The sequence below is a fragment of the Aotus nancymaae genome, unplaced genomic scaffold, assembly GCF_030222135.1.
Source record: "Aotus nancymaae isolate 86718 unplaced genomic scaffold, 86718_ANA_hifiasm-v0.15.2.pri h1tg000011l, whole genome shotgun sequence".
Lineage (NCBI taxonomy): Eukaryota > Metazoa > Chordata > Mammalia > Primates > Aotidae > Aotus > Aotus nancymaae.
Window position 1 is genome coordinate 69076688 of NW_026988422.1, and position 144179 is coordinate 69220866.

A 144179-nucleotide genomic window follows, 5' to 3' on the forward strand; every position below is an offset into this window, starting at 1 on the left:
AGTTGCACCCAGAAAAGTATGATAACTGTCTACCCAGATGTAATAGACATGATAAGACCTTATGCAGTTTTCTTCTTTTTTCCTTTTATATTTTAGTACTTTTTTTCGGGTAATCTTCCCAGTAAAATGACATGTTTGTCTGTTCCAGATATTACAGTGGAAACCGTGGAGAAACACTTTTGGTGGTTGTGCTTATTTATTTTCTGGTTGCTCACAGCTCTGGAGCTGTCATCATTGAGAGAAGAAAGAGCCTTTATCTGAGCTCCTTGATGGACAGGATATTGTCTTTATTTGTTTTCCCCCCTTCGGCAACTGATACTGTGTCTGACTTTCTTCTTAACCCATCTGTCTTATGCTTTCTTGTTTTGCCAGAAAAAAGAAAAATTTGACATCCTCACAAAATGGTGTTTATATTGCCCTAACTGGACAGAGTAAAAAACACATGATTGATGAATATCTGAAGGAATTAAACCATTCTGTGAATATGTTAAGATACTTCTTAACTGCATTATGAAAGATTTTTATTAATAAACAATCATGTTAACTTGGGCCATAGTGAACAAACATACCACGGGTTGTAAAAATAGAAGAATCTTTTGGCAGAGGAGCCTGGTGAGCAGAGAACTTAATACAAATACAGAAAATTTGTTTGCTCTAGGTGATTCATAAACTTTTTAAAAACGTTAACTTTTTTTTAAAGAAAATAGAATAAAAGGGATATGTCACTTTGTATTTTGCTTATTTTATTTCTGAATTTTACAGATCACAAAAGTGTATTTAATCAAATTGGAAATTACCTACTGTTTTGAAAAGTTAGGGAACCACAGGAAAAATTGTTTAGACTTGCATATTTGTTTACTATTTCTGATACGTTTCATATTCTTTATTTATCCTCTAAGATAAATCAAGTCCTATTTATTGATGATGTGTGAGAATCTAACAATAATTTTACCAAGATTAAATATTTGTAGGTATTCACATCTTCCATTCTAGCTTTTTAAAAAACAATTTTATTTAGATATATTTTGCATATCATAAAAGTTGGCATTTTTGTGTGTATAGTTCAATACATATTCTTAGTAAATTTTTTTTTTTTAGATGGAATCTTGCTCTGTCACCCAGGTTGGAGTATAATGGCACAATCTTGGCTCACTGTAACCTCCACCTCCCGGACTCAAGTGATTCTCCTCCCTCAGCCGCCCAAGTAGGTGTGATTACAGGCATATATTACCATGCCTAGCTGATTTTTGTATTCAGTAGTGATGGGGTTTCGCCATGTAGGCGAGGCTTGTCTCGAACTCCTGACTTCAGGTGATCCACTCATCTTGGCCTCCCAAAGTGCTGGGATTACAGGTGCGAGCCACTGTGGCAGGCCTCTTCTTAGTAAATTTACCAAGTTATGCATCCATCATCATGAATCAATTTTAGAACCTTTTCAACACAGCATTATGATCCCACATGTACATTTACTGTTAACCCCTATTCCCTCTTCTCTACCCCAAATCCCACTCCTCTGACAACCAATTATCTGCTTTCTATCTCCATAGTTTTGACTTTTCTGCAGATTTCTAGAAATTACATCATACAATATGTGGTCTCTTGCATACATCTTCTTTCATCCAACATAAATGTTTTTGAGGTCCTGTGTTATGGCTATATCCAGAATTTGTTCCTGTTTTTTTCCAAAGAGTATTCCATTATATGGATATGCCACATTTTGTCTATCTCTCCAGTTGAAGGATGTTTAGGTAGTTTCTAATTTTTAACTATTATAAGTAATGCTACTAGGCACATTCATGTGAAATTATCCGTGTGAACATAATTTCATTTCTCCTGGGTAGACACCTAAGAGTGGAATTGCCGGATCATATGGTAAATTTATGTTTTCACTTTTAAAGAAACCATCATGTCAAACTTATTTCAAAATAGCTGCACAATTTGACATTCCTATCAGGAATGATTGAGGGGTCCGATTTCTCTACTTTCTTGCCAAGTCTTGTTATTGTCTTTCTTATTTTAGCCTTCCTAATGCGTATGGGTGGTGTCTCATTGTGGTTTTGGTTTGCATTTCTTTGATGATGCTGAGGCCCCTTTAGCTATTACTGGCTTACTTCTATGATTTTTAAAGCCCGCTGCTTAAAACAGACCTATGAAGAAGACATTGTCTCTTTAGGGAATCTGGCTTGTAGTTCAGAGATAGTTTGAAAGTTTTGAAAGTACCTTTGGTTGACAAGAACAAATTTTCTTGCTGATGAGAGAATAAGATGCACAATAGGGCACTGGGCTCAACTCTGGACCAGTTTCTGGAGACCTAGCATTCACTGCTGCTGCCTCACTCTGACCTTGGGTAAGGGGCTGACACTTAACTCGTAATAGCATGTCTTGGTGGGCGTGGGGTGGAAGGCTCTCATGTAAAAGAATTCATTTAGGAATGCTCTGAGGGATAAAGGCTTCACAAACAGAGGCATTTTAATGCCATTGCTTGACTTTCTATCAACCCTGATCTATAATCCATGTTTTTTGTATCTACTGAACTTTAATCTAACACTATATTATTTGTAAAGCATTAAAGGAAAGGGAAGAAGGAATCACAGTATATAAACATACAAATGCAGCAGAATTACTAGAAGGAAAAATAAATAAATAATTCAAAAACCGAACAATGCTGACTTTTCTGTGATTTGATATTGTGCTTGGGATTGATCAGACAGACATCTCTTCAAAGCAGCAGGGGAAAGAAGAAGGACTTTCAAAATCCAGCTCTTTGTCATAGAAAAGAGCCCCTAGGCCTTTGTCAACCTACAAAGCAGGCAGTTGGTCCAGACTAGCTCTTCCGTGTTTAGGAAGAATTTAACTCCTTTCCCTAGAATATTAATAAAACGCAAAAATCTAATACTGATAAACTCACTTCTGTTCACGGTAAGTGATTGTCCAGCCTATATACAAAATACTGTACTAATGGAAATTTTCAAAGGTAAGACAGAGACAGAGAAACAGACACTATTTGTGAGGAACTGTTTAATTTTATTATCAAGTTTTAGTGTTAATTTTATTTTTCAAAGATGTTTTATGTAGAGAGAAAGGAAACATGAAATCTAAGTGTTCCAACCAAGTAAGTAAATGAGATGACTAAATCCAGAAAACTCAAGCATTAAAATAATTCAAGAATAAAATTAAAAAGCAAAATAAAAGAACCGCTTGAAAAACTTTACAGTTACCTCTATTAGCTAAGAAAAAGAAGGGTGAAAGAAAATTGGCTAAGCAATTTATATGAATTTTTAAATAACATATATAGTGAAAAGAAAAGCTCAGAATTCTCTGGTTTAAGGAAGTTTATTTCTTGGGTAGGTCAAGTTTATTTCTAGGGTAGCAATGGTGGTACCTGAAGGCACTACAGAGTAACTGTGCAGGGACTAAGCAGCTCTGTATCTTAGACGCTCTCAGAGGTTATATGGAACAAGTTTGCTTCCAGCAAAGCAGGAAATAGGAACAAAATTAAAACTGCGTGAAGTGGCTGAAGGTTAAATGGATGAACTCACATTAAATAGTGTTCTGTAAAACACATTAATTATATAAATTACAACAGATTATTCTTATTTTGAGCTTTGAAACACCTCATTTTACTTGATCTTTTCATACCTGCCCTAAATGATGCTCTTCATTACACTTTTCTTATTTGATAGAAGGGATGCTGAGGCTCAGAGCAGTTACATGATTTCCCTGATAAGACGTAGACGTGAAGTAAGATCTTCCAAGACCACACCCAGAGCTCTTTGTAACTGCATAAAGTTTGAGTGCGGATATTCATTGCTTTTCTTTTTTGTTTTTTGTAAAAAAAAAAAAAAAGAAAAAAAAAGCACTCGAAAATTTTCTTCGTCCTCCCCAAGAAGGCAATTGTATTTTTCTAGCATGTTGATAGTGAGAGAAAGTACGTATCAATTTAATTCAGAATCTCATATCCATGTTTGATCAAGTGTGTTTTCCAAGACTGAAACATCACTTCCCTCTTTATAAGAACTATAGTTGGATATAAGTAGACTCAGTAACATTTTCTACGATGGTAGCATCTAGGTTTGAATAAGTCCCTAGGTAGATCTTTTATCTCTTTGTATGCCCTCTTTAAAAAGGTGTTACCTTCCCGTATTTCTCCCAGTACAGTTGGAGAATGTTTGCATCGAGTTTTTGCCAGCTTCCCTGTGGAACAGAGAGCAACTGCTTAACAAATGGCAGGTTTATGTAAGAGGAAATCTCCACGGTTTAACGTGCTTTTGTTTCCTGCCAGTATGTACCTTCTGTTTTTGTTCACGCATAATCATCTTGTAACCTGTTCAAAAAGGCAAAGAAACCAAGACTTGAGGAAACGGCTATTCAAGCAATTACTTCCACACTGATGTTCCAATTCTTGGCCCAAAAGACTTTCCATGAGACTGGGGACGCCAGTAGCTGGGGCTGCTGTATGCAGAAGGCTGGATATAAAATAATGCCACAAAGTCCCCGGTTAAATCAGTACATTGTCAAAAGAGCCTCATCATCATTTGAATGAATACTTTTTTCTAGGGAGAACCTGTTTCAGTGGCACAAAAGTACTTTGCACATGTCTAAATTGTTATATTTCCCTAAAGAGAGGATAATGATTTTTCTATGGTCTCCTTTACACTTCGAGGTTTGACAGATAGGGACTGAAATGGAATCTATTCATCAAGGTCCTGCTACAGATGTGTTTTCTACAGATGTCTGTTGGATAAGTGGATGAGCCATTTACTGTAAAGTGGTGTTTCAAAATCAGAAGGGCATGCATTTCAGTGTCACAGATTCACGTGAATCAAGTCATACTCACAAAAGGATAGCATATATTATTTTATTTATTTATTTATTTTGAGATGGAGTCTCGCTCTTGTTGCTCAGGCTGGAGTGCAATGGTGCTATCTTGGCTCACTGCAACCTCCACCTCCCGAGTTCAAGCGATTCTCTTGCCTCAGCCTCCTAAGTATCTGGGAATACAGGCAAGTGTCACCATGCCTGGCTAATTTTTCTTTTTTTTTATTTTTAGTAGAAATAGGATTTCACAATACTGGCCAGGCTGGTCTCAATCTCCTGACCTCAGGTGATTCACTCACCTCGGCCTCCCAAACTGCTGGGATTACAGGCATGAGCCACCTCACCCGGCCAGACTGAGTATTTTATACTCATGAGAGAAAAGAAAAGCCACTTCTCCATAGTGTGGTAGGCGTGGATTTCCTTACACTGGTCCACATCTTGGAAAAAAAGATGCTGTCTACCTAACAGCGGAGCTCATTTGTGCACTGAACAACCATGCTTTGAGCATCAATCAGGTGAAAGTACTATACTGGACACTAAGAGAATAGAACAGTGAAACCAACTTAATTCTTTGAGTCAATAAGATCTAATCAAGAGATTAAACATGTAGATTGCTAATATAACTTTAAGGGAGAATAAAATGAGTACCATAATGGTTGAAAAATGTAAGACAGAAGGTTAGGATGTAATGGATATTATCTTCTCATAGAGATGTTGGAATTTTGAACCATCCAGAAATGTGGCAATGGGACTAGAAAAAAGGGAGCATTAAAAAAAAAAAATCTTTAAGAAGATTTGGAGAATGACTGGGTTTGGGAATCGTAAAACACAGATTAATTGAAAATGGCTTCAAAATAGGTAGCTAGAGGAGATTGTTGAGCAAGTATTTTCCTAAGGAAATACGAGAGGACTTCCTTAAATTGAATACAGGAAAAATTTTGTGGGAGATTATTCCTGAGTAAATTTGATATTTAAGATGTTTGCAAGTCATACTAAATGCTTATTTTGCTCATTTAAAAACTCTAAATTCAGGCCAGGAGCATGCGGTGGCTCACACCTGTAATTCCAGAACTTTGGGAGTCTGAGGCAGGTGGATCACCTGAGGTCAAGAGATTGAGACCAGCCTGACCAACATGGAGAAACCCTGTTTCTATTAAAAATACAAAAAATTAGCCAGCCATGGTGGCACACGCCTGTAATCATAGCTACTCTGGAGGCTGAGGCTTGAATCCAGGAAGTGGAGGTTGCAGTGAGCCGAGATCCCGCTATTGCACTCCAGCCTGGGTGACAAAAGCAAAACTCCATCTCAAAAAAAAAAAAAAAAAAATTATAAATTCATGAAGGTGGGCCAGATTTAGTGACTCACTTTCAAAGAACAGAGTATTGAAAGGGCAAATAATTTTACAGTAGAGAAACCTGGTATGAAATATCTTGGAGAATGTTAATGTCATCAGTGATATCACGCTGATATCATGTGCCAGCTGACATGATGTGACCAGTAAGGCATTCCACCTCTGACACATTTTACCAAGAACTATAACTGGAGTCTAATCATGAGAAAACTTTAGATGATTCCAAAGTGACAGATATTCTACAAAATACCTCTCACTTCTCAGAACTGTCAGGGTAATACAAAACGAGAAAAGACTGAAGAACTATACAGAGCACGGGAGATGGGATGTTTAAAGGTAATGTGGTATCCTAGACAAGATTCTCAAACAGGAAAAAGACTTAGTAGAAAAACTCATGAAATATGAATGGAGTTTAAGTTTTAGTTAATAGCAATGTAGCAATCCTGGTTTCTTAGTTTTGATAAATGTTCTAAGTTAATGTAGGATGATAACATTAGCGGATACTGACAATGTTTACACTCATATAATTGGTCAATATTTTGAAGGCTGATAGGGTGTGATGTAATGATAATATCATTAACAATAACAGCAAGCCAAGTTTCTAGAGCACTTTCACATCTGTTGACTCATGATAGGACAATGTTAGCAGGCTGGCAGAGCAGGGATTTTTTTTTATGTCCATTTTATAAATGAAGAGGCTGCTCAGAGTTGATCAAAACTGAACTTAAATTATGATCCTATTATACTGTGTTATTTTTACTTTCACAAAGTATTAGTAAAGACAGACCAATGTACATATGTGTGTATAGATGGCGAAGGATGTAAGAAGCATGAGGGTAGGGTAATAAAGAATTTGAGATGACAATCAAATTTCAAATGAAAGGAAAACTATTGGGGACTGAAGTCTTAAGAATAGTGAGCTGACGTTCTGTTTTTTGAAGCTTGAAGATTTGCTTCTTTCTTTCACCTACTTCTCTTATGTATCAGAGAATTTCCTAATAAAAATAAATTAACTAATTATTACAGCTTTGTGAGTCTGCAAAATTATTGCTCTTTGGAATCCCTGAACCACATTTCCTATTCTTTTGCTTCCTCTGGCCCCATCATCACACGAGTCTAAAGCTGACTCATAGGTCATGAACATAAGAAATTTGTTACAATGATTCTGCTTGTACTTCGGTGTGATATTTTTTTCTTACTTAATTTTCCTTGTCCTGATTACAAGAGCTGCACAAATAGCTTTGAATAGGTGGCACACACTCATAATGCGGTTTGCTCATAGTTTAGAAACAGCAATACTTTAAAAATATAAATTTTCTGTACATCTGCAACAAGCCCTCCCCCATTATCGATCTCATTCATTTTCTAGCAGCATAAATCAGAAAGCAAAACCTTTGTTGCTTGAAAGGTCCTGCTTTGCCTTTTCTAAATAGTGTTCTTAAAGATGAAATAATTATGCTGCTTTCTTGGATCCAGCTTTCAAAGGAAGTATCTCCTGCGGACATTTGTGTACACTTATATACGAAAATGGATGTTTAAACGCAGGTAGATGAGTATTTGTCCTAAAATGTGATCTTCCTTGTTGATACTGGAGCTTGAGGAGCTATCCCTATGCTCTGCTGCCACCTTGGCCACTCAGAAGGATTTACAACGGAGTTCTGCACAGGGAGAGCTGGAAGCAGCATTCCCACAGCCTCTCCTGGGGCTGGCAGCGCTCAGAGAGGCATTTGAAATGGATATTACTGATACCCATAGACTTGGGTACATTGCTGAGAGAAATTATAATACCTCTCTGGTGGGAAGACATACTTTCTCTGTTTTTAAATAATTCAGTTTCAGCAAGATCTATGTGTCTGCCCTCTGAATGCTCTATAAAGGCTCCGCATTTCTTTCTTTCTTTCCTTAGTCAGGAATGGAGACAGAAGGAGGATTCGGTTGAAGATGTCCGTGTGTGGATCTGAGTTTGCGCTCTGAGCGACGTCCTGGCTCATTTGGGTGTGACGGTGACAGCATAGACTCTCTGCTGACAGTTTCTTCTTGTCTAAGCTTCCCTTCCGCGTCCACGATATGACTCGCTTCCACTACAGTTAACTTCTTGGAAGTCCAGAGCACTTAGTCAAAGCTGTTTACAAAATGCAAAGCATCTGGGCGGCCAAGGCAGAGTCTTCTGTATTCTCTATGCAACCGCCTCCGAAAAAGAGCTGGGAAATTTGGCGGATCAAAATGTAGGCGCTTAAAGCTGACCCGCTGCTGTCAATGTTGGGACTTAGATACATTTTTGCATCGTCATTCTTGTGTGTGTTTCCCGTTTATTCCATTCGAAGGCTCAGGCTCGCGCTGTCTCTCTCGCGCGCGCTCTCCCCTCTCTCTCCATTTCCCATTCACACATCAAACTCCGTCCTCCGCACCCCCATCTTCCGGTGTCTTCATCTGAGTTCTGTGAGTGTGTGTCATTAGGCTTACTCGGACACTGGATGGGTGAGTGGGAGGCGGCTTTCCTTGCGGTTTCATTTACACTTGGCATGGGTGGGTGGGCGCCCTCCACAAGTCGTCTCGCACAAGGAACACAGTTAAAATAAAATCTATAGCTAGAACCAGCGAAGAGTTCTGAATCTTCAAAGTGAAGCTAGGACAGGAAATAATACAGGGTCGGGGGTGTGTGGAGGGGGGCGGAGAGCAGAAAAGTAAAGGAATAAAACCAACTTCGCTGGCAACTTCAATAAATCCGGTAACTGGAGACAAAAAATAGACTCCGAGGGCTGGGTCTGGTCCGGATGAAACGCTAGGGCTCCTTCCCATCCTTGAGTCTGGGCGCTGGAAGCCAGCCACGGGCGTCTTGCCACGCGAGTGCCCCTAGACAGCAACACACCCACTGGAAACGCACGTGAACAAAGCTCTCGCCCCCGGGAGCAGCCGCCTGCGGTTTCCTGGTCGATCCCAGCTTCTCTAGGGAGCGTCAGGCGCACACAGGGTTAAGTTAGTTCCCTCCCTGGTAGGAGGGAGAGGAGGGGGAGGGGAAAAGCAGCACACTGTCTCAGGCTGGGTACCTAGTAGTTAGTTGTACGTTCGAAACCTGTCGCCGTCACTTGTGCGTTTGGCATTATCCATTGTCACCGCGGAGGAACGGGCACTCGAGATAACATTAGTGCCCGCAAATCTCCGCGCCAAGGCGCTGCGCTACTCCCTTCCGAGGTGCGCCTCTGCTCCTCCGTCCCGGGTGCCCAGCAGCGGCAAGGCGGCACCTCCGCTGCCGCCGCCGTGTCCACCGAGCCTCGGGACCAGGGTGGCAGTTCTCAACGATGGGCAGGAGGGACCTCGGCGGCGACCCCTAAAACAATACCATGCCCCGGGAGCCCAGCTGCTGCCGCGCCAGCGTCTTCCCTTTCCACCTCCCTGACCCTGTCGGATTCGGATGAGCCCACTGAGAGGAGAAGACGCAGCCGTCAGGTAAAAGGGGCTGCGGCGCCAGGTGAAGTTTCCAGTAACCGGCCGAGCTGCTGCTAAGCTGGCACCAAGCTGTCTCTTTGGGGGATTTTTTTTTTTTTTTTTGAAACGGCGGGGGATGGTCATCTTAAGTGGGGTGTTCTAGGCTTTGTCTTTCACCTGGAGAGAAAATAGGCAGCTTTGCTCTCTCTCTCGACTTTAGAGAGAGCTGTCTGCTGGTCGAATTCACCTCCTCTAAGGAGCTTCATAACTGAGTTCTGGGTCAAAACGCAAATTTGCTTGCCTTGTAGATTCATCGATGCTAAATTGAGGTTCCCAGAGCCCCTAACCTTGCCAGAGTCCAGCCTCTTACTTCCCCGATTGAATCTCTTGACTTTCACGAGTAACAAGCCTCTCCCCTCCACAAGATGTTGTTAATGTCACCAGCGTTATTATCAAGCGGTTTTATCTAAAGACACCAGCCTGCTACCGGCTCGTAATCTGGGATCGATTAGTAGTTAAACAGATGCGGTGGATACTAATTCCTTTTCCTTCGAGTTAGGAGGGAGGGGGGATGGTTTTTCCAAACCAAGTCCCTTCCAGCCCTGCTTGTCCTCTTCGGGCTGGCGGGCACTGAACTGGGGTCATCGCGCCTTTCTAGAGCGTCTGCGGAGGTGGCGAAACTCGGGGAGCACAGGAGGCAGAATCGGGATCGGGTTCCTTGAGCCGCATGCGTGGGACGCAAGGAGAGGGCGAATAACGCCCCCAGGCGCTGAATGCAGGAGCAAGGAGCCAGCGAGGGTGGCTGGAGCCAGCTGCCACCGAGTCTCTGCACCAGTTTCGGGGCTTAGGGCCTCCTGGAAAGATCCCTCCGCGGCTCTGACCGCTACGGGGCTGGCCCCCGCACTTTGAACGCCGGCCTGGTCTTTTCTCATTTGTAATCAAGCCCAAGATCAAGGTTGCAAGTTGAGGTCGGGGAAAGGAAGCCCCAGGGAAAGGAAGCCATAGGGGAACAGGGTGACTGAGACGGGTTGGATCCACACTTGACACCCGGGAAACTCCTACAGCGTGTGGGGCTCCGGCCAGCGGCAGTTACTGGTGGAGCTGAGGCCACCGCTACTGTCGTCGTTGGCGCTTTGCTCCTGGAACCTCCCAGCAAGATGGCACTCACTGTCTGTTCCCTCCCGATTAGAGACCCCAGCCGCGCCCCCTCCTCCCCGGGTTGTGTCACACAGTGTGGGGAGAAGACGGGCTAAGTAAATGTAAGTCTACGCGCTTTCCTAGTCACCTTTGCATAATGCAACAGGAACAGCGACCCGCGCGCACCAACCGGGTAGTGTGCGCGTGTGTGTGCGCGTGTGAGCGCGTGTGCCAGCGTGCGTCTCCTCGCGGGCGTGCGTCTGGGTGGATCCTTGCGTGGCTTCGGAGGCAAATCGGGCGTTTCTCCAAGTCTTCTTAACATGATTTAGGCTCTCAGATACGTGAAGGCGGTAGACACAACAGGGATGCGAAGGAAATAAAAAACAATTGGGGAAGTAGTGCCAAGTTACTCAGGCTTTGAACTGAGAACGAGGAGTGCGGTCGCGCCTGGGGCGCGTCCGGAAATCATCTTCTGCCAGTGGAGGCCAACACCCCAGTTCAACTCTTCTTCGGGGAGAGCTGAGCGGATCCCTGGGGGGGTTGGTCCTGGGCTAGTTTAAAACTCTCGGGTTGCATCTCGCGTGGCCCCACAGACGGCGCGTCTCGGCGTAGCTCTTGGCGCGGGCTCGTTCTCCCTCTTCTGTTCAGATTGAGCCTCACCGGACTTGTTACAACATGACAGCAACTTACTGGAGGCAGGAAGAGCAGCATGAAATGAGACGAGAAAACCAAAAGCATCTCTTCCTCCGGGAAAAGAGACGTGCACCTGTTTTTGTTTGTTTGTTTTTTACATTACACTTTAATCTTTGGAAAGAGATTGCGAAGTGGAACGCTGCCTGTACACAAATCAGGCTGCTTAGCTGTCAAGACTGTTTCCTAATTTTTAGGCTGAATCTCTGGTTGTCCGCTGCAGTCTATGGGGAAATTTAACAGCGCTCTTGCCAGAAGCAGCCAGGGTGAAGGAGGAAAGTGGGGGTGTTTAAAATAATCCTATTAAATTCTGGATTATTCCCCCAGTTAAAGTCATTTAAGAAGGTCCAGGATAAGGGAACTAGTGATGGGGTGAGGAGTGGGGAGCACATCACCAAGGTTGCCTGCATTTGAAATAACGCCATTTTGGTTGAAAGATTTGCTAGATTTTACCTTCTAATCTCACGTTTCCATCATTTCTCAGTGTCTAAGTTATAGATCCTACGGCTTGGCAGTACAACATTAAGCAGGCATGGGGAAAAGCGCCTTTCAGGGTTCAGATGGTGGCATTATCCCTAAGGGCTGGTGGTAGGGACGGCCTGTGCCGGGTGGAGAGAGAGAGAAGGTCAGGGTGGCATCTGCCCTGTTAGCCCGGCGCTCTGCAACTCTTTTCAGAGAGGACAGGGTTAAAAGCCAAGTCTGACTTCGCCTCTTGGAAATCGCTGGGTAGCAGCCGCGCCTCCCAAGCATTCTTTAAACCAGAAAAGTGGGAGGGACTCCGGGAGAGAGGGAGGGAAAGAGGGAGGGAGAGAAAGAGGGCTCTAGGAGCCTAGCGCGCCAGAGCGCGAGGGACGGAGGGAGAGGAGGAGCGCGGGAGCTGCGGAGGCGATCCCGCGAATTCATTACTGTAAACATCTCCGGGGGTGTCAGGAGGGGTGGGGGGTGGGGGCCGCGGCGCCTACATTAGCCCGGCCGCGTCGGATTGAGGCAGCAGTGTGGTCGGAGCAGCCTCCAGACCCACGCCGGGCGGGCGCAGCACTTGGAGCGAGCCCCGCGCCCGCCCCCGCGCAGCGCCGCACGCCCGGCTCCGCGCTCTCCTCACTCACGCGTCGGAGGAGCGCCCGCCTCGCTCTCTGCCGAGTCCCGGGATCCTCCAAATCCGAGGAGCTCCGGCGCAGCGGGGCCGCTTTCCGTCGCCTTCCCCACTCGCCGTACTTCTTTTGGGGTTCGTTGGCTCGGCGCAGCGGAGAGGGGGAGGCGGAGGAGGAGAGAAGGCGGGGGCCGCGGCGGCCGGAGCCGAGAGAAAGTGGCATGCCCGAACCCTGGAGGCGGAGGTGGCGGAGGACGGGGGAAGACGATGCCGCAGCTCCGTAGGGGACGTAGGCGAGAGCGAGCGAGGCGAGCTGGGCGCCCCGGCGCCGGCCCGCTGCGAGGAGGCGCGCGCCGCTCTGAGGCTCCGGCCTCCGCACCCCCGCGCCTCGACGCTGCGGGCGACAGGGCTCGGCTCCAGCAGCCGCCGCCGTCGCCGCCGCCGCCACCCGGAGGACCCAGCAAAAGTTTGGATCTGGGGGAGGGCGCGGCGCTGAGCGGGATTACCACCAGGGCTGGAAGGAGACCTCGAGAACCTTTGCAGGTAAAGCGCGCCCCCACCCTCTCCTTCCAAGCCGGGCAGCTGGGCTCCCGCTTCCTCCCAGAGCCGTTCCTGCCCTCGCGCGTCTGGCCGAAAGTAAGAGGGAGGCGAAGTTCAAGGTCCCGGGGATGGGCACCGAGCGCTGGCAGATCTCTAGTCACGTTAGAAGGGCAGCTGTACGGACAGGCAGACCCCCCCGGAGTGGATGAGAACCTTCGGTCCCAGCTGGTGCCACATCTTGTAGCTCTTTGGAAATTTGGAATGTGAATTCAGGAGCTTTTAGTATTCTTTAGCGCAGAGAAATGGTTCATGGCGTTCACTTACCGCACCGCCCCCGCGTTCACACTCTCACCCCTGTTTAGAATTTCTAAAAGATGATTTGAGCCCATTCCCTACTCGCCTGCTTCGTTTAGCTGGACAGCAAATTTCAGGGGTGAAAAAAGATGCAAGCAAAGGGGAAAAAATGTCTTTTCCCCTTTTGACATCCCTGGAGTCCTCCTTCACTCCCTTCAGCTTCTGGCGTCTTAAAATAGGAACTTTAGAAGTTACATTTTAATTGAGGGGTGAGGCGAAACGTGTTAGCTGTTGGTGATATGAATTTGCCACGATTGTCCATGTGTGTGTTTGTGTGTGTGCGTGTGTTTGGGGGAGGGGGTTGGTGGTGTTGCAGAGAGTCGGAATTTTTCTCGGTGGCCTGACGCGCAATCGTCCCAGGGTAGTGAGTGGCCGCGTGTGTGCACTGAGGCGGGGGCCGCGGAGAGAAGACGGTCACGTTTACCGAAAAGCAGCATTACTTAAGCTAAGAAAATAGCTGCAGCTCACTCCAAAAGCAAAAAGATTCCAGCCCCAGCTCCCCGCCGCCCCCTTTCCCTCGACTGAGTTTTTAGTTTCAAAGCAGCTCTCCGCCTTTGCTGCTGCTATCTTTATTATGATCATTATTTATTCACCTGGAAACTCATCCTGTCTTCTCTTGTGAATGGGAATCAGTCTTGAAGAACTGTTGATTAATTTTAGTAAGGGAATCTCTTGTAAAGCTTACAGTTTGCTAACCAAGTGCAAGGCACAAATCCGTGTAAACGCTCTCGCAAGAGTGCAAGGTGCTGATTAGATTTCTTTACATGCTGTATTTGCTATGCAAAGCCTCTTCTAAATGGGAGCTATTGCTCCCCACTCAGCTGGGAGGCTCCTTAATCACACTGGGTTTCAGGGCGCTTTGGAGCATGTCCACTCGCTCACAGGCTTATTGCTAAATTTATTGTGTCTCACTTCTCACAGTCAAAAGCTAATACGAAGACTGGCTTCTACATCAAACCGGTATCATCTGTAGACTTAACCGATATGACTTTACTTAACAAATATCTAATGAGAAGGCCCCCCGAAACATTTTTGAGGTAAACAGAATGCAGATTGGCGTTTGTCCAGGGATCTATTAGGCTGTTGCAGTGTGAATGTAAAATTTTAGGTCAGTATTTTTATTTGACGTGTTAGAGCTAGATTCTTATTTATTTTCATTACCGAACAACGTGGGCCAGCTACCTATGATGGGAAGGCCACCAGCCACCATATTAGCAGAGAATCAGTCTGTGGGTAATACGCATACCATGAAAAGTTGCTTCTTTCTCCACAGAGTTATTGCTTCAGCGTTATTGCCCCCTCCTTGAAAGCCCGAAACAGGATAGTGTTAAACCATTTAAGGATGTTTGATAATCACCGAATACAGTGCAACACCATACTGTCATGTCGAGGTGCAGGTATCTTTGACTGGAGGAGGTTGGAAGATGAAATTTCAAACATATATTCCATGTCTCTGCCAGTAGATACAAGAAATTTTAAAAAAGAATTGGGCTAGCTGTACTGTAGCAGAACCTATTACAAACCTTACATGGAAGGAAAGCTGGTTTTTTTTTTTTTTTTTTTAAAAGCCCAAGTCTTAACACTTCAGTAGTTTCATTGCAGTTTTAGAAATTCCAGGGGATGCTTTTAGCAGAAGAAAGTAGATTCCCAAATGACACCATGCTGGGCTACCCTGGAGTCCCCAAAGCAGTCCTAGCTTTTCCTGTATGCTAGGTTTCAGATGATGTGACCGTATCCGAGTTTGACTTTGACCGGCTGGATCTAATTTGAACCTTCTCTGATACCCGTTACATTTATATTCTGGCCTGCCGGAGAGTTTGATTTAGGATTTAGACATATCTCCCTAGAGCAACTTTATATCTTCCCATTTTGAAGCTGTGGTTTCAAGAAAGGCTCAAGTATGTACAAGTCCAGGAGCTTTATTCTGTAGAGACCCAGTGCGAACATCTGATCTAGTTTGACTCTTGAGCTTTGTACTTTACATGGAAGAATTCCTGCTTCTGCGATCTGAAGCCTCTGAAGTTAAAAAAACAGCAAGGGTACCCGGAGGCTTTTGGTTTTGCTCTCTGTTTGGAAGATTCAAAAAAGGTCAAGGTGATGTAATATTTGTATTCAGGTCAGACTTTTCTGGATAATCATCTTTTGATATATTTAATTTCAATTCAAGCTCCTTTTTCACTAGATTACTTTAATAACTTTGTGGTTTCTGCCACAGTGATTCAAATTCAGTCCATTAGTGACCTCTATCTGTGAGAAGTGAATACTCATTGTTTTTTTTCCTTCTCATCCGAGTCTGCAGATGATGTAGGGGCTGCTGGGGGTGAATCCCAACAGCTCTGTAGTTCTTTCTGGATATTTCAGTTTACCTGATTTGATTTTTCTAATATGGAGTTCAATATGGATAATGACATTTAATTACAGTAATAAAAATGTTATGGGCTAATAGAGAGGCAACTAAATGGTTATTCCATATAGCATTGACAATGTGCTCAACATCAATAAAACACCAGAGCTATCCACTGCCAATGAAGGGATTGTACAGTCAGGCTGACTATTGTTTTGGGATTCACAATGCTGCTGAATGTAAGTGAAATTTTATTGCTCCTAAGTGCTTACATAACAAGGGAAACTTGAGACCAGCTCAGAATATGTATGTGGTAACTAGACTTCATGGTAGCTGTGTGTATATGTCTTTAAATTCAGCTGTGCTTCTACTCTGAACTTATGGAACAGATCAAAGAGTGTGAGAAGAGTATTTATAAACAGATGGTCCTTTTAAGGAGACTTTAAAAATTGGATTCCTAATCCAGGTTTGTCTTGTGAGAGTTTTCAAATAGAAATTTCAGTTTTAGTCGATTATTTTAAATGCTAATTGAAGACAAAGTTTACTGAATTTCTTAGGTGGGTGGATACCATTATCTGACATTTTCCAGATGGTTTTTGATCTAGTGGTGTTTGGGGATATGGAATTTTTAGGAGGTTTTCTTTCTTTTCCCTTGGGCAATTTTTACACAAAAGACTTTTTTAAGACTAGCTATTATTATTATTTAAGTTAAACAATCACTATCATACTTCAGCCAACTTTCTTACCTTTTCTACTCTCCAGATTGCTTTTGTGCAATTATATCTTTCCTTTAAAACTACATGTCCCGAGTGAAGTATCAGTATGCTTTTACTTTTTTCAGTAATAAAGGACCTCCAATTAAGTATCTGTTTATAATAAAACATACTCACACACACACACATACCCCTCAAGAACCATTTTAAGACAGAGATTCTTTTCAAGGTTTTAAGTATGTTCCATTTTTAAAGGCTATGAAACAAATATTGTAATAAAAATATCCTGTGTTCTGATGAATACAGAGACTTATTTCAGTCTCATAGAACAGTAAAACACTGTATTAGTAAAATAATCAGTGGTGTTTTGAGTACATGGTCAAAATCTGTTAGAACCTTCATGTTTTTTCTTTTTTTCTTCCTTGGCGAATTTCACATCTACTGGTCTTTTTGGTTTTCTTTGATTCCTTCGACTGTGGCTCTTTGAAGTGATTCAAAATTAAACAGTAGCTACTTTTTCAGGGAAATTCATCATGTTATGTTCAGGATTCCAGAAGAGTTAATGATGCAGAAAAAGTCCTGTAAAATATCTTTCTAAAAGAAGTCCTTCTCTTGCAAGCTTCCCACTTACTGGCCTCCTGTACCATTTGCAGTGAATTGGAACTTCGTTATTTATTTATTTTTCAAATACCACCTCTAACTTAATTTAATGTAGGATGTGTTTCTGCAAAAGTGTGCAGTGCCATGTGTCTTGAATTGCCCAAACAAAGCAGTGTCGTTGTTACATACGGATCTGTTAATAAGGGAAGGTCAGCAAAAATATCTTTATATAATTTGGAAAGTCAAAAGGGCACGTTCATGATTCTCAAATGCTGGTCAATTATTCTACTAATACTTAATAAGGACATACTTTTTCTGGAAGTTTAATGGTTAAAGACCTCAGCCATTTTTGAAACATTCGCAAAATAAATCTCTGGAGCTAATACTAATCATTAGATGCTCATTAGAACCGAGCAGTTTTTCCCCCCACTTTGTTCCCAGGTTGCTTTTAAGGGAATGTGCAAGAAACTTGGAAAAAGGTCTTCTGTTCCCTTCGGTTCACAGGTCATATTGTTACATTTCAGTTCTCTTTATTAGAGCTTTCAAGACACAGATAAAAGAATCTTCCATCTGAATCCTTTAAGAACCTGAGGGCTTTTGGATTTAAACCCGCTGAAAAAATATCAGGTCCCAAAGTTTATAGATGATATTAGGCCTCAGAACAATTGAAACCACCTTCAGCAGGAAGCAAAAGAACAGCAGCTCCTAAAATTGGTTCACAAATATACTGTCCATTGAAGTCAACAGAGGTCATATGGCTGAATGGAAAACATTAGACGCATATCAGTCCTGAAATAAGTTCACATGCTGGTGTCACTCTAGCCCCAGCTGCCTCTACGTGTCACTTTCATCAGAATCCAGCATTTAATAGTTTCCGCTCCCATTTTGCTCCCAAAATTGTACTCAAGTACTTAGACAAAGAAAATAATACAATAAATTGTAAATTCCTCGTATCTATTAGACAAAGTGGAGGTAAGAGGTTAGCGGAATAGTCTGGGTGCATATGGGCCATAGGGGTTCCAGGGAGCTCTTTTTAAGATTGATTTTGAAAACACATTCATATCCACCCTCATCACTCCTGGCCCTTACATTTTCAAGTTCTCACATCCAGGATTTCATTTATTTCTCACAACTGCCTCTGAATTGATAAAGAAAAATCCTGTCTGCCTCACTTCTGATTGGATAACTGGAGCCACAAAGAAGTTAAGGGCTATTAAGGCTGTGCATTTTACATTTGATTATATAGATGTAGAATTCTGCAGATACAGTTAAGAAGTTCCATTCTTTATGCAGCCACCCAAAATGATGAGATTTGTTTGTTTGTTTTTGTTAGAACAGTTAAAAAAATCGCAAGCCTACAAATATTTAGATTTAAAATAATAGCATTTCACTCTTCAGCATTAAACTGGACTTCAAGTTTGCCTGTTCTGAATGAGTATAATCATATGATGTAAGTATTTGGCACTTTAACTGTGGTGGGGAGTGAGAAATAAATGAGATTGCTTTGGGGGAAGAAAAGAAAACCTGCATTCTCATGTCAACATACTTCTTTCTACATTCAACCTTGAATGAATTACTTAATCTCCTGGAGACTTAATTTCCTCTCTACAGAGTTCAACAGAGTTGTTGAGAGGTCACATAAGATTAATGTGCGTGAAAATACCTTGATAACAATACAGTGTTATATTCCCATAAAGAAGCATTATTCAAATTGATAACATTTATCACTGCATGCCTGTCTTGTGCTGTGATAGACTAGGTTTTGTATAAATAAGATGGTAACCAAGACAGAGTCCTGCCTTTCAGAGCTTTCGCTCTTACGGGTTCAAGGGATATATCGTCTAACCAGTACAGTGTCTGGTGGTTCCTGCATCATTTCTTCCATTCAGTTAATGATAGATTATCTCCTTTTCTGGGTTTGCTCTATTTTGATGAAAGTATCCATTTTAAGGATAAAGGATAATCAGAGCGAGTTGAGTTCAAGCGTCAAACTTTTCCTTTGACAGCTTGGCTTGATTGGAAATAGAATTTTGAGGATTTTTTTTGGGAAAATTATCATCAGTGTTTCCTGAAATGAGGTTGTTTCTCTTTTTGGCTGGATTTACACTTTAGCCATCCACATTACCTTTTGCAAACACACACCAATAGAAACACAATGAGTTTTTTAAATTTCTCTTTTGCAAAATAAGGCAGGTTATTGCAAAGAGTCTTTTTAGTAGTTTGGCAAACCTCCTCAACCCATTCCAGTGAATAGAAAGACGATTTATTATGAAACCAACATATATTCCAAAGCTTGGCTTTATTTTGCTGTTGTTAGTGTCATTAAACCCTGTGGAACAGTTCCTTGCAGTGTATTTCTGCATGTTTTGTTCATTTCTGTTTTTACTATTGTCAAATCTGAGACACTTAATTTTAAATGTTCCAAGAGTGAGCATGTTTATTTCATTTTGCTGAATCGTTTACATTTAGGCCTTGGTAAAGGTTAATTCTTAATTGTTTTTGTGTTGCATGGTTGAAGACTTCAGAAAACACATGCCTTTGTGAAATCTATAGTTACAAAATATGTGGTTGGATCCTGATTCTTGGCCAAAATGAATATTTTTTTCAGTGATTTGAGGTATGAAGTCCATATCCAACAACATTCTTTTCAGTCTCTGATTTGCTATTGTCAAGAGTTCTGACACTCGCTTTTTTAATGTTTTGTTAAAGTTGATTAGAATTTTAGCAGTGTATTATAAAGTATGTGGCCCAGAACTATATTTTAACATGAAAAATTACTTGCATAGTTTGGCAGAATTAATCTAAATACTTTTTGTACTGGCAGTGCTGAATGATATAATATTTGAAAGAAGAAAATATTTACTAATACTTTGAAGAAGTCTACTAATAAAATGCGAAGCATCTGTAGGGAATTAGTATGTGTTTATATCTCTGAAATACACCAACAAATATAAGTCTTATGTACTATGGAGAGGAAGTACTGTTATACCCTGAAGCTAGGTGGTGCCAGTTTAGCCCGTAGGTCCTTAATGTGATAGAAATGAAGATATAACCCAATTAGTTCTTAATTGGTGATTTTCTTTTCCAAATAGGTCTTAGGGAAACTATAAATGAAGAAAAACTACAAAATACAATCAGAAAAAATATTTAGATATGAGTGGCCTGATCTTCATGAAGGAGATATTCTTGTGGAGCCTTCACCAAATGGTGATGAAAACTTGTTCATTCATTCAGGAGACGATTTTTGGCACTAACCGTGTACCAGATGTAGAGTAAGAAGGGGCAGGCCAAAAGTAGGTAAGGCATGATCCCTCCACTTGAGGCCAGCCAGGCTGGTGAGCAGAAAGGTAGACACAAAACCTAATTGCATTGCAGTTTTATACAAGGTCGAAGAGAGTGCAATCAACACTACGTGTGCCAGAAATGCATAGTGTTAGTGAAAAGTGCTCTTAATTTGGAGATGGACAGTCCTGGGCTCTAGTGCTAGTTCCATGACTTGTTAATTTTGTAAACTTGGCCAAATTTTTAAATGTCTTTTATTGTCTTCTCAAGTAGGAAATGGAGGAAAAGACTAGAGCTATTCGTCTTAGGATTGAGATAATTATTTAAAATGTCTACCTGTTCTGGCACATGGTAGAGGCCTAATGAATTTTGACTGCAGGTGGGTCCTTCTGTCTCCAAAATAATAATGATTTCATTGTGTTACTCTTACCCTCTACTGACCTGTCTCAGTTTGGGGAATCAGGTGGGTCCTTAGTTGACCTGTTTCAGTTTGGGGAATCCTGCCTAAGTTGGACTTTATTTGTTCATTGAAAGCATAGCCTTTGAGACAATTAAGAGGTTTATAACCACCCCCATGCCTTCTACCTCACAGCCATGTATCCTTCTACCAATGACCAGTGCCTGCAGCTTCCAAGAAGTTCCATGTGTAGACTATGACACTGAGCTCAGTGAGCTGTGGTTATTATGTCTTTGCCACAGTACAGAGATTTTTATCAAAATGAATTTTAAAAACCTGTCTCACACAATTCACTTTATACATGACTCTTAGCAGAGCCATGAAAATATTTTATTGTAGAAGATTAACATGTAAATCATTGTTATGCTTGCTTAAGGCTTATTCTATCCTTCTAGAATGATTAAACCTTGCTATGGACGTTAGCATCAGAATGATACTCTTGGGCTATCAGTTCAGTGTGGAACTATTTCTTTGAGAAGATAATTTTCAATTAAGTAAAGGAACTTCTTACTGTTTATACTGCAGGTACTTCTGAACAAATAGCAGTGCTCAGGTGTCCTGGTAAAAATAAATGGTACTGGGGTTTTTTTCATTTATCATTATAATTGCATGTATGTGTAGTATAATTTCTGTGTTCCGCTCAACATTTGAGATTTGCTCCTGTTTTATTCAACACTATGAATCCGTAAATTTATGGATGTAGGAAGGCTATATTTAACAAGATGTTAAACATGCCCCAGACCTCCAAGCTAGGAAACACATAGGCTTTTTCTGTTAAGATCACATAATATATAATGTAATATATACATATAATTAATCAAATTGGACCTGAGAAAAGCAGGCACTAGAGTATATTTTGTAAGCTGTTAACCTCTTAGTAAGTAGCTTCTGAACCAGCGTTCAACCCAACATAAAACAAAAAGACCTTGTTTTGCTACTTTAGGAAATGTAAGAGAGATTAAAATTCTTTGGGAAATGGTTTTAAAAAGTATTTTTGTACTCAGATAGGTAAAGAACAACTCCAATGGTGCTGACAGCAATGGAATTTAAAACTGGATTCTAATAATCTCTGACTCCTGAAGGAATGCCACGCAGACATCCGTTTGAGTCACGAGCCTGTAACTGAGGATTTGACAAAGACTGAGTCCTCACTGTGTGCCAGGCACCATGCTAAGTTCTGTGCTTGGCCCTTGGGATACTCTTTCAGACAAGACTTCGTTCCTCCTCACAGAAAAATCTGATAGGTTGGCCTATAGTGACTCTTTTCTAAACTTGACCTATCTGCTTGAATTAACTGAAGGAGCTGGTTAGAAACACAGATTCCTGGGCCAAGAAGAAGAACCTAAAGTCCAACTTCCTGTAACCATCAACACATTAAGCCATATACGTTGAGAATTTATTGTAATCTTCTCATGGTCTTTGTTGTACTCAGTGTGTAAATCGTAAAGACTAAGGTGAATCTTGTTTTGGTGGAGATTCTGAAATGAACCTGAGATGAAACCTGGGAATGTGAGTTCTTGAAAGCTCCCATATTAGAAATCACTGAGGTAGATAGTTTTTAGAATTGTTTTCTGACCTGGAGAATCAGTGGTTGTTATAGTTGTCTGATTTATAGTTACCTGTGTGTTTCTGAACGTTTTTCTGTGTGTTTTGTCACATAGAAAATACTGCTCAATTTAAGTCCATCTTCTAGAAAAGTACCTTCAGAGAGGGCAGATATCAGGGCTGGCTTCCCTCTTGGTAGCAGCAGTCTCCTGTATATTCCTCCCCACCATCAGCATCCCCTAAACCATTGTACTGTTCTTAGTGTCCCCAGAGTTAATTTCCTAAAAAAAATTAATAAATCATATCATACTCCTTTGGAAACCTACCTCTTGTATCCCCTATACCTCTGGATAAAGCCTATCAAAACTTATTATCATGCCATGCAAGGTCCATGACAATCTGGATTTCAAACCACTCCTCAGACCTCATTGTTCAGCCCCCGTTTCCTGCACCCTCGTGTCAAAGATGGGGAGGCGTGGGCCTCTTGAAACTTTGCCTTTCCCATTCTGTGTACCATTTACCTAGAACATGATTGCTTACTCTCCATTTGGCAAACTCTTCCTTTAAGACGCACGTGGATGACACTTTCCTTCCCGGTCACTCCTTCCTCTGGGCTTCTACAGCATTTTGTTTGAACCTTAATTGGTTCCCTGTTTGTGTTGTATTATAAAATGTGTCTGCTTACATGTCTATCTCTCTCATTAGACTTTAGGAACGTTGGCTCCTTCATTTCGTCTCCGTGGTGCTAACAAAGGTGTCCAATGTACCACATTCTGCGAACATGTAGCTGAGTTAGGAAATGGAATAGCAGTGGCCAGACCCAGAGCACAAGAAGATCTTTATAATCTAGTGAGAATGACTGCTTCCCCAGAAGCCTTTTTTATTTCTATAGATTGATTGCCCAATGGAGGGGGAAATGCAGCCACCATCTTTCTGTCTTACTCTGAGCAGCTTTGTCAGACAAATGTTGGCGGGTTAACCCAACCCTGATCAGCAGCAAGCTTTCCAAACCACACATGAGGCAATTCAGATGCCACACTGGATAGATCTGTTTAGAGAAATAATAATTTCGCTTGATGCTACGCCTTTCTTGGCACCAAGTAAAACTGTTGGTTAAGTAGATGTTCACGCAGATGTGGCTTTCCACAGAATGAGAAATTAAACTCATAGCATTAACTTTGTGTATCTGTCTTGGTGTAATTAATGAGAGCAAAGCAAAGCACTTGTGAAACTTTTTGCATTTGCTCTCTTTTTGTATTTTGTGCTTGTTATTATTTTGTTTATTTCATCTTAGGCACATTGTTTCCTGATGGAGGCCTCTGAAGACTCAGGGCTCTCCAGACAAGGGAAAAGAAGACTAGAAATCACAACTCCTTAATTTGGCTCCACAAAACAAGATCCCCCTTAGTCTTCATGATTTGAACATTGAGCACAGCAAAGAGAATGAGAAGGTTACTATAAATTGTAAATTTATATGGTTTAATGTGTCGATGGTTACAGGAAGGTGGACTTTGGGTTCCTTCTTGTTGGCCAAAAGAAAATTTTAACAATACTTGGCTAAGTTTCCTGGTAGATTATCATCTGATGGACAAAGTTGACTTGCATGCAAGTGATGTGTTTGCAAACACACATTAAACACACTCCAATCCCTTCCCCCTACCTTTTTCCAACAAAACTTTCAGTGGCCGAAAAAAGTAGAAGAGTATAGAGCATAGTTTGATATGCCCATATAGTTTGATAGGCCTTTGGTTCCAACTGGGCTGTCTGCATGTTGGCAGTACTTTCCAAGCCAGTGGGAAACACATGTAAAAAACACCTGAGATGATTTTTGATAAGACACTAGCCCTTAATACTGGAGGCTTACACCACCACCCCAGATCTTTTCATGTGAATTTATGAGACTGTTTACAAACAATGTGCTCTTCTGATTTCTTGAATCACAATGAGTATTGGCAAGGCCACATTTCTTATCCACAAGTCCAGCAATAATAACAGTAACAATATTAACGATATTGATCATGAGGTTTATTTAGACTGCTGCTTATGCAGTTCATGTATATTATCTCATTTAAATCTTGTAAAGTAGCTTCTGTTGATTAAAGTTGTGAATAGCCTCATTTTACACAAAGGGAAACTGAGGTAGAGAGAGTTGCCTCAGATTGCTTATATTATTTGCCCTCATAGGATAGGCGAACACTGGATAATTTCAAAAATCAATTCCAAATTTATTTGTCCATGGCTTAAAAATCAAATTCAGAAGTGATTACTTACTGTCCAGGGGGTGTAAATGATGAGCTGCTAACCATTGGTCCAACTTTCTATATTTGACTTTTCTAATAGATAACTACCTAAGAAATCCTTAGTCTTTGCCACTTTTGAGTGAGAGAGATTCATGAGTCTCTCAATGTATTTCTGTAACATGGAAATAGTGAGGAATCATTAATTTGAAAACAAAGCATGACAATTTCTAGCACATTTTCAATACTAAGGAAAGCTTGTGGATACATGCCTAATGATTACGGGCTATATTTGTTGTAGAGATCATTCTCCATTTCTTTCCCCTTATGCTTTTACCAGCACTGCTAATAAATAGGTAAATGGATTGATTTGAGATTTGCCTCTTTCTTTTTCCCTGTGGAGGTGATAATGGACAATGGAATGACCAGAGGGAAGGTAATAGCATGAAGTGTGTGGCCTCTGAGAGGGCCTAGGAAAAATGAAGAAGTGACTGTGTTATTAATAGGTCAGCTTCACTGGTTTTCTAAATCTATGTAATTGCTCAGGCGGTAGACTTTTATTGGGTGAAAAAATCAGAGATGGGCTGGGAAAGGCTTGTTCCACATTGATAAATGGAAAATAAGCATAGTATGTGCTTGCAAGTCTCTGCACTATTGAGTTAGATTTTTCACCATCCCTCCCTTTTTGCACTTTCTGTGGTTACGCTCGTCTTTCTACATGTGTGAAAGTTGTGTTTTTTGAATTCTAGGGTTGTAATTAAGACCCTTCAGTTATTTGTCTGTAGTATTTCTATGTAAATACTATTATTACTGTCTACATTATGTGATCCGTTCCTTAATTCCTTCACTTCCCTTGAAGCAGCTAGACTATGGCTTCTGTCATTTCTGTGTTCTTTTGTCACCATCTGCTCATTATCTGTCAAGAGGCAACTGTGGACTATTTCTGCCCTGGGCCAGTCTAACAGACTCCTTGATGGGGCTGATGAGGAAAGTAGGTACTACCTAGCTCTGATAGCAGTTAGGTGAAAGGCTCCTCAGCCTGCCAGCGCCGTTACCACATGAAAGCACCAGTGCCATTTGGCTTCCTGGTGAATTCTGTAGTGTTTCTTCTGTCTATGGAAGTGCAAATTTAGCTGAATTGGGTGGAACCAAAACACTGGCCCTCTGCAATTTGCTACTGAAAAATGGGGATGCCTTATAAAAGAAACTTTAACATACCAATGTCCCCGCTCCTAGAAATGCCTGCCTGGTTTGTCTGGACTACATAGATCTGTAAAGAATCAGCCTATGGCATGGTGTTCCTCTTCCTTCCTTCCAAGTGCTGAACTCACTTGGATTTTCCACTGGACTTCAGTGTCAGTGTGTTTTAGAATGAATTAAACATTCCCAATAAAGTCCTACTTGTGCCAAATTAACATTTCTTTATTAAACGAAATATGCTGCCTAGGATCAGTAGTTTGAGTCTTCTTTGATTAGTCTCTTTTGTTCATCTTCATGTGTTCGGTCACTAGTCATAGGCACTTAAAAAAAATTCTGTTTTGGTTCTACACGGGCCATTGTAATTAAACCCATATTTCTCCCTCTCTTTCATCTTTCCTTTACTGACCTGCACACCAATTACATTACTCTTCCTCATTCGTGTGCTGATGGAATTACTCTCCATTGTTTAGAGGGTCAGGTCTAAACTCCCCAGTTTGACCTTCAAGGTCCGTCTTTCTCAAACTTTCCCTAATCTTTCTAGAGAAAGTTATTCTTCCCTTCTGACCTAAATGTAGGGTATGCCTCCATTTTTATCTTTATAGTAGCCCCAATATGGTATAAAATTTCACCAAATGCCTTGTCTTTCTTTTCTTTCTTTCTCTCTCCCTTCCTTCCTTCCTTCTTCCTTTCTTTTCTTTCTTTCTTTCTTTTTTTTTTTTTTTGGTGGAGTTTCTCTCTGTTGCCCAGGCTAGAGTGCAGTGGTGTGATCTTGGCTCACTGCTGCAACCTCCACCTTCTGGTTTCAAGCGATTCTCCTGCCTCAGCCTCCCGAGTAGCTGGGATTACAGGGGCCCATCACCACGCACAACTAATGTTTGTATTTTTAGTAGAGATGGGGTTTCACCATGTTGACCAGGCTGGTCTTGAACTCCTGACCTCGTGATCTACTCGCCTCGGTCTCCCAAAGTGCTGGGATTACAGGCTTGAGCCACCATGCCCGGTTGCTTTGACTTTATTTTCTGAGAGTGAACTCATCGAGGGAATGAACCCCAAAAATCTGAGACAGTTCCCAGTTAATTTAGAAAGTTTATTTTGCCAAGGTTGAGGATGCACACCCATGACACAGCCTCAGGAGGTCCTGGCGACATGTGCCTAGGGTGGTAGGTGCACAGCTGGGTTTCATACATTTTAGGGAGATATGAGGTGTCAACCAGTATGTGTAAGCTGTACATTGGTTTAGTCCAGAAACGTGGGACAACTTGAAGCGGGGAGGGGCCTTCCAGGTCACAGGCAGATGAGAGAAAAATGGTTGCATTCTTTTGAGTTTCTAATGAGCCTCTCCAAATGAGTCAGTCAGATACTCCTTTATCTAAGTGAGCAGAGGGGTGACTTTGGATAGAATGCGAGGCAGGTTTGCCCTAAGCTTGACTTTTCCCTTTAGCTCAGTGATTTTGGGGCCCTAGGATTTATTTTCCTTGCATAAGGGCAAAAATAATGCTGAATAAATATTTGAGGAGCTGAATTGAACTCAGGTGTGTGGTTCCAACCTACTTCTGTGAAACTTCCATAGAGTGCCACTCTGTCTACCCGATGTATGCTACTTCCCATTAGATTTAAATATTGGGTAAATTAATATTTACCAAGTTTGCACAAATAACTCTGATATATATGAATTTTAAAATTATCTAAAAGAAGAAGCTTCCTTTGTTCCCTCCATGGAATCCTTTCCAAAGCATTGCAGCCTCTTGCTTTGAAAACAGGAAGGTGGAACATTCCAACAGCATCATGAGTCCTCTGTTTGTATTTGTAAAACCTGTACTCTTTCCAAGCCTCTAGGCAAGAACAAATAGAAATAATCAGAGGCATTAGAACTTGATTATGTTGAATTGGATTCTTATAACTGAGGCTTGATAGCCAAAATTAATTGTGCTATAGTTTATATTGAAAGAGATGATTGTGATATTGCAAAACCATAGACTAGCTTGCTGGAATCTTCTAAGACATCTGGATTTTTTGGAAAATACAACAATCATATGCTTTTTATTGTCTCCATAATTGTATTCTTTTTAAAAGGGAGCTGTGTACATGGTACAAACACGAGGCAGGGAAATACTGGGTAGAAGAAGGTGGTCTGCGGCGAGGGCCACACATTCAAGCCTGGAACCGTGACCCAAAGTGAGAACATGCATTCCTGTTTTCTCTGCCCGAATGCTGCCTTTTCCAAAACCATCCTAGCCTGCCTTGTCCCCTATCCTGTACCCATAAAAACTCCAGGCCCCACCGGCAGGACAGCAGAGGAGAGAAGAGAATTAAGTAACTGGACGTTGGAGAGAAACAGCTTGACTTCAGAGGAACGGCTTGACAGTGGGACCTCAGAGAAGAGTTTGGCTGGGGATGGCCGAACTCCAGCAGAAGACCACCTTCCCACTCCATCCTCTTTCCAGCTACCCATTTCGATGAGAGCCACTTTCATTGGCAATGAAATCCTCCTCATTTATCATCTTCAATTTGTTTGTGCAACCTGATTCCTCCTGGATGCCAGACAACGACCCAGGTGCCGGTGCAAGAAACTGTCTCACTGACCCTCCACTGAGCTGTCTAACACTTATGCCATCCATGGATGGCAAAACTAAAGGAGCACGCTGTAACATACACCCTCGCAGGCAACCCCTAGATGCTACCATGGGTCTGCACAGAGGTTTGCTTCTGCCAGTTGCCCAGAAGCTCTTGTCCTGGCCTCTGCACCTGCTCACCTGTGTGCTCCCCTGTCCGTGAGGGCTTGAGAGCTGTGGGCTCAGTAAACTAATCCCTTTTCAAGTCTTGTGAAGGGGTCAGGGGAAATAATATCTCATTTCATAAAGATACAGAGTGGACATAAAGAGAAGGCCATGGAGTTTGGAATCAGACAGACTGGATTTGAATCCTGGTTCTGTCTCAAGCAGCTAGGATGACTTCAGCATGTTTCTTGGTGCTTGTGTTCATGTCTACTTCCTCAATTTTTCAGTAAAGAGAAAAATAATACTCATAGGACCATTCTGGTGAATTGGTGAATAAATTGTGTGATATCTGCCGCACTTCAAGTACTGGTGTGCATTAACTCCCTATCCCTTTGCCATCTGATGTGAAATAATATGAATTCTGTGGCTTACACATAGCTTTTTTTTTTTTTTTGTCCTGCATAGATAAGGCAATTCTCTAAGGCTGCGTTGTCATTCTCCCAAAGGACCTGCCTGTGGGGGCACAGTACCTTTTGCCTAGTTTCTTTTTAACAATATTTATTTCTGTGGTCAAGAAGAAGATAAAGTACCTTAGAAGTAGTCACTGTTCTATCTCAATTTGGACATGCTTGTTGAACAACTCTTACAATCACTTATTTCTGGGAAAAAAAAATTTTTAGCCATCTCATCACCTCAAAAACAGCAGGCATCATGGATTATTGAAAGGGAATTACACACAGAAATTGCTCTTAAAAATGACTGCCTGTAGAGGAGGCTGGCTTATCAACAGGAAAAAAAAGAATTTTTCTACTAAATTTCAGCTTGTCACTATAAACAAGAAAATAGCCACATCCATAATATAGTCTATGGGGACAGTGCTGTGAGTGTTTCTACTGGGTGGAATTCTCAAGTAAGAGGTTCTAAGAATGAGCATTTACTCTTCAAAAACCCTAGGGAATGGATCTTAGGAATCAGGTAAACAAGAAATGAGAGGCTTTTCAAACAGGGAAGCAAAAAAAGGCAGATCAAGTAAATGAAGTCACTATGGACCACATTGTGGAAAATGTGATGCGATGTGAGACACATTTCATTTACACGAATGACCAATGTAATTATAATCAGCTAACGAGTATTTTTTTCTTTTTCTGCATAATATTAACATCATCTAAAGTTTAGAAGTATTTTTTTCATCTGAAAACCCTACAGTCATGTAAAATTATATAGACTTTTTTTCTGATGCTTGGAGAGAAGTTAGGGTTGTTTTAGCTTTTACTTACATTTCATTTTAAGACTGATCCACAATCTAGAAACTCCATGTTAAGAGATAAAGAAGGATCTATAGAACACATTTTTTTTAAACTTAAAATAAATGGATATTAGAACTGATATTTGATTATATTTTTCTTTGTACTGAAGGATTGATCTCCTTGTATAACACCCTTTGAAAATCTGGAAGGGGTTTCATGGGAAAATTGTAGCATTTCCTTTATTAGCTACTCTTAAAATAACAAGAAGAATTAATCTGCGGGTTTAGCTTAAATTTAGTCTTATGACAGTCACGCACACAAGCTGGCTTGTCATTGCCCCGTCCTCCTCCATGATTCTGTCTTGCGAAATCATGAATGGAATTTCTATGAAAGTATGTAGCAAATAGGTTCCTGAAAAAATATTACTATTCAAATAATTCATCATTTAAGTGACAGATAATTCAAATAATTCATCATTTAAGTGACAGAGATTTGTAAATAATGATATCTAGTGAGAAATATTTAATTTCATTTAGCCAGTAGCTTAGATTTGATTCTGATTCCACCTGTTTACCAGAACTCCTAAAGAGAAAATGAAGGAATTTAAACTTCAAATCCCATTTCCTTTTCTTTTTGAAATTAAAAGCACCTTGCTGATGGGGGAGCAGTGGTTGGTATCTGTGCAAGGTGGTACATGGGACCATTTGATCATAACTGATACTATGTAAGGAATGGGATTGTCTGGAAAAATTAAGAAATGGGAGGGGTGGGAGAGAAATTTGAGAAAGGCACAGGCATGTCACTGCTGGAAATTCCCTTCTAGTATCTCCTTTTCTGTCTACAGTAGCTCTTACCCTTCTCCAAGGGATGTGTATTGAGTGTTCATAAAAAAAGTAAAATGGCTCCAGTGTTACCTCCATTTGTCCTGTTTATTGTTGCGGCTATGATGTTTTTGACGAATTCTCATTGTATCCTAAGTTCTTTACTAAATGGATGGATGAATGTATGCATACATGGATGGATGGACACATGGAATGGATGAGTATATATAGGGGTTTCGCCCTGAAATACCTTAAGATTTATTGTATTTAAGATTTTAATGGACCTGATCGAGATTATTGATGACTTAATTCAATTATTGCCAGTGAGAAAAGGTAGCCATGCAGTGAGAAACTTGAAGGTAAGAACTATTTTCCGTAATTTTTTCCATTTTTGTAACTCACATATTTTTTATTTTTTAAAGTTTTTGTTTTGGTTATCATTTCACTTCTTTATTTCCTATAGTAAGTAGGCAAGGCATATGTATTTATCCCTGTTTCTAGATTCTCAGAGAGGAAAATGAACTACTGAAGGTCGTGTTCCTTTCTGTCTCGTGCATCTGTGTAGCAGATGGACAGCTTATCAACAACTCTTGCCATAAATTGGATTGTGCAAGCAATGTGGGATAGTCGAAAGATCAATAGGATGGTGGGCAGGAGCACTAAATTCTAGGTTTGATGCTGCTCCTAAAAGAATCTGTGATTTCTGTAAATTTACTGAACCTTGGGGCACAGTTTCTTCATCGATACAAGACCAGACAGTTCTAGTAATTTCTCTGATTCTCAGAAACTAGGGAGCTTGCTTTAGTGGTTAGAATGTGGCTCTGAATTTAGTTCTACATGGGTTTGTGGCTGTCTTCGCTGCTTCATAGCTTTGTTACCTTGGCAAAGTACTTAACCTGTATAAGCCTCACTTTTTTCATCTGTATAGTGGGGACAGCACTAATTAAATCCCTTGAAGAGTTGCCATGAGGATTAAATGAGATAATCCACAGGAGGCATTTTGCATAGTGCCTTTTGCAATTAAGTGCTCAATAGATTATTAGCAGATCTTCTATTGCGGCTTATTCAGAAAAAGTTAAGGTGAGTGTCACTGATGTTTTCAGTAAGCAATTGATGTTAACAGGTTCCTTTATGACTGACCCAACAGCCTGAATCATGCCCAAATCAAAATCGTTAAAGCTCTCTAAAGGGCAGAGCCATCATAACTAATCCCACAATGTCCCACAGGCCTCTTCAAAGAGAAAAATTGCCCCTCTAGGAGCTCAGCAATTGTTTGAGGATGATAATGTTGATAATTCCATCACAGCACTGGGTTTTCCGGGGCAGACAGGTAAGACACGGAGACTTTTGGGTTGTTGGAGGGCTGTTTGTGGAGTCTTTGATGTGAGAAACTATTCCTGCAATCCTTCCAAGGCACCTAAGCTGCTGTAAGTAATGAGTCTTGTTACTCATGTATCTGATGCTTCTGCTACTGTGTTAAGTCTCTGAAACATTTGCCAGCCTGATGCCCAGGATCTAGTTGTAATCATATGCTGTGGTGCTCAGCATATGACTCCCATTTTTGTGAATTAAAGACTTTCAGGTAAAACAGTTTCAGTGAATAAGGCAGGGAATACCTAAGAGAGCAGCCACCTTTACCTATTGGCCCTTTTCTTTCGATTTGGTTAAGATTCTGTGAATATCTGCATTCGTTATTGTTATGAAATGCCACCCACCTCTTCTTTGTAGCCTTCAGAAGGAGCAAAATAATTCAGTGTAGTGCAGTGTTAAGGTTTATTGGCCAAGAAACTCAACTAAAGACAAGAGGTGATGATAAAATCTTAGGATGCAAACAGGGAGTTTAGTAGTGGCCAACTTTTAAATGCCTGTGCCCAGTAATCCATGCGCACTCTCTCTTAGTGAGGCTATGCTGCTGGGACGATGTAAAGTAGGTGTGTGTCCGATCTTTTGTCTTCCTGGGGCCAGATTGGAAGAAGAATTGTTTGGGGCCACACATAAAATACAATGATAGCTGATGAGCTAAGCAAAAATCACAAAAAATTCTTATGTTTTAAGAAAATGTATGAATTTTGTTGGACCTGCATTTAAAGCTGTCCTGGGCCACACGTGGCCCATGGGCTATGGGTTGGACAAGCTTGATCTAAGGGTTATTTCTTCTTGTTGAATCTTGGGGGGACTACAGACATTAGATTCATACTTTTATCCCTAGATCCAAGCACCGATTAGTCATCAGGTCAGGCATTAACAAATATTTGTAGAAGGAAAGGGTGTGGAAGGAAAGGGTGAGGACGGAAAGGAAAGATTGAGGGAGAAGGAGAACGGGAAAAAGATTAGAGCCTGCCTCCAGTAGGTGATTAGAAATATTTTGTCGTCGTTTTTAGTTTTAGTTCTGTATTGCCATTTTGGGGAAGGATAGAGTGTTTTTGTGCCATTGAAAAATAGCATTAACAGATGAGTTTTCAGGTGTCTTAAAACTCAACTCTGCCTGTATGATGGACACTTGTCCATACTACTATAAAAACAATAAATTCAGTTATCTATTCATAAGCTTACAGGGTAGCATAGATACTTGTCAAATGTGGTTTTGAGGGTTTACCTTGGAAAGAAAAATCTCATCAGAAATAGGAAGCAAGGTATCACTTCTCTTTTCATTCTCATTTGGAAGAAGGGGGAGAACATCTCATTTTATTCTTTTTTTAAAAAAGCATAACTTATTAGAAGGCTTTGTTACACTCTGCAGGATACTACCTGTATTTAAGTTAAAAAAAAAAAATTCATGAGTGAGCCAGCAGTCAACAAGTATTTATTGAAACCTCATATGCCCGAAAGTTCAAAGTGCTAGTTTAAGGGGTCTTCCTGAGGGATTTAACAAAATCGTCTCACAAAATGCATTGTAGAAGATAAACATTTATCAGTGAGCCGTCACAGGCAGCAAGTGTCCTTACAGCAGAGTGGACGTATGTGCTTCGTTTTCCAACATGTTAGTACATCTGAGAAGTGTTGTCCAGGATGCATAAGATGCACAATATTTTCATTGTTTTTAAGTGCCAGCAGACTACAGATGGCTCTCAGATCCCCTCGGATCACTTCTCTGTGGTTTGTGTACCTATTTGGAATCCTCTATTCCTTTCCTGAATTGAAACCTCACATTCCAATTAAATTTGCTTAGAAATTCAGCTCACCCGATAGGATTGTGAATACTTTCTTCTCAAGTTGCAGCATTTCTACTTGATCTATTTTTGTAAAATTGAATTCATTGACTTTGATCTAAATAGTTAGTGTTGTGAATATTAGTCTAGGTTTTAATCCAATCCAAGGAATGGGTACTTCCCTTTAGTTTTTCCTTTCTGATTATAAAAATAGAGGGTTGCTGCTATAAATTTCAATAGACACCCTAGTTAGTAGAGCAATTCTGTCTATCATTACAGGATGCTCATTAAAGGCTGACTCTGAAGTCCCTTTTCATTGTGGCTAACGGTGGTGATTTGACGTCTTACAGAGTTAGGGGTGGCATCTGTCACATGCCACTTCGGCAGAATGCACTGATGTGGATTAAAGACCTATAACATCGGCTGGGCGCAGTGGCTCACGCCTGTAATCCCAGCACTTTAGGAGGCCGAAGTGGGTGGATCACGAGGTCATGAGACCAAGACCATCATGGCCAACATGGTGAAACCCTGTCTCTACTTAAAATACAAAAAAAATTAGCCAAGCATGGTGGTGCATGTCTGTAGTCCCAGCTACTCGGGAGGCTGAGGCAGGAGAATTGCTTGAAACTGGAAAACAGAGGTTTCAGTGAGCTGGGATTGCGCCGCTGCACTCCAGCCTGGTGATAGAGCAAGACTCCGTCTCAAAAAAAAAAAAAAAAAAAAAGACCTATAACATCATCTGATAATGCCTATCTATTGGAGATTGGCATTACTTTGGTAGTATAACTTTGGGCCTTAGAGACGTGGTATGCAAGTTAGAAATTTGATTGTATTATTTGTATAAAAGGTGTCTTTAATGGAAAAGAAAGAGCTAAAGTCTAAAGTGGCAGCATACTACAGTTTGGTTTCTTACTTTAAATATTACAGTAGATTCAGATCCTGACTTATGAGGCCAAAATGTTTGGCAGTCCTGATAACCCTACTGTGCCTTTAGAAATGAACTAGTCAGTACATGAGAATGTGCCTAGATTCCTAGAAAGTGTTACACATCAGCAGATCAGCAGTGTATTAGTCTGTTTTCATGCTGCTGATAAAGACATACCCGGCCTGGGTAATTTATAAAGAAAAAGAGGTTTAATGGACTCTTGGTTCCATGTAGCTGGGGAAGCCTCACAATCATGGTGGAGGTGAAAGGCACGTCCTACATGGCAGCAGACGAGAGAATGAGAACTAAGCAAAAGGGGTTTCCGCTTATAAAGTCTTCAGATCTCCTGAGACTTACTTATTCACTCCCATGAGAACAGTATGGGGGAACCGTCCCCATGATTCAGTTATCTCCCATCAGGTCCCTCCTACAACACATGGGAATTGTGGGAGCTACAATTCAAGATGAGGTTTGGGTAGGGACACAGCCTAATCATATCAAGCAGTATAACTATTTCTCCCTTATCTGAAATCTTTTTTATTTTTTATTTTTATTTTATTCTTTTAGAGACGAGGTCTCACCCTGTTGCCCAGGCTGGTCTCAAACTCCTGGCCTCAAGCGATCCTTTTGCCTCAGCCTACCGAGTAGTTGGGATTACAGGTGTGAGCCCCTGTGCCTGCCTGGCCTCTGTCTGAGATCTTAAAATGAATCTAGTGAGAAAAGAAGAAAATTGGAAGAAAGCCAACTATCAAAAACTAGAAAACACTTTTAAGGATTGAGGAAGAAATAAGCTTGAAGATGTATACATGTTTCTGTTTTCTAGCAATGAGATGTTAGTATAATACAGATGGAAGGCATATAATGAAGAAATTTAACATTAAGTTGGTAAATCCTATCCCATGAATACAGCTGTTTCAGGCTTGCGTAAAACTACATGGAATATAATCAGTGCAATAATAATAAGCAGTGCTGTCTAGACATTTAAAACTTTTAAAAGTTTGGTATCCTAGAGACAACTATATAGATTTTGTTTGCAATATTTGCCATTGGGAGAAAATGCTCTCTGGGTCTTTGAAAAATAAACTTATAGGGGTATATGCATGGCACAGTAACAGTAATTTCATTGGTAAAAGCTTTTTTTTTTTTTTAGGATTTTTAGCTTGCCTTTAATGGGTTCTATCCTACATCCCAAATACCTTCTTTTCCTCCATTTCACATACAAGTGGTGATCTGTTAATTTCAAAAAGTTAGTGATAAAATACTGTTGCTAAAAATATTTTAGCTTGCCTGAACTTGATCTGGGGAGGACACATGTTCCTGGGAGAGAAGCCACCTTCAACCCTGTAATGTGTATATGCTGCTCTGCAGGGCGTACCTACGCCAAGAGGTAGTTGGAGAAAGTTAAGCTGGTTGTGGAGCCAGACTTCCTGTGTTCAAAGTCTCATTTTTCTACACACTGACTAACTGTAGACAAGCTACTTGTCTCTCTATGCCTTAGTTTTCTCATGTAGCGCCTGGAGATAGGATCAACTTTATAAAGTTGTTGAGAAATTAAATGAGTTAATACGTAGAATAGTGCTTGGCATGTGGTATATACACAATAAGTATTAGCCATTGCTATTAGTTGTAAGCGATGCCTTACTAGCACAGTTTTTGTACCTTTTGTAATTGATCTGGTAAACCACGTTGTATTAGTCCATTTTCATACTGCTGATAAAGCCACATCTGAGACTGGAACGAATAAGAGGTTTAATTGGACTTACAGTTCCACATGGCTGGGGAGGCCTCAGAATCATGGCGGGAGGCAAAAGGCACTTCTTATATGGCAGTGGCAAGAGAAAATATGGAAGATGCAAAAGTGGAAATCCCTGATGAAACCATCAGATCTCATGAGACTTATTCACTACCACAAGAACAGTATGGGGGAAACTGCCCCCATGATTCAAATGATCGCCCCCCAGGTCCCTCCCAAAACACATGGGAATTATGGGAGTACAATTCAAGATGAGTTTTGGATGGGGACACAGAACCCACCCGTATCAGATGTTATGAATAAACCTGTAAAACACAGAGACCCTCTTACTAAGGTGGAAACTTAAAATACATGATTAATTTCCAGTGTTTTTTTTCTTTTTTGAAGTATTTTTATTAAGCAGCGACCTTACTAGTTTGCAAATACCGTGAGAGCCAGGTTCATGTGATATTCATCTTGTAATACCTGTGCCGCACCTATCCGAGTATTGAAGTGCTGAATAAATAAATCTGGAATTTCTTCTTTCTTCAGTTTACCTTAGGAATATGAAGTATTATGTGTAGGGCACCTAGATTTTCAAAAAGGAGATAGATTGGTGGTGTCTCCACTAGGCCCAGATAGAGTATAAAGACTAAAGCAAATAAAAAGACCTTCTCAGAGCTACTTTGCTTATGCCACTAGTTCATGGTAGAAGGAAATTGGTGATGGTAGAAATAGTCGACCTGGGATCCTTTTCAGGAAATGAAACACGTAACGTAGACTTCCACAGAAAGCATCCATAGACTTCTGTAGAAAGCACTTATAATGTTCTACAAACACACCACAAGGAGAATGAAGCCCTCCATGTATTCCGCTTGCCCTTGGAATGTATGTGCCTGTGCATGTGCTTGTGTGTTCATTTCCATTTGGGTGTATGTCCACATTTTTATTTTGTAAGCAGAACAGAAGGCAGAGGGCTCTCATATGCCCCCAGAGTTATAGTCAGGTTTTTCAGGAATTTTTTTCCCTAATCCTTCAGCACTTATCCTTGCATCAAAAATATATATTTTTTAAAAAAGTAAATAAGGATAAAAGAAAAACCGAGTAGGTGGGAGGGAAGGAGGAATTCGGAGTTGTGGGCATAGGCAGGTGTTCGGCTGATTTAAAATGAGAAGTAAAGCAACGGCTGATGTTCCTGGATAAATGTCAATATGCATTATTAAATGAAACAGTGGTAAAATATAGACTGTCAGAAGCATTTTTCTTCTGGAGACATGAGGAGAATTGAAATGCAGTCTCTCTTGGTGTTTCTTCAATCATTTTTTTGTTTGAAGCTTTAATTACGGTGCTCCTCGCTACCTAATACTTTCAGTTTAAAATCATATCACAAAAAAAGAGGGAAAGATGCAATTGCTCTGCTGAAGGGCAGTCATCGCAGCAACACTGAGGTGTTTATTCACCAGGGAGTTCCTGCTACATGATTCTTTTCTAGATCAACATTCCGTTTTGGGAATGCTTTTGTATCATGCATATTTGACACAGTTTGTCTTTAGAGTGATTGCTGTGATACTGCCATTGCCAGAACAGGTAATAACCTTCAGGAAATAATGTATTCTGAAATAGAGGAACTAGTTATTTACATAGTTTTCTTTGAATTGGATAATGTGTACCAGGTGGCTAGTGGCTTCCTAAAGGATTAGTATTCTAATCAAATAAACCTGTATTTAAATACATTAACACGGACAGATAAATGCACATAGAAGCACGTGTCCACATAGATAGGTGCACATGCATACGTACACCTACATCACTGTCATAGCTATCTATCCATGCAGAATACTTTGTTACTCAGCCCTATCAACACATACTTTTTGAAAATGTGCTCAGCAGTGGGGTACAAGCATACAAAGGACTCAGACACCATTCTCAACTTCTTCACAGTCTGGTGGGGACAGACTTGCGAGCAGAGATGCTATGATGGGGGAGGTGTGTGCAATGCAACCTGGGGACAGAGTAGAAAAGAGGCTCTTTCTCCTGCGGCCCCCCTTCTGGAATACACCAGGAGGTGATGGATGACTTTGAGCGGGTCCTTGGCGAAGGAACATGGATTAGCTGAGCAGAAAAGAAGAAGGAATACTGGATGCAGTAAGTAACCACTTTGGGACTAAATTTACACCAAAATAATATTAGTTCCTTTGTTTCCAAATGGTTCAGACGTTCTTTAAAGGCACTGTTCTTACTGCCCGGAGGAAAGAGAGTGAGCTGAACCATACGTTCTTCTAGTAAAGATTATATGTATGTCATATATGTATATACATGTGTAATATGTCTACCCATGAATATATATTGTCTATAAAGCCCTTTTACACTTTCTTTTTTAACCTCGTAGAAGCTCAGCAGCTTAGTTTAATATGATCATTATTTTTCAGGTAAGGAAAGGGAGGCACACAGAGATACATGGCCCAGTTCTCCTCCAGTCATTTCTGGGACTCACTGCTCTTACTCACATCTGTGCTGCTCATTGCCTCCCTGAGGTTAGATCACAGGTTACAAGTTAGATCTCTGATATCTGGATCTCCTGGTGGCATAAGCAGCATTTAGTCAATGACTTTCCTGGGCCTGCCTCGATCACTTTATGTGTGATCGTCTGTCTAAGAAAGCCATAGAATTTGAGCAAAAATTCGGACTTCCTGGAGGCTTTGCCAGGTCCTCTATCTCACTCCCCTCAGGAATTTCAACAAATCTCTTAATGCTGTTTTGTCATTTGTGTACTTCAAAGTGTTTCTGCCAGACGTACCTCGTCTGTCCCAGCTCTCACTCTTTGGGGCTGAGTATGTTTACTTGTTTATTTTTTGGTTCTTTCTTGTCTCCAACTCCATGTGGATTTACATCCTATTGGGTGAAGTTTTGTTTTTCCTTGTGTCTCTAAGTGAGAAGATGTGAACATACAATTAATTGAAACTAAATCCAGAATCATGAAGCCTGAAGGAGAAACACATCAGAATTAGAAATGACATCATAAAAAAAAGGGCTGGCTCCTCATAGAGCAGTCTTCACACATAGAATGCATGCTATGTGACCAGGAATTTGTAGCAGCTGAGAAACCAGAGTTGCTCATAAGAAAACAAGAAATCAGAAAGCACAATCTGCCAGTGTGGCTAGCCTTCCTGCTTTAGGATCTCTGTGATGCTGGTGAGAAACTTAAAAAATACATGAAGAATTTTCTTTTCTTCTTTTTCTACAATTAGATCTTCTTGACTAACAAAAAAATGCAGACGAGCAATTACTCCGTTACTTTAATTACTCTCCTAATTATAATGATAACCTTGTCACATTATCATAATTCCCCAAACAGAAAAATGCATGCTCCAAATTGCTCCAATATTTGGTAATTTCACCTTGTTAACGGCTCACTGTCAGTACATAGAGCACTACATTTTTCCCCATTACCTTTCTGTTGCACAGTCTATATTTCTTTGCCTCAGAAAATGCTAATACGTTCTCTACAACGTGTTTGTGTTGCACAAGCCTGTGATTTGAATACAGCTTTTTAACATCACACAGTTTCAGAAGCTATCTCCTGAGCAGTATGCAATTCTCCCCTGGCTGTTTGATGGTAATGGGAGCTGTACATGTATCTGGAGACAGGAGAACCAGCCTGGGGTAAGAAAGTAGCTATTTATCAAGGTATCTTACAATCTCAGTTTATGCCATTGTAAACCATTGCTGTGCATGTTCTGTGAGATTATATCCACTAGAAATTTGTCAGCCGTTGTCAACATACTATAAGGAATAATATGCATGTGTATTATTCTAGTCAACTTAATTTTATTCTGCATTTCTTTGCCCTCATTTTCAAAGAGACTGACTACTGGGGACAATTGCTTAATGGTGCCATCTGTTAGGTTATGAATTGTACAGAACGAGTGTCGGAAATATACTAGAACACTCACAGCACCCTGGCAGGTAGATGGCAAGGTGTCCTGATGCATGGCTCCTGCCATCGTGGAAATTCTCTCTCCATTATTATAGCAGATGATACTGTTGACAACCAATAAAGTTACAGAATGATTGCCTAGAATACAGTGATCAAGTAGGAACAAGATAAAATAGAATCATACCAGAAGCCTTTCCAACTAGAATATCAAATTGCCCTTATTTTAAAATGTATAACAAAGTAACCTGGAAAATCATTAGTTCTTTAGACAGCCCCAGCCTTTAGTAAAACTACGAAACTCTATTCCTGTCATTGTCTTTGTATTTTGTTGTTGTTATGGTTGTTGTCTGGTTTTAGTGCCCCTAAAATTCCAGAGCAGCTCGTCCTCACGTCTGTGTGACACTTCTGTCATTTCCATGGACATATCCATCCACTTATCTTCTGTCCTTAAGCTTTCTTACCAATGAAACTAGTCTCAAAGACTCTTTCCCACTGCAGGGAATATGACTAACACCAATGCTTAGTGTTCGTTTTCTGACAGTTTTTACACTAAAACTATGAGTAAAGCCTTGGACAAAATGCAAGTATCTGCTGAGATGAAAGCTAAGTGGCAGCTGCTGAGAAAGTAAGTAACAATGCTCATGGAAGAAAAAGCATCACTTGTTCAGTACACGCCTGGTCGGCTTCTTTAGTTCATCGGACTCATTCACGTTTCCAAGAGAATATTTCATTTTCACACAGACATAGACATTTCTTAAAGTTAAAGCCAAAGTAACTGAAATGTTATATACAATTTTTATATTGCTTTGTTTGTTTCTTGGATGTGTGGCATTTGGCATCAAGGAGACCTGCGTTTCAATGCAATCTCTACCACATTTTGGCTGTGAAGACCAAATGCAGGTTATTTGACCTCGGGAAAACTCAGTCTCCTCCTCTGAGAATTGAGGTTAATAATACCAACTCATGGAGACCCATTCTAACATCAGATGAGATAATAGAAATATCAGAAAGAGTAGTTGGGTCTATAATGTTAGTCACTTGAAGCTAGTTCCCAAATATCCTCTTAACTCACCTTTCTTTCTTTCTTTTTTTTTTTTTGAATCAAAACTCAAGATATCTAGTTTATTTTATCATTGCCTTAAAGACTATGCTCATGGGCATCAATTCTTTTCTGTCCGTTAGGGCATTATACAGGCCACACGGTTTAATAACAGGATAGAATGCCGTCACATGATTGCATCAAGTTCTTCAAAATGAAATCTATTGAACAGTATAAACAACAAAGAACATAATTGGCCAGAATGACCTAGGGGAAATAGCCCAGTGAAACTCAGCAAAGGAAATTTTATACCGTGAGGGAAAATCAATGGATTGTAACAGAACCCTGCAAGAAGAGACATAGCTTTCAAGTCCCAGAGACCTAGAGGTGATGGAGAAGCAGGGTGTAACAGAAACTGGCCTTCTCGTTCTGCTTATCTAGCACCTTTCCACAGTGTTGTATATGTAAATAAATAATAAAGCTATGTGATTTTAAAATCTTCTCTTTTTTACTTATGTAAAGTTAGACATCCAGGAGCATCTGTTGGGACATCCACTCCTTAAAAGGAACACATACTAAGTTTGAGAATTATGGTTCTCTGGGCACTGCTGCCTGACTCAATTTAATGATTACAGAAGCCTAGGAATGTAGGGATTATCACAGTTGTTCCCAGGTGATATCACAGCAGTTACCCTTGTCACCAGGGCCTTAGAACTACTTCCTAATGGTGAGATTGGAATGAGACTGGATGTGTCTGGCTCTGGGATCTATTTTGTTTAACAAATGCCAGATGCATTGAGTCCTACACACCTTGTATTTGTTTCTTCTCACACTGTTGTAAAGAGCTACCTGAAACTGAGTAATTAATGAAGAAAAGAAGTTTAATTGACTTACAGTTCCTCAGGCTGCACAGGAAGCATGGCTGGGGAGGCCTCAGGAAACTTAGAATCATGACTGAAGGGCAAAGGGGAAGCAGACACCTTCTTTACATGGTGGAGCAGGAGGAAGAGAGGGAAGAGGGAAGTGTCACATGCTTTTAAAAATAACAGATCTCCTTAGAACTCATTCACTGTCATGAGAATAACAAGGAGGAATTCCACCCCCATGATTCAGTCACCTCCCTCCAGGCTCTTTCTCCAATGTAGGGATTACATTTCAACATGAGATTTGAGTGGCAACAGAGAACCAAACCATGACGTGGCTCAGATCTCTCATCTCCAAACCCTAGTACTTCATGTAATCTTAAAAAAGAAAAACACAAACAAAAATAGATAACGTGGACTTCTCTCTCAAGAGAAGTGAAATGTTCTATTGCCCCTTAGGTGAAGACCATGAGTAGGTCTGTTATTTGTACATGACTCAATGGATGACAGTTAATCTAAATTCCAGTGAAGATATGAGGGTTTAAAGGGAGATGCTCATGTAAAAGCCCTAGCATGAAAGGACCTCTATATTTGACACTTAAATGGACAGCCAGAAGTCAGGGCATTTGTCCTCTTCCTATATAGGTGACCTTATTAAGGGAAAGAGAGGGTGGACAGAGGGTTTTGCTGTCTATGGTTCTGTTTTCAATGTTGACATGGCAGAACACCAAAGTGGCACTTGGCTACCTGCTCTTCTCTGCCTGTACATGGGGAGTATTACAGCCAAATGGCATTGTTTTTTCATGAATTTATTTGGCCAGTGACTATGTATTACTTGAATATGTATTGCTTGGATTGGCTTCAATTGCCTGTATCAATTTAGAAGCTTTAGCAATGTTTAGCCCATATGTTGAGTAGCAATTTGGGAGTATTAACAGAAACATTGGTTTCCCTCATTTTAGTACAAATGAATCATCTTAGAGAAATAGAAAGTAATCAGAAATTAAACAAGTACATACAATCACCAGTCACCTGGGTTAGAAATATATTTAGGTAATTAAAAGCGTAAGTCATTACATTTCCAGTGGACCAACCAAGATCTTTACAAAAGTATTTGTGGAAAATTTATTCAAGGATATTTTGACTTTGGCAAAAGGGCTAGTTTTCTGGTGGGTTATGAGACTCTGAAATAACATCAAAAGACAGTATTTGAAAGTAAGATTCTGTCATGCACACTGTTTTTCTACGTCTTTTGAAGACATGGGCAACACTATTACAGAAAAGTATTATTATACCTAGCATGATTGAAACAAATGATATGTAATTTAATGTAATAGTTCTTAAACTGTGCAGCTCCACATCCTCTGCAAATCAGCTCCTACATCTGGATAGTGAGAATTCTAATAGTACTGATCTCAAAGGGTTTTTTGGTTGTGATGTCAGATAGATAAGATATTTGTCATGTGATCAGCAGTTTTATCAAGTGAAGGAGATAAGCGACTTATCATAGGATCACTAGTTATCTTGGCTCTCTGCCTTACCATTTCTATGACAGCAAGAAAAGAATAGCAGAGTTATGAACTCTGCCAGTCTTGGTACGGAATTTGTAAGATAGTATATAGAACAGTCAGGGGTACAAAGCCACAGAAATCCCAAAGTTTTATTTTAAACTAGATTTCCATTTTTGTCATCTCCATTCCTTTCAGGGATCTTGGGAAAGGGAATGAACTACTTTACTTTAAAAAATGGGTTTTTTTTTTTCTAAGTGAAGATAATGAAAGTCTTCCTGACCCGAATGGCATCCAGCCTGGAATATTGTGTATTGTTTTAGCAAAGGAGCGATATTAATAACCTTAATACGTATAGAGTCATAAAAATAGCTTTCGTCGTAACATCACTTGTGTGCTGCTGTTTTTCTTATAAGTAATCTGTCACATTCATTTTAAGTTTAGTGTAGATATGCGACAAGTGGAATCTACAATTGTAGAAATATGACCTTGAGATTCCTATTCAGAATATAATGTGGCATCTGGAACCCCAATAGTTTCCCAGTCTTATTAACAGTGATATTACTAACTCTATTACAGGCATGGTTAGTGATCAAATTTATTTACTTATTTAAATTTTTGAATGATTTCAGAAACCAGATGCCTGGAGATGTATTAAGATCTATATGTATCTTGTGATGAGGTTATTGGTTTTGAAATACATGTTGTTTGCTTTTAAAATAAAAGTTGCTATTTCGAGTTGTCATTCTTGAAAGACACTTGGAAGTAACATTAAAATACCCCTAGATTGAAGGCTATTTTAGGTTATGAGCAGATTAAATGTGCTTGATGTGACACTGATAACTTCATACCGATTGAATCCATGGGGCCTTGGAACCTGAATTTACTATAAAATACCTACCGTGAGGTCTTATCTTAACGGAGAAAACACATTGCATTGTTAGTCCTCCAGACAGAAACTTCACTGTTTGGGGAATAATTTCAGTAGAGGATGAAAAGACAAATAAGCAAAATACACCTTTTTTTTTTTTTTTTGTAAACTCTCTGCTCCCCACCCCAATGCTTCTACCAATCATTAGAATAAGAAAGATGGATCTTTGTCCTCTGCCGGATTTAGGCCATGCTAACAGGTAAACCTGTATAGGAAAGTGACAGAATTAGAGAAATCTGCAGGTGCTGTTATTCCAGCAGTAGTTTTTTTCCATGAAGTAATCTGATGGTTTATACACTGGAGATCAGGAGACAAAATAGATTCTACCTGGATAGAGACCCACTTTCACAATGATCCTTGGCCTAATCCGTTTTGGTTGAGGGCCTTAAAGAATGCACACAATCTGACAAATAATAGTGCCCGATGAGTTGGGGGAAAAAGTCGAAGTGTTGTCCCCTGATGAGCCACGCATGAATGAGTCAGGGAAGATGCTTTTCACTGGATGCCTGTTAGGTCTGATTGTAGAGAATTTCAAGAAAGGGTTTTATTGAGGGAAAAAAAAAAAGAAAACATAGCAAAGTATTATTCTGCTTTAGACTGAAATCAGGGACATTTTTCTGAGAATAAAATGACTTCTTAAAGGAATCAAGAAGATTATCTTGATGTTCAGCCTGTAAGGTAATCACAGGTAAATTCTCAGCTTGAATCCTAAAGGAACAGTCAGTCCTCTTCACTCTCATGGGTGTGTGCATGTGCGTGTGCGTGTGTGTGCAAGATAAAAATTTCTGCAGCTATTTCGGTGAAAGTACTTTGGAAAATGCAATATTTAGTATTGTTCAGTAGTTGATCCAAATATATATGGTAGAATATACAAGGTTTATATTCCTGGCCTAGTTGCAGGGAAGAAAATGTCATCTCGTGGCTGAAAAATAGTCTCAGTGTTGGGTACTATGAAATCTTTGGCATGAAAAAAAGGGCACCCCTTGTATGTATCAGCTTCCCAGGAATGAAGCAAACATAAATATTTTTCAGTTTGGTCATTTGTGAATTAGTCATGATGAAAAAGCAGCTTGCTTCTGCCAGATGAAGAGTAATACAGCACACAACTTTGAGGCAGTATTAATATATCTGTTGTGACTTGAAAGTAATCATCATAGCTTCCACGGGTCACACAAAATTTCTCATGATTGAAACAGTGTCATTGAAAGTTGGAGGAAGGACACATCTGTTAGAACCTATTTAAATGAAAAATGTGTGTATGCTTTCACTTCATGCTAATTTTATCAGAGGGGCTGGGTTTGGGGAAGGTACCTGCAAACACGTGCATAAAGTTTGGGCTTTATGAAAGTGGGTGAAAGCATCATAGTTGAGCTGCCACGTTTGACATCTCCCCTGAGAATTCTGTGGACACTGGACAGTTTCTTGTGCTGTGGTTGCCTCATTCCTGGTGGGTACCTGCATATAACAGAAGCCATAAAGATAACTGGAATCTCAGAGCTTCCTTTAGCATCTTTCTTTATTAGACCAACTTAAAGCTTTCTAGAAAAGCATACACTCTGTTGTGTTCACAATGTGTGTGTTTGCCCAGTTGCCACATTATCCTGGTTAAGAGCATAGGTTCTGGAACCAGACTACCATTGGCTCATATCTTAGTTCTGCCACTTTTTTTTTTTGAGACAGAATATCACTCTGTCACCCAGGCTGGAGTGCAGTGGCACAATCTTGACTCACTGCAACCTCTGCCTCCTGGGTTCAAGGGATTCTCTCTGCCTCAGCCTCCCAGGTAGCTGGGATTACAGGAGCCCGCCACCATACCTGGCTAATTTTTGTATTTTTAGTAGAGACAGTGTTTCTCCATGTTGGCCAGGCTGGTCTCGAACTCCTGACCTCAAGTGATCCGCCTGCCTCGGCCTCCCAAAGTGCTGGGATGACAGGAGCGAGCCACCGCGCCTGGCCAGCTCTGCCACTTTAGGAGTGTGAGTAAGTTTCTGCATCACTCTGCCTCAGTATCAAACAGTTACTATCTCTGAAAAGCTTAGAAGAGGGCCTAGCACACAGGAAGTGACTTACGCGATTTTTGTTTTTCCTGTAGAGATCAGGGGAATGTTCCCTTACCCTAGAAACAGCATGTGAGTTAAAGACGGCCTGTACAGTACCACGAGAAAGAGGCCCAACTACTTATTTGGAAATTAGTTGTATTTCTTCTCCTTGTGGTGCCTTCCTTGAAAATTTGACCCTTTCCTTGTTTTATAAGGGGACAAATAAAGATGAGATAGGGTAGTGGGGGTAGGCACTGCCTTTGTTCATAGAACCTTGCTGATCTGTGGGAGGAAACTTGCTGGGGGAAGATCATAGGCCCTGGAGGCAGAGCCCATGGTTTTGGCTCTAGTTCTGCTCTAGGTAAGTCCCTCTTGCTTAATGGGCCGAGTTTCGCTTTCCTATTTGTGCAATTGAATGGCTTATTGTAAGAAGAGTGAACATGGCAATCGTAAAATGATTGGACAGGCTCAAGGACCATGTGTAAGGCATGAGTACCAAGACAGCAGTCATTGCTAGGTATGTTCCTGAATAAATCTGATTTTTTTTTTTCTACTATGTCATGCAGTTGGGGATTTTCATTAAAGCATGTGCTTCCATTCAAGAAGCCTGGACCAGGTCTGGACCAAATTTCACAACAGATAGCATTTGGGCTTCAAGTCCAGTTTACCTGCTCCTTTTTCTTTTCCTCTTTGTTTCCATGAACTTCTTCAGGGACTCAGTGGCCTGATCCTGCACTCTTCATCCCACAATTAATGAGGCCACTTCACTATGGAGCCCAACCTCGGCTGCTGTCTCCCCCTAGTTCTGGGATCTTTACCTTTCTTCTCTCACTTACTTAACTTTTGGAAACCCAGTTTTACTATCTGTAACCTTGAGATGCCATTACCGTCTTCAGAAGTTAACATATGTGGTATGTAAAGCATCTAGCACGGTGCCTGATGTATCAGCCGCCTCTCTCTGCCTCTCACTCATTCTGTCTCCCCTTTTCCCTCATCTCCCTTCTATTAATAATTCGCTTGCCAATCCATCTTTTACTTTAGAAATCCCAACTGTGGTGCTGATGGATCAGTAAACCCTTTAATGATAGTTAGTAGCGCTTTCCTAGTGACTGCAACTTTTCACTGTAACAAAACACACGTAGGTGGTGGATTTTTAGGCTTTGTGACAAACTTGTGAGGGCTCCGTGGGGACAAAGGAGGACCCTTTAGCCACTCTCGATTATCATTTTGCCTTTGAGCATTGTTCTTGAATTTCTTCTAGAAAGAAAAGAGGAAATGTATCTGCCTAAAGCAGCTCTGCCACCACCCCCCACACACACCCTTGGCAGCTGAACATCTATTGTCAGGGCTAACACGGGCAATGCGGGTTTTCTTTTGCCCGCCTAGCGTGGAGTGAAGGGGAAGTCTGTGCTCCTCTGGTTCCCTCAGCTGACCAGGAAACAGTACCAGGAGCAGCAGGGAGGGCAGAGTCTAGTGGAGTCCCCTGTGCTGGGACTGTGGAACCAGGACAGGATAAGGACAGAAGGAAGGAAAGATCAGCTTGTGCAGCAAACACCACCCACACTGGATGCATTCAACTTGGTCCTTAGAGATAAATGTTAGAGACAAAGCCATCATTAGGAACCAGGACATTGGACGTGTACTTCAGAGTTCTCATAAAGTCGGCAGACAGTCACAGTGAGGAATGTGCTGTGAGAATTTCAGATGAGGCTTATTTTGTCCCCTAGTCCTTTGGTTACCACCGTTTGTTTTGGTTTTAGCAGAGCTAATAAAAAATGCATTTATCCTGCTACACAGTGATGAGACAATAGCAGAATACCAATCCTGAAATCACGCTATTAAAGCATTTTCCTTTTCTATGCTTTTGGAGGGATTTTGCATTGGCCAAAAAAATGATCACAAGTGTTGTCATGACCAAGTTGTGTTTTTTTAAAAGTTTTGGCCAGATTGAGTTGTAGTATCACGTTAACGTGACAGTGGGTCTTAGCGGTATTTGTAAGATGTTGGTATGGCCGTTTTTGTCTATCACAGAGTTCTTTAAACAGCCTTTCTCCAAATGGGCATATCGTCTTTCAGCCTTACAGAAATCAAGAACAGAAAGTGACAAGCTTTCACACCAGGTGAGCCTGTGTATCTCCACCATCCCGTTCTCTAGCTTCTGATATTGACAGCCATCACCCAACAGGATAGAGCTGTTATTGTGACACGTAAATTGTACTTTGGTCACCTTCGAAAATGTTCTCTTGTTTCTTGTCAAGTTTGCCTTGAATATTAAAGATGGAAGACCCTTTTTTTTATAGGTATCAAATTCCAACTCCAGATTAGATTCCATGTGAGGATATCGTAAATAACTCAATAAACACGTATGAAAATTGAACATGTAATGATTCAACTTCCTTTTCATTTTAGGCATTAGAATTCATAGTCTTACTTTCTTACCTTAATCTGAATACAGTAGAAGTATCCAAATGACTTTACATTTAGCAATCAATTATATTATATTTTATTTATTTATTTATTTATTTATTTATTTTTTTAAGACGGAGTCTCCTTCTGTCACCAGGCTGGAGTGCAGTGGCGTGATCTCGGCTCACTGCAACCTCTGCCTCCCGGGTTCAAGCAATTCTCCTGCCTCAACCTCCCGAGTAGCTGTGACTACAGGCATGCGCCACCACGCCCAGCTAATTTTTGTATTTTTTAGTAGAGACGGGGTTTCACCATGTTTGCCAGGATGGTCTCGATCTCTTGACCTCGTGATCCGCCCGCCTCGGCCTCCCAAAGTGCTGGGATTATAGGTGTGAGCCACCGCTCCCGGCCGCGATCAATCATTTTTTAGAAACATTGCATAGGTGGGTTTCAATTTGTGTAGTTAATGAAGGAGCAGAGTGAAGTCTATAATTTTACAGAAATTTTTATGTTTGTGTTCCCCTTTAAATTCTTCTTATTTTTTTGAAAAAACAGCTCTGGTAGCTTAATATATTCCATTATACATTCCATTTCTTTGCAGTTTACTGAGTCAGGAGTTTAGATTTTAAAGCCTCTGTTACTTCAAGTTTATGGTTTTCAGTAGTGTTGTGTTTGGGTGATGTTAAGTGGTGACAGTAGCTTTAGGGTCCTGGTGACATCCTGAAGATTGGGAACTCAGAGCTTTTCTTCATCTCCTTGGCTCAAGGCTGAGATGGTTTCAATGGATATGCTTTACTTCAGCCCCGGTTGCTATCTGTGAATGTGTTAATGTAGAAAATGATGTCATTTTAAGAATCCCATGGTGTTAACTCAGAGTCTGCTATCAAGATTTTATGTTCTGGAATTTTTTTCAGAATGGGAATTATCACATTCTTATATATTAGTTTCAGAAAGTTTAACAAACTGTAAGAAAAGTTGTGGAGTGGGCAGAATATTGGATTATTAGGTGGTCAAATAATGCATAATATGACATTTTCACTTCACTGTTGACAATTGGCAGCATGAAGAGTGTAGCCAGTGGATGGGGTGATTGATGCAGGCATAAGGAAGAAGAAATGGTTTGTATCATCTCTGCTCTTCCCTTCTATTCATGTGCTGAAAGGCTAGCTATACCAAAGATTGATTGCAAGAATTAGAATCAAATGTAATCATTGTTGTCCAGTATTGAATATTTCTTTGACTTCCTTACCATGTGGAGTGGGAGGTAAGCTATGGTGGGTCAGCACCGGGGCAGAGCCATAGGGAGGCTCAACTTCTGTGATTCCTTGTATATTTGACGTCCAAAGAACACGGTGAGCACTTTTTTTCCTTATCAAGTGTCTCATGGTTTGGTGTGTCAAAGCTTTTGCTGGCTCTTGTTGCCCACCCCAGCAACCTAAACCATCTCCTAGTGAAGGAGACAGCGTTGTTTTGCATTCAGTGAAATAGAAATGTGAGTACGTGTGTATGTGTTTTGGAAGGATTGCTAGCGCAAGTTTACTAGCAATTTCCTGTAATCTGCAACCAGTCTTATCTATGCAACCCCAAATGTTTTGGGGTCTAGAGCCTGGAGAATGATCACCATTATTATCTGGCAGCTGCATAGGGGTGAGACAAACCATAAAATGTTGAGAACCCCGGGCCTCACTGTTGTGTCTGGCATTCAGTGCTACGAACGACACAAATCATGCACTGTACGTCTTGAAGTCATCACTTAGCCCTGTGCATTCTCATTTCTGTGTCTTTACTTAGATCATAAACCTAGGATTTCCTCTTCTCTGCTTATCTAAATCCTACTCTTCTTTCAAGGCCAGTCTTAAGTGGCTTATCTTCCATGAAGAATTCCCAAACTGTTTTAACTCCTGGTGGTTCCCTTTTTCTCAGAGCTCATAGTCTGTATCAATTGTATTCCTTTGGGCTACTCATCAGGAACTGCCTTGCCTACCTTTATGTTCTTTTGTAGTTGTTATTTAACTGCCATTTCCATTAACTGCTCAAGCAGGTATGCATTATCTCCTCAACCCAGACATGGGGGGCAGGACAGTATATCCAAGAATTGTTTTTGTCTTGTCTGCATAATTATTCAGGTCCCGTATTCATGGCAGGGGTTGTTACTAAGCATGAGTTGGTTAATTGATTATAAGACAGTTATGTGCAGACGGTAGACCTTGCTATTCTCTTATAGCTCATTTGTCCTGCGTGTAGCTAGGCACAGAGCAAGTTTTGTGCTTTAGTCCCTGTAAGTATATGGTGACTGGCTGACCCACTGGGTCCCGGAAACACACATTCATGCTTCTCATTCTATACATTTATTATGCCTTGTGCCCTGCTTGTGGAAGATATTTCAAACATATTAATTTGTTTACTCTTCACAGTAGTCCTTTGAGTTAGCTGCTGTTATTCATATTTTACACACGGCTAAGGGACTTAGAGGGTTTGAGTAGCCTGCCCAGGTCTCGTGGCCTGTAGAACCTGGATTTGAACACAAGTCTGAGTAAGTCTCTCTCGAGAGATTTTATCACTCACCACTTTCCACTGTACTGCCATGCTTCTGCCATACATGCCATGCTTCAGTTTCTTAGTCTTTCTTATCGCTGATTAGCCACCGTTTTTGTGTGCATACCTTTCCTTGTGAGTCATCATTTTGGGTATAAAACTGGACTGAAACTAGTAGTCAGCAACCTAGATTTGTCAGTCATATCCTCCATTGGAGGAAAGTTCCTATCAATGTAAATAGAGGGATGGGTGGCAAGTTATTATAAAAGGCTAGTATATCACAGAGAAAAACATCTGCCGATAAGAGGGGGAAACCCTCCCTCTCCCATTCTTTCCCTCCTACCTCACACATCACACTCACACATCACACACATTGCACTCACACATCACACACATCACACTCACACATCACACACATCACATATATCACACACATCTCTCTCACACACACACACACACATACACACACACACACATACATATCTTTGGGAGCAAAAAGTAATTGAGTTTTACTTTGAGTGCAGTGCAGTTAGATTTTTCTTTACTCACTTTTAATGCTTATGTTACCTTTTTCCCTGATAAAATGAAAAAACAGTTTACATCTGTTGAGGTGATTTCTGAATCAGATGTGAGTTTCTTTATGCTCCATCGTGATTGGACAGTTAGTTTGTAGTGAAGGAGTTTGCACTTCAGCTAAGCCTGGAAAAATGTCTCAACTCCTTCTGCTGGGTGTGCCAACCCTTTCAGCTGTTCAAGACACAGTATGTGAGGAGGAATTGTTTTACAGTGACAGCATGGGGTGAATTCTGACATCAGGTGTCAGGGGTTCTATTCTTGGTTTTGCTTCTGGACTGCTAATTTAGGGTGAGGATGATTTTCCTCTCAGCGTCTTCATCTGGGGAATGAAGTGGTCCAGGACAGTATTTTTGCAGTCACTATTTGGGTTTGCATGATCTCCTTTTGACATTCTCAAGTAAACACTGCTTTAAGATTTAAGGATTTTATACCACATCTACAGGCTTGATGAAGTGAGTTGAGCCATCAGAGAAATCTGGCTTGTTGTGTCTTCCTCATTTCTTTTGATTAATCTGAGTTACCAGATAATTTTCAAATGGCTGTGCATCAAGACTCACCTGGGAGCTCATAAACAGTGGTGCTTGGCCTATAAGAAGCTGGAACCACAGGGGAAGGTCCCAGTAGTTCAGATTTTCAGAGCACTTCCCAGGAAACCGTGAAGCATGCTAGTGATAAGGACATCTGGGCTGCACCATTAACCAGCTCAAAAATACTTCATTCAAAATTTCCCCATGACTATTTCCTATGACTATTTCATCATTTTCTTTTTCACGTTGATAGCTTTAATAAATAAAAATAGAGGATAAATAATGATATTTTAGTTATAAATAAAAAATGTATTTTATATATAAATATATATTATAGTACATTTAATACATAAACATAGAAGATAAATAAAAGTAGTTACATTTGAATTTATGATAATGTATATTCTTGCATATGTATGTCCCACACAATATTCAAATTTTGTTTTACCTTATTTGGCAAGGCTTCATGCCACAGAGCCAGGAAAACCTCGGTTCTTTCACAAAAAATAATGCTGAGAGATCACAAAGGACCCTGAGACAGAGAGATCTGTGGAGGCTTTGGTACCGCCCATTAAAATGTATTCTGAGTCCTTCTGAGAATCGTTATATTGAAAATTTGGAGATGCCTTTTTAATTTTTGGTTCCTTTTTTCCCTTTTCTGTTGCATTTTGCCAGTGCAGCCTTCACTTTTATTTCTTAAATAAATAGAAGATTTTTTTTTAGAGTGAAAAGGATTTTAACCACATGGCTCCTATTAAGACATCATTTCATACAAAAATTTGTTACGAATTTTCTCATCTAGACACAGCCACCTTCTCCTAAATTGCAGAATATCTTGATGTGAGGCGGATGAGAAATCTAAGACCTCTTCATCCGCCAATTTGTTGTCTTCACAAATAGTTATTCTTTCGAATAGAGTTTTTCTTACTGTAGTTAAATTGTACCTCTTTAGGCTCCTTTGGAAAAAATTTATCCAGGACATACCAAGCAAGGTAGGAAACAAAGGCGTTGGCCATTGCTCAAGAGCAAACCAGGTCAGCACCAACAAAGCCAGGATTCATTTCTACTGAAATTGATCTCTGAGCACCACGCACAGTTATTACAAACTGACTCGGCAAAAAAGACCTGTGGCCATTCGATAAGCAAATATTTTTGCTTCGACTTTTATTTAATAAGTTTTCAAATGTGATTTTCTAGGCCCCTAATAGGCACACTTATCTTGTGAATATGGCATATACTAGTACAGAGCCTGCAGTAGGGGTTGTGATTGTCAAGGATCTGCTGCTTCTGGGTACTTGGGAGCGGAATGTGGGTGAATGGAATAAGGGCTTCTGAGACTCAGAACCACATTCCTCTTTTTTCTTTTTTTAGATGGAGTCTCGCTCTGCCACCCAGGCTGGAGAGCAGTGGCACAGTCTCAGGTCACTGCAACCTCTGCCTTCAGGGTTCAAGCAATTCTCCTGCTTCAGCCTCCCGAGTAGCTGGGATTACAGGCATGCACCACCACGCCCAGCTAATTTTTGTATTTTCAGTAGAGACGGGGTTTCACCATATTGACCAGGATGGTCTCCATCTCCTGACCTCGCGATCCACCGTTGGGCTCCCAAAGTGCTGGGATTACAGGCGTGAGCCACGATGCCCGGCCTACATTCCTCTCTTTCTGCCACTGAGGACAGATTGATTAGTTCTTGAACTATATATATTTTTTATTTCAAAAATATCTACTAATACCTCTGATTTTCCACCTGAAAATATTGTCGTAGAAGGAATTAAGGGGTTCTGCAGTTCAAAAACACAGTGTTCCCAGATTACTTACCTTTCTGGTAGGCACGTGTTAGGTTGGACCTGGGGAAACAAAACAGTTCTCTATGTTGGATCAGGCACAGCGTTGGTCCCGGGAGCTCAGTGGGGAAAGGAGATGAACAGTTTGCTTAACAGTTTGCTTCCCTGAGGCCCCAAACCACTGTTTGGTACAGCAAGCATTGGAAATCCTTTCCCCAAATGTACTTTTTTTCCCCCGAGGGTGAATGGACTAATGAATAAAGAACAATGGGGAGGAATTGAAACCTCTCTTAAGTGCTGCAGAGAGAGTGAAAGTGTTTAGGAGGGAAGACAGGATGAGCCTGGCTTTGTTGCCCTTCAGCAAGCTTCTGAAGCCCTGTCTACAGCTAAACGCCTTCTCCTCTGTGTGTCAAATATTCATCTGTAAAGAAGTGATAATGCCACTTACTTGGCTAGGCTACAGAGAAGATTAAAGCAAGTAATGTATGTTAAGTGTCCAGCACAATGCCTGGGAGGGGGGTAGCTTTTAAGGAGTTCAGGAAACTTTAATTCCCTCTTGCCTTTAAAACTCCATTTGTAAGGATATATTCTAGAATTAGAAAGGGTGCTTACTGCACTAACTCGTTAAGAGATTATTCATAGACTTGTTTATTTATTTGCTGTGTTTCTTCTGATTAATGACCTACTTAGGAGCTCACCATGACCAAGCATGAGGTAAAATGATCTTTCTTTACTCAAAATGTGTGCCGTATTTGAAATTCTGGCTGACAATGGCAGCCTCAGAAACTCATGACCTCAGTTATCTGGGTTTCTTTCAGATCTGGTGCTGTTTTAATTTTGTATGTTTATTTTATTTTTTCTCTTGTGGCAAGAGCTGTGTATTTCCATCACCATGGTTATTTTCTGATGCCAATTTGGCTGTTTTCCTTTATTCAGGCATAAAGGCAGAGACGTTATAATCTGTCTAAAAGTGTTTGCTGTCATCCAAACAGTAGACAGAATGGCATACATTTATGAAGTGCTAAAACATTACCATTGTTTTGTGTTTGGTGCTTGCAAACTGGGAGCTTTACATGTTATTAAGAGTTTTCAACACCTTCTTTTCCTCCTTTGAAAAATAATCAGCATATTGCTTGCCTCCAGCATTCTTTTAAGGAAAGCCAAAGACAGTGTTTTTCAATTTCTGAAAATCTGATTCCAAATGCAATCACAGTACATACTGGTTGGACCTTTTAGGGGGAGGTTAACAAGCTGTTTGTCCTATTTGTTTTCAAACTCATTTCAGATTTGCAACTCTCCATATTAAAACAAATTGCTTACTTGGTGGTGGAAATGTTTTATTGCACTGGAGAAAAGATATTGTAGACACACCTTGAAAGTATTCCAAATTTACCTGAGAGAGCATTGACATAAGGCCATCAGAGGGGAGCAGACATTCTGCTGGCAGACCCAAATCTTTGACATGAAATTCACAAAATGCGCACATGTTTTGTATTTCTATTTTGAAAGAGTGGAAAGCCAGCTCTGCCCATGTGTGCTCCTGATCTTAAATACTGTTATTCTTCTAAATATAGTTCAGGACATTTGTCAGTGAACTGTGAAGCTATTGTTAAAAATAAAATGGAAATTCAAACCTCAAAATAAATGAAGAGCGATTTGTAACGCATTACCCACTTGAGTTTTCACTTGGGGTTGATGAATCTGAGGGCCATGGAATCCCATTGTGGGGGAACCCCATTTAAATAATATATTTAAAGGCTTTTGAATCTCATAATTCTGATGGCTACTTTTGCTGTTTGAGTAGAAAACTACAAAGCTGGATTGATTTTTCAAAATCTTATTTTTATATTTTATCAATATATATAAAAATGGAGGAGAGGAAGTGAAATGATTCATTTTAAATGACAAATGAATCCATTTTCCCCTGCAGTGCTGTTACAAAATTCCTGTTGACATTAAAGTTAAGCATACGCATGAAGAAGAGAATTCTAATCAAAAGCTCACTGCTGCCTCTCTAAAAGAAGATGCATGGAATTTTGTTAATTCCTTGCAACCATGCTCCCTTTCAAGACTCTGCTTTCTAGGTAGTATTGTCTCTTTTAGGCTGATAATTCACCTCTGAGGACTATGTCCTACCGTCAATGTGTGATTTCCCCTTTTTTTTTTTTTTTTTTTTTTTTGAGACAGGGTCTCCCTGTGTTGCCCAGGCTAGAGTACAGTGGTGCAATTGTAGCTTGCTGTAACCTAGAACTCCTGGACACAAGTGTTCCTCCTGCCTCAGTCTCCCAAGTAGCTAGGATTACAAGATTGCAACACTGCACCTAGTTAATTTTTATTTTATTTTTCCCAAATGCCCAGCAATGATAGACTGGATAAAGAAAATGTGGCGCATATACACCATAGAATACTCTGCAGCCATAAAAAAGGATGAGTTCATGTCCTTTGCAGGAACATGGATGAATCTGGAACCATCATTCTCAGCAAACTGACACAAAAACAGAAAACCAAACACTGCATGTTCTCACTCATAAGTGGGTGTTGAACAGTGAGAACACATGGACACGGGGAGGGGATCATCACACACTGGAGTCTGTCGGGGGCTGTGGGGCTAGGGGAGGGATAGCAGGGGGTGGGGAACTGAGGGAGGAATAGCATTAGGAGAAATACCTAATGTAGATGACGGGGTGATGGGTGCAGCAAACCATCGTGGCACATGAGTACCTAGGTAACAAACCTGCACTTTCTGCACATGTACCCCAGAACTTAAAGTATAATAATAAAAAATAATTATAATAATTTTTATTTTTTTAGTAGATACGGGGTCTCACTATGTTGCCCAGGCTGGCCAGCTGGCCTCAAACTCCTGGCCTCAAGCGATCCTCTGGCCTCAGTCTTCCAAAGCACTGGGATTACAGGTGTGAGCCACCACACAGGCGTGATTTACTTTTTTTTTTTTTTTTTTCTTAACTGTCAACAGGACTTGTGTGAGAAGGTCATGGACAGACTTTGGCCTTTATTCAGCAAATGGCTATCACTGTCTGTAGAGATTGTGTGAACTGTGAGTTGAGCAGGAAAGGGTCCAATGGTTTCAATGTTACATTCAGTGCCACCTTTTTGTTGTCACCTGTCCACAAAAGGACACCCAGTTTGTTGTTTAAAAAAGAATCCATCAATACTTGTTTTTTAGCTCCTAGTTCTACATGTAACCATTTAGAAAGCTGCTCAATATTCCACTGCAACAGCTTTTTTGTGACTTGTGCCAGAGCAAAAGGATCACAGGCTCACTAGATTAACTAGGCAGTGTAAAAGCATATTGCAAACATTATTATCAGAAGAGAACAACTTTATAAGTCTATAATCATTTTGAATACTAATGGCAGCAATAACAATGGTAACCGATGGATGATAAACCGAGGACGGATGGCTAAGTGGCTGTCTCGGAGAAGACAGCTCATAAATCAGAGGCAAAGCAGAGGGAAGGAGGACAGGCCTGGCTTCAGGACAAAGCTTTCAACACCCGACACAGGCAAAGAAAATAGCCATCATAGCATCATGGGGAGATACGGGTTGAGGGATATAATAAACCTCTTTTAAGGAACGTTCTGATTTTTTTCATGTGTTTACTTTACGTAGCTCAACCCAGGGGGCATTCTTTCACAAAAGGAGTATTGCTTCAAATTAAATCAGTGCACTCAAAAAAAAAAAAAAAAAAAAAATCTCAGGCAGCTCCATTGGATGGTGAAATACTGCTGCCTTGTCATGGGAAGAGTTAGCTGAGTCCCACTGACACCTGGATGGCCATTCCTGCTCCTCAAACCCAGAAGGCACTCCAAAGTCTGAAGATGTCTTGCAACCCTGGGAAATAGCTGAGCAGCAGAAACACATCTCTCCCAGTTGGAACTTCACACCTTCTGATCCCCCGCCCCAGCATCCCTGATAGAAATCAGCTTTGGGAAACACTTTGAATTCTTGTTTTGAGATGACTGGCGTCTGCAGTGAATCTGTTTCTCTCCCACCCTCCCCTATGGATAAGATCCTCCTTTCTGCTGGGCCCTGTTGGACCTTTGTTTCTCCTTCCCCTGGGAGCTGCCTTTGAAGTCAGTGGGAGCTGTGCAGTGGACTGGTGGGAGTGGGAGGCTGGGGTGGGGGAATCGGCACCAGCTGCAATCCATGCCGCTCAGTGGGATTATGGGTTTCTCCTTCTCCTTCCTTTTTATGTCTTTATTTTTATTTTGAAAGTGTGTCTTCTGTTGGCTAAAATAAACACTGGGGGAATTGGTCTGGCTTTAAGGAACCCTCTGGAGCCAGTTTATTTATGCAGAGTTGACTGTGACAGGTAGCTGCCACCAAAGCCATGAGTACCAACCAGGATTTGGAAACTGGACATATACCCATTTCATTCATGCTTAGATTATTTGGGAGGGGTGGGGAAGGGGTGGAAAGTGTCAGAAAATTTATAAATGAATCTTGCTGTCCTCTCTTTTCTAGTATCTCATTTTACAGCTACTTGGAGCAAATTCATTTACCTCTCAGAACCCCAATTTTCCTTATCTGTAAAATGCAAATAAAACTCTTAGCTCATGGGGTTGTTTTGAAGATGCAAGGACTGATATTCTTAAGCACTTTGCATAGTTTCTGGTTCATTTTAACTGCTTAATAACTTGAATTCTTTGTCATTATCAAGACTGTATTTATGAGATGGCAAGTTTCTACTGAATGTATAATCAGGGCTTAAAGGGCAAAAATGACAGGGTTTTCTTTAAAAGCATTGCCGTTGGAATAGTAGTGAATACTCCTTTGTGAATATATCCACCAATACTCCAGATTGGGTCAGGGGGTAGTCATTCCATGCACAGGGTATTGGAGTTTTTTTTTTTTTAAATAAGTGGTTGTCTAAAGAGTTTGATGCCTGGGTCATTTGGAGATTTGTCCTTGAATATTCTCCAGTCTGGCTTGGGTTGTCTCAATTTTGTCACTCAGATTTGCATCTTGTCTTTCTTTCTGTTTTTAGTTGTTTGGATTTCTCCCAAAGTATTTGTGGCTGAAATTCCTTTTGGACTCTGAGCTGCCTTTTTTACATAAGCTTTGGATTGGAATCAATAGAATGTCAAGATGCCAGGCACATTCAGCCTAATAGCAGGTGGGTGTCTGCTGGACAGTGTGCCTGCTTTGCCTGACAGTAACAGTAGCAAATTTAGGCCAGAATTATCGAGCCAGGGAAGGTGCTGTTGGTGCTGCAAGAGTTTTGCAGTTTTCAGAAGTAATTTTGTTTTTCTCTTTTAATGGGATTTTCAGAAGTAATTTTGTTTTTCCGTTTTAATGAGATTACATTTGCAAAAGAAGTATGTGTTCATATATGTTTGAGCGCAAGCATGACCCGTTATTATGATATCTTTATTATGGCATTAAGCCAATTTACTCTTAGAAAATAATATTCACACATACCTAAACATCTGGTTCATAAACTGTAATAGAGTTTCATTAAAGTTAATGGTTTGTCTTAGTCTGTTTAATGTTCAAAGAGAAGAAAACACCCAAAAGTAGAGTGAATTGCTGAAGTTTCTTGTGTACACTTATTAGGACATATTCCTGCTATATGAAGAGCTAACATCAGAAAACAGTCAGCAGAAGCCAGGTCATGTGGGCTGGTGAGTAAAGGAAATGGGTGTAGAGCCAGACATTGCTGTATTTCAGTCTTGCTTCTGCTCTTTAGAGGATTGAGAAAAATGCCTGACTTTTGATTTTCCTTTTCCTCTGGGTTTTTACTTACATATCAAGGAGTAAAGAAAGAAAGCCCTCATTTATCTAGGTACTTTCAAAGAATAAATTTGGAAATGCAAGTAAAGTACCTAGTGCACGTCCTCGGCATTCCAAAAATAGTGGCTTTCTGGCTAATCCCAAGAGATAGAAGTCCATAGTGATGATTCAGGTTTCTTTCATGGTTTATGTATTAGCTGGCCTTTTTGTTTTTCTTATTCTCTATCTTGCAACAGGCGTTCTCTTATTTTGGCCTTTAATTTCTAACATAAACTCAACTCTGAAACCCATGCCTTCTAATTGTTGACCACGGATACCCTTGAAATTTGCACGACCTCCCACAGTGGGATGGTATTAAAACATCCTGATCTAGATTTGGGCAGAGGATGAATAAAATGGAAATGAGGCTTATGCAGATTAGCCTCCTATTTGTTTGGAGATGGTTGAGGGCAGCAGCAGTCCTTGAGTCTTCCAGATTTTAGAACAGAGCAAGCAGTGCTCTGAATGACAAGCCCGTGGCTTCACGTAGCCCATGACAGGGTACCACTTAACCCCAGAGAAGCCTGACCTCTATATTTAGTGGTCAGAGAAAGGAAAATGATTGTTTGATGGTACCATTGAGTCCTAGTTCAAACAGTTTAGAAAACTGCCACATCTCCACTTCTTGGAGCAATATGGGTGTTGTTCCCTTCCCTTAGGTTCACAGCCTGAGAGTCTTCGTGGGCCTTCATAGCACAAGTCAACCAATATTAATGTTAGAAGTTGACTCCAGGATGAAGACTTCCATTTTCTTCTGGAATAAAAGCTGAAATTCTCTCTATAAAGTAGTAACATTACATACATTCTTACAAAGTTTGTTTTACAGTATTATATTAAATTTATAGAAATGGATTTTTATAAATGAAAGTATTTATTTTTATTCAGGGCATATGTGTATTTATTTATGGGGCTTATGAGATTGGTGCACCAAAGCTCTTGACCCGTGTTGCATCTGAGTAAAACCTTGTGTAATGTTTGGAGTCATTTACACCAGGTTTTTTCTTAAAATCTTGTAGTGTTATTTCTTAAGATCTTCTCGCCCACACTTAGGAAACATGACACGTGTGATTCGATGTCATTTCATTTCAACTTGGAACTTACTTAGCCTTTGAAAGGATGAAGTCTTGACTGTGGCTGACAGCTGTGTCTGTAAACACGGATGCAGTTTGGTATTAACTGTTCTTTCCGTATAGTGAGGGGCATGGAACAGTACCTCTAGCAATGGGAGGTGGTTACATAATAATAACTACCACTTTACATTCTGTGATACAGGAGGTGAATCCATATATAGATCCTGCTCTTAGATCCTGTAGACTGTTGGTAAGGCGAAACAAATGGAGTGTTGATAGAATTCTGTTGAGTAGCCAGATGAGCATTATTTTGATACATATGAAATACAGCCTTGTGATTTTATGATGTATGCGTTTGTGTATGCATGCAGGATATAGTTGTGATTTGTTTCAATTTAGCAACCTCTATGAAAGTGACAGAAAGCTTGAATGGAGACCCTAAGGAAGAGGTAGAAATTACTTGTCCAATAACTCTTAGAGGTCTCTTTCAATCCCACTCACTGATTGTGATTAGTACTTAAGTGTTTGTTTGAGGCATTGGAGCAAAGTGATCAAGAAGTCTAGAATTGGAGCCAGTCAGAGTTTAAATCCTAGCATTTATTAGCATAGATTTTGGGTGCATTATGTATCCTCTGTGGGATCAGTTTCTTCATCTGTGTAATGGGAGTAACTGGAGCATCAACTTCATAATGCTACTGTGTGAATTAAATGAAGACATCTCAGATACGGTGCCTGGCATGTAGTTAGGCATCCAGTAAGCCATAGCTATTTCCATTATAATCATTACTATAATATGTACAATGGGAATGATAACTAGTCCATCTTATGGACTAATACAGTTTTTGTATGGATTACGTGTCTAGCTGTTTTTATTATTAACTTAGTCCCTAATTTGGAGAGTTAAGTAGTAGCTAACAAAAAGGATCTTATTTTATCGTATTCTGTGTATGTTGGAGATATATATATATATATATATTTTTTTTTTTCTGTATATTTTTGCAATTTTCTGCCCCATTGTTTGATTGCACAGTTCTAGAGGTTAAAGCTAAGCTACCCCCCCACTCTCCTCTCCCTGCCCTTATCTAAAATAGAAAGCTCTCTGAAAGAAAAGAACCTAGGGAAAATTCCCATGTGAGAAATGAAATTGTCCTTGTGAAGGGTTAGGACTCTAGGAACTGTGTGCAGAAAATCATTGAAAGATAATCTTTATAGGATGCTGAAAATTACTGGCAGGGATCAACTCTGAAGGTTAAATTGTCTCTCCCAGTGCTTCTACTAGGATATACAAAGGACATTTATTTATTTATAATGTCCACCTTCATTTTGTATACTGTGTTGTAATAACTTAGAGAAATACAGGTAATGGCAAGGAATATGTAAATTTCATTCATTTTGTTAAATCAGAAATTAAAGAAACACTCTTAACCCATTCAGAAGCCTTGCAGCTGGTGTGCTGGAGTGGCCAGATTTCCCTTAGTTGTAGCTGTCAAGGAGTTAATCCATTGAGCAACTGATGAGCACTCTGTCCCATGAACAGAATTCAAATGTGGATTAAAGCAATGAATTTTAGGAGCAGAACGCTCCTATTTTGGCAACAATTACTTAAGCCTCAAGTACTTCCAGAATTAAGCAGTAGATGCTGCAGAGAGACGCTCCTAGCACATCCCCGGACTCCTATGGGATAACGTCAGGATCAGAGCTCCTAGTCTGCTTAAAGAATATTCCTTCAAGGCATTGTGCACAGAAGGAGATATAACTTACTTTATATAACATGGAGTGCTGCATGGTGATTGCCATGCCCTAGAAAAAGCAGAGGCAGGAGTCTCCTGAAAAATCAGGCAGAAGGAAGAGAAAATGGGCACTTCTTAAACTAATCAGAATCTGACAACAGATATATGGATGTTTTAAGAATAGGTGATGACCGAATGCAAAGGTGCGCCCGTAATCCCAGCTACTTGGGAGCCTGAGCTAGGAGGATACCTTGAACCCAGGAGTTTGAAGTCAGCCTGGGCAATGTAACAAGACAGCATTGCTAAAAAAAAAAAAAAAAGAATAGGTGGTGATTGGCATTAGATCCATCTCTGTGGTGCAGTGGACTGTCTTTATTTTTGCAATAGAATTTATTTATCCCTCAGAGAATATGGGCTGCTGCACTTCCTCACCAGTAAGTTTGCAAGCTCAGGAAAGCTCTACAATTAAATTACTCTGTTGTTTTAACCTCTCTGTTTAAGCACTGGCGAACTAGGGCTCCTTAGCTACTTGCCTAGCAAAATGAACAAGTTGATTAATATTTGCACAGAACTAGAAAATGTCTTTTCTGAATGAGATGTGCACATATGGCTGCATAGTGTTGACTCAGGACATTGCACTTATTTCCTTGTTTAAATAATTAGCAAAAGAAATGACATAAAAAATGCTGAAAGGTATAAATGAGAAAAATGTGATGGCCAATCAAAGCTGTGAATGCCTTTCTTGTGCTGCGTCTTAATTCTTTATTTCTGTAAAGCAGTTGGCATCGAATACCTGATTCAATACAGTCAGATGTTGAGGTTTTTTCTTAGACATTCTGCAGCTCTTTCTCCCCTTGTTGTCTCTCAAGACGTGACAGTGTGCCCCCCAGAGCCACAGAGGACGGACGTCCTTCTCTGGGCCTCCATGCCTGCTCCTCTGCACACAGGGCAGGTCCTGCCTGGGCTGAGCAGAGAATCACTTCCTGTGCAGTTGCTGGCGGCCACTGCAGATGCTGGCTGACACAGGGTTCTAAGTGCTGCTGAAAGCTGCTTTATGAGCCTTGCAGAGGCGGTATGCATGTGCACAGCTGCACATCTGCGAGAATACTGGTGGGTTCAGGCGTCGCTGGCCCTACCTTAGCCAGGCCTTCTGCATGAGAGCTATATGAGGCTTTTGTACTCTTACTTATTTTTCATTGCAAATGGGGCTGGATCCAAAAGGCATAGAGTGGGGATGGGAGGCGGGTTGCGGGGGTTGGAGGGGGAGGTAGAGATGATGGATAAAGATGTAAAAGGGCTAAGGAGAAATCAGAGGCAGTCGAGGGCCTTTGTGGCATGAGGAAAGGATATTAACTTGGCACCAAAAAATCAGGTTGGCATTCTAATGCTGCCCTTGACCTGCTGTGTGACCTTGAGCTCCGGTTTCCCTCTTTGTAAAGTGGAGGCCCTGATGACTGCCTCAAGGTTGGGGTGGGAATAAAGGAGATAACGCGTGTCCAGTCATCTGTCATCAACACTCAAGAAGCCTTTTCCTTTCCTAGCCATCCATCTTCAGGTTAGACAGAAGTGTGGATCTGCCCTCTGGGTTGAAAGTGCAAGACGGTTTGCTCAAATATTTTATTTCTCTTATAAATCTCTTGCAGGCTTGATTCATTCCAGACTATTATTTTTCAGGGCAGTTTTTATATTGTCAGTGTTCAGGCTGCCTTCCCCATTTGACGGGGCCTAGGAGTGTTCACTTATACTGATGTTACCAAAATTATCTTTATTTTGAAAAATGTAAACTTTTTTATTTCTTTTTTTTTCTTGAGACAGAGTCTGCTCTGTCACCAGGCTGGAGTGCAATGACGCTATCTCGGCTCACTGCAACCTCTGCCTCCTGGGTTCAAGTAGTTCTCCAGTCTCAGCCTCCCGAGTAGCTGGGATTACAGAGGCATGCCACCATGCCCAGCTAATTTTTTAAATTTTTAGTAGAGATGGGGTTTCACCATCTTGGCCAGGATGGTTTCAATCTCTTGACCTTGTGATCTGCATGCCTCAGCCTCCCAAAGTGCTGGGATTACAGGTGTGAGCCACGAAACCCGCCAAAACCTTTTTATTTCTGATCATTAATATTAGACAAATTTATTGTTGATAATTTGGAAAATCCAAAGTTAAAGGGTAAAATTACCATTAATTGTAGTCTCAGCACACAGACACAATTATTTTGAGTGTGTGTGTGTATTTCATATGCATGTGTGTGTGTGTGTAGAGGGCATTCTATTTTTATTATATTTCTTAATAGATTAAGGTTGTTGATCCTGTAAATTAAAGGATTTTTTTGAGAATGAAGATGGGTGAATCTTGTTTTTTCATATTTAACTGAATCTAAATGACAGGATATTTGGTAAAAAGAGATATAAAGCTGCAAGGGCCCATGTGGCACCTGCCATGAGGTCCATCTAGGTGAAGAGCTGGGGAACCAAAGATGAGCAGCTGAATTTTCTGTTCTTGGTGTTCTGTGGGAGTAGTGATGCACCAGATGATAATCATAGAAGATATTTTGATAATTAACTTCTTTGGTATCGTTCTACGTGCTTTTAATGAAATATATATATATTTTTAGTTAAATGTATATATATTTCATGAAAAGCATATATTTTAAATGAAATATATATTAGTTTATATATATTACACTTAATTTATATATGCTACATACAGTTTTTTTATAGCCAGTGTATATATATTTCTATATAATGAGTGTATATATATACATATACTGATTTTATATAATCATATAATCATTTATATAATCAGTGTATATATATACATACACTGATTTTATATAATCATATATAATCATTTACATAATCAGTGTATATATACATTTATATATATTATTTGTATATATCATTTATATATTTTATACACATAAAAATATATGTGAATATATCAAATATACATCATATATATTTATCATATCGAATATACATCATATATATCATATATATTTATATATCATTTATATAATCAGTTTATCATTTATATAATCAGTGTATATATAGTGTTATATATATAATATATACACCATATACATACACATATATGTATATATATTGCATATTAATATAAATATAAGATTAATTCTAACAACTCCATGATATGTAATTATTCTATCTTCATTTTACAGATGAGGAAAAGAAGGCACTGAGAGGAGGTTAGTGAAGTAACTTGCCCACAAGTCACACAGCAGTAAACACTGGAGCCAGTGAACATTGGAATCAGGCTTCAGTCCTAGGGCATTCTAGAGCCTACGCTTTCTTATCTATTCTGCTTACTACACTGATGATACTGGAATAAGAAACCATGCTCAATCAATAACATAAATAACATAAAGTTTCAGTTGTGGCAAATGAATAAGTTCCAGAGATTTGCTGTATGACATCATGCTTGTACAGTGCCGTATTGAACACTTAATTTGTTAAGAGGGCAGACAGCATATTAAATGTTCTTACTATAATAAAATGAACACTTAAAAAAGAATACTTAAAGTGAGTGTTTTAAAATCCTGATAAAACTCACTTATATTTATGTGCCAATTCTTACACAGTTTAGGAATTGAAAATATGGTATTTTGATACAGATATGTAAATATATGAGGTAAATATATATGTACACACACACACATATCTTAAAGTAAAAAGGAAAAAATAAAAAGGGTCTTTTTTTAGCTTTTTGTTTTAGCAACTGAAATTTTAATGCCAATCAGGCAGATTCTCATGGGCACGGTAGACGTGGAATCAATTTAGCAGTGATCCCGTCATTTGTACAGTGGGGTCATGATATTTCTCAAAGTCAGAAGAAAGAAGTTCACATCCAAAAGGTTGACATGGGAAGATAAGCTGGTTCTCATCGAACTTAGGTGGAGCTGGTTTTCCTTTATATATCAGTAAATATTCCCCTGCTTGGCCATAGGGAAATTATATGCTATTTTCTGCACAGTTATATACTATTTTCTACAACCAGTATCTAACTTAATATTTAGCCCTTGGCTACATATTCGACAAAGGTGTTGCAATTGCCCATTTCACCATCAAATGAGGAAGCTTGGTTTTACTTTGTTTTCAAAATGATACTTGAAAACACACACACTAGCACTTACATTCTTTTAGCATTTCAGGAAGTGGGCATGAGTAGGTTTTAGCCTTGAAACTGCTTTGTCATCCAGTTTGTATCTGGCTAAGGAATGGAAAAACAAAAAGGAAAGGAAGCAGAGCCCATCTTGATCACTGTAATTGGCACCGACAGCAGACACCAGTGTGCCAATAGCTCCAAAGAATTCCTACGCAAAAGTTACTTCAGCTGTCCGAGATTTTCCCGATTTGTTTTGTTTGCACATTTGATGTATAATCTTGTGGTTTGGCCCTCTTCACCACCTAAAACAGAAAAAACATTCAATTCCTAGGTCATTTCGACTGGAACTTGCTCTTCAAGTTCCAACTATGTCAACAAATTAAAGGACTTGACCATGGAAATTCTTTTTCTAAGTGAACACTTTGCCGTCCCTCAAACCCTGCCGCAGGTTCAGCAGACACATGCAAACGGCCTCTTTAGATGTGGTCACCATTGACAGCTCAAAAGAATGAAATCAAAACCCTGAAGGCTTCACATAAAAACTCATCTTTGGAAGAAGATCTCGCGTTTCAAAGATGATATTAATACGAGAATATTTTTTCACATCCTGCTTTAGCTTAAATTTCTTGTGATTAAATATTACCCACAATGCTGTATTGTCTAATCACCCAGTGAGTGAGATGTCTGGAACTTTGATGGTGAATGATGAGGAAATGTTCTGGGGGACTGCTTTTATTTCATCTTCCTTTCTTATTGATGATGATGGGATTAGAGTAAAATATTGTAGAACGAACCAAGTATGACTATTCGAGTACTGAATTTTATTTTCTTAATGCTTAACACTATTATCAACTTAAAATAGGCACCTGTTTTTGTGGCCTCTTATGGTTTCTTTCTTCTCCTCGTAGCTTGTTACGTGAAAGATAGATGGGCAATAATATTACTAAAAATAATAAAAATACTTCCAATTCAATAAGCATTTCAGTAACTGGATGAAAGGCTTTGCTTGGATTGTCCCTTGTGGTACCCTCACCTACCCTTCAAGGTAGGTATGCTGTGTTATTGATAGTGTTACTCAAAAAAGACTTGGCCTTCTAGAAATTCAGTGACTTGATCCAGGTCCTATCACTGGCTCAGCTTTTTAAATTTTTACTTTTTGTGGGTACGTAGTAGGTCTATATATTTATGAGGTGTATGAGCTGTTTTGATACAGGCATGCAATGTGAAATAACCACATCATGAGAATGGGGTATCCATCCTCTTAAGGATTTATCTTTTGTGTTACAAACAATCCAATTATACCCTTTGAGTTATTTTAAAGTGTGCAATTATTATTCACCATAGTCACTCTGTTGTGCTGTCAAATAGGTCTTAGTCCTTCTATTTTTTTTCTACCCATAAAGCATACTCACCTTTCCCCCACCCCAGCCCCTCACCACCCTTCCCAGCCCCTCGTAACCATCCCTCTATTCTACATGTCCATGAATTCCATTGTTTTGATTTTTAGATTTCACAAACAAATGAGAACGTGATGTTTGTCTTTCTGTGCCTGCTTTATTTCACTTAACATAGTGATCTCTAGTTCCATTCATGTTGTTGGATGGATGACAGGATCTCATTCTTTTTTGTGGCTGAATAGTACTCCATTTCTTTTTATCCATTCATCTGTTGACGGACACTTAGTTTGTTTCCAAATCTTGGCTATTGTGAACAGTGCTGCCACAAACATGGGGGTGCGGATATCTCTTAGATATACAAATGGCAAACATTTTCTTTCTTTGGAGTATGTACCCAATAGTACAATTGCTGGATTGTATGGTAGCTTAATTTTTAATATTTTGAGGAACCTCCAAATTGTTCTCCATTGCAGCTGTACTAATCTACACTCCCACCAACAGTATACAGGAGTTCCCTTTTCTTCACAACCTTGCCAGCATTTTTTATTGCCTCTCTTCTGCATATAAGATATTTTAACTGGGGTGTGATGATATCTCAATGTAGTTTTGATTTGCATTTCTCTATTGATCGAGTGTTGAGCACACTTTCATATGCCTGTTTGCCATTTGTATGTCTTCTTTTGAGAATTGTCTATCCAAATCTTTTAACCATGTTTTGATTGGATTATTAGCTTTTTTCTTATAGTCATTTGATCTCTTTATAGAATCTTGTCATTAAGCCTTGGTCAGATAGATAATTTGCAAATATTTTCTTCCATTCTGTGGGGTGTCTCTTCACTTTGTTGATTGTTTCCTTTGCTGTGCAGAAGCTTTTTGACTTGTGATCCCATTTGTCCATTTTTGCTTTGGTTACCTGTGCTTGTGGGGTATTGCTCAAGAAATTTTTGCCCAGACCAATGTCCTGGAGATTTTCTCTTAGGTTTTCTTGTAGTAGTTTCATCCTTGAGGTCTTAGATGTAAGTCTTTGATATATTTTGAATTGATTTTTATAGATGGCAAGAGATACAGGTGTATTTTCACTCTTCTGCATATGGATATCCAGTTTGCCCAGCACCATTTATTGAAGAGACTGTTTTTTCCCCAGCATATTTTCTTGGCACTTTTGTCAAAAGTGAATGCATTGTAGGTGTGTGGATTTTTTTCTGGATTCTCTATTTGTTCCATTGGTCTGTATGTCAGTTTTTATGCCAGTACTATGCTGTTTTGGTTACTATAGCTCTGTAGTATAATTTGAGGGTATTATGATTCCCCAGTTTGTTGTTTTTGCTCAGGTTTTTTTTTTTTTTTTTCCATAACACTATGGACCTTTTGAGCTCTTTGTTGTAGGATGATGTGCTGTGCATCGTATGGGATTTTGCAGCATTCATGGTCTCTACCCACCAAATGCCAGTAGCATTCCCAGTTGTGACTACCAAAAATGTCTCCAACATTGCCAAATTTCCTTGGGGTGAAGGCAGTGAGGCAAAACTGCTCCTGTTAGGATGACTTTGCTAGCTATGTGACGGAGCCTGGGAATGCCCTAGAGGAATTCCCTTCCTCTTAACGCATGTGCTGTATAATACCTGTCTTCTTGTCCCTTCTGTTTTTTCATCGAACATAAGAGTTTAGAACTTGAAAAACCAATCACTAATGTCTGCTTGTTCATCATGATGATAGGTGAAGTACACTGATAAATACTTCCTTTTCTCTTTGTGAGTATTGTAAATAAAAGTTGTGTGGAGATCCATGTATTGTGAAAGCAGTAGCATTTGCACAGTATTATGCATGAAGAGGGACAGGGTAAGCTTTTTAAATTTAATATAATTTTTATTTTTTTTTTTTTTGTTTTTTTTTTTGAGACGGAGTCTCGCTCTTGTTACCCAGGCTGGAGTGCAATGGCGCGATCTCGGCTCACTGCAACCTCCGCCTCCTGGGTTCAGGCAATTCTCCTGCCTCAGCCTCCTGAGTAGCTGGGATTACAGGCACGCGCCACCGTGCCCAGCTAATTTTTTTGTATTAGTAGAGACGGGGTTTCACAATGTTGACCAGGATGGTCTCGATCTCTTGACCTCGTGATCCACCCGCCTCAGCCTCCCAAAGTGCTGGGATTACAGGCTTGAGCCACCGCGCCCGGCCTAATTTTTATTTTTTTTAAGATGGAGTCTCATTCTGTCACTGAGGCTGGAGTGCAGTGGCGTGATCTCAGCTCACTGTGACCTCTGCCTCTGGAGTGCAAGCAATTCTCCTGTCTCAGCCTCCCAAGTAGCTGGGATTACAGGTACACACCACCATGCCTGGCTAATTTTTGTATTTTTAGTAGAGATAGGGTTTCACCATATTGGTCAGGCTGGCCTCAAACCCCTGACCTCAGGTGATCCACCTGCCTCGGCTTTTCAAAGTACTGAGATTACAGGCGTGAGCCACAGCATTTTTTTAAATTGCTCACCCCACTTTCCTAGTTGTGTGCTTGGGATATGCAGAAGTTACATGTTCACTGAGTCAGACGTCTAATCATTATTTCCTCTGAATTGCTGAGAGGCATTGAATGAGTCACTAAATCATTTGTGCTTCTTCATTGTCTTTTTTGGGGGAGCAAACACCATATTCTACTGTAATACCTTTTACTTTTGACTTTGGAGGGTAGTATTATAGTAACTGCAAAACTCTTTGAAAGGAATGCCAAGATATCCAATTCATTGAAAAGCAAAGACAATTTTTGGAAAAAGAAAACGTTGTTCATTGGAATTAATTTTGGAGCTGAAATAGTTCATTTGTCAGCCGTCAATATTCAAGATACTATTAGAAGAAACCCAGGAGGTAGCAACACAACCCCTTTCCAAGCCATTTTCTCAGGGAATTCTCAAGCCTTGGAGTCACTGAGGATTGGGTTAATACAAAACCGTTGTAGAAAAACTGAATGAAAGCGTGCATCAGTAGTGACTGGATGTTGGTGCCATTCATTCATTTCATAAAAGCTGAAGACATATTTTGCCCTTTTCCAGTGTAGATAGGTTTGAAGTACATTGTCCTGTGGGAATGCCTTCTCCCAATTAGAAATTCTGCAATGGAAAAAAGACTTGGCTTCTGAAGTTCTAAAGATTGATAGGCAGTGGACAGACCACAGCCCTGCCTCCTGCTTGAGAAAGTTACAGAGCAGGTTCTTGTTAAGCGCTTGAAATGTGACTTAGGTGGCTGGGAATCCCATCACCTCCAGCCTGCAAAATAGCCATCAAATTGCTTTTGCCAATTAGTACATGAAACAGCTGAGAATAAAACAAATCTCCATGTAACTAGGGCAGTAGACAACTAAATGTTTCTTCTTAACTGCTCTTGATTTATTGAGTGACAGGTGTACGTGGCTACCTAATTTATAAATGAGGTGGTGTTTTGTCTGGTGAACACATAGCATATTTATTGCTTAATAAATATTTCATGAGCTAAGCCCTGACTCTTACGGATGTAGGGAATAAAGAGGCATTATGCTTATATAGAATGCTGTATAATTTTAATATGCATTTATGTCATTGTTTTAAACACATAAGCAGTCAAGAAATGAATAACTCACTCAACGAAGTTGAAATTAACAAAGTAAATTACAAATTGACTTTAAAAGTGTCACATTAAATATTTTTTTACATAGTTGCTAATTTCACTCTGCCTGCAGTGGGTCATTAAAACAGATGTAACAGGAAGAGAACAAAAAATATCTCATAAATTTTTTTTTAAGAAAACAAGTAATAGGATAAAGATGGATTTTTTTGTACTGACAGAAGAGAAAATAGAAAAACAAGAAAATGACCCCAGAAAAGGAATGAGGTAGCTCCTTTCTTGTGCTCATTACATCCCAAAAACAACATCCTGGTTTTTCTCCTAATCTGGTAGCAATTGGACTGCAAATTGTGGGACACCCGGTAAATGGGAGCCTCCACACTGCCTTCTGTTTTTTATCAGGTAGGTAGAACTGGTAGACCATCCTGATTGGTGATAAAAGTACATCGACTCTAAGGACAAATGGGGTCTAGTAGTGCAAAGAAGTATCAGCATTACCTGCCCAATAAAAACCTGGAGTCGGCCGGGTGCTCACGCCTGTAATCCCAGCGCTTTGGGAGGCTGAGGTGAGCGGATCTCCCGAGGTCAGCAGTTTGAGACCAGTCTGGCCAACATGGTGAAACCCTGTCTCTACTAAAAACACAAAAATTAGCTGGGAGTAGTGGTGGGCGCCTGTAATCTCAGCTACTCAGGAGGCTCCAGAGAATCTCCTGAACCAGGAGGCAGAGGTTGCAGTGAGCCAAGATTGTGCCACTGCCCTCCAGCCTGAGCAACAAGAGCAAAAGTCCATCTTAAAAAAAAAAAAAAGAAAAGAAAAGAAAAAGAAAACCTGGGACCACATGATTTCTGTACCTGTTCATACAGGATACCATGCAGAGTATAATGGGATATCCGGAGCTGGAGAACATTCTACATTGTTGGTTCCATATGCACCCGGTCTTCTTTGTAGTCAATCTATAATATTTTCAGATTACATAAATGTTTAACAATATTTTCAAATAATATTTTCAAATCAGTGGATTGATGAAAATACAGAAAAGATATCTTCATCTACTGCACGCTAAGTCTCAATTAACCTTTGGATATGGCTCGGATTTTCTTTTCTTCTTAGGCTAAGTAATTGCCACCAGGTTAAACTGTTTAAGACCATTTAGGTTAACTACAAAATAAAAAAGGAAAAGGACACTTTGCTAGATGTTTATATAATATTTTCTAGATTAACTTTTAATTTTTTTGAAGCATGGGTGGCTTTCAAAAGGTTAATTTTAGACTTTTCTGAAATTTTTCAGATTTTTCTACAACGTCTTTGTTCCCAGTTCTGTATGACTTTTGAAATTCCATGAAATTAACTGCTATCTCTTGCACATAATGTTTAAACTCTTTTTCTCAGACCTCACCTTCTGGCTGCAAGGCCAGTAGAGTTAATTTAGAGCTTGTCATACCTTTCATATGACTCTTCCTTACATATGATTGAAATTCTGTTGATTTGATAATATTGAAAATGTGTTGAGTCCAAATCTGTAAGTGCCAGTAGGGTTTTGAATGTCATGTACTTTCCCAGGATAAGAATCAAGGTATTGTTGGGTATTTATAGTTTACCTCAGAGCCAGTGAATAATGTTTTACAAATTCTTGACTCTTTACATCATTACCAACCTTCAACTATTCATTTTGGCTATTTAGCATTGTTCATTGTCTCTTAATTACTTGGGCATTTTTTCCCCTTTAATTGAAATAATTTTATACCTGGCTCTGAGCATTAAAGGTACTTAACCTCTGATTTCTTAAAATTACATTTTTATGCAATCTCAGCATTTTGAGAGGCCAAGGCGGGCAGATCACTTGAGATCAAGAGTTCAAGATCAGCCTGGCCAACATGGTAAAACCCCGTCTCTACAAAAAAATATAAAACTTAGCCAGGCATGGTGATATGTGGCTGTAATCCCTGCTACTCCAAAGGCTGAGGCAAGAGAATTGCTTGAGCCCAGGAGGCAGAGGTTGCAGTGAGCCAAGATCATGCCACTGTACTCCAGCCTAGGTGACAGAGTGAGATTTCATCTCAAAATATATGTATATATATTTTGAGTATATATATATATATATATATATATATATTTAAAATTCCTAATCACCTTATATATTGTGGATCCTAGCATTTGTCTACTCATTTAAAATATTCAGGTCCAAGTACTTGGTAATAATTTGTTTTCAAATCCATTAAAATAGGTATTATTTAATAATATTAAACATACACAAAGCATACAATGTTTAACTGTTATTGCTTAAATATTAAATGCTCCCAGTTAAGGGACAGGAGGAAAAATTGTGTAGGCCTTAGTCACTATGGCTAGGAAGGCCTGGAGGTTTGTGTTGTGTGTGGAATGTGTGTGCACGTATCTTTGAGTTCGGTTTTGTGTGAGTGAATAGAACTTTATCAAATAGCTCTTCCCAGATATGTGTGTGTACCACTCCCTCATGCCTGTAAGTCTCAACTCACATACCTTAGGTGAGGCTTAGCTTGACCAGCTATTGAAACCTTGGCCCTTCACCACACACCCTAAATTTCTCTTACCCCAGTAGGTACTCAGTAAACATTTAAGAAGTCTCTCCCTGAGCTCTAAAAGAATGTCTTTGGAGTTGTTTTAATCTCACTGCTTTGCAGTTGAGAAACATGTTTTGGTACTTTTGAATCTAAACCCTTCTCCTATTCAATTTTTCTATAATCCTGATAAATACTAAAGTTTACTTAATTGAGCTGAGTGTTGAAAAATGCAGGGGTTAGGAACACCAATCTCTGCACGGTTGAAAAATCTACCCTTACATTTGACTTCCCCAAAACTTAACTGTTAATAACCTATTGTTGAGTGGAAGCCTCACCGATAACATAAATAGTTGATTAACACATATTTTGTATTTTATATGTATTACTGACTGTATTCTTACAATAAACTAGACAAAATAAAATATTATTAAGCAAATTATAAGGAAAATACATTTACTATCCATTAAGTGGAAATGAATCATGATAAAGTTCTTCATCCTCATCATCTTCACATTAATAGGCTGAGGAGGAGGAGGAAGAGGAGGGGTTGGTCTTGCCCTCTCAGGGTGGCAGAGGTGGAAGAGATGAAGGATAAAGAAGAGGAGGCAGGAGAGGGGCAGGTACATTGTAGAAAAACTTCTTCAAATTTTATTTGAAGAAATCCGCATGTAAGTGGACCTGGATGGTTCAAACCATGTTGTTCTAGTGCCAGCTATACTTCCTTACGTGCCCAAAGTCATTAACTACTAAGAGATGTGTGTTCAAAGTTGGAAAGACCCTGAGCTTTGGGAGTCACATAATCCCGGGATCAAGTGCCGATGTTTACCGTCTGTATAAATTTAAGCAAATTTATTTACTTTTCATAACTTCAGTTTTAAAGTAAATCTCATAAATGGGTTAGTAATAATGACCTACAAGAATTTTGTGACGATCAGCAGTAAGATGTAAAAAAAAGTCCGACAAGGTGCTTGGCATTGAGAAGGCACTCAGTGACTGATATGCGTACATTTCAAGTATATATCTGTGCTTGTTTGTTACGTATATGTATACGCACACAGCTATGAGAAATCATGGATTCCTTTCACAGATGTGGAAGAAAGAACCTTTTGAAGTCTATATATAAAAACTTAGGAATTAATGTCCTGCCTTTATCCAAAGTATAACTGTGTACCACGTTCAAAGGGCATTGATAAGATTAATATTCAAAATTTTCTTTGAAGCCCTGATACAGAAGAACCTGGAAGTAAAACCCATAGCTCATTCTATAGGGGAATAAGTTCTCAACATCGAGTAACAGGATCAGTGGGAAAACTAGGCCATTTCTGGTTTGCTTTGTTTTCTTGACTTCACATGTATATTTTCTTAGTTCTGTGAAGAAGATTTGGAAGGGTTCAGTTGACGGGCAAGAAGTGATCGTGTTTCTTGGTCTGTTGCTTGGAGTTGAGCTGTACAAGTCCCCTGGGGCAGGTTTGGAGGTCTTTGAGATTTCTGCAGTTGGAATTGGGCTGGTTTTCATTCAGATTCAGACAGGCTGTGGCTGCATCTCTCAGGAAATTACAGTTCATTTTTTGACTGTCCAGGAAGAGCCTTTTAAAATACTGATGCCCAAAAAACAAACAATGACTCCCTGCATAGGGCAAGGAGGACGCATCTCACCCAAGGGCCAGGAAACAGGCGCCCTGAACCTTTGCCATTGTTTGTTTTCACACGTTATCTTCTCTTCCAGATCTGGAGACTGACACAGAAACCGCCCTCACGGATTTAGGCGCGGTCCATTAAATTACCACCAGTACTCATCTTCACAAGAATCTTAAATAGAATCAGGCATTTCTGTAAATACTCAAACAACTGGACACACACTTTTCATGTTATTCTGTTTTCTTTTCTGAGGAGCTCCAGCACATTTGTTAGCTATTTGTCATGTTACGCCTTCTGCAATCATGGACCAAACCAGAGATTAGACAGTAACGTAAGGCAGGTTTTTTATTTTTGAATGTGGAAAAAGGATTTTAATGTGGGAATTTATTTTCTGGAATTGTCCAATGTACAAAGAGATAAAATAATTTCAGAGGTAGAGATTCTAAAGTAATTGAACCCATCATTTTGCTAAGGACTTTTTTTAAAAAACATTTTCATTGTTTAAACTCTTTTTGCCTATCAAGATGGTACCTGGGAGAAATCAGATTTTTCACAGGTGAGCAGTTACCATGCAACTGGCAGAGATGAGAACACGCTAGTTGTGCCTTGTTATGGAGTATGTTGATTTTCAATTGATTTTAAGCATACTTTAAATGGTAATGAGAATACTGAGCTGGGAGAGAGCATATGGCCTTAACGATTTGATTCTCAGAAAGCAAGCAAATATTTAAAAATGATAGAGTTTCCTGAGCGTCAAAGTCAAGGTGAAAGCTGGGTGTTTGAATGACAGAAACGATTTCTTCTTTATTATTTTTAGCTATGCCTTTATTATATTTTATTGCGTTGAGGTGAAAAAAATAAAGAGGAACACCAGTGTTTGCTATCCGAGTTTGGATCAAATTAAATAGGACGTAAAGCTTTGCTGAAAAGATATGACAACTTTGGTGCTTTTGAACTCAAATCAGCCTTTCAAGCAAAATTTAATATGAAAAAGTCAATTAAAATGTAATAAGGAAAAATGTAGCTCAAGGAGCTGGAAAATGAGAGAATATGTATCAGGCATGAGAGAAAGATGAAGAGAAATATAAGCTGTTTGGGCATGAACTACATTTATCTATACAATACTCCATACATATTCTCTTATTAACTAAGAGAGGTATGTGAGTAAAGGAGCTGGGCGATTTAGAGAACATCTATTTCTTTATGAGAAAATACATCAGATAGGTGTCATTGTAAGTTTGTCTTTTTATTTGTTCTACCTGATTTTGCTGGCTGCCATTCCTAGCTAAATGGCAAAGTCTGTGAGCTTATTTTTTTCTTAAGTTGCTCTATTTTCTTGATTAGAAGCTTGATACTGGAAGTAACAAGATGCGGTCATTTTTATTTTTTAAGATAGAGTTTCACTATTGTTGCCCAAGCTGGAGTGCAATGGTGCAGGTTTGGCTCACTGCATCCTCCGCCTCCCGGGTTCAAGCAATTCTCCTGCCTCAGCCTCCCGAGTAGCTGGGATTACAGGCGCCTGCCACCACACTCAACTAAGGATGTGGTCAACTTTAAGATATTTATTGGGTTTAAACAACTTGTGAGGAGTCCAGTCTGTTCAGAGACACAATTATTTCTACTATGGAAATCTAAAAACATGAGTGAATTATGTAGAAATGTGTGGCTTACAATTGTATACTGATAGACGTTACAGCTGAGTGGGACTGCTGAGATGGTGTATTCTGCTGGCATTCCTTTATACCAGTGAAGTGATTTATTTACAGTCATAAACCTAATTGTCTGAAGTTGGGAACTCATCTGAGCTGATCTCAATTTCCAACTCTTTTCTAATGGCTTGTCTATACTTGTCACTATTTCCTTTAGTTGTTTCACTCAAAACTGTCAATCTAGTCACTTCACATAGACACATCATCGTAAGTCTAATGATGAAAATAATGATTACCATTTACTGAGCAATTACTCCATTCAGGCCATTTACTAAGTACAAACTTTGTGTAAGTAGCCTCATTTAATCTTTACAACCTTGTTGCAAGGAGATTTTGGATCAGAGTAGTTACATGATTTGCTGCATATTTGCCCACAGCTCATTAATGGCAGAGGAAGTGTTCGGACATACAAGTCTGTCTGACTACATTTCAGAGAAAAGGGAACGATGGAGTGGGAGTCGGGTGAATTGTGTTTCATTCATCAGGGAATTAAACAGATTTCTTAACTGAATAAAGGCATTCTATTGGAATTCTGAACTTAGATTTTCAAGTGATTTTCGGATGCAGTGCACAAGTGATACCAGATACTGGGAGCAGATTGAGAAAACCAAGTCTTCTCTGTCAGTCTTACCAGCACTTCATGTCCACTGAATTCATCGTAGTGCCTGGCTTCTGATGGTGACATTCTGATGCTCTGAGAAGTTCTTCAGAAGTTTTTGTGATCATAGAACTGCTTCTCAGTTGGACCTCATAGGATTTTCAAGCTGAAAGAAACCCTAGACATTATAAAATTCCTCTTCTTCCTGTTACGGTTTTAAAACGCAAGCCTAGATGAATGAAGTGACCACACATACAGTTAGTGACAGAACTAAGACAAAGATGTAGATCTTTGGAATTTAAGGGTTTACCTCTTTCTACTATTCAGACAGACTCTCTTTAAAAAGCTATGTTGTGTGATAGTTTTGATGGTATGCAACATATTTTATATAGCTGTGCATTAGGATGAAATAAGAAAAATGGGGTTTTAAGATGACAAGTGCTGCAAACAGCTTTTGGTCCTATGAAATACTCTGAACTCAATAGCCTAAAAGTATTTGCAAGGTCAGAAATGGCCATATTTCGGCTGTTGCCTCTCTAAATCACTCTCAAGAACAATCTTGTTAAGGACCATGAGGTAGGGGAATACCAAAGATAAAACACGTTGCTCTTCCTAATCCTTAAAGCAACCTTGTGAAGTAGGTATTGTTGTTCATATTTACTGGGAGAAAACTGTGACTCGGTGAAGTTAAATTACTTTCCACAGTATCACAGAGCTACTCACTAGAATGTTCAGAAATTGAACACTGGTTTCTTTAATGTGTTACCCTCCATACCACATTGGATTGATGAAAGCAGTTTTAAGTTAGTCTAATAGTGCCGTGTACAACTAAACAAACTTGTGGTACCTTAGCCATTAATTAATCGTTAATCAGTTCAATTCATGATTCTCTTTCACCGTCTTTTCTTTCCTCCCTCCCTCCTTCCTTCTTTCCTCCTTTCCTTTCTTCCCTTTATCAGTTGATTAACAAATTATACGTGTATTTTACAGGTGACGAAACCAGGCCACGGGAAGATGAAGTAATTTCTCCAGGGTCACATAGCTAGGGAGGGTTAGGTCTGGGATTTAAATCCAAGATCCAAATAAAAAGGCTGCATATAGCCATGGAAATGTTAAACATTATTGTCATAGGCAGTAGAAATAAAAGTTGCTAATAGGACAATATATGATGGGCACAGTGATACTTTCAGAATATCATCTGTAAGTAATTGATGGTGATTTGGAGACTGGAGACAAAGAGATGTAAGGCAAGTGCAGTTCAGCTCATTTATGGGGGTAGCTATAAATCAAGGAGGAGAGGCATGTGAGCGATGCTGTAAAAGAAGAATTGACCTCACTAATGATTCATTTGGGTGATAAGAGGAAATAGTAGGAGGCAGCATCAGCCTCTTTACTGTAATAAAAGATGTTGATGCCATTGGTCAAAATGGAGAAGTCAGAAAAAGAGCTTGAAAGATTTGGTTTGAAGTTCCAGATGGATGTGTGGGTGTACCCATGGGTTTGGAAAAACAGGGCTAAATTTCTGATCAGAATGTTCTAATTGGGTTAAAGATTTGGGATACAGTTTTATAAGATTAAAGTGATAGCATTTAATCACGTACATTTAATCTGTGTACTGAGAAAGAGGTGCTTGCAAATAGAACTGTGAGGACTGCCCACTTATCTGTGCAGGGAAAGGCATGGTGAGAAAAAGGAAGACTCTGACAGGACGTCAAAGAAACTGCTGGAGGTTAGAGCTTGGGGAAAGGAAATGTGGTCAAGAGTGTCAATCCTTGCAGAGCCGAGGGAAAATTGAAAGAGACCATTAGATTTTGTATTATGAAACCATATTGTGGACTTTTTTGCAATTTCAAAGGTGTTTCAGGATAGTGTAAGCTGGATTACAAGGAGCCAGGGAGCAAGAAATAGAGACGACATAATTTACATGGAAGCAAAAATAAAGATGGAGTGGGAGCTTGGAGAACTTCCAGTGCTGGGAAAGAGTTTTTGGAATAGTGAAGACCTGATCCTCTTTCTCATCAGAGAAGACCTGGTTGGGGGTTGAGTCTGTGACTTATGCGTTATGCTGCACAGAGTGTGTTATCCATTCCAACTGCTTCGTAGATGTTTGTTGAATGACAAGTTTAGTCTTTATCAAGCCAGGAGATAGATATTACTTTCATTTTATATTTTGTAAAAAATCATAGGAGTAAATAAGCAAATGGAAGTCATGTCCTGCAGTAACAGGAGGGTGAGAGGGAGATTAGATGAGGGGCACGAGCTTAACCTCAGAAATAGAAGGTTTAGTTGATGACTAGGTAGGGACTAAAGACAGGAAGCAGTAAAGATGTAGGGGTGGAAGCTGACATGCTGTAGGATGGGATAGAAGGGAGACGCCGTGTGGAAGAAACCAAATGGAAGAATGTTGTCCTGGGAAGGCCCTAAACTGGCAATCCAAGCCATCAGGGCCAGGTTGGGACTCACTGTGGACTCATGGACCATTGTTGAGCCATTTTTTAAGCATTACTTACAAGCCTCTTTGAACTTTAAATGACACAGCATGATCCTAATAAACAGGTTCTGGAACACAGCCAGACTTCCAGGACTAAAATTATGCCCAGCATCACCAATTCCCTGGGGAGACCACAGACCTCTGGATAATGGAAGACAGCAGGCTGTCCTAGCAGCTGGTGAATGGCAAGCTGCAGTGGATTAATGGCTTAGGGAGCAAAGCCCTGAAGACCTTCCCATCCCACAGGAAAAAGCACAACACTGGAGTCAGAACACTTGGACCCCAGTTCTGCTCCATGCTAACTAGACAAGCTTGAGCAAAGTCCTGCTACTCCCTGAGCCTCAGTTTGGTCACTTATAAAATGAGACTGTTGATAATACTTGCCTTAGAGAGATGTGAGGATCAACAAGATGCATCAGAGAAAACTTTGTAAATTTTCTGCAAATATTAGTTTTTAAAATAATTATAATTATTACTAGTAAAGTCACAGAGATGTGGATGGCTATGAAAGAGTCCTAGCAGAAGAGTACTAAGAATACTAAGAAGTACTAGCACACTAGTTGCCCTGTGTCTGATGTACCCTGCTCAAAAATGGGAAATTTTTCCTTGAGGTCACCGTGGAATGTTTGGAATATCAGGTTCTAGAAATAGTTGCTCCTGGAAGTCAGGTGGAAGAGTACATTGCCTACCACCACCAACAGTGATTTATTGATCTGTATGAAGGAACAGCCCTTTCCACAATAGAGAATTGCTTTTTAACCATATCCACGCCTGTGAATACAATTTGTTATTACTTACGTATAATGAAGGGTAGTAAAGTGTCTGCTTAGATATATAGTGGCTTATAAATGCATTTGCATATCAGTATTTACAATGCACTCTTATACATACGTATAGCCTGTAAATGCACACATAAATATACATGTATATTACACAAAAATACACATAACTACTTGATTTTCTTTGCTGTCTCCTAACAAAGCAATCTTTCAAATTCAGTTTCTCAAAGTAACCATTTTGCTAACACAACCTTAGAATAGTCCCTTTGCTCCGACTTGGAGTTGCCACTGCGGAATTATTCCTGGTACACTACTGGCTTGGCTCCCTGCTCAGCTTCTCAATTGGAAGGCGAGATGGCACTTCCTATTTTATTAAAGCACCCTGGAGCTCAAAGAACAAATTGGAGAAATCAGGATTGATTACATTATGTGCTCTCTTTGTCTTTCTCAGGGTTTGTTCAAAGCCAGAGTAGCTGAATGGAGTTCTACGCTCAGCACAGGGAATTATGATTTGGCAAAAGTTCCAATTATGAAGAGTGAAATGGAAAGAGTGGGCGTAATTTTGCTTTAGGAACTGCGCCTTCACATCAATGACTTTTGCTCTGTTAACTGGATGTATCTGGCAACTTATTAGGAAGTAAGTTGCTTGAATGTCATAGGCGGATGATGTACCCTTTGATGCATGTGAATTCTTTGTGTAGGGACCCTTCATTTCTGTTTAAAATGGAACAAATAAACCATTTGGAGGAGGTACTGCAGAGAAATCTACCATAACCCCCGAATAATGATTACCTCTGTTTTAGGGTTTGGGTTTTTTTGGTTGTTGTTCTGTTTTGTTTTTTGTTTTTGGAGGATAATTGGGGATAATTTCCTTCTCTACAACTGAGGGGGAATAATGTGAAAAGTATAAATGAAGTTTATCTCAAATGCCCTGTTCTCTTCAAGTTTTTCAGATATTTCAGTTAAACAGGATCTCTCTTTTTGTACCTGGGTATAATTTTATTGATACCTCTATGGCATGTATGACCTCTGCCTTAAATTATTAATTGAGCCATCATCCTTGTCTTCCTCTCTCCTAAATAATATGCAAGCAAGGACTTGAACTGATTTATTTCTGAATTCTCTGAAGGTACTTGGTACAAGCTGCGACAGAGAACAATGCCTACAGAGCTATCTACAGAAAACAGTAGATAGAGGACCCTTTGTGTCTGTGGGAAAGAGGAAAGTTGAGGTTCTGGGCATCGATTATGAAGGGGAAAAAAGATTTGTCATGAGGCTTTCTAGAATAATGGGATTGACTGAATAACTGACAGCCTCAAAACCAGCATATAAAGAATAGCCGTGTCTCACTGCTTATTGCTGAGTGAGGCTTTCTGATAAGGACCAGATAAGGTCAGATAAATAACTTCTGATAGTAGATGATGGGATTTCTTCTTCATTCTTTTCTCTTTTCTTTTCTTTTTTCTTTTATCTTTTCTTTTTTTTCTGTCACATCTTGTTAGGTAATTAAGGATTACCCTGGATTGAGGCCAGGCTTGGTGGCTCACTCCTGTAATCCCAGCATTTTGGGAGGATTACTCTTATAATCCCAGCATAGTGGGTGGATCACTTGAGGTCAGGAGTTTGAGATGAGCCTGGCCAATATGGCGAAACCCCATCTCTACCAAAAATACAAAAATCTGCCAGGCATAGTGGCGTGTGCCTGTAGTCCCTGCTACTTGGGAGGCTGAGGCTCCAGAATCGCTTCAACCCGGGAGGTGGAGGTTGCAGCAAGCCGAGGTCTCTCGCCACTGCACTCCAGTCTGGGTGACAGAGCAAGACTCTGTCTGAAAAAAAAAAAAAGACCTAGAGTGAGAATGAAGAACAGATCAGAGATTAAATGTTTACATATTTCTGGGTAACATAAGGTAGCTTTTCCTTGTGTCTTGAAGGTGCCATTTTTACTGTGTTAAAACATGACTGCTTTCATGGAAGCCCATTTCTGTTGCTTTCTTCAATAGCCTTTTGATGTGCTGAAGAACTTCAGGAAGCCATCCTACTTAAATTAATCCATCCCCACCTGTCTTACTAGTTAGTAAAAACATTTTCTTGGAGTGTTGTTACTTGTGGGGTCGGAAATTGTCACGTATTTTAAGATTGGAAACGTGCTTAACTGTAATCAGCTTTGTCTCCTTTCATGCTGGTGGGTGGCATGACTCCCAGGAAAGATATGTGATGTGTTTGCATCAGTGGAACATTTAGGAGTAAAATCTTGACTTCCTCACTCTTATCCAGATCTTCCTTTACTTATACCTACTTCCTCTGTTTTCCACGTTTATATATTGCCTGGTAATCTCCAATATCCTCATTTTATTTACGTGACTAGATTGCAAATTTACTGAGGACTCAAATCATATCTTTGACTTCTTTTGAGCTTTCACCATCTAGCCCAAGTCTTTGAACATTATAATTCACAGTAGTATTGTTCACTTTAAGGATTGATGATTGCCGTGGGCTGCATTTGTTTTCATAAATTGCTCTGGGTGAAGAAATTGAGAGAGAGAGAGTTGGAAAACTCCACCAAAAAAAAAAAAAAAAAAAAACAGAAGCAAAATAAATAAGCCTAGGACTGTTTTTAAAACTGAGAAGATTTTTTTTTTGTTCTTATTGTTTTTGAAATTGGACTAATGGTAGAGGGAATAAAAGGATGCAGATAAACTAAATTGCTCTAAATAGCTGTAGTTCAGAGCAGTGCTAAAGGAATACCTTCAAAGAGCGCTTAGCAAATGGGAAGAAATTAGTCTTTCCTGCTGCGTGTGTTGGCAGAGGGGTGAAGTGGGTGGGGGTTAGGAGGGAAAATAGGAAGACATTTGGTCCTCCCAGCCTAATCTGGCTGTCACTCCTTTTAGTGCTGACATGGTTCTTTGACACGAAGAGTTCGGAATCATCACAGGTCACAGAGAAGATGCCAGTAAGAATTCATAGCCCTTCTGGGACCCAACTGCAGTGAACCTGATAAATAATTCAGGGAGTCAGAAGTGCCTGGGTGTGGACGACTTTAACTGAGCGATTTTATCTTTTGTTTTAATATCATCTCAGGCCTTTCCAGCCAATTTGATTGAAACCTACATTTCCCCACACCCCCCCTTTCTATTGTCACGAAAGACCACTTAGGGAGCCCAGAGTTCTGTTTCCTCTCAGGTACGTTATGCTTTCAATAACACGGAAATATAGTTGGAGATTGGGAGCAGAATTAAGCCAGTAATGGCAGCTTCCTCCTGTGAGTGGTACTCAACATTTTCGCTTGAGTTTTTGCCTCAAAAAGTCACAGATTTTCCAAGATTTTAAGGCTGATAGAACCATGATATACCTTTGAAAACTTACATAGTATACAAGTTGCCTAATATCAGACATAATTGGGACAGTTACTTCAGTTAAATTAAGAAATCATAAAGATATTTAATAATAACTCGTACACAGAAACGTTAAATTGGACATTAATTGGCCAATCTTTTGACGTAGAGCTCAGTTTTCTTCTGCATACTTCCATAGCACTGATTGAATTCATATTATTTTCTCCCCCAGAAACGTCAGCTCTGACTTCTAGTGTGCATCTGTTTTCCCCCCTTCCCTCTCCCACCCCCTCCAAATAACTAGCAACTTTAACTAACTTGCATTCATGATTCTTTCTGAACCATTCATGGAAGTTTTCATATTATGAGTAAATCCTTTTTGTACCCCTCATACTGCTTGACCAAATATTTATTTATATTATATAATTATAGTTAAAAGGTGTAGGTGGCATCATATACTTAGGGACTCTTGGTGAGCACAGAGCTCAATGGTGAAGACAACTGTTTGGGGTAGTAGAAGAATACTGTATCAACCGCTAACATGCAGTTTGTCATGGGCCAATATATTTTGCAGAGGGTGTGAGAACACAGTGTTTTCTATGATTAAGTAGCATATTGGTAGGAAATTTTTGGCTATATATATCCCACCTACCTGTAATCTTGGGAAAGACACTTAAACACTTGATGCCTCAATTTCTACATCCCTAAAATGGCAATGTAATATTTACTACACAGTACGGCCATGAGAATTAAATTAGGTAGCAAATCGCAAGCACATGGCATGATGCATTGCACGTGGTACTCTGCACATGTTAGCTGTTTGTTGTTGTTGTTGTTGTTTGTTTGTTTGTTTTTGAGATGGAGTCTCTCTCTGTCACCAGGCTGGAGTACAGTGGTGCCATCTCGGCTCACTGTAACCTCCAACTCTCTGGTTCAAGCGATTCTCCTTCCTCAGCCTCCCGAGTAGCTGGGATGACAAGCACGTGCCACCACGCCCAGCTAATTTTTGTATTTTTAGTAGAGCCGGAGTTTCATCATATTAGCCAGGCTGGTCTTGATCTCCTGACCTCATGATTAGCCAGCCTCTGCTTCCCAAAGTGCTGGGATTACAGGCGTGAGCATCTGCGCCCAGCCGTCAGTTGTTCTTATTTCCATGCTTGGTAGTCTATGACAGTGTCTCCCAAACTTTTTGCATTATCACACCCCACCGCACCCCCACCACCATCCAAAGGAGATTGCCTAGATTTTTTTTTCCTGAAAGTTGCCTTCCCTCATGACATTTTAATACTACAGAACTACTGTATATCTGTAGTTGTACTGTAGCCACCTGGAGGGACACAATTCTCATAATAGCTAAGATTTTTTTTTTAACCTCCTTTTTCCAAGAACCACCTTTTATCCCACTGGGGAAGACACCATATGCTCATTGAGAACGCACGATCTATTGGGTTACAGATGATTGTGTTCTTCCTCAACCCAAGGCATCAGAGCACCATGTTAGAGGAGAGTTGGCTTTATAATGTTGGATTGAGCAACTTTTGACCCGAGAGTCATGTTCCCTTCTCCCCTGGAACTTTTCCTGCCGAGATGGAAGCTTAGATTTGGGAGCCATTGGTGCAGAGGGTACAGGAAAGTATTGATGCACATCAGTGATTTTTAGAGTCTGAGAAAAAGCAATTAGAGGTAGGCGATATTACTTTTCTTACTAACCACTTAGGAGCAGTTTTCATTTTTGTTAATGGATTGTCATTGAAGATTCAAAGTCATTATTCATTGAACAGAAAAGTAGGGAGTGAGTGGATTCTTGCAACAGTCAGGGGTGGGATCACAGTCCCTGGGAAAACAAAGTTTGCAGCTCCAAGAAGAAGAAATGCTTTTGGGGAGGTCTGGAAGCTGAGATTACATTCAAAGTGAATGTCTAGAAGAAGGACTTGCCTTCACTTTACAAACAAATTTGCTTTGCAGTTCTTCTATGAGAGTTGGGTATGAGTGAGCTGTTTCTTAATCACCTTGTGTTGTAATTAGTTGTGGCATGCTCATCTTACGTATTATGCATTTTATGTGCTTTCTACTGTATTAGGAAATCAAGCATCTCTGTATGAGTCAGCTCAGATGCCTGAACAAAGTACCACAGACTGGGTGATTTGAACAACAGATATGTATTTTCTCTCCATTCTGGGGGCTAGAACAAGTTGTCAGCAGGGTCAGTTTCTTCTTAAGCTTTTCTCCTTAGATTGTATTAATAGATAACTGTCTTCTCTTCTCTCGGGTCCTCGCATGGTCTTCACTCTGTGTATATCTGCCTCCTGACCTCTTCCTGTACAGACACTAGTCATATTGGATTAGCCTCCACCCCAAAGACTTTATTTTAACTCAGTGCTCTCCTTAAAGACTCTATCTCCAAATATAGTCACATTCTGAGATACTGGAGTTAGGACTTCAACATATGAATTTGGGGTGGGAACAGTTTATTCCATAACAGTCCAATGCCTGTCATATAGTGTTTGCTTGACGAATTTTTTTTTTTTTTTTAAGACAGAGTTTTGCTCTGTCACCCAGGCTGGAGGGCAGTGGTGTGATCTCAGCTCACTTCAACCTCTACCTCCCGGATTCAAGCAATTGTCCTGCCTCAGCCTCCCAGGCAGCTGGGATTACAGGAGGCTGCCACCATGCCTGGCTAAGTTTTGTATTTTTAGTAGAGATAGGGTTTCACCACATTGGCTAGGCTGGTCTTGAACTTCTTACCTCAGGTGATCCGCCTTCCTTGGCCTCCCAAAGTGCTGGGATTACAAGCATGAGCCATGGTGCCCGGCTGATGAATGATTATTGAATGAGTGAATAAAGAGATGAATGGATGGATGGATTTTTATTTAATTGTGGTAAATCTGTGGAATTAGTAATTCTAGCAATATTCGCTAAGTCATAACGTTTCTTAAAGTTTTTATGTTTCTTCCTCCCTGAAGATACACTTAAGAGATAACATTCTTCAGCGACGTTTCTGTTTATTCAGGAAGTGTGCACGACTCTTCTCTCCTTGGAAGCAGGTCCCCTCTTCATGTGACAAGCTGCTGCTCTCAGTAGGCCCACCCAAACATTTGCCAGGATCCTGAGCAAGAACAAGGGGAGAGGCCTGCTTTAGATCTATTTTTTCAAAAGTTACAAATCTCATTAGCAAGTTGTTTAAAAAGTGTAGGCACTTTGCCTATTGTGACCCATTTGCCTTTCAGAATGTCCCAGAGGCCAGGCAGATTTGACTTTAGAATTCTCAAACTCCACCAAGTACAGAACGGAAAGTGGCAGTGCACAGAAAACTGGTCCCAAGTCTCTTACCTTCCCACTGAGGTTCTGTCCTGAACCCCAAGAGGCTTTGCACACACACCGCAGCTCTGCACTCCTCCTTCCTCATCTAAATAAGCTCAGAGGTGTCAGTGGAGAGGTCCTCCAGGGCCCTGTGAGAAAGTGTGAGCCAGGAAATTCTGGAACCTGGGTACACAAGACAGAGCGTAGAAAGAGGAGTGTAGGCTTTGGATGGTCATAGCTCTTTGTGTTCCTTGCCCTGATAGGAGGAGTGTGGGTTGTAGGTCTAAGGATGGTACTGTGGTCAATTTCAGCTTTTTCAGGTACTCTCACTGGTTTTGAGATTGTTTCCATATTCTGAATTCCCTGAAGAATGATCAAGAGAGTTGGGGAGGTAGAATATTCGGAGAAAACACCAGAGTCGTAGCTTAGCCACGTGCAAAAGTTCATGGAAGTGGCTGTGTCACTGGGAATTTGCTTCATTGAATCTTGACCCTAAATGCCTAGTTTCCGCACCTGTGAGTTCCCCCAAAAGACCATGTAACTGCTTTAGGAGACTTGGTTCTAGAAACATACGAGCAGATTTCAGGAAGAAGCAGAGCCTGAGTGAGCACCTGTACTCCTTGAATGGGGCCGGCCCTCTGCAGTGAGCCATGAGCTGGGGTAGCAACCCCGCACCTCTGTTCTCGGGTGAGACAGCCATCACCTCTCATGAATGATGCAGCCCAGGCAGCCTTCTAGAAACACGTCAAATTCTATTGCACTAGTAACTTTTTTATTGCTAGGGTCACTAAAAGCTACTTTTTCAAATTATCGGAGCTTGTTTGCCAGGCTGTGCACAGAACCTCAGAAAAAAGAAAAAAGCCAATGGTTTTCTTCACCACACATAGAATAATTTATAGGCAGGGACCAATTTACTTGCTAGAGAACAGCGGGTGGCCTGTGCCTTCCCCAGTGGAAGGGACATTATGCTAAGCAGGGTGGCAGGCTTCAGTGCTCATGATAGAAGTCAAGAGACCCTTCTAATTAATTACATGGCTGTCTTTACCCAGCATGGGTTCCTCACTTTCTCATCAAAGTCCTTGTTTAGTCAAAGCTGTATTTATTTTATTTATTTATTATTTATACTTCCTCCCTTTCCAAAGAGAATTTGAGACAGCTGGAAAAAAAAATGTGTAGGGCTGTTTGCAAGAAGAAACTCTCTGAAATGGAACATTTGAAGAGAGAATTCTAACAGAAGTTCAGAGCGTACTTTTCTTCTCTCAGCTCTTGTTCTTAATAAAATTTCCTGTTTTACTTCATCATTACTTGTCAAGAACTTCTTTCCACTCTTGGTTGGGTAGATCTAGGTAGCGTGTTTGATCTTTACCTTCTCACCATACTCTTCCTGCAGGGTTTTCATTGCCATGAGAATAGAAGCTAAATGGCTTACTAAAGCCATAAAGATTTGCCTGTTCAAGTCCATTAAAACTCTTGGCCCTGTTTCTGCAGCTTCCCTTCTCCCCATTTCTCATAAAATTTCCCAGACACACTGGTCTTTCAGTTCCTGCCAGAGCTAAGGCTCTCCCTTCCATGTATCCTTGTGCCTTCTCTTGCCTGGACTTAATTATTGCCTTCTCTTCTCCAGTGCACCATCATTCTGCACCCCAGATCCTCCATCCTTAGCAACTCCTCATTCTTTGGGAATCCCATTTTCTAAGATGCCATCTGTAACTGCCATATTAAATCTACCTGACACTCACCATATCATCCTCTATGACACTTCTTTATTGCCTTCATTACATTGCTTTGAATTTTATCATTTCTAATATCGTTTTGTCATTTTAATTAATTATTATTATTATTATTTTGACACAGAGTTTTACTCTGTTGCCCAGGCTGGAGTGCAGTGGTACAATCTCAGCTCATTGCATCCTCCACCTACCAGGTTCATGGTATTCTCCTGCCTCAGCCTCCCAAGTAGCTGGGATTACAGACACCTGGAACCACACCCAGCTAGTTTTTGTACTTTTAGTAGAGACAAAGTTTCACCACATTAGCCAGGCTGGTCTCGAACCCCTGACCTCATATGATCCACCTGCCTTGGCCTCCCAGTGTGCTAGGATGACAGGCCATCTTGCTTTCTAAACATAGCACCTTCCTGACTGTAGGGACTTCATCTGTCTTGCTCACCTGTGCATCACACGGGCCTCCTGCTGCATCAGACACACAGTGGCCACTCAACAATTGTCTGATGAATAAATGCATGAGAAATATTAGTTTTAAAGAAAAGATCTGATATACTTCACTTGGTTTGGAATGTTTACCAAAAACAATTTGCTTTTCTAGAGAGGGTTACCTGCTGATCCAAAAGAATTGATTTATAATTATGAAATTTGAAGCATCGGAGAACCAGCAAGGAAAGATTTTTGAGGAAATGGAGGCTTATCAGGAAAGCAGATGCTGCCCACTCACGTGTCTTTTTCCTTGACCTGTTCTAGAATGCATTGTCTCAGAGAACCAGCCTGTCTTGGAGATGTAGTACTTTATTAGATGAACCAAGTGTGATCCTCCCAAGGACCAGGGCCTGCAGTCCAGTCAAGCGTGGAGTGTAGCTAAGGAAGGAGTGAATAACCCACTCTCATTTCAAGCATAGGATTCTCTTATCACTCTCACTGTTTTAAATCTTCATCATCACAGACTTCACATTATTCTCTTATGTATGAATGTTATTTTTATTTACCATTGAAGATTGGAACCCTTTTGTGGACAAACAACACGTGGTTGAGACAAGGATGAGAAGTCAATCAAAACTATCTTCTCATGGGAAGAGAGAGAGAGTGAGCAAGAGAGAGAGAGAGACACAGAGAGAGAGAGAGAGTGTGTGTTTGTGTGTGTGTGTGTGTTGGGACCACCTTTCAGCTGTGTTGCCTCCCTCTGGTGGCCGTTATATGCACATGGCCTTGGTGACATAGACTGAGTCAGAATGTAACTCACTTTTCAAAAAAAACAAACAAACAAAGTCATTATCTGCTCCAGATATTTTAAAATTATTATTGGTGGGAGCTCTTCCAAAAAAAAAAAAAAAAAAGACAGTTAAGTGGTTGAAATTGACTGGCACTAAGAAAATACGAGCTTTTTGCCTTTGATGTAAAGTTCAAAATCTGCCATGGCCCTCAGTGAAAGCAGCATTTTGATTTTGTGTAAACCTGTAAAAGGATCTGCCAGTATGTTGAAATTCTTATGTGTTTGGAGAATGTAGCTCAGAATTCATTCGCATGATCAAGGCCACCAGTATAGATTATTTTGAAGGTAGCTTTTAAAATCTGCTGTGTATTTTCAATATTCTGCTTCGAATTATTCCTTATGAGTGTTGTGCAACTACACTAGATATGATACGAAGACAGCTTATCTAGGGTTTTATTTTGAGCTTTAGAAATGACTTGATTTGATCTTAACCCATTTCTAGTCATGTCCGGGGGCGAGGGGGCGGAACTGTCCTTGAGAGAAGAAGAGGGTCAAGGATAATAAGCAATACTAATTTTTCTTCTGTTTCTTATCCCCTCTTGTTTCCCAAATCCAGAAATAGTCTCCTGAACATAGACTGACACCTCAGCATGACAGGTGTGCTGAAGATGAGAAGGTGCATTGTAAAAACCTATTTATTCAGTGAGGAAATTTTATACCATTTACATGCAGAGCCATCTCTATGATACCAAAATAGGCTTAAGCAATGAATTTTTCATTTTTTTAGACTCAAAACCAGATAACTCACCTGGAAAGACACACTACGTAATTTCATTTCATGCGCCTAATCAATATCGTCCACGGAAATCTGTATTCCTCTTGTGAAGCAGATATAAGATTTTCTGTTTTGTTATGTATAGTACATATATGCAATATTAGGGTAGAGAAGTAGGCCATGTTTATATTTTTGGATTCAGTTTATTTTTTTCATAAGCTATTTTATAGCTCTCAGAGACACTGGCCTATTTTATGTTGATTCTCACTGCGTGGAACAGTAAAGTCGTGTGCAATTAAAGTTCGGTTGAACTGTCGCATTGAATTTATATAAATATTTAAAATAGATTGATACTATATAAGTAGAAATTCATATTTTTTGTGGTAGATCACAAAGACTTAGTTGATTTCAGATCACAACCATCATAGAACTGAACTGTTAGGTACGGACATGCCTCTCAACAAACCAAGTATGTTATAATGTTTCTGACTGACCCTATTTCAGCAATACTACAAGTCAATAAGAGCATGGAATTTGATGTCATTTTGTAAAACAAATATAGGGCTGTAGTAATTGCAACTATTTCCTAGCTGCACGTTCTATGCCTTTTACGAAGGTCATCAAGTTTCTTTACGCTCAGGGACTGTTCCTCCATCGCTCTATCTATCCCTCCATCTTTCCAGATAGCTTAAGGTAGCTTAAAATCCTTAAAAGCTATTCTGAAATATTATCTCACTGGTTCCTTGTGGGACCTCAGATTGAAGATGTCAAAGAGTTTTTGCAGACTGTCTTTTCAAACAAAGTAATCATCTGAAGGTCGTTCTTTGATTCGTTCATTTCTTTTACAAACAGTTATTGAATGCCTGCCATGGGCTGCTGTGGGCTCTGGGGAAATAATGGTGAGCGAAAGCAGACCAGCCTGTCTGCCTAGAGCTTGCAGAGAGGCAGGACAGAGGTTAGGAGCAGGCCCTGCAGTCCATGCCCGAGTTCAAGTCCTAGCGCTGTCACGTACTCACTGACCAACTTCATAAATGTCTGCACATATGTGCAGGCTGGCTGGATGGAAGATGTATATGTATATTACCAAAAGAAAGAACTGTGATCAGTGAATGAACGAGGAAAGTGAAAGTTGATGGATTCAGTACAACCAACTCTCTACCAGATTAGGGAGAAATGCTCCCTGGCACAGGAGCTTTTGTTGTTGTTTAAAGCTGATGTTAGGAATGACCAACCTAATGAGTGTGTGTTTTCCACGTGTTAGGTAATGCTGTAAGTAATTTACAGCCCTCTAACAACTGTGAAATATTAATACTGTTATTTTCTCCATTTTATGTGAATTAACTGGGACAGAGAGAAGTGACGTAGTGTGCCCAAGTTAACACAACTAAGTGGAAAAGCTGTTCGGGTCCTGTCTCCAGAGCCCAGCTCCCATTCATAACACTTTTTCTACCTCTCTAAAACCAGTTTATTGAGTGCCTAATTGATACTCTTAGTCACTTTCCATGATTTACATCTAATCCTCCCAACAACTTCATAAGCACAGCTGATTATCCCCTTTAAGATTAAAAAAATAAGATACAGAGAGGTTGTCAGGTGCCCTTTGTCATACTATTAGTGAGTGGAAGTGATGAGATAAAAAACTAAATTCTGACTCAAAACCCTCAACTCCTTCCACAACACCAAATCCGACCCAGAAGACAGAAGGACCAGTTGTTTCAATTCCCTGAAAGCAATTCCCGGTAGGGAGTGGCTGGGTGGTCAAACCTTAAAGTGACTGATCATCAGACCCACTTGGGAAAGTTGGCAGATTGCACATGTCCCGCCTCCTTTGCAGACCTATTAAACCACCATCTGCAGGGGTGGTGCCTAGAAACCTTCACTTTTCATCACTTTCCCCTAGTGTGTTTGATGACCCTTGGATTTAGGGAACTACTGTACCAAGTGATGAGGGGGAAAAAATTCTTCCCAAAGGTAAGAGTCTAAGAAATCAGTTATTTTCTAAGAAATATAAGATGATTGGAATCTGTTTGAGCAAATGAATGAGTGTTATTAATGAACTGAATTATCTCCCTTTGAAATGGATTGAAAGTATATAGACATCCACTATAGAAGATCCATCTGTTATGGACCATATACTTTTATATCTTATTAGTACTCTCTCAATTCGTTTTCTGCCCTGAAATTCTGTTCTACCAGCTTCCCTTCACTACTGGGAACCACGTAACCAACAGGTTGCTATCAGGAGTTGCTTTCAGAGCACTGAGACAGTTGGCTATTCTTCTGGATCCAACCACCACGCAGGCAGTAGCTGATGTGGAAAGAGACCACCCAGTCCTGCAGTTCCAGATTTTAAAGAGAGCGAGGAATGATCAGTGGGAACTCCCTCCAAGAGGGCTCAGAGAGGTGTGTAGCGGTAGTGAAGGTGACCTCAAGTTCACGGATTTGAATGTATAACATTGGTTATTTGTTCTCATTTTACCCCTATTACTTGAACCGATTGGAAACCATATGAGAACAACACTTCAAATGTTTTAGAATGTTTTGTGTTGTCCAAGAGCATAGCTTTTCCTTTTTGGTCTGATTTTAATGATTTCAATTTTAGACTGACTGGAGCCTGGAAATGGTCAACTGTTTAAACAAAGTGTTTTCTTTCTTTTCTTCACCCCTTCCTCTCTCTTTCTCTTTCTCCTTGTTTCTCTCTCTTTGTCTCAGTAAAGAGAAATATCTGTCTAATGAGCACCTTCCAGGGGCTCGGTTGAGTTTAGTGACTCAGATAGAAAAATGGTTTCAGGTTAGGGAATGGCTATTGATATATATTTCTTCAAATTCCTTTGCTAATAATCCCCACACCTTGGTCAGCTAACTACAGGACTCTCATGATTATTGTGCAAACAGTATTTATAACCTGGAGTCAGGAATGAGGAAATGTACATAAGATCTATAAATTGCTTTCATGTTTCCAGATTTGTAGTGTAGTTAGGCCTGTGGATTATGCACCTGCATGTGTCTGATTTTCAGCACGAACTGCTTGACTCCAGAAGCTGTAAGTCAGATATGGCCCTGGGAAACTTTTCTAGGAGAATTCCTCTTCAGTTCAGCTTTCCCATTTGTATCACCTCATGAGCTATGCTGCCTTGTCACAATTCAGCCAGTGCTGAAACCATTAAGATTTTATTAGCTTTGTCCTTGTCATTCTATTACGCGATTGGCATTGCTTATTGACAATTCTTATTTTCTGTACTATGATTTTTATAGTCCTAGTTTATTAAGCACTCCTGGAATACAGGCTCCTGGAACTAATTAGAAAAATAAAAGAGTCTTCTTAGGCAGCACTAGGAGAGGAACACTGTGAAGAAAGCTTTTGCATGACTTACATGGTTTGAGTCTCAGTTCCTACGAAAAGTGTTAAAGTAGCCTGGAAAAGTCACTGCTTTTACTGTCATCTTTAAGAGACTGGCAAGGCCAGGTCCTTGCTGTCCCCAAAGAGCATTTTTCGCATGTTGATTTATACTCAAGGTTTTGAAACTGTGATCTCCTTTAAATGAAAATTTCTGCTTTTACCTAGCACCTGCCAGTAAGCCTTTCTTTATAATCTCTAGTTTCCTGGAGCGGAAGCAACATATTCAATACAGTATTCACACAAACAGGTAAAAATTTAAAAGACAAAAAATACCATTTCTCTTTCGCTATTTGAAACGTATCTTGCAAAGCAATTTTTTTTTATCACCAACGTTTAGGCTTATAAGTGAAATGCCCAGTGATTTTGAAACACGAGTTTGTTTATTATCTTCTAGAAGCACGAGTACCTCAGTGAGAAGCAGACGGAGTTGGGAGAAAATATTGTGCAGTTAACATTTTGTTCCTTCTCTTAGCTGAGCTGGGATTCATCTCTAGCTTCACTTTATAAGCAGCTTGGATCTGAATGCAGAACTTACGTTTCTTCCCTGGCATGGGTCTGGTCTCTCTGTGCTTCCGATTTTCACAGAGCCATCCTTTCCCTGCAGAGTTTTTCCTGATACTTCATGGGCTAGGGTAGACCTCTTCCGCAGGACCACAATTACCTGATGTTCTAGTGTTAGAACTCTTTACATAACCCTAATTTCCCACCTACTTATTTTTCTCCCCTCACTTAACTTCTAAGCCTCATGAGACCAAAACCCACATCAGCTCTGTATACAGCTGTATCCTCATTCTAGGGCTCCATATATACTGGTTCAATAAAGGAATGGAAAGTATGTTACATTTTCATGCTTTTTGATGTCTGTGGGAGAAGCGTTTTTAGGTTATGGTTATTAGAAATTTATCTAAATTTCCTCTAGGAAATTATGGCAATAATGCCAACTTTCTAAAGCACTTGTAAGAAGGTGTGTGTAGATTGTCGGTTCTCAACAGGAGGCAATTTTCCCACTCCAGGGGACTTGTATATGGCCACATCTGGAGACATTTTTGGATGCACACCACCACAGCCCCACAGCACAGAATTATCCGGCACAAAGTGTCAATAATGCTTAGGCTGAGAAACTGGGGTAGTTGGAAGTGCATAGATTTTTGCAGGTAAAGGCTGAATTTAGGCCAGGCGCGGTGGCTCACGCTTTAATCCCAGCACTTTGGGAGGCCGAGACGGGTGGATCATGAGGTCAAGAGATCGACACCATCCTGGTCAACATGGTGAAACCCCGTCTCTACTAAAAATACAAAAATTAGCTGGGCATGGTGGCACACACCTGTAGTCCCAGCTACTCAGGAGGCTGAGGCAGGAGAATTGCTTGAACCCAGGAGACGGAGGTTGCGGTGAGCCGAGATCGCGCCATTGCACTCCAGCCTGGTTAAGAAGAGTGAAACTCTGTCTCAAAAAAAAAAAAAGGCTGAATTTATTTTGTTCTACATGGTGGAGTTCACCTCTTTGGATATCATTAATAACAGCAATTACATAGAAAATAATCAGTATTATTATGTTCTTGCCATGTACAGACATACGCTTTTCACGAGTACTATTTTATTTAACCCTATCAACTGTGCTATGAGTTAGGAACTATTACTATCATTTTTCAGATGAGGAGACTAAAACTTGAAAAAAGAAGTTGTACTCAGGATCCTGCTGCTTCCTGGTGATAGAAGTAGGACGAGAACTCAGGGTCTATGCCTGTTGACCATTATACTTTCTCCGTAAATATGGTTCCCAGCTTAAAGTCTAAAAGGATCTCTACCTTCATTATTCAGTAGGAACCACAGCTGGAAATACAAAGAAAATTTAAATTTAAAAAATCATTATGGCCTAGGTGTTTGTAATTTTACTAGTATTTGCACTGATTGAAACAAAAATACAGTACATTCACTGATAGGTGTAAGGGGTTGCTGATACAGGAACAGAACAAATCTGCTATATGCTGTTATTTTGTGGGATTCCCAAGAAAGTTCTGAGAGTTTGTTTTCATTCAAAATTGAACTTGTCATAGTCCATCAACACATTGTGGTCTAGATGGGACTCCTCTCCTATTAAGATGTATAGACAGAGACAGTTTGCCCCATGTAATCTTATTAGGAGCTTTCTTCAGATCCACATCATCTTCTTATATAATTATAAAAGAGCCACTCATGAGTAAAATATACCTGCAAGAGAGCAAGGCCCGGGGGCGAAGGGTTGGCTAATGGGGGCCTATTCTCTCCTTGCAGAGGACACAGTTCAGGCAAGTGGAAAATTTACAATTTGGATGCATAATAATAGTTTCTAGGCCCATCGCTGTGTACTTGGTTTACTTTCAGTGTTAATGTCCTCTAGCTGTTAGCTGATGAACTCTAAGTAAACTCCATCATCCTCAAGTACTGATTTGTTTCTTAGCCCCTAATACTTGGCCTAAAAGACAAGTAAGAAGCATCTATTCTTTTTACATAGAAAGTTAGAGACCCTGGTGCTACTGTTTTTCTCCCTTAGGACATTCTCTTCAGTGGTTGCCTCTATCACACTTTGAAGATTCCAGTAGAATACTCAAAAACATATTACATCGAGACCAGCCTGATCAACATGGTGAAACCCCATCTCTACTAAAAATACAAAAATTAGCCGGGCGTGGTGGAGGGCACCTATAATCCCAGCTACTCAGGAGGCTGAGGCAGGAGAATCATTTGAACCCAGGAGGCGAAGGTTGCAGTGAGCCGAGATCACGCCACTGCACTCCAGCCTGGGCAACAGAGTGAGACTCTGTACCAAAAACAAAACAAAAACAAAAACAAAAAAAACCTATATTATATTTTATTCTTTAGTCTTACTTTCCTAGCTCTTGTGGAAGTAATTATTAATAGCACCAGTTTTTTATTCTTGAATGTTTTACAAAAGTGGGCTCCTGTGATGACAAGTAACTCTTTAAGGTCCTACTAGACATTAGTACTTGTCATTCAGATACTCGTTTTCTGTTAAGGCCAACTGACACATATAGTCATTGCGCTGCTCCACCCAGAAGATGTAATTTACATAGAAGATGTTATTTGAGACTCGTTCCCGGGGACAAAAGTGATTAGTATGCCTTATGCCTTAACTCTTCTCGAGAGTCATGTGGCATGCTCTTGCATCTATTTTAGATTTAATAAATTAAAACATGAATGATTAAATAAGATATTCATGGTGCTTCACAAATTTGAATGTGTCCACCCCAGACTCTTGCTAACAGGTGGATTCTGGGCCTGAGGTTTAGCTGTTCTACCTTCTCACCAGGTCAGGCTCATGCTGCTGGACCAAGGACCACACTTGAGTACCCAGATGTGAGGGAACATTAAGATGGTTTGAAATCTAAGCTAAGGATGGCATCAGATTGATAGCATTAAACGCATTTTTCAGACGCCACCTCAGTTATATGAATTATTTTTTAAGTTTATAGAGATGTTTCTTTTAAAGGGAATGGCTGGCTCCCTTTTCAGCAGCAAAATGTATATTAGGTCTTGTAAAAAATTAAATAATGCTTGACTTTTTTTTTTTTTCTTTTTGAGATAGGATCTTGCTCTGTCACCCAGGCTGTAGTGCAGCAACATGATCTTGGCCCACCTGTGCCTCCAAGGCTCAGGAGATTCTCCCACCTCAGCCTTCCGAGTGGCAGAGACTACAGGTTCCTCCAACCACACCTGGCTAATTTTTCTAATTTTTAGTAGAGATGGGGTTTCACTATGTTGCCCAAGCTGGTCTCCATTCCCTGGGCTCAAGCTATATACCTGTCTCGGCCTCCCAAAGTACTGGGATTGCAGGTGTACAAGCCCGGCCATGCTTGATTTTTAATAAAGCATCACATCTCTCTATTTTTACCTGAAAAAAGATCCCCACCCACACACCTTATATTTCCTAAACAATAAAAAGTGAATTTTACCATTTCTGATCATTGAAGGCATTTTTTTGGTTTCCAGTCCTTTAAATTACAGAACACGTTTGCAATATCCTTGACACTTAAATAACTTCCAGTGTTCTTTTTTTCTTTTTTAATTATATTTCTAAAGATAGCTAAGGGAGCAATTTTAAATAGTTCCTCTGTGCTTTTAAATGTAAGTTGTTTCAATCTCCGTGTATTGGTGAGAATTAAGAGACTCACAGCTTGCCATGTTCTGTCTTGTTAGCTTATTTTGTAGGGAAATCAAATCTGGCACCTTTCAATTAACTTCTTTACCTCTCTAATCTAAAAACAGATGGAATACATTCTGGAGCAAGAAGGCATGATTGCTGTCTGTGGATTGCCTTGACTTCCTCAACTGTGTCTTCTGTCATTTCAAAATTTGCTAAAAGACCTCTTATAAAAGCAGGAAAGCACAGTCGGAAGGAAGGTGGTAGTGTTGAAAAATAATTTACCCCTAGTCGTGAGCTTGGCGACTCTGCAAGGGATCACAATGGTGTATCTCATCTGGACCTAGAGGTCCCAAAGGAGGAGATAAGTGGAAATGTTTTGTGGGCTGGAGCTTGGTCATTCTCCTTGGTGGCTTGAGTGCAAGCTGTTTTGGAGGAAGATAAAGAGGAAGGGAGACAAGAAGTGGGAAAGAAAAAAGTCTCTCTGCCTTCATACATGTTTCTGTTTACTACGTTTATACTACTTTTTTAAAATAATTTTTTTCTTTGAATAATTTTTAAAAATTATGTGGTAATGTGGTTATGACATGTTAAGTAACAAACAGAAAATAAATAATGATTCCAATTTTGTTAAGTATATGTATAGAAAAAAGGGAAGTAAGTATGCAAATTGGATCAGTTACCTCTGGGTGATTATATAATGAATAATCTTTATCACCATTATACTGTATTCTTTATATTTTATTTTCTAAAATTTTCCATTAGGCATGAATAAGCTTTTGTATCAGAGTTTTAAAATACATTTTAAAGGTAAATGGCAACTTATTCTGCTACAGTTATTTAATAGCTAGTATATGAAAGTTCATATATAGTAAATGTATTTGGAAATATAATCCACTTGGAATAATTTTTCAGTAAGGATGCGTCTTTTTAAGTGACTTTATTAGTCTCCATTTTGTATTTGTAAAATAACTATGCAGGGCTTCACATTTTTCCCTTCACTTTTGCTAGCTGTCAGTCGTCACCTCCACCTTGAAACAAGACTGCGACCAGTAGGATTTGTAGATAATTGTCATTAACTGAGTGGATTCAGCAGTGTGCCTGTTACAATTAAGTGTTTGGATATGCAAATAGATAAAGATTAGATAAAAAGAGAAGGTACTGATTGGGATATAAAATTCACAATACGATTGTTGATAGTGACAGGTAACAGCATGATATTCTTTTGAAGATACTATATTATTTCCCGAATCCCTTTTCAACTAAATTACTGTTATTTGAAACGCCACTTAACGCCACCCCCTGCCTCTTAACATTTTGTCCCAATCTCATTGTTTTTGAAAGGCTCGGGGTCATACTGGCACTTCTTTCATTACTACCCTTAACTGACCATTTCTTCTTTTTTTTTCCTACTGCAGATTTCAGATTGAGCTTAACCAAGAAGTTTGTAGGCTAATCAAGCCTGGCTTGACCTGCAAAAGAAGAAGAGAGTTTCGCCTGCCCATTTGGGCTTGTGTTGACTCGGCTGATAACTTGCCATCACCCGTTGCCAGTGTGGAAAATTCTCCCTGTTGAATTTTTTTGCACATGGAGGACAGCAGCAAAGACGGCAACACAGGCTGATAAGACCAGGGACAGCAGGGAGATTATTTTACCATACGCCCTCAGGACGTTCTCTCTAGCTGGAGTTCTGGACTTCGACTGAACCCCGTCCAGTCATCTTGATTTGGCTGTTTATTTTTTTTTTCTTTTTATTTTCCCCACCACATTGTATTTTATTTCTGTACTTCAGAAATGGGCCTACAGACCACAAAGTGGCCCAGCCATGGGGCATTTTTCCTGAAGTCTTGGCTTATCATTTCCCTGGGGCTCTACTCACAGGTGTCCAAACTCCTGGCCTGCCCTAGTGTGTGCCGCTGCGACAGGAACTTTGTCTACTGTAATGAGCGAAGCTTGACCTCAGTGCCTCTTGGGATCCCGGAGGGCGTAACCGTACTCTACCTCCACAACAACCAAATTAATAATGCTGGATTTCCTGCGGAACTGCACAATGTACAGTCAGTGCACACGGTCTACCTGTACGGCAACCAACTGGACGAATTCCCCATGAACCTTCCCAAGAATGTCAGAGTTCTCCATTTGCAGGAAAACAATATTCAGACCATTTCACGGGCTGCTCTTGCCCAGCTCTTGAAGCTCGAAGAGCTGCACCTGGATGACAATTCCATATCCACGGTGGGGGTGGAAGACGGGGCCTTCCGGGAGGCTATCAGCCTCAAATTGTTGTTTTTGTCTAAGAATCACCTGAGCAGTGTACCTGTTGGGCTTCCAGTGGACTTGCAAGAGCTGAGAGTAGATGAAAATCGTATTGCTGTCATATCAGACATGGCCTTCCAGAATCTCACGAGCTTGGAGCGTCTTATTGTGGACGGGAACCTCCTGACCAACAAGGGTATCGCCGAGGGCACCTTCAGCCATCTCACCAAGCTCAAGGAATTTTCAATCGTACGTAATTCGCTGTCTCACCCTCCTCCCGATCTCCCAGGTACACATCTGATCAGGCTCTATCTGCAGGACAACCAGATAAACCACATCCCTTTGACAGCCTTCTCAAATCTCCGCAAGCTGGAACGGCTGGATATATCCAACAACCAACTGCGGATGCTGACTCAAGGGGTTTTTGATAATCTCTCCAACCTGAAACAGCTCACTGCTCGGAATAATCCTTGGTTTTGTGACTGCAGTATTAAATGGGTCACAGAATGGCTCAAATATATCCCTTCATCTCTCAATGTGCGGGGTTTCATGTGCCAGGGTCCCGAACAAGTCCGGGGAATGGCCGTCAGGGAATTAAATATGAATCTTTTGTCGTGTCCCACCACGACCCCTGGTGTGCCTCTCTTCACCCCAGCCCCAAGTACAGCTTCTCCGACCACTCAGCCTCCCACCCTCTCCATTCCAAACCCTAGCAGAAGCTACACGCCTCCAACTCCTACCACATCGAAACTTCCCACGCTTCCTGACTGGGATGGCAGAGAAAGAGTGACCCCACCTATTTCTGAACGGATCCAGCTCTCTATCCATTTTGTGAACGATACTTCCATTCAAGTCAGCTGGCTCTCTCTCTTCACCGTGATGGCATACAAACTCACCTGGGTGAAAATGGGCCACAGTTTAGTAGGGGGCATCGTTCAGGAGCGCATAGTCAGCGGTGAGAAGCAACACCTGAGCCTGGTTAATCTAGAGCCCCGGTCCACCTACCGGATTTGTTTAGTGCCACTGGATGCTTTTAATTACCGTGCAGTAGAAGACACCATTTGTTCAGAGGCCACCACCCATGCCTCCTATCTGAACAATGGCAGCAACACAGCGTCCAGCCACGAGCAGACGACATCCCACAGCATGGGCTCCCCCTTTCTGCTGGCGGGCTTGATCGGGGGCGCTGTGATATTTGTGCTCGTGGTCTTGCTCAGCGTCTTTTGCTGGCACATGCACAAAAAGGGGCGCTATACCTCCCAGAAGTGGAAATACAACCGGGGCCGGCGGAAAGATGATTATTGCGAGGCAGGCACCAAGAAGGACAACTCCATCCTGGAGATGACAGAAACCAGTTTTCAGATCGTCTCCTTAAATAACGATCAGCTCCTTAAAGGAGATTTCAGACTGCAGCCCATTTACACCCCAAATGGGGGCATTAATTACACAGACTGCCATATCCCCAACAACATGCGATACTGCAACAGCAGCGTGCCAGACCTGGAGCACTGCCATACGTGACAGCCAGAGGCCCAGCGTTATCAAGGAGGACGATTAGACTCTTGAGAACACACTCGTGTGTGCACATAAAGACACGCAGATTACATTTGATAAATGTTACACAGATGCATTTGTGCATTTGAATACTCTGTAATTTATACGGTGTACTATATAATGGGATTTAAAAAAAAGTGCTATCTTTTCTATTTCAAGTTAATTACAAACAGTTTTGTAACTCTTTGCTTTTTAAATCTTAAAAAAAAATATAGTTGCTGAAGTACTGTACAGGGTTGTAAAATGAGAACCCAATGCCAAGGCAAAAGAACGAGTGATTCTTCCTTAGGATACACATCAACCACTTTGCTGTTGAAGCTGTCAGAATAAATTCCTGGTGGTTAGATGAAAGGGCAGATTAAATGGACTCATCAGGGTAAGACGAATAATATGGGTAAAACAAGAAATGGCCCAGATATTTTCACACGATTTCTACGCCTCCGAGTCTGAAAGACAGGTAAAAAAATTCTAGCATGTAAGAATGGAGGTAGTGACCCTGACTTGACCCAGTGTGGGAAATGCTGAAAGCACCAGGAGGAAGTCAGTTCCCATGAGATAAGTTGACCCGGCCTGACAGAATCAAGAAAATTGAGATGAAATTTGAAAAAAACGTGAAAACACAGGGGTTGGCTTTCTGACTGGGAACTTAAAAATCACTCTTCGTGCTTCCCTGCCCCTATGTGATAACAGAGTTAAGAGACTTGAGTCTGATTTCAGTCATCTTCAGGGACCGGTCTGATGTTGTAGAAAGAAAACTCCCTTTAAAAGTGTTACTATTCAAATCGTATGTCAGGTTGAATCACATTCAACAGAGATATATTCTAGAATACTTTTTTAGAAGAGGCTAATAAAATAAAGGGAAGAATTATATTGAATGGAATTATTTTTGATAATGAGAATTATTTGGGTAGATTCATTGAGGCTATGTCAACATGATATTTAGACCAACAGGTGATCAATGTCTGCAAAATACAACAATGACTTATTTAAAAATTACCCTGACTGCTATTTAGACAAAAACAACTGATCAGTGGTTCCGTTACGTCAGCTGACTTTGTTAGTATCATGTTGAAATAGCTTGAAGTAATATCTTTTATCCCCTGGCAAACTCTTGTCTTCCAATCATCTCCCGTATATTTTCATAATTAGTTGTTTGTGCCACCTTTGTTTTTCTCCCTCTGCTCAGTATTTCAAGGAAAATTATGGATGCCAGTCTTGGCTGCACAAAATATCCGTATGTACTTATACAGTTTAAAATGCATACTAATTTTCACTGCTAATAATTCTGTAAGGACACATCAAAGATGGCCAAAATAATGAAGCTTTTTGAAAGCAATACCTGGTTTCCACCTTGGACTGACTTTGATCCTGTTCACTTTTGAAATTTCATTTGTTCCTTTTCCATCATGGATGTTCCTCTACTTTGAGAATTGTGGAGGGATAATCAATCTTATGTTAGCAGGACAACCCATGAAAAACAGACAAGTCAGAGAGTGAAGTCTTGTTCCCCTAATCCTCGCAGAGTAGGGCATAGAAAAGAGAGGGAGGTCCATGCTTAATTCTAGAGATTTTTGAGGCACCGTCTTCAGAAAACATGTAATTTAATCTTCTCCATCCTTAGATATAGAAGGGCTATGGATCACATACATTATCAAAAACGACTCCCTTAAGAAAAAAAGTCTTTTTAAAATCATATTTAAACATTTTGCTCTGTGCTTCTTCTTTCTTTCACCACTGGCCATTATTATAGAGCCCCATGAAGTAAATGTCACAATCATCTTCCTTGCTCTCTCTCTCTCAGCAAAATAAAACTGTGATGTGTCTTCTTTGTAAAAGTTTAGGTATAAAATGCTATGCAACTTTTTCTTTATAGTAAGAGCTTTATTCTCTTTCATAATATACCCCAACTTATATGTTTTAATCTCCCTTGTCCCTCCAAATAAGCAGAAAATACAACTGCAGCTGTGTGTCGTAGACGCGAGAATTGAAACTGTGCAGTCAGTAGAGCTGAACTTAGCTATGAATTAATTTAAATTAATTCTAAAGTGACTCTGGTTTCCATTTTAGTCTATTAGCTAGAGGGTTTTGGCTGTTGTTTTTTGTAAAGTTAGATCCACACAGGGAAGGGAAAAGAGTCTGTGAAGGTGATCAGTATAGCAGTAAGACATTGAAAATCCAGACAATGACATGGGGGTTTTGTGTACTTAGCTGGATAATTCCTTTCCACTGTCCTCTTCCCCTTGGCTGTGTAGATAAAACTGTGCATTCAAATGATGGTACTTTGACTTTTGAGGGTTTTTGTTTTTGCTATTCACAAAATAATCATTCTCATTTATTTGTATTGTATGTTTAACCCCCAGTGGGATTTTTGGCTGCTGAAACTGCTTTGGGCCAGGAAGAACAAGGATCAAGAGGTTCCTGTCATTTCTTATGGGGTTTACAGAATTATTTGAGGCTTCATTGGTACAATGGAGACAGTCATGTGGAATGCTTTAAGATGGTCTGACAGGGTCCCTTTGCTGGAGGTGTTCCTGAAGAGATTGAATCTAGTAATAGGCTTTATTTTCATCTCGTGCACAACATGACAAAGACTGCTAAGATTGAAATCTGTCTCCCATTGGTTGCAACCTCACCTGCACTAGGATAGAAAGCGCGTGATGAAATCTGTGATGTCTAATGTGTCTTATGAAAATTGCTGAACCACTGTCCCTGGGCGATTCTGCTTTGATTGGCATTTGTAGTCATGGGAATGTATTTTTGCTGATATATCTGCTCTGTGTTTGGGCCTCTCTTGCTGTCATTATGATGTATTTTGAGATGATTAGCCAAGAGTCAAGGTTGAGAGTGCAGGCCAAGACCATGGAAAAAAAGCTATGCTCACTGGCTGATAAAGAGCTTAATGCTACCTGACCAAATGAGGTGATTCAGATAGAATCTAGTCACTTTCAGAGCTTGGTAACTGTCACTGACAGAAGACATTGAAAAGGAAGAGGCAGAGTCATGATCACAAGGATATATTGACAGTTGTCTATAGCCAGGGTGGTTATTAATACCTGCTTGTTTAGGGAGGTATGTTTTGATTATAGAGAGACTCTGGGCTATCCTCCAACACTGTCAGACGCGTTAGCAGCCCACTGCATGGGACAGTCGCAGGCAGATACAAGGAATGTATCCCCTGCCTATTTTCCTTGTGTATCAAATGAAAAACATTCTCCCCTGTGAGAAATAATGCAATTTCTAATTATCTGGATGTTCATTGAAAATATATTAGACATTTTCCCTGAGGTTAAACAAAAAGTGTAATGTGACCAGTCTGATAAAAAGTATTAATGAAGTAGCTAATATTACAGCTCCACTGTCTACTAGCACCTATCATAATGGTCTTAGTCATTTTACACAAATCAGAACTTCTTTCCCCACCGGGGAGGACAACTTCTTCATGCTGTGAGCAAAGCATCCATTCTGAACACGAGGCAATATTGTAGTCTACGGGGAGTGGATGCTTCACTTGATCGGCAGATCTCGGCTGCAGAGGCCATCGCAGTTTTTGAAAAGCGAAGTGGTTAATTTCCATTGGCGTCTTTGCTTATAGCATTTTTCTCTAACCTGTAACAAGGAGACATGACATTTTAACTTTTAGAACATGAGAATAGCAGTTTTGCTCACGACTTACCATTCCAGCAGAAAACAGTTCCCCAAAGGGAAAAAGATACACAGGACAAAACAGTTCTTGATCTTGTCAAACCTTGCCTGATGCTCTTTTTGAAGTAAAATATGAATGCTAAGAAGGTATAATCTACATCTTTCTCTGTTTTCTTCAGCAGGGGCAAAAGACAGTTTCTAGCAGTGGAGAATGCTTGTCACTGTGGAGAAAGAGTTTTGTACACGTCTGATACCGTTGTTATAACAAATCAGATTTTTTTACTATGGTTTTCTTTTTCTAGCTGCATACCCACCAGAAGAGCACAAAGCAAGACCATTGCAACAGGCATTTTAAAATTAATATCAAACATGCACGTGCGTGTACGCGCGTGCACACACACACACACACACACACACACACACGGGGGCGTTTGTAAAGGTGTCCCTGGAATGTAACATTTCTAACTGTTAAAGGCAAGGTGAAGGCATCGCCAACTGAGTGTCCCTCACAGGACTAGTGTATATTCACTGAAAGTTAACCTGATGATTTGTTATTGTTTGAACCATATGCTGATTTGCTTCTGGTTTCTGTTTAGTGTGTTCTCTCTGACAAGGGCCTGGAAGATTCTGCATCACACATCCTCTGAGACCTACCATGTCGCACACTTTGTTAACGACAAACTTCACTCTACACTATACAGTACCTTGTTGATATATTCAGTAAAGTCTTATTTTAAAAGAAAACCACATTGTGTTTATCTGAGTAAGTTCATTGGGATACAGTCAATACTTGCGCTGTTAACGTGAATAAATGAGGGCTGCTTCTTGACGCAGGAGGGCAGGAATGAAGGAGGTAATAGGATTTTCATATTCTCCTATCATGAAGCTGACTTGCATTTCTAAAGTCCGTTTGATCCTTTTTGTGTGAGGAGTTTATATGCAATCCTCGGGTTCTTTTAAATTTCCCAACTAAATTGTGTGTTCCTATGAATATCTTTTAGGTATACATACATACACAGAGCATCTTATTTTATGTTGGTGAGATCTATGTTGTTTAGGATATAGATAATGCCATTGTACTTACCCAATCAGAATAGTCTTTTTCCTTATTTCATAAAAGATGCTATTGGTTTTATTTTTTAATTTTTTAAATTTTTTTAAACAGGGACTCAACATGTTGCCCAGGCTGGTCTTGAACTCCTGGACCCAAGCGATCATCCTGCCTCAGCCTCCCAAAGCGCTGGGATTACAGGCATGGGACACCATGCCCAGCCACACTATTGGTTTTAAATGTCAGTTTTCTTTAAGAATTCTCATAGTAATTTTCTTCATCAGAATTGTTTGTAGCACATCCATCCATCCTTTCAATAGGCACTCGTGGAAATGTATCTATTCATATCCTCAAGTTCAATTCTGATTAGTCTCATATGATTTTTCAGAACTCCTTTTCCTAGCCCCTCTTGGCCATTTCATTAATTATATATTTGACAGAGATTGAATCAAGAAATAAATGTATGAGATTTCAGTTAGCTAGTATTACTTGTTTGTAAAATCTCTGTTGGAACACTGACTATGAAAGACAGTGTTAACAGGTAATGCATATTACATTTGGGGGATTTTATCTAAAGTAACGTCCATGCTATTCTTGGATAGTTTTGCCAAGAATTACAGAACTTATCCTATGCAGACTAAACCATTGGTCAAAAAATACCAACATAAATTCAAAATAATTCATTAGCGCCTGCCCACTCTGTTCCAAGCACTAAGCCTAGTGACTGGCTGAGTTCAGAGGCCTCGCAGAATAATGAAATGTGTTCTTAGCCAAATCAAGCATATCTTCTCCCTCACTATGTCCCTGAAGAAACCTCTTCATCTGATATATTTACTTTTTATCTACTTTCTACAGCACTATGTTAGGGTCTTCCAGGGATTCAGAGGAAAAATGTCTGTGAGCCATTAAGGAACTCACAGATCAGGTAATAAACATGTAATGCATTCCAGTGTCTCGGAGCCCGTGTAGTCACTTCACATCATTAAATTAACAGGACATCTAAGGTGACAAAAGAGATGTTTCTACCTGTTGGTAAAGTTGACACATCTGTCATATGTTACATGTTTTTGCTTTTTAACAGATGCAGCAATGAGAGAGTAAGTATATCGATAAAGTCAGAGTTTAATTTGAACTAAATTTTCAAATTTCCACCAAGTATTTGAAAACTTAGAAATTGTATTTGGTAATTACACATGCAGCCTCTGATATTTTTTTAAGCACCACAATGGAAATCAATCTAAAAGAGTAATAATGGCACCTGACAATTACTAACAACCTATGTTTATGTAGGATCACGTGCAAACTGTGTGATACATATGTTTGGACTCTGTCTTTAAAATAACCCTGTGAGGTGCATTATTTGAATTTTTAAATTTTAAAATGTAGCTTCGAGAGAAATTAAGTGATTAGACCATAGCTACAAATCCTGTCAATGGCAGAGTTGGGAATTACCCCTTAGCGTGACTCCATGGACTCTTAATTGTTTTTCTGTCTCTTAATAAATTGAATATCCCTGAGATGGAGTAGCCTTCAGATTTTTCATGATGGAGCTATCATAACTTCTCATTGGATACATATATTATTATTTATGGCAAATCAAGGGAACATATTAGAAACTTCAAAATTTCTGACTTTCAAAGCCCTTGGTCATCCATTACTACGTTTTATAAAAATTCTGTTTGTGATTATTTGATGGCTGCACTTTTATCTGATTTGAAAGTTTCAGATGGAATCAAGTTATGTCTATACCCATAGGGTGAGCTGAAAGAACTATTAAAAGGTCTTGAGTTGAGTTATTTTTAGTAACAAATTTGTTTCCTACTTGAGATGTTGCTCTAAGTATTTTGTAGATTCTGCTGAAAAAGCACATATGTCACAATCTATTAGGGCATTAGAAAACGGGCTTCTGAATTTATGCTCTTATTTTTTTCCATAGCATAGATAAAGACTGTGCTTTAGGGGATATTATATAAGCTTTCTTTTCTTTCTTTTTTTTTTTCTTTAGGAAGACTAAAAAGGGCAATTCTGTATTTTCCTCCTATTTTTTGATAAGGTTTATTTTCATTGGCTCTACTGAAAGTTAAGGATACAAAAGCTTTTCATGGTAATACCCCAAACTATATGCCATTTTAGCACACACATACCAACTGGTGATCATATCGCTCCATTTTTTTTTTTTTTTTTTTTTTTTTTTGGTATGAAGCGTAACTAGATGGTAACCTCAATATATCCTTAGGGTAATTCTTATTATTTCAATGACATAATAAACCTCCATATTGGGTCACTCTTTTCCTAATATAAAACTATGCTGACTCAGAAAGTCTTCTAAACTCCCTAGTTAGGATAGGATAGGCCTGTGTTGGTTTAGTTTTGATTTCATTCAACAAATATGTACTGAGGCCTGGTAAATTCTGGTGCTGAATAAGAATGTTTTCCAGGGGAGTTAAATTTTGCATATCAAAAATCTTTCTTGGAAGCTGCTGGTTTTTAACACCGGCCTAGGCTATTTCTGTCTCTTTGCTTTCTTTGAGCACTCACACCGCTGTATTTAAATAATCAGCCTAGGATTCTGCTAGAAGGGTCTAGCAGAAGAAGGGTCTGCTAGAAGGGTCCAGCACTAGAAGGGTCTCTCAACTATGGTTTCTTCTCTCGGTTCTGACTCTGACTTGGTTAAGACCCTTCCTTGAGTCTTTTTCTACGTTAGCCTTTCCAATGCATTGAAGGACAAAGAGTAATCATAATCTATAAAGAATGCCTGAGTATGATACCGTAGTGCTTTCAAAACATGCATTTGTATTGCTTGCAAGACAGAATTCAAACTCTTTGTGTGACATATGTATCCTACTATACGTTGGCCCCTGACATCCCTTTCCGGTATTGCCTCCTCCTCCATTACATGCTCTAGATTAGATATATATTTGATATGAGCAAACAAAATCCTTTCAGTTTATCTTCCTGGAATCTCAAGCTCCTTCAAACCACCATATATTTGCTCAAGGTCTTTCATCCTATGACACTCTCCTTTGCCTGATGACATATTTTTCCTTTAAGATGCAAGTCAAATGCCCCTCTTCTAAAGCTGCTGGAATCACACCTGACCCCATTGTGCAGCTGATATAACTTTAAAATACTTTTATTTTTAGCACCTATGTATTGTAATTTTTTTGTGAGTCTGCTTCATGCCTATACACTGGGGCCCCTGGAGAAAGAGAACATCTTCTGTAAATTGTTGTACCTCGTCCAGTGTTGAGAGTCATGCCCAGGCCCTGGTAGGTACCCAGCTAGGGGGCAAGAGCCACACTGTCAGTCTCTTATTGCCAGATGGCTTAAAAAAAAAAAAAAAAAGAATCAGAAAGAGCTATGGAGTTCTGAATTATGCAAAATTAGCCTTGCTCAAACAACACAGTGTGCATTTTATGAGAAAAACCCAAACATGTATTTTCTTAAAAATTTCTTGGTTATCCATCAACATTTTTAAGAGAAATTTTGTTTTTCTGATTATTTGGTAGCCACACATCTGATTTGAAAGCTTTAGATGGAATCAGGATATGTCTACGTTCACAAGGTGTGCTGAGAGAACAATTATTATGACTTGAAGAACATCTTTTTTTTTTTTTTAAGATAGAGTTTCACTCTGTCACCCAGACTGGAATGCAGTGGCATAATGTCAGCAAACTGCAACCTCCATATCCCAGGTTCAAGCCTCAGCCTCCCTAGTAGCTGGGATTACAAGCGCCCACCACCATGCCCAGCTTGTGTTTTGTATTTTTAGTAGAGACAGGGTTTCCACCATGTTGACTCTGCTAGTCTCCTGACCTCAGGTGATCCTCCCCTCTCGGCATCCCAAAGTGCTGGGATAACAGGTGTGAGCCACCACACCCAGCCAAGAACATCCTTGTTATAAATTAGAGACAATCTCAAAACTGAACCAGCTTGCAGAAAAGCATACAAAGAGATATCTTTAAAAATCACCTTGCAACAAAATATCACCATCGTAAAAAGTCCACAAAGCACAAGTAGACACAGTTAAACATTTTGACAGTTTGCTAGTCAAAATGAATTCTTCACATGTGGAAAGCTGAGAGAGATTCTTTTTTTTCATTTTCATCAGCTAAATCAAAAGAGACAGTCATTATTCACTACATCATATCCCATATAAAAATATAGCAAATATCATTTAAAGGTTCACATTGTGTTATCTTGGTTATTGCCATGAGAATAAATAGTCTTTCCTAGAAATCATATGCCCATAAAGAAGAAGGGAGTGGAGAGTGGTAGTTACTAAAAAATCAGTTGGAAATCAAGGTGACTGATTTTGGAATCCTTCAGCCACTGACCTGCCAACTGGCCTTGGCAATAGCTTTCACTTTATGGTCATAAGTGCACTTTTCCTAAAATGGGGACAATGATGTCTAACTCAAATGCTGGTTGTCAAAATTAAAGTCATGTATAGCAGTTGACACAGTATCTGGCACTGCATATACATTGAATAAATGACATTAAGCACCATGTATTTTTCATGCAGATGTAATTCACAAGCACATGGTGACAAATTGCCACCTTTTTATGATGAACACCAGATTTCTCATGTATTAAGGTCAGAATTGCAGGTAGAGATGATCTATTTAAAGGTAATTAGCATACAGAATTCCTCATAACACTCAATAATTTACACAGCCATTATCAAGACAAGTCTGTCAGAAAGTGTTTCATTATTTTCTATTCTTTCTAGGGGAAAAGCTGGGGAAGATGAGGTGCAATGGGATGGATAACACACAACCATGGCAGGGCTTTTTTCTCATGGCAAGTGGGATCATTGAACAACATTCTTGAACAGAAAGAGAACAGACTTCTTTATAATGTAGCATATATTCTATCCGGTCCATAGAGTACATATAGGTGTGATTATTGCTGAAAATTAATTCCGAATAGGTGGGCATTAAAAGAGCATCAGGAATGAGCATTCAAAAGACATTGGAAATCAAAATGCTGAAAACAAAATCAAGATAAGCTTAGTGCAGTGGCCCATGCCTACAGTCACAGCACTTTGGGAGGCCAAGGTGGGAGGATCGCTTGAAGTCAGGATTTCCAGACCAGTCTGGGCAATGCAGTCAGACCCCAGATCACATCTCTTTCTAAAAAAAAAAAAAAAAAGCCAGATATGGTGGCATGTGCCTATAGTCCCAGATACTTGGGAGGCTGAAGCAGAAGGATCCCCTGAGCCCAGAAGATCAAGGTTACATTGAGCTCTGATTGTGCCACTGCACTTCAGCTTGGGCAACCAAGCAAGACCCTATCTCAAAAAAAAAAAAAAAAAGTAATACAGTTCTGATTTTCTGTTTCAGAAATCTATAATTTTAAGTAAGACACAGTTTTATTTTATTTTAGTACACCACCAAGTATGGCATCTAAATCCACACGTGGTTTTCTGAGAGTCGGGATGGTAGCAGTCAAATGTCTCTGTAATGCAGATGTTACTTTTTGCAATCTGTCATGCAGTCTGCCACCTGCCATGCAGTTACTTTTTGCAATCAACATCATTATTAACTTTGTAATCTGGTTGTTATTAAGAGGCATGCACCCTCTTCACCTGGGTTATGTTGTTTACTTTCTGTACACTTTGTGGTAGTTAATAGTCTCAAAGCAATTCACTCATTATGTCTGTATTAGCATTATTTTCCTTTCTACTTATGTCTTTTCCTTGCTCAATAAATGCAGAAGTTCAGATATTTGATGATGGAGAAAAAATACTTTCTCAGTCCTTGACTTCATAATTTAATTGGTTTCAGGACAGCTATTTGGCAAGTATCAATGGGTACTGGTATTCCTGTGGTCTACTGCCAATCTCTATTCTATTTGGACTAGTGTTTGTTTTGATTCATTGACCTCAGCTCTCCTGTTTTTAAATATTTCACATATCTGCCCTCATTAGTTGGAACACAGCTTGCTTACTAGTGTATCTGAAGTAAGATGATCCAGGAAGTGAACTGTTTTGTAATGGAAGCCACTTATATCTAATAGAGAGCAACAGTGTCTATTAAGACTGTAGCCTATTGGATGGGAAGCTCTATTATGCAAACATGATGACTCCCAAAATTGTGAGTACAATGCTGTCTACAGCTAAACTCAAATCTGGACTCATACTAACCTTGGTCCTTGGGCATGTTTATGCTTCAGTTTTCTCATCTGTACATGGATTAATAACAATATTCACCTCAACAGTAACCATACTGCACAGTGCCTAACACATATAAAGTGCTCAATAAATGTCAGCTACTTTCTGAAAATATATGAAATTAGTGTGCAAAAGTCAGGCTACATAATTCAAATCTCCTTTCTATCTTGGGTAAGACCACTTCTCTCTCTGGCTTGTTTCTTCTAGTCAAAAGCACAGGCATTCAGTTGATCTCCCAAGTTATTCTGGACCTTAAATTCTGTTTTATGCTTGTTCATTTTCTATGTAGTTTTGATTTAGCTCATTGGACTGATTTATGTTCTGTGTTCTTTTAAAATTCAGGAAGATGTGTATAGGATAGATAGAGCAAATACGTAAACACTCAGTTTCATTGACTTTAATATAAAGGCTAACATGTTTCTCATTGGTTATAATAACCTTAAGCTTGATATGTTTGGGAAGCAGCCTGCAGAATCATTAAAAGCAGGACTTACAGAATAACAAAGAACTGTGACTTTGTAACTGTGTGATATTATTTTATGTCCCCAAGCTGTCAGTTTTCTCATACACGAAATGAGGTACTAATACTTTTAAGGATTTAATGATATAACTTATGTAGTCTTCACTGCAGTGGTCGGCATATATTCAAACCCATTATGGCTGAAAGGTTACAAATGAATAGAAAGAGAAGCAAGTGAAAACAAAACTCATTAGTTCAATCATCTCTCCCTCAAAACAAGGAAATGCAAACTATATTACTAAATAGAATATTTATAAAATACCTTTATTACAGTAAAAATTATCAAAGATGGATTTTTCTACAATAAAAATTGTTTCTGAAAATATTGAATATATTTTTACTTTTTCAGGTCTTTATATAACAGCTTTTGAACCCCAATATTTGACAGAAAAGGAATATGAAAAGTATAGCTAGAAAAATATTAAATAATAAAAGAAGTTTATTTTTGATGGAATAGAACAGATTTTAACCCTGCTTTCTGCCACTTTTATCTGAACCTTGAACAAATGTACAATTATGGTTTTAAAAAAAGAAAGACAGCAATTTTTTAGAATAATTAGGAAATTCTTCTTTCCAGGACCTTCAATACATTTATAAAACCACTATTTAGCAGGTAACGATGGAATGTTAATTTCAAAATGTTTAGTGTTTAAAGTGGTTGCCTAAGAATACCTGCCAGTGAACACTAGCTTTGTCTGATCACATCAGACACCTGAATATAATCAACATTACTTTATTAAGATATTTATGTAATACACATTTCCAATAATTGATAATAGTCTAATGATTGATATTTTAAATTAATGGCTTGTAATTGTGTAATTGGAAAGTGGTCCTTGGGACTCAGATTGAGGTATCATTATCTATTCTTTTATAGGCTGTTATTTATGCTTCTCATTAGTTAGCTCTTTGTTATGAAATCTTTAAAAGTTCATTAATTCTGTAAAAGGAATTTAATAAAATGCAACCAAATTAGTAAAATAAATTTTTAAAGTTAATTTTAAATATTATGCTACCCGTACAGAGGACCAAAGTAATATTTTAAAAGGAATTTATCAAAGTAAATATAATAAAAGTATTTTGTGGTATTTGTATTGCAAACATTAAAATTCTACCTGGCAGTTCAAAGAACATCACTAATATTGCTTAAATGTAGGAAAATCAAAGGCGAAGTCACCTGTGAGAAACACACACACACACACACACACACACACTCTTATCAATCTCAACTAATTATAGTGACAGAAATTCAAAATTTCAGAGATGTATTTGAAGCAATTTATTTCAGCAAATATAGCTATCACTATTGAAAGAATTACTCTAAAGGAAATCCATTTTTAAAAGCCAGCATAAACTGAAAAGTAAGCAACAAATCATCTTAAGGAAAAGAAAAAGAAAGACAAATAAAATGTTTATACAAAATTACAAACATTCTGGGCCAGGCGCGGTGGCTCACGCCTATAATCCCAGCACTTTGGAAGGCCAAGGTGGGTGAATCATTTGAGGGTAGGAGTTTGAGAGCAGCCTGGAAAACATGGTGAAATACAAAATGTACAACATGGTGAAATACTAAAAATAGAAAAATTAGCTGGGCGTGGTGGCAGGCACCTGTAATCCCAGCTACTCAGGAGGCTGAGGCAGGAGACTCGCTTGAACCTGGGAAGCAGAGGTTGCAGTGAGCTGAGATACTGTACTCCAGCCTGAGCCACAGAGTGAGACTCTGTTTCAAAAAAAAAAAAAAAGAGACTAACATTCTAACAGGCAAAACAAAACATGTTTTACAAAACAATAAAGTGGGCAAGTAAATAGTGGTGTGACATACATTTTTAGGGAAGAATAAGCAACATGTTTTGTGTAGATAAATGTAAACACATGTTGAAAATACAAATCATTTCTGGCATAGGTACAAGTTTAATCAAGTGTAATTTATAAACTATAAAAAATTTTCATCTAGACCAAGAAGTTATTAAAAGCATTAACAAGTAGTTGAAAATATTATCCCTCCAAGTATTAGAAAGTTGAATTGAGGTAATTAAAAGTCATTTAAGAATCACCATGGCATAGACATGGTAGGAATGGCATTAGTTTTGGCATTCAAATATTGACTCGTTCACTCACTAGATGTGTCCTCTAGTCAAATAACTTCACCTCTTTAATGTCTAGTTTCACATTTTTTAAAAGATATAACAAAAACATGTACCTCAGTGTTGGTGTGAGGATTCATTGAAAGTTACTAGCACAGTGTCTAGAAAATACAGTTGCTTTGTTATGTGGATTCCATCCAACATGCTTTCTTTCCTGTTGTGTCACTCCTGGTAGAACTAAGTGCTTTTCCATGCTCCTGTAATGACAGCAAACATCCCCAGTCTGCCCTTCCATGAAAATCTCAGACAGAGAGGGGTGCCTTCTCATGTGACCAGGAGTGAAGCAGCTTTGAGGCTGGTTACACCATTCCTGCCATATTCCTTGGGTGGGCTCATTTATTGCTTGTCTTAAAAGAAGATTTGAAACAATAGTTTCCTTTGGAACTTCTGTGGATGTCTCTGGAAGAGCTGGTAGAGCACACACTCTTGCAAATTTTTCATGTTATAATCACCCACCAGTGGTAATAAAAGGGTTAATTATATGTACCCATACAGTGGTGTCATTTAAAGGGAATTTAAATTCTCTCCTCCATCATCCTCCACTATGCTTGAAATGCCTATCATTATCCTCATTATTTTTATACCAGGCATCACTACCAAAATGTATACACATTAATTACTTAGATTTTCAAGAAGTGAAATATTTAGTAACCCTTATGATGGAAACTGGGACTAGGTGGCTTATCCACATGCAACAATTATAGGTAGAGAATGGGACAAAGGACAACTGAGTATGAGAGAAAGGAGAAATGGAAGAGTTTGACACACGGGCCATTAGGATGGACAGACACCACCGCGGAGAGCAAGGTTTGCCTGTGTGGTTGGCGTTCTCGGAAGTGCTCTGGTTCTATTGGCAAGGAGCCTTGCTGTTAGCTCCTTGCTTGTTGCCCAGGTCAAAGAGAGAGTGCTTTGCCATGGTTCTGTCCTTTTCTCCAGGCAGTACTTACTGATGACTGATAGATATTGGGGTAGGAAGTCTTAGACATCTTACTCCAGCTCAGGTCAGCTCTGATGGGTTGCAGGCTCAGTTTAGGCTTCCCTTGAGATTTCACAATGGCTGTACTTCTCCCTCTACCGGTTCTGGTTTTTTCTATGCTTTCCACAGGTGTCAGTTGCAAAAACCCTCCCAAGTAAGCCTCTGGTACGCTAATCTGTCTCAAGAGTCTGCTTCCTTGGGAACCCAACCTGCTACATACAGTCTCCTTCACACTTCTTCTCAAGACCGTCTTGAATGCCTCCAACAACAGAGCTATAATTATGTGAAGGTGTAAGGCTGGGCCCAGAGGATTTTTTTTTTACTTATTGAGCAGAGCAAAGTAACATTAATTCATGTTATAGCCACTGACTGTTCAAATTCCATGAATTTAAATGATGCACCTGACCATATATAAGGCTCAGATTTTGCTGCAGGTTTTCAAACCTATTTTGATATTTAATCAGGACTGAATTTTTCCCCTTATGATTGTCAGATAACCTTGGTATAGCTAAAAATAAAAGATTAAAAAACACACAGTGAAAAAAGCAAACAAAAGTTAGCTAACAATCAATTCTTTGAATGAAGCCCAGTGAACCTAAGTGTATCAACTCTATCTGAAAATTAAAATGTCCAAGAAAATGACAATCAAAACGATTGATGCATTAGGATAAGTGTCTCCTGTAGACAGATAAAAACTAAACTGAAACTAAAAAAAATTCCATAGCAGGCAGTCTCTATTCTGTAACAATGCTCTCTCATGGTCCAGTTATATTAAGGATACCTGCAGGTTCCCACAGACTTTCTCAGTGATTGGCTGGAAGCTGGGAAAGGGATGACTCTCATTCGCTGTTGCCCTGTTTCCTACTCCTGGACAAATTCAGTTAACCAGATGGCAAATTGTTTATGGGCATGCCTTCTCGTTGACAAAATTTTGACAGGAGTGAAAGAGAATTGAGTTCTCTTTGTGAAGTGATTTACGGTTTTAAAATAAGCAGTTTTTCTTGAAAGTAGTTTACCGGGATGGGCAAAAAGAGGATGAGTATTAAAGGCCATTAGGCATTCAAGGCACCACATTTACTTTCTATGATACAAGTAGAGGAAGGGGCCCCACCAGTCATTTTAAGATTTGTTTCCACTTTCTACTACTTTTTAATGAGCGCAAATGATGGTAGCAATGAATGATTTGTCTCAGTCTTCTCGGGTAGCAGCTGAATTTTCTCTTAGGAGTTTGGCTAAAATTAGCCCCCTGGAAGGACTGGGTAAGATCTCCCAATAAGTGATGGAGTGAGCTTTGAAACACAGGCCTTGGGATTTCAAGTCAGGCTGTTTTTCTCCCTGCACCATACTGCTTCACTGGCAGAAATTCCTGACGGTTGTTACCTAACTACTTGACTAGTGTGGACTCTGCTGTGAGCTTGTGGTGGTTCCTTCTGCAGAAAAAGCAAAGGAAATCTGGAAATGGCCAACCTGAATGCTTTATTTCCAAAACTGTGTATTTTATCAGGACAGTAAGGCAGTCAGTGGAGGAATGACCCTTCCAAACTGCTGACTACATTTAGAATCATGCAATTATTAGTTCTTAATGCAGATCATGACCAAGCTTCCCTTGGGAAGTAAAATTTGGTCACCACAATATATATAGCAAGTATTAAATATGTTGAGAAGTTTTCTTTAATTATTTAATTAATAGGAAAGCCACTGGGAGCCTTCTGGGAGCCAGAAGCAAATTAGGAGACATTGAATTATTTAATAATAATAATAATAATAATGACTAATTCCTCTCATCAATGTCTCTGCCATGATAGAACCACTTACTGCCATAACTTTTTTACTATTTAATAAACATGCTTTGTGAATATTCCATATATGTGCTAGATTCTCACTGGTCTGGCTCAGTCTTCTCTATTAGAGTTGAGCATCTCTGCAGAGATTTGAGCCCCTTGACTAGAACATAGGAAACTACTCAAATAGTGTGGCAAACACATCATTAGAAACAACCTCCTATTCACCCTCTTAAATAGCTTGAGAGAATTGATATACACAAACATTTCTAAAATTCAGATCCTACCTTAGGCTTTTCGGCAGCACAGCTAATCGCCTACATGGAATTCCTGACCTCGTTTTCTTCCGGCCTTTCTTCCCTGTGACTTCGGGCAAGTTGCTTGAACTGTCGCCATAATTTCCTCGAAAATTTGGTACAAGTACTCAATGAGTTAAAATGCATAGAAAGCATGTATACATCTAGTGCAGTTCTCCATAATGTGGGTGGTGATTACTCTAATCCCTTCCACAAAGTATTTAGTCTATGACTTATTTCTGCTAAAACCCACGGAAGTGAAAACTAACAATAGAGAAGGCTTTTAAAAAACCGAACAGCCTCCAAAGACTGAAGAAGAGAACATGTTATTTAATGCTGGGATGGGAAGTCATTGAGAGTCAGCTTTTTCCCCGCATACGGCTTATTGGTATTCATTATTCCCAATTCCTCCTATATACCTTTGTTTCTGGACAGAACTGATCCCATTTGCTGGACTCCTTTATGTTTGGATTCTAGGTATAAATTAGGTTCTGCCAATTACAGGCACGTGTGAAAAATTTTAAAGGTAAAAGTGAAGTGGAGGCTCTCTTCTTAATGTCAGTCTTGGGCCCAAGAGGCAGTAAGGCAGGGCGGCCCCATAATCAGTGTTTTAGTGTCTGGTCACTACCTTCAGTGGAGTCAAGTGATATTAATAGCAGGAGATACCTGATTTCTGGATAAGGGCTACAGTAGTATGTCCTTGGACCCAACAGTTTAAGAGGTAGTTCCTGATTTATCCCCACCCACCCCCGATTGATTCACTGATTTTGTGCACACCTAATACTTATATTAAATACCTTTCCTGCTTTAAATAACTGGAATAGGCTGGGGGCGGTGGCTCACACCTGTAATCTCAGCACTTTGGGAGGCCAAGGCGGGCGGATCACGAGGTCAAGAGATCGAGACCATCCTGGCCAACATGGTGTTTCTTTAAGGCATTTATTAATGTATTGATGAGGACCCTCCTCTCTTAGATAGGGATGAAAGCGTAAATACTGCCCTCAAAATGTGTTTGCTGTTTAAGTGGGGATGATGGAACCCTGAAGTGACAGAGAACGAATGACAACATTTACTTCAGGTGCAGCAGAGTGGATGTGGTTTTTATAATAAGCCTCAAGGGTATAGTATTAGGAAACTGGGTTTAACCTGTTTTCTAAGAATGGATAATTGCTCATTAAAGCTTTATGAATAATATAGATGTTCAGTCAACTTAAGTTGTATCTGAATTGTACAGATGAAGGAAAGACACAGGTTTGGCCAATTGAAGCCAGACTAATTATCACAATGGAGTATCATTAACAGTCACACAATTCCCAGACTCAAGGTGCAGCAGTGGATATTCCTAAGATATCCTTGTTTACCCTGCTCTTCTTTTTTTTTTTTTATCTGTGAAAAGGGTGACTATATTTTGCAGAATATACAATTGATGTAAGTTTGCTCGGATGGTAATTCCAGTTGCTACTGTTGTGGAAGATATGGTCTCTACTGGAACAAATTCAACTGAACTATGGCGTCTCTAGTGCAACTATCAATCTAGAAATTCCTTTCTTTTTATCTCAATATGCAAAGAACACTAAAGTAGTCTGCTTTTACTTTCATTAACAGGCCCCATGGAGATATCATGGATTACTCCCAGGGCCCTTGATTGTCATATCATACCAGAGTATGTCACATACAGGTCTAATGCTTAATAACATTATGTGGCTGACGTGGAAGAACTGGAAGAAAAAAGTATCCTAAAAAGCTCAGTAATTCACATGCATTCAAGAAGGTAGGAGAAAATTCTTACTAAAACTCAGGGATGTGCCACCTTTTACACATTTCTGGGAGTTCAGTGGGGCATGTCTGGAAATCCCTTCCAAAGACATTGGCCCTGTTCTTCATGGGCTTCCTGGATGGCAACATGTACTAGTTTTAGATGTGCTGCTTTGATGCTTTTGCTTCAATACTTAGTAATGACTAAAGCTGCGAATTTTGAGTTTGTTCTTGAGGGAGAGTAGACTCTCTAGCTTTCCCAGCCTCTGGTGTAAACTGCTGTCTTTGCTACTTGGTTGCAATGATTTAGCAAATTCAATGGTGCGCAGAGTGTTTCAGGGAGATGGTCATGCAGTTTGTAAAACCTTGCCAATCTGGTAGGAGATTAACTGTGTAGACCTCTGTGGTTCTGAAACAAAAGCATGCCTTCTTTCTTAGATTATTAATCTCCTTGCGAGGATTATTCTTGCCTTGTTAACAGATGCCGAAAGAGACTAAACTGTTGGCCACTGGATCCTGAGGAGTCATACAACTGCAACTATGATCACGTGTTTTTGATCAACCAACCGTAAAGTTGAGCTTGGGCAGCAGAACTCCTACGTCAAGTAAAAATTATATATATGATTGGCTGATGCACCAATTTGTTGCTTGAGCAGGTGTTCACCCTCCCACATAAATTTATCCTGCTGAATTGCCATTTTTTCTTCAAACTATACCTACTTCTCAGAGAAACTATAAGAGAAGATGAAACTTCCAAGTGAGCAGGTCTTTGAATGGTACATCTATTTGTTCACTCCACTTGGAAACAAAGGTTTCACTAAGTATGGATACAATTTGGATGACTGGTAATAAGGAGACCTAGGGAAGAAGTATGGCAGAACCTATGAGAATATTCATGCCCCATGTAATTTCTTTTCAGAAGACTGTCCTAGTCGAGGAATCTTTCAGTGATTCACTAGATAAGGTGATCTATTATATGGATGTCAAACTGTCTCTTCCCAGCCACCCTCCCCACTAGCTTGCCCAATGACTTCATGAATGAATAGTTTATGATAGCAGAGACGTTGGTAGCATTTACATTCAACAACATAGCTCATTTGGTAGAGTCAGTACTGAGTATCTAAGTGCCAAACTCAGGGCCAAATTCTGATACCCTCATATTATACCATTCACTAGGAGGTTCAGCCATCTATTTAATGGCAGGTGATGACAGTGTACTTCTTCTCTTATGGAAAGGACAACTATCCATATTGAAATCGACAATTACTCTGTACATAGATTTGCCTTCCTTGTAACCATGCCTTTGCATCTGTTTACTTACTTAATGGGACATTATTATGGTGACCCATAAAACATTGCTTTAAAACAGTGGATTTATTTATGACACAGAGGTTAAGAAAATGAACTCAAACCAATAAGAGTCACTGTTACCATGCACCACAGGTGGCCTGAAGCAATCAGCCTTTTAAAGTACTATAATGGACTGTGGAAAAAATCAGTTGTAGTGCCACTTGGATGAAGCTATCTTTGGAAGTTGAGGACATTGTCATTCAGAATAAGATGTATGACCTGAATTAGTGGCCAATACATGGTTCTTTTTGTCTATAGTTAAATGTGATGTGAATAATTACTTAAGCTTATGGTAATCTCAGAGGTCATTGGACAGAGAAGCTCACAGACCAAATTAAGATGCTTAAATCAGATGGCTTCATGAATCAATTTAAAACAAATCCTGGGAAGGAAGGGAGGAAAGGATGAGGTAGGTTTACAGTCCTCTTAGAAGAAAGTAAGTGGGAAGAATGGACTGTAGTACTTGAATCTTGAGTTGAGAATATTTGTAGGTTCTGCCCCGTGACTTTATCATCCTTCCTCTCTAACGGCATGGTTATGTGGGCCAGAACTGAAGTTTAAAGAAGGGCCTTAAGATATGGAAGTTGCATGGGACCAACATACTCTGTCCAAGAAACACAGTGACACATACATGCGCAGCTGGCCAAAGCTATAGCTTTCCAATGACTTGATGAACAGCTATGAATTTTGTTTGTTTTTCTTAGATACAGTGCATATCTGTTCAGGATGCGTATCACTGATGTGAAACTGATCTACAACCTCATACAATTTTAGTATCTCATATGCTTCATGTACATTTAGTGTATGAAGGTGCCTGAGATACCCCATGTATATATAGCATATTATGAACGTTAGGCATCTTTTGGTCTTTCCTTTCTATCTATGTTTAGTATGCACAAGACATACATATTTTACCCATGCTTAATATGCCTTACAGTTTACTAACTTACTTAAATGAGTTTTGTTTTCTTGTTTTCTGCAGCAGAATTGAATGTTGCCCAGCGATATCACATACCTAAATCATACTAAACTGTATGTGTTTAGAACTCAAGGGATGGAACTGGGAGAGATAACACTCATTTTTCACTTATGCATCACTCACAATATTTAGCTCTCCATCCACATGATGTTGGGATATGATGGTTTAGAGGTCTTAGTAGTCAAAGGAAGAATGCTTCACTTTCTAGAGGATACAACAGTGATTCCTTTGAACTCTATTATTACCACTGAATAATTTTGTCTTTCCATGCCTATAAGCAAAGAAGTTACCTGCGTCAACTAGAAAAATTGGTCCTGATTATTAAAGAGAGTAAGTTGTTCCTAGAGACAAGGAGATGTATGTATGGGACCCAGGGAATTTTACAGGAGCATCTCTAAGAACTTCCACGCTTTTTTTTTTCTGTCAAAAGTTAAATGGTCACCTACAACAACCAAATACAAGCAGAACCACTAAGAGTAAAGACCCTTCAGGAATTAGGATTTGTGTCACCCTGCTTGGCAGAGACCTACTTAGTCACCGTGCTAGTTGAGGTCAAAAGTAATACGAAATGGGAAGAGGATAAACAGTGTTATAAACAATTGTGATCTTATGGCCAGTTGCAGAATAAGAAATTAATACCTACTCCTGTTCTCTTCCTTGCCTAATTATTCTGTACTAACTTTTCACCTCTTTCTTTTTTCCTACATTTTTATATAAATTGTGACACATTTGTAATTTGTCCCTCAAGTTACAGACTATCAGCTTGAAATTACGACTGGAATTGAAGGTTAAAGATAGCCCAGTTATGGATATAGTGACTAACAAAATTTGGGGCCAGTGTAAGCCTAAATCTAATTGCATAACAAATAGTTAATATGTATTAGGCAGGCGTATGTTGTTATTGCTACTTTTTGCAAGTCTAAATTATGGATACAAAGTGTACACTGTACTGGATTTAGTATTTGGCATACTGCATCTATTTTCACATTCTTCTAGGGATCATCTTGTACTAAAGGAGCTGTAAGCCCACACATGCATTTCTCAGGGTCCCTTGTTGCTAGGGGTCTGAATCGGAATGAGGTTTCACCACTGAATATACTCATACATTTTGAAAGGCAAAAATGAGGCAGAGGCCATCTTTGTGCTGCTGATTTGGTTAGGAAGTTCACGAAGACACAAGTGTCGGGGGAAGGTGAGGTGGAGATGGTGGTTATACGGTGCAGTGGTGTTCTCCTAGTTCCCAGAGAGCAATCACTCAGACGCGCTCTTAAACTTAACATTTCCATTGGCAATCACTTTCCTTTGCTCCTTTAGTTCTCCCTAGAATTTTATAAGCATGCAATTTCCCCTTTTCCCTAAATGCCTAGGTAGGTTTTATTTCCTGAACTGGACCTCTTACCAGATACAGATGAGATGTCCTGTCTGCTACCCTAACTGCTCACAGGACTCCACCAAGGATGCCAACTCTAAGTGTGTGTTTAATGCCTGCCTCCCATTAAATGATAAGATCCATGAATTTAAGGATTTATTTTGATAAGGACTTAACACAGTGGTTGGCACATAAGAGGAATTAAATAACATTTTTTTTGAATAAATAGATTTTAAATTATGTGTGAGCATGCTAGAATTCACTGATCTCTTATAATTTACTGATTCCTTTGAACTCAGAGCACCCATGCAAAATATTTTGCCTACAGGCAGTGCTCCAATTTTGATACTGTCCCTGTCAATATGCCTATTACCTCAATATAATTTAAGATTGATAAGGAGAGTATCAGTATTCTGTAGTCTGACTGCAGAAACGTACATGTAAAAATATACCTTTTAGAAATGATTTTTGAATCTGGAAATTTACAAACTGCTAATTTTCTTTTCTACAGTTTATTCCAGAAAGCCCCGATGTATTTATTCTGCGTAACAGTTTACTAGAGATCACTTGACTGAAATGTTGATGATTTAATAGCCCATCGAATAGCCTGAAGCAGGTAAAGTCTGTTGCAGATGGCGTAATTCTTATTTGCATCCATTGGTCTTTTGGTTTATGTGCCTTAATAATTTGAAAAACAAGAAGCTAATCAGGAACCAAGATGGATATGTGCGTCTCGAGGCAAAACTTAGTTCAAAATTGTTCAGAGTGTTTTGTCAGATGAACTCTTGAAGCACATTCGTTATCAGTAGCACACAATATATTGGATTAAGTTTTTGAATGATGTGCAAAGATGATGCCAGATTGATCCTAACAAACAAACAAACAAACAAAAATCTCATAATCAAAACCAGAATATTTGTTTTGATCATACTAGTTTTAGGCAAAAGATTGGAAGATATAAATTCTTTCATATTGGAATTTGTAATACTAGCTACACTTTTCTCACTATAAAATTTAATGAATCTTGTAGCATTAATATTTTTGTGTCAATGGTGAGGTCTTTTTTCTTTACCTGAGTTATGTCAACAGTTTCAAAGAAGAGAGAATGTTTTGGATAAAAGCAATAAATTACTTTTATTATTTAATGTACACCTTATTCATATAAGGAATACTTTTTCATATCCTGAAGAAGAATGTAACATTTCTGTCCTAGATGGTTACAAAGTTTGTTGCTATATTATTTCACTATTATTTTCTTTTTTATTAGAAAATATTTTAATAACACAGGAAAGAAAGGAAAGTAATAAAAAGAATACTCATGTACACATCAACCAGATTTGTCTGAACTTAATATCACCCTAAATTTGCTTCATAGCTTTTATTCATTAAAAAATTACAAATACGCCAGGCGCAGTGGCTCACGCCTGTAATCCCAGCACTTTGGGAGGCTGAGGCGGGAGGATCACGAGGTCAGGAGATCAAGACCATCCTGGCTAACACAGTGAAACCTCATCTCTACTAAAAAAAAAAAAAAGAAAATTAGCCAGGCATGGTGACACGTGCCTGTAGTCCCAGCTACTCGGGAGCCTGAGGTAGGAGAATCGCTGGAACTTAGGAAGCGGAGGTTGCAGTGAGCCGAGATCGTGCCATTGTACTCCAGCCTGGGTGACAGAGTGAGACTCTGTCTCAAAAAAAAAAAAAAAATACATATACAATTGAAACCCTTGAGCCCCTCATCTGTCACCCTGTTCTCTTTGCTTTCTCAAATATTTACTACGTTCATATGCATTGATGCACAGTATAGCCTTATTTTACATGTTTTAAATTTATACATAAACAATTTCAAACTCTATGAATTATTCTACATTTCACTATTTTATGCTCAGTATCCTATGGCCAAAATGTTTCCATGTCCCTTTAATTCATTCATTTTCAATACAGTTAAATATGTTATTGTATAGATACATATATATTTAAAAGATATAGGTCTTTTAATTTTACTGTATTATACTGATGAACATTTCCACTGTTTTATATTTTTAGTATCATAAACTATCCTTCAGTGAACACTCTTTTAATGTCTTCTGGTGTCAGGTATGTGAGTTCCTAAACACACACAGTGTATCTAGACTTTGAATTCTTAAATTGAACATTCAATTTTCATGTTTAACTTTACTAAATATTGTAAAATTGTTCTCCAAAGTGTACACATTTTCTTTACCACTGGTAAAATATGAGTTTCCATTTTCACATGCTTGTCATTTCCCACATGAAAAAAATTTAAGTATTTATGCTATTGATAAAAATGAAGTCTCATTTTGATTTTAATTTGTACTTCCACAATTCCTATTGTTTTTAAGTTTCTTATTTATCTGTTCATGATTTTGTTCACTTTTTCTCTTGTTGATTCAAGTTATACATGCTGAATAGTGTTAGCTAGCTATATTCTTTACATCGATTATTAAAATTGTCTTTTTCTTTTCTTTTTCTTTTTTTTTTTTTTTTTTTGAGATGGACTCTCGCTCTGATTGCCCAGGCTGGAGTGCAATAGTGTGATCTCGGCTCACTGCAACCTCCACTTCCTGGGTTCAAGCGATCCTCCTGCCTCAACCTCCCGAGTAGCTAGGATTACTGGCATGTGCCGCCATGCCCTGCTAATTTTGTATTTTTAGTAGACATGGGGTTTCTCCATGTTGGCTAGGCTGGTCTCGAACTCTCGACCTCAGGTGATCCGCCTGCTTCAGCCTCCCAAAGTGCTGCGATTACAGGTGTGAGCCACCGCGCCCAGCGTTTTTTGTTTGTTTGTTTCTGTTTTTTAAGAGACAGGGTCTTGCTCTGTCAGCAAAGCTGGAATGCAGTAGCATGATCACAGCTCACTGCAGCCTCCAACTCCTGGACTTGTGATACTCTGCTGCCTTGGTTTCCTAAAGTACCAGGATTATAGGTGTGAGCCACTGTGCCTAGCCTGTTTTGCTTTTCTTAATATAAGGCTATTTCCCTCTAAGAACTCATTTAGCTGCCTCCTCCAACCTTTTATATGTAATATTAATTTAATATTCACCTTGAAAACTTTCCTAACTCAATTATGTTTATTGATTAATCTTGTTTAGGAAAATGCCCCCTTTTTTTTTTTTTGGTATATACATACCTTTAATTACATATTTCTAGATTATTTTCATTTGAGTCAAAGGATATGTATGGCCTGGAAAGTGTGTGTGTGTGTGTGTGTGTGTGTGTGTGTATGTATGTATTGTGATTTGTTTTATGTTTTAGTAATTTGGTCAATTGCTTTAAACCAGAGATTTTGCCTAATGGTTATCTATGGAATTCTATGCAGCTCCATTAGATTAAATTAATATTACCTCATTTTATCTCTCATCACATTTTTTGTTTGTTTGTTCTATGGATTATTGAGATAATTAGATAATTAAATGAATGTGCCTGTGTCCATTTATATCAATAATGTCTTATATCATGACTCTATATTATTAACTGGGAAGATTTTAGAATAGTTATATGTTTTCTAATAAGCAGTGACTCAATTTCCTGGAAGTATATTTTGTTTTATTGCTTTAAGCTCTATTTTGATTGTTATTAATATTATCATATAGGCTATTATTTTGGCTTTTTTGTTACTTTTTTCTTATTTTTAGTCTTTCTGTATCTTTATGATTAAATCGTGTGTCTTATGAGGAGGTTTCATTTTTCCCCCTCAATTGACTTGAAAGATATATATTATATTTTTATTCCTGTTATTGGTTTCCTGAAAATCTCAGCATGCATATTTGACTTAAATTCTAATTAACACTTTCTTAATTTCCTGAACAATAAAAGGAATTTCAAATATATTATTGGTAATCATCACCTGCCTACTTACCTATGCTTTCCCACTAGAGCCGGAGCTAGTAGAAAATATATCTAAAAAAGTCTTCTGTGTAAAACATGGGATTCGAAACAACACTAGGAAAATAGTGTAGATCAGTTAATTCTCATTAAATCAGCTGTTTATAAAAAGAAGCAATGAGCGAGGAACAACAAAGACTCCTTAGGAGGCAAAACAAACTATTACTAAAAGTGTGTTTGATGTTGCTGAAGATTCTTTCATAAACATATTATTTAAAGTCAATTAAAATTCTGTTTGTAATGACCTTATTAGCTCAGATGATGTTTTAATTATTTGAGTTGATGTATTATTTGAAGAATCTCCAAATAGCACTATTAAGTGCTCTGATATGCAGTAACATTTATATTGAGAAGCAACTTTTTTAATTGTTTGGGGACAGACTTCTGTTTCTTATGACATGCTTCCTTTTCATTGAGGAATATTCAAGATACCAAGTTTTATTTCAGAAGCAATTTGCATCTTCCACCTTGAAGTTGCATTTGCCTTTTCGTTTGTTGCCATAGGAAAATTCTTTCTTGGGAATTTTTTTCTTATTACGTTCTTCATCTGATTAAACAAACAAAAAAGCCATCTTTATTTTTAGACCAAAAGCCTTTGAATAAAATATTATACAACTTTAAATATATTTAAGAAGAGATTGTGACTTTTATTAGGCCATAGTTAAATATAAGCTTCATCTATTAGTGAGCCAATCATAAGATTTTCACACGTGGCTTTTGTTCACATTAAGTTTTATCAATTAAGTTGCTTAGAATGAACATATAGCTAAACTAATAAGCATAAAATACTTTCACTGAATTACAAGAATCCAGAAATTGTCAAGAGTTGTCTTTCTCTATTATTTTAAAAAGTTTCTGCTTTGCAAATCTTCTCCTCTAGGAGATTAAAGTATTTTTTGGTCATTAATCAATGTAAGAAAACCTTACTTTACATTCATTGAACTCTGAGATTATAGAACTGTTAGCCTTTTGATTTGTTGGGCTTGGGGAATGTTAGTTCATGCTGTGAAAAGTTGCGTTTAACCACATAAAAACAAATAAGGGAATGTTAAGGTTTAAACTCAAGTCAGCTGACATGGCTGGGATATTGGTGATTACCTACAAGAAAGAAGGCAGCAGATGGTTCCAGACATGTGTAATTATGCATCTGAACTCAGAACACCTTTTCTTTTTAAAAATTTTCAATCTGTGATCTACTTGAGACTTGTGTATAGATAGGCGTAAGATATTTTGAGTTACATATGTAAATGAAATGTTTTGAGCAAAGTTGTAAGCCTACACGCAAAATAGCTTTGCTAGGGAACAGATGTAACTTGGAGAAGTACCAATTTTGTCATTCTAGATGAGAAATCTTCTGGTGCCATCAATGGGATGCATTTGGCTAGTCATACCTGGGTGACGAATATCCGGAGGTTCTATATCAAGTCATTGACGATGCTCCATTAAGTCGTTTAAACTAAACTTCCTAACAAGTGATATCTGGTATCTCAATTTGTCTATATTCTTTGGGGATTTAAGAAAAATTGACAAAGCTAAAAATAGCTCTGCTAGGGGACCTATTAGTATTCTTCACATTGCTACTGAAACTTGCTGCCTTTTCCTAGAAGCACATGAAAGAAACCCCAGTCCATATAAACTGTTCCCTTCACCAAAGCCACCTTGGAGAGAGCCTACACTGAGACTAGGAGATGTAGACTATTAAGAGCTCAGCCACAGAGTCACTTTGATTGAGTCCCTTAACCTCTGTGGTCTTCTAGGCTCCATTCCTGGCTTGTGTTGCAGGGATGTTTTCAGGATAAGTTGATGTGTGTGACTCCTTCTCTGTGTGTTGCTATTAGAGACATTAAGGACTCTACTGAGTAACAAACATTCTAAGAAATGAATGAAGAAAACAGAAAAATGATGCCTATTTTTTTTAATTGAAGTACAAAGAAACCGTACCTTTATTAGCTTTCTTGATACTAACAGTGTGTGGTTCCAAAATGCTGTTGCTTATGTCAAGTCGACGTCACTTTGTATTAACGGATTTAGTATCATTTACAGTCTTGTTTTTTGAGGTCATCTGATGATCAGAATGATTTCACTAAGGCAAGGCATACTAAAATAGAAATTGGTAAAGGTAATACCTTGATGTTTATGTCTATGCCAAATTTGCTCTGTTGAGTTCCTGGTGGAACAAAAAGACTGTCTTGTTTTGCTTGTGATATTTTTTATTACTAATAGCATGGATTTGAGACAGCTATGACAATGCCAAGGTATTATTTTGTAAATAACTTACAAAATGTCTATGTAATTGTGGTGTATACTTATCATTGAAAGTTTGAAAAAGAATAAAGTACAAAATAAAAGTTACTCATATTCTTATCAGCCAGATCTAGCTAATTTTACCGTTTTCTTACCTCTGTGTATACTCTTAATAAAAATTGGTAGAAAACATTTAAGCAGATTTGCATCCTACTTGAGCAATTTATTTTTAAAAAATATACTTTTCAAATGTAATATTTTATCTTATTACTATAACAACGTTTATTTAATCAGTGGTCCAATGAAGGATATTTAGATGTCTTTTTTTCAGTATCATATATAAGGTAATATGTACATTGTTTTGCTTTTGCATTTCAATTAAGTGGAAACATTGGGCAAAGGAATTAATTTGTAAGCTTATTTTACATTGTCATGTTCTTTCAATGAGATTTGTACTACTGACTTACAGATTTACCTGTGGTGTATGGAAACCCCAATGTTACTATATCCTCGACACAGCATTGTTAATTTAACAAGGTAGGAGATGTTGCTGATGTCTTCTTGGTAAAATCATAAAACAGACTTCAACCAGATGTTGGTATAACACCTGGCTATTAACAACAGTTAAACAAATTGAAGAAGCATCTTTAAACTCAATCCTGAAAGCTCTTCCTCAACATTTGAAGAGCTTTAGGCAAGAGAAAAAGGAAGAACGCATTAATTGGAACCTAAGGGTCCATCTGCTGTCTACAAATCAAACCCATTAGCTTTGCTTACCTTATGGTTTGGCTATCACATGGAAACCATCTTAACTGTCAAGAAGAGATAAAAGTGTACATTAAAAATACATTGCACCTTATCTCACGGAAGCAGGTAAAGAGGCTTTCATTCTTTAAGCAGACTGACTGTACTTTTGTTGCTCGTGTTTAATGGGGACTCAAGCCAAGTGCTAGCGACATGTGATCTGAGTATGCTGTTCTAGGAGCAGTGTCTGCCATCTGCTTGGGCTAAATGGAACTGGCCCAGCCCTTGCTTCCCTGCCCCCCGAAACTTGACTATTGGAATTCAATTACATGGTTATGTGATTAAATCAGATCTATGGAAAGGTTAGAGCTAATGTCCCCAGAGGTGAAGCAGACCCCAGGCCTCTGAAACAGCTGGCATCGGGGAAGCAAGCTCCCTCCTAGCACATAAGGGAAGGAGAAATAATAAACCTTCTGAAGGTGATGCTGGTTTGATTTTATTACCTGTAGTTCTTATTGAGAAACAATTTCAAGCTCACAAGTCCAGAAAGTGATTTGAAAGCCTTTGTATTTTTAAAGTCAAAACACCCAAACGACACTGTTTCTCCTGATTTTGCTCTTTGATCCTTTTTGCTCTATTTGAATAATTTTGAGAGCCTAGAAAATCTGGACGTATTTTCTGAAAGTTAAGGAATTAGGGAAGCAAAAGGGAATCTGGGATTCATTTCTGATAGATGAGTTGTCTCTTTCTGATGTCTAACCACTTAATGCAGTAGTGGCGTCAGCATCAAGATAGATATTTCCTGATGGATTTTGACCTGCGAAATTCAGCATATTTTAAAGAAGCTCCATCGGAAATCAGCAAAGGAAAAGAGATATCAGTTGCAAATAGTCTCGTGGATTTTACAATGCAGTGCTGCACAAAGCATAGCAGGAAGTAATAGAGCCCAGACTCAGGAGGCTAGGGTTTGCATCAGAGAGATGCTAGGTAGAGCCTAGCTCTGCCACTTCCCAGTGTTAGCAAATTACTTGACTCTCCTCAACTCAATTTTCTTATCTATAAAATGGACTCATAATAATATCTGCCTTGTGAAATTATTAATCAAGATTAAGCAAGGGAGTTACAGCCAGATGTTTAGAATAGAGCATTTTCAAGGCTAAGTTTTTACTGCTATTAAATCAGATGATGGGAACTCCTGATTTCGTTCTCCTGATTCTTCATGTACTTGCAAAATATTTCTTTCCTAGAGGTCTATGAAGTACTACTATGGCTCTTTCACAGATTCTCTTCTACATGAACAGAGTATGTTGTGAGAATTCAAATATCACATGGATTTATAGCAGTATGATATGAACTTCTGGCCACAACTGTGGAGTATGCAGCACCATTTCAGTGATAAAAAAGATATTTTGGCCAGGAGAGAGTAATAGAAAAGAAGGCTATGTTACCCAGAATCCTTCCAAGTCCTCATTTCACTTTGTATCTTCCTTGGTTTGGCTTTCTTGAATTCCAAGACATGGAACACTTGTTACTTTTGTTTACAAAAAGCTTATTCACAAAGGATGGGGCAATTTGCTGCTTGCACCTGGGAAACTGTATCTTTGCCAAAGCAACAGTTACTTGCTGAGATCTAGGCGAAGGGGGAGGTGTGACATGCATATTCACTCTTTCTGTGACACTGAGGTAAAAGGGAAAATAGACTTTAAATGCAGAATGACACAGTCATGGCCAGGCGCCACGGCTCACACCTGTAATCCCAGCACTTTGGGAGGCCAAGGAGAGGTGGATCACCTGAGGTCAGAAGTTTGATACAAGCCTAGCCAACATGGTGAAATCCCATCTCTACTGAAAACACAAAATTAGTCGGATCTGGTGGTGCATGCCTGTAATACCAGCTACTTGGGAGGCTGAGGAAGGAGAATCACTTGAATGATTCTCAGCACGATCTCAGCTAACTGGGAGGCGGAGGTTGCAGTGAGCCGAGATCATGACACTGCACTCCAGCCTGGGCAATAGAGTGAGACTCCGTCTCAAAAAAAGAATGACACTGTGGCTTGGAAGAGTATTTTCCAAGAGTAAACATGGTGAATTGCAAATGTCAATTCATGTACTCATCTGTTCTATGGGTCTTATTCCTGTAATGATAATCAAACTTGCTTGTATTTCCACAGCTAGGAAAGAGTGATATCTTATTTGAATTCAGCCCTTTGCAATCTCAAAGCCTTCATTTTTCACTTTTTAAAAATTTTTTGAGACTGAGTCTCACTCTGTCACCAGGCTGGAGTGCAGTGGTGAGATCTCGGCTGTCTGCAACCTTTGCCTCCTGGGTTCAAGAGATTCCCCCTGCCTCAGCCTCCTGAGTAGCTGTGACTACAGGTGTGTGCCACCATGCCCAGCTAATTTTTGTATTCTTTATTTTTTTTTCAGTAAGATGGGATTTCATCATGTTGGACAGGATGGTCTCATCTCTTGACTTCATGATCCGCCCACCTTGGCCTCCTGAAGTGCTGGGATTACAGATGTGAACCATTGCTTCCGGCCGAGCCCTCGTTTTTTACCATGATGTTATATAGTACTGTGTAGAACAATACAAGTATCATAATAATAATTACACCAGTATTTATGGACTTCTTTTTGTGGGCTGTGCTCTTCCAAAGCAGTGTAAAGTGCTTTGTATGCATCCTCACATCAAAAACACAGTGAGATGAATGTGATATTAGCTCTACTTTACAGAGGAAGAAACTGGGTTGACTTAGTTCCTGTGAGTCAAAGCCCAAACTCTCGTTAGTCACATCATGTTAAAAGATAAAAGATTATGCTTCTGACTTGCTAATTGCATATATAAAGCATTAAGAAGCTATATAACATGGCAAGGATTTGGGCAAAAGGATTTGGAAACTCATGTTGTAGACTGATCTACCACAGCTCAATGTGTCAATTTAGATAAACCCATTAAGACATTCTGGAAAATAAAGAAAATCAATTAATGATCATTACACATCCTGGCAGATGACTGTTCTGAATGTAACTAATAAATCATTGCCATAGATCTGATTAAGGAGATTAAAAAAAGAGAGATCTCCCTCTGAAAAGTATTGACTGCATCTGGTGTTCTCACTTCATCAGTTTTCTTTTACCTTTCAATGTGTTTTTACAGTAGGTTGTTTTTATCTGAAACACTTCACAGAACTACTTTGATTATGGTCTCCAATGACTTTCTATTTTATGTATTTATTTCTACTATTATAATATCAATTAAAGGATTTATTTTCTGTGCCATAAAATTTGATTGAGATTCTGATGAAATCAATAGGATCTTTCCCTTAGAACATTACATTAATGCATAAAAACACATCTCTACATATGTCTTGGGTGGAATCCAGTGACAAAAATACCTGGTGGGGTTCAAGAAGAATGGGCCTGAGTAAAACCATTTGAATTTGGAAATTTAAAAGACTTCGTAAATTCTTTTTTTTTTTTTTTGAGACAGAGTTTTGCTCTTGTTGCCCAGGCTGGAGTGCAATGGCATAATCTCGCTCACTGCAATCTCTGCCTCCCAGGTTCAAACAATTTCCCTGCCTCAACCTCCCTAGTATCTGGGATTACAGGGATGCGCCACCACACCTGGCTAATTTTGTATTTTTAGTAGAGATGGGGTTTCTCCATGTTGGTCAGGCTGGTCTCGAACTCCCAACCTCAGGTGATCCCTTGGCCTCCGAAAGTGCTGGGATTACAGGCATAAGCCACCATGCCTGGCCTGATTTCATAAATTACAACTGCTGAAGGTTTCAGAAGTCAGCTAAAAAGTGACTATAGAAGGAGGAATATGAAACAATGTCTTAGATATTTGTGAGATTAAAAAAAGTAGAGCTATATAAACAACATTAATACTGGAGAATATTAGAGACAATCTTATTTAAAGTTCTTATTTTATAAATTAGACAAATTATCTACAAAAATAGAAAATTGGCTCTGATATTGTAAAATTACTTCATAGATTTCTCTCTACTTTTCACTTGTCCCCCCAACTCCCAACATAAAACCATGAGTAGAGGCGATTACAATAGAAGGCGAACCCCATATATGTTATAAATTTCTCTTTAAAAAATACATAGAGATAGTTTCCATGCCCTTCAAATTTCAGTTGAGGCACAGCACCAGTATGGCCCAGAGAGTCTTGCAACCTGTTTCAGCTTGAATTTCTCTCTATGAGTTTGTAGGGGTAATAGAAGAACAGAGGGCTAAGTGAAATCGTGCTCTGTAAATAGAAGAAAGGTGAGGAGATGAACAGAGTGATAACGACAGCTTGGGTGACAAATACAAGCTTACTACTGCTCATTTCTTCCCATTGGAATCAGAGGCGACATCCCTTGATACTTGAGCTTTGCTTGTGTCCTAAACCTGATGACTGCAGTCAAAAGGCCGAATTCCCTTGTCCAACTCATCAGAGTTATGATAGTAAACACCCATCTTAAAATTTCGCTTTGCCTTTCTTGACTAAGGATATGGGATCAAGTCTCATAGACATAGAGTGGAACTTGGGCATGGGGGATGGGATACCCTAGGTTGGAAGTCGATCTGATTCTGCTTGGATTCCCTCTATCATTTCCTACCTGTTCCTTCAACTGACCCTCAAAGGGCTATTCTAGACATTTTGAAACTGGACCAACTGTCATGAAAAAAGCACATGGTACTATTGTTTCTGTGAACCAGCCAATTCCTAGCATGCTTTCTGAGCATGACAGGAAGCAGATGTCAACACCTAATGCAGGTGTTTCTCTGTTTAATTTGAAAACTGACTACTGGATCAGTTCCACCAAATCTACTTAAAATGGTTATCAAATCATAATAAATAGAATTTAGAAAGAGCTTGAATGCAATTTAATAAGCATCTTTGATATGAAGGTTTTGGAGCCTATTTGCTGTCACCATTAATATGCAATAAACCTGCTTTCCTCTGTTGTTTCCTTATAGAACCTTTACTTACACAAGCAGAGATTTTTTTGGTTTTCTTTTTATTTTCTTGGGAGTATGAAGAGTTATATGTCCAAGACACCAAGACTGCAGCTCTGATTTGTCATCTGGTGATGGTATCATGTCTCATTTTTGAAAGACAAAATTGTACTAGAGCCCATAGACCATAGAAATGTAAAAACTACCAAAGAGTAAGATCCTTCTGATAGCTTGAAAAATCTCTCTGAAAATCCCACGGATATAACAAAAGAGCGGGAGAGGGAGAAGAGAGAAAGAAAAAGAGTAATTGCCATATTCATTTCCCCTAAACCGATGTAGCAATCAACTTTGCAATTACCAAGATCCATTTCATTGGACTTTATAACTGGAAATGAAATGAGTGAGAAATGAGGATCTCTAATGAAGGCTCAGATACCCACCCATTGCGTTATCATCACATTCCACCAGTTTCAACATTCACTCGCCAGCTTTGTAATTTGCAGCTTATTTTCTCACACCTCGCCAAGCGATTCGCATTCATTTACATTATTGCCATTTAACGTGCAGACAAGAAGAAATACGGTTTCAGATCTGATGGGCTCGGCATTTTTTTTTTTGTCTAGTTGAGTTTGTTCTGCTGCCTAAAACAAATGTCTCTGGAGCTCCGTTTAATTTAGCATGTCAAACTGCTTCCTTCAAAGGCGATTTGGAAATGCTTTATATCTACAATAGACGCAAAAAGCCCGAACAAACACAGTAGAAAACAATGCTTAGAGGAGGAACAATGAAACACAAGCAGGGCCGCCTAACAGCTCAAATGAGATTTCCCCTGTTGTTAAATTAACAACTGTATTCCTGAATGAAAAGAAACTGAAGAGAGGGCACAAGGTATTTCAAAATAATGAGCTATAAAAGACATTTCTCATTTAGCAATTCTTTTTCTTTTATATTGTTTTTAACCATAACTTCATAGTGGCCACTATTAGTCTAGAAGCTGAAAGATACATATTTTCCAGAAGTCTCTGGCTATAGGAGCTTCCAATATTTATAAATTCTTGTTACTACATCCTTACCAGATATATTGTGATTTCTCCCATTATGCAGGTTGCCTTTTCACTCCCTTGATAATGTCCTTTGATGCACAAATGTTTTTAAAATTTTAATGCTGTCCTGTCTTTTTTTTTTTTTTTTGGTTGCTCTTCCATTGTTTATACAACATGATGAGCAGGTTTCACACAGACACCAAGATATTTGTAAATATTCTGTAAAAATGGTGTCCGCATGGACTTCCCAGAAAGGAATGGCATTTAATATTGAAGTCATGGAAATACAGGTTGACTACTCATATCCAATTCAAAAATCTGAAAACTATTAAAATGAAAAACTTTTCTAACTGATTTGAAAGGAAAGCCTGTCTTAAATGTTCAAGAAGCTAGACATTGTCTTTATTCATCACACTTAGTAGAAATATTTGTCTATTTTTGCTCAGAAATATTCATCTGTTTGATTATAAGTTGCTATCCCAGACCCAACTGAATCTAATAATTGCTATGTGTACTAAATCACTTTCTAAAATGCAAATATTCTGAATGTTGAAGACAGGGACTCTGAGAAGACCGTGAAACTGCAACAATAGCAGCTAACAATGATGTAATGCCATTTTCATTTCCAAAAGGCTTTCCTATACAGGATCTCACTTGAGCCTCACCAAAAATTTTGTAGTGGGTATTATCCTTATTTCACCAGTAAGAACACTGAGTTTCAAAAAGGTTAAATGACTTTTCCAAAAGAGATGATGTGTTAGAGCTGAGAGTTTTGATCCCAAGACTTCTAGCTCCAAATCCTAATAGATAGCACAGTGTTTATTTGCTAAACACACAGAAGAAATTTTAAGAAATAACTTAACCCCCATGCAGAGTTTAACTAAAACAATGTCTCTGTGATACTAGAAAAGTTAGGCAATTCATTGAGAGAGAGAGAGAGAGAGAAAGAGAAAGAGAAACAGAAAGAGAAAGAGAGAGAAATAGATTCAATAAGCTGTTCCCATAGCTACAGAACCAACCTTTCATATAAATCCACTTTCTCTGGCATTTGATGAGGACACAGGATCCTGGGAGTTCCTGTGCATAAGAAATGTACTATGCATATGTCGCACTGGATTAAGTCAGCTAATTCCCACCCACACCCTAGCCCCAACATTTTTTTTAAAAAAAAATCACACAGACACACATAAACTTCTTTACCACCAAGGTTAAGAGTATCAATTACCAGCTAAAATATTTTTTTTTTCAGGAAATAATTCTGTAAAGCCAGACTACTGAAACTAATCTTGTCATATGAAGGTAGGTAGGCAAAGTAATGTTTAAAAAATTTCCCAACTTATATTAGTTATAGGGTGTCAAGACAGTAATTCTTACAAAGAAAACCAAGCTTTTTTCCTTCTGTGATTCTTATAATTTTATTATTTGTAGAGGCCCCACCACCCCGACATAGACTTATTTCTTCTCTCCCTTCGGGCTGTTAAGCCAGGACAGGAAGCATTTGTGGCGCGCAGAATAGATTTCCAGAACTCCCTGGTGCTTCTAAATCTCCTATTTTGGCTGGGGGAAATTACCCAACACAATTTGTAATATCAGACAGCAGTGTAAGGAGAGGCTAAATGTCAGGGCCGGGGAAGCAGAATGATGAGGGACAAATGTGATTGCCGAAAGCAGGGCTGAAGACGAGCTCATTAATCTTTCATTATTTGGGCACTGGTTTCCAAGACAGACAACAGGGACACAAATAGAAGAGGTATGCTCCGGGCGACTTCTGGGACCAAACATTCCCACACTGACCTAACTGGAATGACACATGGCCCTGATAATACCAGTATTTAAAGGGTTCTGATGTGCTCGATGTTGCTCAACGATCTCATTCATTATGAGAGTAAAGGTGAGCATTTCTTAAATCTCCATGGAAGACACTCTTAGTTCATGGGTCATCAGAGAGTTTGGGGGTTTTTATTTTTTTAAGCAAATCAACACTGTTTTAGATCATGACAAGTAAGAATAACTTGTGGGAGCATGATATTTTCTATTATTTGTTTCTGCCGGTTATTAAATCTATACCCTAAGGGTTCAATGCCAGAATTCCTTTTCACAGCCCATCTACATCGGAATAAACAGTTTCCCATGAAATCAGCTTAGGTCACAACCGAATTTTTATCATTCTACTTATCTTTTGTGACTAGTTCTGAAAATAATCTATTCTAATCCTGGATTTACAGGGGAAATTATTTATTTACATATTTATTAAGGTGGTTCAATGGAATAGGCATTGTGGTAGAGTAGTTAATGTCTAGTGGGGAAATATAATCAATAGAACACTACAGTAAAATGTGATGATGCCTATGGTTGGCAAATGAAGACACATGAAACTATGACATCATAGGAAAACATATGCCAAAGGAGTGATGGAAGGCTCTTGGAGGAGATGTTGCTGAGGTCGATTCCTGACAGAGTAAGAGTTTTCCATGTGTATAATTCAGGGGAAGCTTTTTCTAGGGCAAGAAACATCATACAAGTGGCACATAGAAATGGAGTATTCTCATAGATAGAATATTTCATCCAGGATTCACTAACGTGTATGGTAGTTTTTATGTTCTGTCATAGTTAAAGGTATATAAAGTAGATTCCCATATTATACTTCTTTGAGTGCATAAATGACACAAGAATCAGATATTCTGCTGTGAGAATTGTGTGATTAGTCATTTAGAATCTCATATGATAATATCTCATATTGCATTCTAATAAGTATATATTTATTTTAATGGGCTCCTCTGCATGTCTGCAATACACTGAAGACTTGTATTCATAACAAAAATGTCAAAAAATTATAGAATTCTGAAGTGCTTTCTGATGTACAGGGAATAATATAAATTATGCCATTGTGGCTTTAGTGTTGTAAATTTTCAAATAGTTTTCCATCTATTTTCTTAAGAAAGATTTTAGATTTTGACAGAATTTATATGTTTCAAAGAGGCAAAGACTATATATTCTCAAACTTGACTCTGTATTTATGCATTATGTTGAGTAACTTCTCTAAGTATAGTTGTTGAATTGTATTTAGTGCTGTAATCATCTGTTTACTTGCATTAAACCACACAAATTATTTTTCACCTCTACTGGGGAATCTAGTTTTCTGTGATCAGTTGTGGCCATTAACTTCATTAAACAACGCAAATTTTAGCTCCCATTTTGAAACAATTTTAGGTTGCAAAAACAGTACAAAGAATTTCCATATACCTTCTCTCCAGCTTTCCAAAATGGTGAACTCTTTGCACAATTGCAGTTATAATGATCGAAATTGAGAAATTATCAATGACTCAATACAATTAAGTAATTAACAAAGCTGTGAAAATTTCACCAATTGTCCACAAATGTGTTTGTTTCTGGTCCAGAATTCAATGCATAATCCTACATTGCATTTAGTCATCATCCTTAGTCTCTTCTAATATGGGATGCTCCTTTGTCTTTCATGACCTTATCCTTTTGAAGAGGCTGGACAGTTACTTTGTAGAATGACCTTATTGTAGGTTTGTCTGATGCTTCCTCATGAATAAATTCAGGTTTGCATTTTTGGCAAGAGGACCGCGGAGGTGTTATATCCTTCTCAATGCATCCTCTCAGGAAGGACCTGACATTGCTGTGACTCATTACTGGTCTTGTTAACCTTGATCACCTTGAAGTCTGACTGCAAGAGACCAAATTTGAGATCACTTTTCTGTATTGCAACTAGACTGAGTTCATGTCCTAATTTCACATTCAAATTTTAATTCGGGTAACAGTTGTTGAGTTAACAGTGTCTGAATTTCTATTGAAAGAGACAGGATGTTATTAATGTTTGCATTTCATGAAAACCAAATCGCAGGTCTGAAGTTTTTGTATAAGTTCAAGGATTCAGCACATACTAGTTCTCTCTCTTTCTTCAGTTCCCTTCCTTCTCTTGACACCCTTGGGCAAAACCCAACAAGCAAACCACCCTGCTACCCTAGTCTACCCTGAACTATGAATGAAGCAGCATCAATTATATGTTTCCAAGAAAACTTCAACGCATACTCACATTTCTCCCATTTTTAGTCTCCTAGCATAATAGCCAACCAAATTCCTTTCTTTCTCTAAGGGAATGTCTTATTGGCCCTAGCTTTCCTATCATTGTTAGGAATATTATAAGGTCGATTTATGTAGAAAGCAAAGAAGACCAACAGCCTTGTTCTTAATAGGAAAGCAGGAGAGATTAAAAACAAAAAGAGCTTAGAAAAATGTCCAAGAAAGTTTAACTGTGTATGTCCCTGCATGGGAAAGATCAGTGAAACAAAAGTCACCCCTATCAAAATCAGCAATTCAGTTAGAAATAGAAGGAAGCAACAACTTCACGCAATTAGTAAAGAGCTTGATGTAGAAGCACATGGAGACATGAAACTGCTCAATCATCACGTGACTGCTGGGCTACTAGGGGATGGGCAAGTTGATATTCCGCTTATGTGATCCTAAGTCAGGTTGATGAGATTATTTTAGTAAGATCAAATGTGGTCTTACTAAATCCATTTTGTCATTAGAAGTAGAGAATGCTATTGCTACACTGCAGTCCAAGTACTGTATATTGTTAAGTCAGATTGTATTTTAAAAAACTGTGGTTCAGTGTGTTAACAGATTCAATCAAAGATTTACCCCCGAGAATACGTGGTAAGCATGTATTTGAATCATGAAAGTATGATATCTATAGTTTCTCTATTTTGGAGGAGCTGCCTGGGAAATCAGAGGAGAGAAACCCCTTTTTCAGTTACTCTAGGATTCAGATGATTTAGCTGAGAATTTTCATCTCAGCATCACCATATGGAAAAGAACTGGTCACTCATTCCCAAGGTCTGGGCCAGGGTAGGGGGACAGCTAGAGTCCCTGGATCCCTCAACATGCAGATATCTGGGTAACAAAGGAGAGAAATTGAGTCCAAAATGGAGTATCCATGAGTCTCAGCCGTTTTCGGTGTTCTCTTTTAGGCTTTGCCAGTCTCAGCATTTTATCTCAATATCAACAGAGAATGTTCATGTGACAAAGTACATTCATAACTTCCCTAGATTCCATCTTTCTGGACAATGCCATTCAATTATGAACCTGTCTTTTTAAAATAATACCATAGCATTAAATTCATTAGCTGCTTTCCAAGCTTTGTTTCCTAAGACATTTTTAAATAACAAAACATCCTCTATAGCTATTTAATACTTCCAAAAAGGCATACATTTTAAAGCTACTTCATGATTAACCATTGAAATGTTTAAGCCTAGGAATTTAGCAGGTCTGCAAAAACCTAACACCTTCTAAATCTGACTTCCATTTGAAAAAGAGAGGACTATTTAACTCCTATTATAACTGCCTTTGGCTTAAAAGAACGTATTGAATACCAAAGAGAAGTAAATAGATTGGATAAAAGGAATTTCTGTGGCTGGCTGCTTTGGTTTGTTCTGTGTAAAATGCACCTTTTCGTTTAAATTAGACAAATGGCAGTGTTTCCTGCCTAATGAGACGGCTTGGACTAGTGGTTTGGATGTGTCACCTCCACTCTTAGTCAGATAATCATAATTAGGGTG

At 39.4% G+C, this 144179-nt stretch overlaps 1 protein-coding gene across 3 annotated transcripts; it reads left to right on the forward strand.

Moving 5' to 3' along the window:
• Positions 1-9596: 9596 nt before the first annotated feature.
• Positions 9597-114089, forward strand: FLRT2 (fibronectin leucine rich transmembrane protein 2). Of its 3 annotated transcripts, none has more exons than XM_012476895.3 (2): positions 9597-9617; positions 101278-114089. In XM_012476895.3, the coding sequence occupies exon 2, from the start codon at positions 101654-101656 to the stop codon at positions 103634-103636; it is 1983 nt and encodes a 660-aa protein (XP_012332318.1). In that variant the 5' UTR covers positions 9597-9617; positions 101278-101653; the 3' UTR covers positions 103637-114089. The 3 variants fall into 3 exon arrangements, with proteins under 3 accessions (XP_012332318.1, XP_012332316.1, XP_012332317.1); XM_012476893.2 differs by lacking the exon at positions 9597-9617 and adding an exon at positions 12246-12330; XM_012476894.3 differs by lacking the exon at positions 9597-9617 and adding an exon at positions 12977-13056.
• The last annotated feature ends 30090 nt before the right edge of the window (positions 114090-144179 follow it).

What these genes read in the sequence shown, in the direction of transcription:
- FLRT2 (XM_012476895.3), top strand. Translation starts at nt 101,654, where the DNA reads ATGGGCCTACAGACCACAAAGTGGCCCAGCCATGGGGCATTTTTCCTG.